This window comes from Sminthopsis crassicaudata, chromosome 1, assembly GCF_048593235.1.
Source record: "Sminthopsis crassicaudata isolate SCR6 chromosome 1, ASM4859323v1, whole genome shotgun sequence".
NCBI lineage: Eukaryota > Metazoa > Chordata > Mammalia > Dasyuromorphia > Dasyuridae > Sminthopsis > Sminthopsis crassicaudata.
In genome coordinates this window covers 101,845,920-101,963,726 of record NC_133617.1, presented here as the reverse complement: position 1 = coordinate 101,963,726, position 117,807 = coordinate 101,845,920, and the positions used below count along the sequence as shown (strand labels likewise).

The window sequence follows — 117,807 nt, the reverse complement described above, 5'->3', positions numbered from 1 at the left end:
AACTTCATCCCTGCCAAAAGCAGAGAAGCTAATAAATTTTTGGCTCTCTTTAATAATCATTTATCTCTTTAAAAAGTAAAGGAAGTAGTGAAAGGACACACTATCCTAGACCTCATTTTGAACATGAAAGAGGAACAGAATACAAAAGTAGAAATGGTGGGAACCATGAGAGGAAGTGCCTACTCCATAGTTGTTTTCATCATAAAGATGAAAATGCTAGACATGACCTTACAAACATCTCAAATTTCAGGTTAAAAGATTATAAATCTCCAAGAAAGTATAAGTAAGATCCCATAATTCTTCACAGATAGTTTGTCCAATAGGGATAAGAAACTGAAGAACAAATTCTTGAGAAAAAAAAAATAGAGGAACTATATCAAGGAATGAATTGGAACTGGCACCAAAGAATTGTCCACATTAATAAGCTCATCGACATACTGATAGAAAAGTATTTCAGTAAAAAGAAAAACATTCCGACTTTTAAGGAGAGCTCCCTTTATGTGGGTAATGAGTGTTAAATATGAAGATGACCAAGGGAATAGTAAATAGAATGACTAACTACACTTGTATATGAGTCATTGGGCCCAAACAAATAATATTCTAGAGCATTGAAAGAACTGGCAGATGTGATTAGTGAAATGCTATCAGTGATTTGGAAACATGATGGCACAGGATGAAAAAGAGAGAAATGGACTAGTTTTCCAAAAGGAAGAAAAAGCAGTTTGTTTCAACTCTAGATCAGTGGGGTTTTTATCCATTTAAATGCTGGTAAAATTCTGTGATATATGATTAGAGAAAGTTTGAGTTTTTAGAAAAGGATACATGGTGAAACAGAGAGCCAACACGGCTTCATGAAATACAGGTCATGCCAGATTAACTTCATTTCCTATACTAATCATTCTACTATTCCAGTAGATCAGATGAAAATTGTGAATCTAGTACACTTTGCTTTCCTCAAGGCATTTGACAAAGCTTCATACTATGCATCTAGTTAAGATGAACAGAGGTGGAGTAAAACAGTGGTATCAAATTCAAATAGAAATAGATTCTTTTTTAAAAAATAAATTATTGAAGGCTATATTGACTTAGAAAGCCACATGTTAACATTGTTTATGTTACTTTGTATTTTTATTCATTTTTACAAACATTTTTAACTACCTTTTAAGATGGTTTCCATGCTTTGGAGTTTTTTTGGAGCTACCACCTGCTTGCAGACCTTAGACAAGTTTTGACACTTTTGGATTAAACATAGAATCTGTTGGATTCAAAACTTCACAGAATGACCAGACCCAAAGAGAAAGCATGTGTTGATTTCAATCTAGGTAGAGATTTTTAGTGACATGCCACACAAATCTGTCCATCAGCTTGTGCTGTCCAGCATCTTTTTTCAATAACTTAGATAAGTATCAATCATATGATCAATCAATTTCTATGTGACATAAAAGAAAAAGATAGTTAATAAGTTGGATAATAGAATCTAAATTCAAACCAGGCTAGAATAATGCTCTCAGTGTAATGAGATACAGTGCAACAGGGATAAATGCAAAGTCCTGTGCATAGATTCAAAAAATCAACTTCACAAATAAGAGATAATGTGATTATGCAAAAGTCATGTGGGAAAAATGGATTTAGTGGATTGTAACTCAATATGAATCAAAAATGTGATATGAAACCCAAAAAGTTAATGCTAATATAGGCCATGTCATTGGTTACATAGTGTCTGGATGTATAGACCTGATAGTCCCTCTGTACTCTGTCCTGATTAGATCACATATGTACTGTTGCATTCAGTTCTGAGTGCCACAGGACATCAACAAACTCAAAAGCTGTTAGTATGATGAAAAGATTGAAAACCAGGAAATACAAAAGAGCAATGACTCTACAAGCCACATAAATACAAGTATATTTACATGTGAAAGTATTTCATTTTATCCTCATAATGAGCCTTAGTGTTAGGAGTTACTAACACGTTGTGATTGAAATCAAATGGAAAAATGGGGTCTCTTATACTTACTAGCTGTAGGAACCCTTCACAAATCATTTAAGCAGTCAGAGTCCCAGGAAATTTCCTAAAACTTAATTACTAGTTCATAGCAAATTTGGGATCTATGTTAATAAAAGGAAATCCCTACAATGGAAATTCTCTACACTAACATAATCTTTTACTTGCATAAATATATATTGTACCCACACCTAAATATGTGCAGATTTATTTATGTAAAAGATGCCATGAACTATAACAGAAGAGAAATTATTAAGTAATATAAGTAGAGGTAATGGTAAGGGAGTGGAAATGCTGACCCATATTACTCTATACACACACACACACACACATGCACACATGCATGCACGCACACTTATAGCAAGGGAAAGAATCAGCCTTCACCAGTTATTGATAATTTATTATCTATTAAGAAAAATAATTGTTTTACAAAGCAATAAGATGAAATGAAATAATAGTTTGTTCTGTTACTTTTAGACCAGTAACTTTACTTCTCTGGGGTCAAAGTTTGTTTTTAATTATAAAATCAGCAAGGCTGGATCAAGTTAACAAGTATTAATTTCCTGCTGTATGGCAGGTATTGAATTAAAGCACTGGGAAATGCAAAGAAAGGAAAAGGAAACAGGTCTTTATCCTCAGAGAGCTTACAACCTAAGAGGGGAGATAATGTGAAAAAACTAGGTATCAGCAAGACATATGCAAAATGTATGTTAGTGTGTGTTATATATAATATAGTATATATAGTAGTCTATATAGTATATATATATATATATATGCATATATATATATACACATATATATAGTAAAATTACTATTATATTATATGAAAATATATATATAATATAAAGTAAAAATTACTATATTATAATATATAGAAATGTATAATATATAAAGTCAAAATTACTATATATATATCATACACTTACATTTTGCAGTATATATATATATATATATATATTATATATATGTCTGTATATACTACAAAAATGTCTAGATGCATGTACTATAATATCTATATATGTGTACATGTTTTCATATACATATGTGTATCATAACTAGATAGATAGATAGAAGGTAGATAGATAGATTGACTAAATACATAAAATTAGAGACAATCAACCAAGATTAAAGTACTAACTTTAAGGGGCATTGGGAAAGACATCTTATAGAGTTGGGATTTTAATTCAGATTTGAAGAAAGCCAGGGAAGCCAGGAGGCAAAGATAAGGAAGGTGAATGTTTCCTGTCATGGAAGACAACCAGAGCATCTTATAGGAAGATCAGCAAGGAGGCCAAAGGTTCTGGATAGCAGATTCCATAGAGAGAAATAAGATATAAGAAGACTGGAAAGCAAGAGGGAGCCAGATTCCAAAAGGCTTTGAATGCCAAAGAAAGAATTTTCTATTTGATCCTTGAGATTATAGGATGAGGTGGTAAATATTTGACAGTATGGTCTCTAAGACCCCTTCCTGTTCTAACATTTTATGTTCTAAAGTCCCTTTCATGTTAACATTCTATGTTCTAATAGTCTATATTTTAGAGCCTCTTCTAGCTTTAAAAAATTCTTTACTTAACACTCTTTATCGTAAGGTCCCTTCCAACTTTAACTTCCCATGATTCTACCAATAGACTAGTAATATAGTGAGGAGGGGTTTTTTTTCCATAAATTAATCTTTAAATCAATAGAAGACAGGATTTTTCTCATTAATTTTACTTATTTCTCCTTCAGAAGAAGAAAGTGGATAGACTGAGGACTGACTAGTCAGAGAAGTAAATTCTCAATAACTCATACTATAGAGATCACTATTCACCAACTCTCCCCACTGTTAATCCCTTTTTAGGTATTTTACTCTGTTGCTAATTCTGAGAAAGTAAACCCTAACCCTACAGGGACCATCTAGTTTGTCGCCTGGGACATGGTGGACATAAAACTGCCTTTAGAGTACAGAAACCCAGAATTAAAACCCTGACTTCGAGGCTTGCTGCTTTGTGATCCTGGAAAATGAATTAACCTCTGAGTTCCACATTTGTAAAACAAAAAAATTGGATTAGAATAGCCTCAACTATTTAGAAGACTAGATAATATCTTCCATTGTCAGCGGGTAGAACAGTGGAGAAAATACTGATCCAGAGTCAGGAAGAGGAGATCAAATTTGGCCTGAGACACTTCCTAGCTATGTGACCTCAAGCAAGTCATTTAATTCGTCTGCCTCAGATTCTTTACCTGTACAATGGGGATCATAACAGCAAGTCTCTAAAGGTTGTGATGAGGCTCAAATGAGATAATATTTGTAAATAACTTTACAAAACCATAAAACTGCTTTATCAGTACAAAATTATTATTCCACCTCTAAATTTATAACCCTCTAATTAGGGCATAATTGATGCCTAATTCATAGTTCTTGAATAAGTTTGTTAGTATGAAGTAAGTAACACAATGAGGCATCCTGTGGATAATAAGGGGCAGATGATCTATATAGATAATTAATGTTCTAAGCCTTAGTTCCTTAAAGCCTTATCTCTCCCAACTTTTTGCATAAGTAGTTCAATTCAGGTCATTCTACTACTTGGCCTGGATACAGATTTACCATATTACTATTTATTTTGACTTTGGGGTTTCCAACATGAACACTGAATTTGTGGAAACTATCCCCCTGAAGCTGTTTTCATTCATGTCACCAGGGCCACCAACTGTGAGGAAACAGTTATACAGAGCTGATCCCAGCTGGGGTTGATTTTGACCTAGTGACACATATCCACGCTTGCAAGTCTCTGGACCTCATTCCCTTCATCCTGAGCCAATAAACCCTGGCACTTGTTTTTAAAGGAGCAAAGAGCCAGCAGCTCTGGATAAAAGTAGGGAGGAATTTGGGAGGGATAAGTGGGAGAGGAGAAGGAAAGGACCATACTAGATTTCCAGAGCAGTAAAGAGACACCAAAGGAGAGAAGCTGGGGTTAGCTGAGGAAATTCACTTTTCTAACGGTTAAATGTCATATCCATTCTTCAGCAAGAGTCTTGGGGTGCCAGTCAGAGGGAGAGAGAGCACTACTCCTTGTTCCTCTGATTATCAGAAGTGCTGTCAGTCTCATAGTGAGTTATGTAATAGGAAGCAATATTCTTCCGGCAATTTCTACATCAGCATGTTATATAATGAACAGGTTGAGCTGGAACTGGCCAACGACTAACCCACAGAGGAGATGAAATCCTGCCAACTAGATTTATTGCCTGCCTGTTCTTTAAAAAAAATTCCCCTCCCTCTAGGTTCCAAAGCTGACATCCTCATCTGTTGTTGCTACTCTTGCAAGAACTCCTTTGTATCAGTTTTGTATATATGCTATACTTAAATGTATACATGTTGTGTTACTTATTAGAATGTAAGCTCTTTGAGGTCAAGGAATGATTTACTTTTATTTTTGTATCTACCAGGATAAATATAGTGCTTGGCACTTAATAGGTCCTCAAGTGCTAATTAATTCAGAAAGTCAATAAATATTTATTTAGCACACACTACGTGCCCAGTGCACTGTTAAGCCTGGGAATAGAAAAAAACTTCTAATAGTTTAATAACAACAGCTCTCATTTCTGTTGCACTTTGTATTCTATAAAATCGTTTCCTCATAAAAATTCTATGAAGTAAATAGTGCAATTATTATTATCCCACTTTTACAAATCGGGAAAAATGAGAAACAGTGAAATGGAATGAATTGGTCATGATCATGATCACACTGGCTAGTCAGTCTGAGAAATGAGATTCAAACTCTTCTGGCTTCATGTCTAGTGCTATTTTCCCAGTACTCAAAAGCCCTTGCTAAGGACAGAAGATGGCTTTTAGTTTGGCCAGCCTAAAGAAGAGGCAGTAGAGAAAGATTACAAAACACTCCACCTTTCAGTCTTTCAAAGCATTCAAAATCCTTAAGTTTATCTCACTTTTCTCCACCCCCCTAAGACTATAATACATAATAATGGGGTTTAAGGGATGAGTTTTCCTACTGTCACTGTGAAAACATAGGGTTCAGAGTTTGTTTTACCCAGAAAACTTTGTTCCATGAATGACTTTAATGCTTCAAAGATCCATGATGTCACTGATATGAACACTTCTTCCACTGAGATATCAATTCCCCGTCCTGAATGTATGGTCTTTGAAAATAGTTGAAACATCAACAGTCATCACTTTTTGGCCAGCTTGTTGTTAGAACCTTTCTACAAACAAACTGATTTTCAGCTGTCTGTAACACATAGTTCAACCAAAAGCTAAGTCTATGGGCAAAGTTTTTCTAGCATGGTTACATAAAATAAGATGACAATTAGAGAGGAAGGTCAGTGTCTATTTATGGAAATAGAATCTTCCTGGTGATGAGTTATGAATTTCACAGAACTTTTCTTTAATATTTATAATATAAAATCATGAAGCCAAGAGGCAGTGTTAATAGTGGATATTAAGACACCAATTTATTTATTAAGGCACCAATTATATGCCAGCTGCTGTACTAAATGTTGGAATACAAAAAGAATCAAAACTTAGTCCCTTTCCTCAAGGAGTTTACAATCTAATGGATTCAATCACATCCCCAGTGAAAGAATTTTTTTAATAACCTTTCCATAAATTAATCATTAGCTTCTCTTTAAACACTTTGAATTATAGGGAGCTTACTTTCAAAAATGAAGCAATCATTTCCGTGGTTATATAGATCTTGATTCACTTGTGAATTCAACATAAACTTATTAAGTGTCTGCTATGTGCCAATTCATATGCTAGGCATAAGGGCTAAAAACAAAAACAAAACAAAACAAAAATTCCACACACAACCAATCCTTTTCTCAAAAAATACATAATCTATGAAGTTAGCAACATGTGTGAGATTTCAGTTTTATTAAATGACATAATCGGATTTAACCAATATTATTAACTTGATTTTTACCATTAAAAAGAGCTAATTAAATCTATATTTGTATATTTAGCAACACTAATCGGTGATTAACATCTCAGTTGAATATCCAATTTTTTTGCCTCCACAAAAAGAGCTGCTTAAAAAAAAATTGTATTATAGATACTGTCCATTTTTATTTTATGTTTTTCATATACACACCTAGCAAGGGTATTGCTGGATAGAAGGAAAGGTTATACAGTTTTATAACCCTTTGGGTATAATTCCAAATTGTTCTCCAGAATCCTTGAACCAGTTCACAACTCCACCAAAAGCATTTAGTGTCCCTATGTGTCTACATTTCCTTCAACATTATCATTTTCCTTTTCTGTCACATAGCTAACTTGATAGATTGAGGTGGCATCTCAGACTTCTTTAATTTTTATTTCTCTATCATGATTTAGAGCAATTTTTCATATGACTACAGTTTTGAATTCTTCTTAAAATTGTCTGATAATATCCTTTAACCATTTGGGGAATGTGTCTTATTTTTATAACTTTAGTTCAATTCCCTATATATTTGAGAACTTTTAAACTTTCTAATATTTTCTAATAATTTTTGTTGGTGAAAAAGAACTTTTTAATTTCATGTAATCAAAATCATTCATTTTACCTTCTGTGATCTTCTCTATTTCTTATTTGACCATAATTGTTTCCCTTATCCATAGATCTGACAGGTCTTAATTTAGTTATATTCCTTATAATTATATCACCCTTTTACGTCTAAATTATTTATCCATTTTCACCTTATTCTGTTATACAATGTGAGATGTAGAATTTTGCCAAACCGTTTTCCAGTTTTCCTAGCAACTTTTGCCAAATGGTGAATTCTTGACTCCAAAATACTAGTTTTCTACAGCCATTTACTATTGTGCATTGTGTATCTAATTCACACATCATTAATCCCTGTCTCATAAAGTTTATATTCTGCAAGAAAAGAAATATGTGCATTTATGTAACTTTTTGTTTCTGCTTCTCTAGATATAGGGGACAAGAATGATGCTATGTCATGTGACCTAAACAAAATGTTTGTGTAATTCTACTGTTATCATAAGAGAGTGGCATTTGGAAAGAAAATAATTTTGCTTTCCAACGAGAAAGGCAATAACCCCAAGACACTCAAAATCTTTGGAAGAAAAGGGATTAATTGTTGTTGGCTGCTCTCCAGGGACTAACCTATGAGGCTTCGAACATTGGCTTCTTCTGTCCCATGCCTAGAAGGACATGAAGAAAAGATTCATAAAGAATGGCACTTATTACAAGGGCAACAAACCAGAAAACAAGTAGCAAAAGGGATAGTACTGATCGACCACTCTAATTCTTTGTTAGTATCACCTTTTTCTTATCTATCACTAAATTGTTTTAATGACTACTACTTTGCAACAGCTTGAAATCCAGTGCTACTAGGCCTTCACATTTGTTCTTTTTTTTTTTTTTTTTTTTGGGGGGGGGGAGTGGAATTCCCATTGATTCCCTTGATATTCTTCACCTTTTGTTTTTCCAGGTGAACTTTGTTATTTTTTTTCTAAGTCCATAAAATGATTCTTTGATAGTTGGATTGGTATGGCACTGAATATGTAAACTAATTTTGGTAGAATTGTCATTTGCATTATATTGACTTGGCGCTAGGAGCTAATAATTTTCCAAGTTTTTAAATCTTTCTTTTTCTGTATAAAAAGTGTTTCAAAAATATGTTCATATAGTCCCTGGGTTTGTCTTGATAGGTAGACTTCCAAGTATTTTATATTGTCTGAGGTTATTTTAAATAGAATTTTTAAAAAATCTCTTCCAGCTGGATTTGTTGGTAGTATATGAAATGCTAATCATTTATGTAGGTTTATTTTATATCTTGCAATTTTGCTGAAGTTTTTAATTGTTTGAAGTAGTTTTTTCATATGGTTCTCTGTATTTTGTCTACAAAGAATAATATTTTTGATTCCTTGTTGCCTATTTTTGTAACATCAATTTCATTTTTCCTTTCTTATTGCTATGGCTTGCTTTTCTAATACAATATGTAATAATAGTGTTGATAATAGATATCATTCCTTCACCCCTGCTCATATTAGGAAGGCTTCAAGTTTATCCCTGTTATAAATAATTCTATTTTAGATAAGTGCTATTCATCATTTTAGCAAAGGTTCCATTGATTCTTATGCTTTCTAATGTTTTCAATAGGAGGATATTATATTTTGTCAAAAGGATTTTTTAAATCTATTGAGATAATTACCTGATTTGGGGGATTTTGCTATTAATGAAATCAATTATGCTCATAGTTTTCCTAGTATTGATTCAACTCTGCATTCATCATATAAATCCTAACTATTCATATTATAGTATCTTTGTGATGTATTGCTGTAATTTTCTTGTTAGTATTTTATTTAAAAATTTTGCATTGATATTCATGGTTTGTAGTTTTTATTCTCTGTTTTTGCTTTTCTTAGTTTGGTTTATTATATTAACACTTAATAAGAACCTAACAGGTTTAGTTATTGAAACCATATTTTTATCATAGAAGGAATTTGGTGGAAGCCCTTTACATGTTTTTCAAACAAATTAAGCAGTATTGGAATTAACTGTTCCTTAAATATCTGGTTAGATTCATTGCTAAATCCATTTGGCCTTGGGAATTTTTGTTTAAAGAGAGCTCATTTCTTACTTGTTCAATTTATTTTTTCTAAGATTGAGTTACTTATGTATTTTATTTTCTCTTCTGTTACACTAGAAAAATTATATTTTTGTAAATATTCATCTATTTCTCTTAGATTGTCAGTTTTATAATCATACAATTAGATGAAATAACTCCTAATCTTTGCTTTAGTTTGCTCTTCAATGTTGATATATTTACCTTTTTCATTTTTTATACTGGTAATTTGGTTTTCTTCTTTTTTTTTTTAATCAAAATAACCAATGGTTTAGCTATTTTGGTAGGGATTTTTTTTTCAAAATTTCTTGTTTTCTTGTAAGTTTAATGTTTTTAAAGCTTTCAATTTTATTAATCTTCTCTTTGATTTTCAGAATTTTCATTTTAGTGTTTAATTGGATGGGTTAATTTTTTCTTTTTCTAATTTTTTTAGTTATATGCTCAACTCATTGATCTGCTCTTTATCTCTTTTATTAATGTATGCATTTAGCGATATAAATTTTCTCTTATGTATTGCTTTTGCTGCATCCCACAAATTTTAATATATTGTCATATTGCTGTCATTCTATTTAATGAAATTATTGATTGTTCTATGATTTGTTCTTTGACCTACTCATACTTTAAAATTAAATTATCTAGTTTTCAATTAGTTTTTAATCTTTGCTTCTACATATCTTTATTAAATATAATTTTTATTGCATTACAACTTACAAAGGGTGAATTTTTATATGCTAATACAAGGTCAATTTTTACAAGGTGCTATATACAACTGAGAAAAAGGTATGCTACTTTCTATTCCCATTTAATTTTCTCTAGAAGGCTATGATACCAAACTTTCATTTGACTCATCTTCTTGACTTCTTTATTATTTATTTTGTTTTAGACCTTTCTATTATTTTGTTTAGACCTATCTAGCTTGAGAGGGGAAAGTTGAGATCTCCCATTAATATAGTGTTACAGTCTATTTCCTTCTGCAATTCATTTAACTTTTCCTTTTAGTATTGAATGCTATGTCATTTGGTGTTTTGTTCACAATGTTTATATTATATGCTTAATATTGGATATATTTATGTATTGATATTACTTATTAATAATTATTTATTTAATATTAAAATTTTAATAAGATATTGCTTCATTTTCTAAGTCATATTTTTGCTAGATATAGTCATCTTGCTAATCTTTTTAAATTAGGTTGAATTTGTTTTTTGCTTTGACTGAGACCATGACAACTACTCTTGTCTTTTTAACACACACACAGACATGCACACAAAACACACATGTGTGTATGTATGTATGTATATACCTGGAGCAAATTAAATAAGCAAGATATAAAAGCCATCAACCATTGCAACCCAATATTCAATAATGCAGGAATACAAATCATTGTCAGAAGAGTGCCTTATTTAATAATAACACCTGGAAAACAAGAGAACAGTTTGACAGAAATAAGGCTTAGATGAATATCTTACACTGGTCTCATTTCTCTTATCTTACTGTACTAACTCATTTGGTGATTATATCAGATCCCATGGGTTCTATTATCATCTATGCAGATGCTTTCCAATGCTTCTAGAACCAAGTTTGATCTCCCAAGTTCTGGACTATATCACTAACTGCCTATTAGAAATTTCAATATGATATGATATGATAGTCAATAAATATTTATTAGGACCTTACTATGTACCAGGAACTATGCTAAACACAGCAGATACAGATACAAAAAAATAAATAAATAAATAAAAAGACAGAAGCTTCTAATATAATGGAGGAAGATGGCACACAAAAGAAATCTGAAAAAAAAGTTGGAAGAGGGGGGGAAAGGTACCCAACATGGCATGATGAAGAAGTAAGAGAAGCCCCAGTGTTATGTATCCAGGTGAGAAATGAGGTCATGGCTTCATCCTCTGGTCAAGTCAGGGGACTGATGAGATGGAATAATAAGGCTGATGGGCTTGCAAAATGTTGAGTTTTTCCCAATAATGAGCTTCCCGGGGCATGGTGGGAGAAATAAGAAAGTTCTAGAGTGGTGCAGCCAACTGAAACAAAAATAATAGCCTATAGGCATCTCAAATTTAATATGTCCAGAACAAGAATCATTATCTCCCTTCTGCCTCTAGTCTGCCTCTAGTCTTAAATATTCCCCTCTTCCAAACTTCCCTATTAGTATCTTGTGCATTTTCCCAAGCAAGCAGAAAAACAACCTCAATGTCATCCCCAACTCTTTATTCTCACTTCCCTTTATATCCAGTTTGTAGCAAAATATTTATGTTTTTATGTTCAAATTATCTTTTTTACATTTTTCTTACATAGTCTTATCCTACTTACTATCCTAATACAGGTCTTCATCATCATTCACCTGTACTATTGCAACAATCTTCTAATTGATATCTCTGCCCCAAGTCTCTCCCCACTTCAGATGCCAAGAAAATTTTCCTAAACTATAAATCTGATCCATCCCCATTCAATCAATTCCATTAGAATCCTATAATCTTTCATATCAAATGGAAAGCCATCTGTTTTGGTATCCATAACCCATTCTGAAACCTTTCCATTCTCCTTATAATTTACTCTTTACTATATACTCTACAAGCCAGACATATTGACTTACTAGCTGTACCTCAAACAAAGTACTCTACATCTCCATGCCTTGTAAAACAAGAAAACATCATCTACAGGAAATATTTTTCTGCCTCAATTAGTAATGACTACTCCTCTAAGAGGGAAGAAAATATACATAAGTTATTTGGTGGAGATAGTTTATCAACAAATTAATTGAGAAATATTTATTAAGCATTTACTATGTGCTAGGCCCTGTCCTAGGTGCTGGGGTTACAGGAAAAAAAAAAAAAAAAAGAAAAAAAAAAGCAGTAACAGTGCCTATCTTACCCTCCAAGAGTGCACATTCTGATGGAGAATACATATAAATAAATAGGCACAGACAAGATATAAAGGGGTCATCACCTTAAAGAGGAAGGCTTTTGTACCTGACAGGGAAAGGAACAGGAAATTTGAAAAAGAATGGATGTAGAAACTGAAGGGAAAAACCATCCCGGATGACTACAAATTTGAGAAGCTAAGTGATTTTAAAAGCATAGTTTGCCTGACAGCAGTGAGGAAGTTAGGAAGAAGGTTGGGTTGAAAAGGAAAGATGAAAAATTAATTTTTTAGAAATGTTGTTTGAGATGCCAGTGAATCACCCAAGTAGCACAGATAATTTGTAATATGAAAGAAAGTGAAAATCTCAATTGTTGGGAAAACCTACTTTATTATGTTAAGATAGAATTTAAATCATTATCTCTTCCACCCATTGATCCAAATTCTGTTCTAAAAAGCAACTGATATATTGTGCTCATCACCAATATCACATTAAAACCCTCTATTAACACTAATTTGTCTGAATCCCACAGCATATTCTTCTCTCCCCAATTCAATCTCTATTATATTTAGTTTCCAAAGTGATTTTTATAAATCCCACACCAGATCATGTCATTATCTTCAGTCACTGGTTTCCTGTTACCTCCAAGTTCAACTATAAAATTCTGTTTTTGATATTTGAAGCTTTTTACAATAAGGCCCCATCTTAAATTTTCAGTGTTCTTATTCTTTACTCAACACCTCCATGTATTCTATAATTCAAAAGTACTGGACTTCTATCCTCAGACATCTTTTATTTTCATCTCCATGACTTGTCTCCTTGCCCTCCTCACTGCCACTTCCTTTTTGGCTTCTACTGCTTCCCTGAAATCCCATACTCAAAATGAGATTTTTCTTCCTTTCCTAGTCTCTTTTACCTGGAATTACTTTCCATTTATTCTGTGTATATCTATTATGAATAATTGTTTGCATGTTGTATCTCCCATTAGAATATCACTTTTGAGGTTAGAGTTCATGTTTTTAGCTTTCTCTTTATCTCCAATACTTATTCAACTACTGGCATATAGCAAGTGTTTATTAAATGTTTTGTTTATTTATGATATATCCCACAGTAGAGTCTAAATTCTTTGAGAGCAAGGATTTTTTATGAGTTGTTCTTTGTTTCTTTCCAGATAATAGGCACTTAATAAATGCCTTATACGTAATAGGTAAATAATATTTTTATTGAATTGAATCAGAATGAAATGATCATATTTTGAAAATGAAGAGTCCTTAACAAGTGTTTTATTATTTTTATGCTACTACAACCTGTATGATTACCCAATTTCAGTTCCCCATATAGCAATTGCTTCAGAATACAGCTGCCATAATGTACCCCCATCAGCAAACTGTGCTGTCCTAAGTCTTCCTTTTGTCTTGAGGAGAAATCTAGGAGGAAGGGAGTGAACTTCCAAGAGGAAAATATTTCTATGGCATATACAGAAAGTCTGGAGAGATAGTTTAAGACAAATCAATGGGGTTTGTCTGAAGAAAGAGTCGAGCCTGAGTTCTACTATTCCAATGTTGATACGCTTTCCATTATAACACATGTTGAAGTTTGAGATGTCTACAAGGTCAGTCAGACACAGCTCAAGAGACTGTTCCTCCATCCTCTGAAATAAGACAAGAAAGGTCCTGGAAGAAAAAAAAAAAAAAAAAAAATATATATATATATATATATATATATATATATATATATATATATATATAGGTCAACACAGTTAATATGAAGTATGCTGCTGCAAACATTCTAGACTATGGCACACTCCTAAGTGCTACATCACATTTTCTGGTTCTATTTCTGATTTCCTTTCCTACAGTTGAATCATGAGAAATATCCTGCCCAGGCTGTGAAATTCAGGCATAGATTTGAATTCAATTCAATTGAATAATCATCTTTTGAGTGCCTACTATGTGCCAAGCATTATACAATGAACTGATGATATAAATAGCAAAAAAAAAAAAAAAAAGCTTCTCCCCTAAAGGATGATAATAGGCTTATTATTTACACTGGAAAAGAAAATAAGATAGACAGATAGACACATATATTAACATATAAACAAGATAGATATAGATATATATATATATAAAGTATACCAAATGAGAGTAATGATGAATAGTAGCAGTTGTTGGCCAGGACTGCATTGAGTCTGGTATCAATAGGGTAAGCTTCTGGTAGCTGGGGGCCACCAGACTACTGAAGAGGGTAAAATCTGTTTACAGAAACAAAATCAGTCAAAGTTTTGGGAAAATTAGCAATGAAAGCTGGTCCAAGAATGGCTACACTTTTAGTCTTTAGAGGTAGAAGAGGAGAAAGAGAAAGAACAGGAAAAGGAGAAGGAAGAGTAAGAGGAGGAAGAGAAAAAAGCAGGAGGAAAAGAAGAAGAAGAAGAAGAAGAAGAAGAAGAAGAAGAAGAAGAAGAAGAAGAAGAAGAAGAAGAAGAAGAAGAAGAAGAAGAAGAAGAAGAAGAAGAAGAAGAAGAAGAAGAAAAAGAAAAAGAAGAAGAAGAAGAAGAAGAAGAAAAAGAAGAAGAAGAAGAAGAAGAAGAAGAAGAAGAAGAAGAAGAAGAAGAAGAAGAAGAAGAAGAAGAAGAAGAAGAAGAAAGAAGAAGGAAGAAGAAGGAGGAGGAGGAGGAAGAAGAAGGAGGAGGAAGAGGAGGAGGAGGAGGAGGAGGAGGAGGAGGAGGAGGAGGAGGAGGAGGAGGGAATGGATTTGGTCATCTTAGAGCACAAAACAAAGAGGAAAAGATGAAAGTTACTAAGAAGCTGGTTCCAACTAAATAGAAAGAAAAGATTCCTAACACTTAGACCTGACTGAAGGTGAAATGAGTAACATTGCATGTAGTGAGTTTGCCATTACTGGAAGTCTTCAAGCAAAGGTTGGATGACACCTGGTAAATCACTTCTAAAGTGTTTCCAAATCCTCAGGATCAGGATTCCATGGTTCTTATGTCTCTTTTAATTAGACCAGTTTTTAAATTTCAACCATTTTGGAGGTTAGAGAAAATCCCAGCTGATTCTCCAAATTTGTCACAAAAAAAAAAAAAAAAAAAAAAAAAAAACTCTTGCTTTTATTATGTATTATCTTATGTAGTTACTCGCAGAAGACAGTAATCAGCACACACTGAAACCCTTGCATGACTATCTCTAGGATTTCTAAGGATGCTTCTAACTCTACATTTGGAATAATAACAAGAAAATTCAAAGGATATTCTGGCATCTGTTTGAGGCTAATAGTAGATAACATTTATATTGTGCTTCATAATATACAGTATTTCCATTGATAATCATAGTCTTGTGATCTAGGTAATATAAGTATTAGTACCATTTTATTGATGAGAAAACTGAATTCTAACCTGTTGGAATACACGAGAGAGCTGTTGAAATACATAGAAGCCACCTGATAGTGGCTGCTGGAGATCCAACTCAGACCTACAAAATGGATCTCCTCTTGTGAGATAATAATACAAGGAGACTGAGAGGCAGTTGCTGTTCTCTGATCTCTCTGACTGAGAGGCCGTTGCATTGTCTGATCTCTCTCCTCTTCCCACTGCCTTCAATTTATTTCACTCCACAACATCTGTGTCAGCATAGGCTGCTTTGCAATTCCTTCAGATGTCATGATCCACAGCTATGGAGGCTCTTAGAGAATTGACCTGTCCCTTTACACTAACCTAGATCTCCTTACTTCATTATATCTCTCTTCATTTCTCCTTCAGTCATGCATTCATTAATTTCATGAACTGAAAGAATTGATCAGGTACCATTTCCCAGCAGCAAAAAGGAACCCAAGAGTATGAGGACACTATGTACCCTCAAGGAAGCTTTCAGGGAGAGTTCTCCAGAGACAGTACACCAAAGTAAAAAACTTCACAGTGTACCTAAAGGTTCATTACTGCAAGTCCTTGAATTCATTACTACTAGTAATATGATGTCAGTTTATGACTAAATTAGGAATACAATATTGGCAGACACAAAGAATCTGTTACAACATAAGAATGTTTGAAAAAGGGCTAGATTTTAAAGCAAAGAATAAATATCATAGGAGAGAAAGAAATTTCATTGTAGTTATAAAACATTCAGGGGCAACTAGGCAGTGGTGGTTAGAGCACTGGGCCTGAATCAGGAAGACTTATCTTTCCAAGTTCAAAGCTGGTCTAAGACATTTACTAGCTGTGTGACTCTAGACAAATCATTTCACTGTTTGCCTCAGTTTCCTCATCTGTAAAATGAACTGGAGAAGGAAATGGCAAATCACTCCAGAATTTTTTCTTGGCAAAGAAAACCCCAAATGGGGTCATAAAGAGGTAGACATGGCTGAAACAAATGAACAACAATATTATATAGTCAATTCTGCCACAAAGTTTGTTTTAAAAATGAGAATTTGTTCCAATACTATTGATTTATTAGGGAACAATTTGAGCATAACTTTAATTTTATGTTTGTTTAGGCATAATTTGTTCCTTAAGAAACAGTAAGAAGACACAGAAAATTGCACTCATAAGTTGCAATCCCTCCAACATGTCCACAGGTCATCTTCAGGTCTTTTTTAAGGTAAAGTACCATATTTATTGTATATATTCTGTTATAGTAGGAACCATGGGCTAGGGAGGGCTGATCAGCTCCTATTTTTTCCTTCACCTTCTATCATGGTCAAGCCCCTGCCTTTCTATTACTTGATTATGTCAGTCTGGAACCTGTGGAAACCAGGATACAAGCTGAGCAGCAATCCAAGAATATAACACTTCGACTACTTATTATAGTACATATGCATTTCTTAAGCATTTGACGTGTCTAAAACTGTGCTACTATTTCATTAGATTCCTATCCTTTTTTGTGTGTTTTGCAGATGAAGTTTTTGACTGATATGCTCCTAAGTCAATTTTTGCCATAGACCCTGTGGATTTTATTGCAAGATTTCATATAACACAGTGATTTTTAGGAACACATATGTTTTTTATAATAGATTCAATCGGACACAATTAATTCATGAAACCACTTCAGGATCTATTTGAACTTCTCTACACCTGTTTGACTGCATCCTATTGAAAATATTGCAACTGTGATTTGAGTTCATCCCCTTTTACTCCCATATTGCAACATTATGTTGGGGTTGAAATACTTACAGCATGCTTCGGTAGTAATTGTTTCACAAAATGCTAGCAACCTGCTCCATAATGATCAATAAAGAAGAGATCAGATCCAAGAAAGGGATTTATTCTTTGCCTCTGTGATAGTAAGAATATCTAAGAAGCTAATGTCTCTCCTCAGAAACACCTCATTTATCTTGAATTGCTGACAATTCATTCTGCATGGATTTTCCAGATAACTGAAGCTTATCCTTTTAAACTTAAAAAAAATGAAACATTTCAGATGGAATTTTTTCCATAATTCTTTGACTTCTTAAACTAAGAATTCTGAATGTGAGTAAATTGTTTTCCTAATGACCCAGCATTGACATGGTATAAATCAGAGATTCTTAACCATGGGTGATAACTATATTTCAATATAATTGGTTTCTTTTGTAATCTTTTGCATTTTGTTTCATGCATTTAAAAAGCTATTCTGAGAAGAGCTCCATTGGTTTCATCAGACTACCAAAGAGATCCATTAAACAAAAAAGGGGTAAGAATTATTGAGATTAAAAATAAAAAATGGAATTTGGAGTTGAGACCCTGGGTTCAAACTACTACTTTGATACTATCTGTACAACCCTGGGCAAACCATCTCAGCACCCTGGACTTTAATTGTCTCATTAGTAAAATAAGACATTAGGTGAGATGATACATAAAGTCTTTTCTAGTACTGTAATCTTAGAATCATTATAAATACCAAATACTGTTACATCCTCAAGAATTTTAAAATACGTAAGTAAGCTTTATTAAACATTAAATGACCCAATGCTGCTAGGCTTCTCGGGTTCTTAGATATATGTTTATAGCTCCCCAACCCCCACCATGTTGTTACTATCTGTTACTAAAAAAAAAAAAAAAAAAAAAAAAAAAAAAAAAAAATATATATATATATATATATATATATATATATATACACACACACACACTATAAAAATATAAACTATATATTTGTATGTATATATGTTTATAAGGTATATATGTATATAATATATATATACAATACCACACTATATTTGTATGTATGTATGTGTGTGTGTGAGTGTATACACATGAGAAAGAGAGCCAATGAGCTAGTGGTCTGGTAAATAATATATGCATATATGCATAAATACATATGTATGTGTGTGTGCACCCTGTTTAGCAGGCCACAAGCTCACTGTCTCTTCAAATTTTCTGCTTTTATTCAGTAGTAGATTAAAAAAAATCATAGTTAATAGGAAAGAGCTCTCCTCCAATTATACATATATTAGTGCATGAGATTTGAGGAAAAAAGTGACCTTTCCAAGACTTCAAGGGCTGGGGGGGGGGGTTCACTTTATGAATCTCAGCTGTGTTTTAGAGAGATGATTTATATTCAATAAACACATTATTCACCTACTATGAGCAGATCATGCCAGAATTATGACTCACATAAGGAAAAAAAATTTCTGTTATAAATGGATATTAATTCTAATGGCTCTAAAAAAATTAGATTTGATTCTTGATTCTAGAAACTTCTTAGATAAGCATTCCCATGGTTTCACACACCTCTGAAATGTAACCCCATTTCAGCCTCATTAGCCACACCAAATTACTCCAGCACATGGGCAGACCTTGGTAAAAAAGAGCTCCTTGTCATGGTTTGGGGTGGAAGGCCATTCTTAATTAGTGCCAAAAGGCACCTCTGAGAATGACCTTGGGGTCATCCTTCCTGACTCCCTAAACAAAGGCATCAATCCATGTTTCCCCATGGGGCTCAATGAGGATATGTTGAGGAACAATAAATTCCCCTGCTGAGAACACAATGATAGTCAGACCCTCTTTGACAAAGATATAAGGGGAGAGTCTGTTTGCCACAAGGGCAGGACACCTCACTAGTTGAATTATTTAAGCAGAAAAATAACATCCAGTTCTTCAGTGTTTTGTAGACTTTCTCATCAACAAATATGGATTGTAGGTAGTTTAAGTTTTATTGCTCCCATTTTACAGATTGAAGAATTGAGACTCAGTGATGTAAATTCACTTACCCATGGTCACATAGCTAAGAAGTGTCAGAGCTGAAAATGGAACTGAGGTCTCCTGACTCATTTCCATTGATCTTTTCATTCTATCACAATTGCCTATAGGAAACAGCCTGATTAATCTATTGAAAAGAGGGGGAAAACCTGGACTCCAGCTTCTCCTATTGAATAATTTTAGCCTTCTTGAAGTAAAATATGGATGAATTTAGAACAATACAATTTCCACGTTCTCTTCCGACACTTTGCCACATGATGTGATTTTGGGGGCTGCCTATGGAGAGAATTAAATTCATAAGAAATAGGTCTTTGTTCCAGCCTAGCAATTAGCAGCATGATTGTGGGCAAGTCATTTGGTCTTCCATTTTCTTACTTGTAAAACAAAGATAATATATTTGCATTACCTACATTGCAAAAGTTGTTTTAAGGAAAGTTCTTGGTAAGCCAAATAGTCATATTCATATTTAACATGTATTGGTCAACCTGTCATCTGGAGGGAGGGGGTAGAAGGAGGGGGAAAATTAGAACAAAAGGTTTGGCAATTGTCAATGTTGTAAAATTGCCCATGCATATATCTGGTAAATAAAAAGTATTATTAAAAATAAATAAATAAATAAGAGTTATTCTTACATATATAATTCGACATAAATGGTTTCATACATTTCATTTAGGCAGGTATTCATCTTCCATGTAGATCTCAATACATTTCTGCCCTTTAATTCATGCAATTCTTATCCATATCTCTATAATTCTTCTATAGGTGACCTAGTGAATACATGAAAAGCATTTCTATGGGTTCTTCTGATAGTAATAGTAATAATTATTACTACATAAAATATACTCTTTTATTTCAATACTTCATCAGAGCCACTGACCAATACAAATCTCAGTTTCTCCCTAATTTAGAAGGTGGTCTTTGAGATTTTCCTGTTATCCCCAAAATTCTTCCACTTAGAGTCAATCTAGTAAGTTCTTCAAACTTAACTAGACTGGTCCTCAGAAAACAGACAAACAATCCATCATCAGGCCTGTATTTGGAATAATAAAAAGAGATATGGACAAGAAGTTAAGAAAAAATCTGGGTTTGAATTCTATCTAAAAACTTGCAAGGTGTGTGGTCATTTACCTTTTTTTATCCTGTTTCGTCATCTGCAAAGTCAGAACAACAACTGTCCTGGGCTCAGGAATAATGTGATAATCACATGATATAATATATGCCAAAAAAAACCACTTTGTAACCTTAAAGTACTATACAGTACTATACTATGCTAAGTGTTAGTATTATTTATTATCATAATCTTTTTTTTTAAGCAAACTCAGGATTTCAATGGAATAAATAGCTTCCAGAAAACCCTCTACCAATGAAGATCAGTACCTGCTCTTCAAATTAGGATCTCTGAGAGTTGTCTCTAGGTCTAAGCTCTATTATTATGCTTTCATTATTTGTAATGGTATCTGTGCATGCTACTTCTCAGAGTTGCTGTAAAGACTAAATGAGTTGCTTAGAAGCTCTGTGTAAAGCTGATCTGTAAACTAGAAAATACTCCACAAATGTAAGAGAATATTTTGGGGTCAAATATATGGAAATGGAACTTGACTGTTAGGTCCATTTCTTTGGAATATATAAATATGAGAATACTGCAGATATAGCCTTTACAGGGTTAGCCTGAAGCAAAATTGTCAAGTAGCTTAAATTATCTTCAGTGGTATCACCCCTTGTCTTGTTCATTCTTCCCCTTTTATTGACAACTCTTCCCTCTCCCTCTCACCAATCTTATGCTATCACTTGGCTGCCCAGAAAATTAGGAGGTGATGTCCTCCAAATAGCATCCAGTACACTGGACCCATTATTTTCCTAAACCTCTATCAAAATTTATTTGTCTCAAGCCCCATTCTATCACACCATTATTCTCTATAAAAATAAATGAGATGTATTGAATGTTCTGGGTTGGATGTTTGCCTTCTAACATATCAACCAATTGACAAACATTAAGACCTACTATGTACCAAACATTAATTACAGGGAATACAAGACAAGGATGAAATAATCCATGACCACAAGTAATTAATATTTCACTGGGGAATACAACATGTGTACAAAAAAGTTTACATAAAAACGTAATATAAAGAAATTGGAGGAGAGGTATTAGTAGACGGGAAGATTCAATAAAATGCCCATGTAAGGGGTGGCATTTGACTTGAGATTTAAAAGAAACTAGAAATTCTCAGGGGAGAATGAAAAGTCATAGAACAAGGAGAGGCAATATCAAGTGTGAAAAACATGGACCATAGGGTAATGAAGGGAAGAAATGGTTAACACACTAAAAAAAAAAATAAAAAAAAGGTGTAAAGGATTTTATTTTTTCAAATTTTATTCTCTTTCCTTCCCATTAGATTCACCATGAATAATTTTTAAAATAATAAAAATCTTATAACAAATATCCACAGCTTGACAAAACAAATTGATGTAGAGGGTTTTAAATGCCAAAGGAAAAAGCTTGTATTTAATCCTAGGGGTAAATATAGTTTATTGAAGAGTGAAACTTGCATGGTTAGTCCTGAGCTTTAGGAATATCATTTGGGCCAGATGTAATGGCACATATTTGTAATCCTAACTATTGGGGAAGCTGAGTCTGGCAGAGCCCTTAAACTGAAAAGTTCTGAGTTGCAGCTGGCTTAGTTTTAAAGGTACTGGGTTATCTAATCTTTCTTCAGTCCACCAGACATCAGAGAGATCTCACAAGTGTTCTGAATAGGACCTCCCATAGCTCAGAATGGATGGAAGACTTGGCTAAGAAAGAATGTGGCTCTGACTTTAGTTTTTGTTTTTAATGACATAATGGTATTTTCCCATTCTCCTTAGACAAAGCACTACCTGAAACAAGTTCTTTGCCTTCCTCAAATACTCTCACCTCAACAACTCCCATAATTGCCACACCAAAGCAGAATGATTTAAGTACCTATCATTCTGGTGAGAAAGTCTGAATGGAAGATACTTAATAGTACCTTCTTCATGCTAGTCAAATTAAAAACTTATCTGTGATATATTTTAATACCAATATTTCAGTATATTTTTCACTTGTTATTTAATGTGTTTTGCTTTATGTATTACAAATATTACTTTAAGAAGAAATCTATAGGCTTCACCAAATTGTCAAGTGTATCCATAACACAAAAAAAAAATGGTTTAGAACTCCTGTTTTAAGACCAACCTTCTACCAGTTATATCCCAATATTTCTCCTTACTAATTGTCATTAATTATTAATATCATTTTAGGAGCAGGATTCATGGTCTACAAAATGTAGCCCTTAGTTTTTTTCTAATAAAACACAGTATTTTAACTTCTTAGAAAAAATGGACACTCTGAGGGAGAAGAAATATTGAGAGAAAGTGTGAGGTTCAGAGAAGAAATGCAAAGGGAGGAAGCAGCAAAGACAGATTTTCCAATTTCATAACTGTGTTCTCGGAATCCTCAATAGCAACACCCAAATTGGCAACTGGACTGCCATAAAAGTAGCCAATACTTTAAAAAAAAAAAAAACCTGAATATTTTAACCATTATATACTGGTGGGGGTTTGGAGGTGGGGGGAAAGGGATAGGCTCCTCCCTGTAACTTGGGGAAGGACTGGAAACTACTGCTTGCATAACCCTATGCACCGACTCTTCATCATGATTAACTCTTCCATCTCAGCCTAGGACACAGGCATTCATCTCTTCAGGATCATCTACAACCAGAATCCAGACCTCCCCAGGCCATATATCATGGCACCTTGGACTGAAGGGCCAGACACAAGTTGTCACTTGTGTTGATGGTGTGTGAAGGAGATGATTAATTAAAGTCACACATGGCGACCCTACTCCTCACCTCAGTTCATAGAAGAAGCCAGCTTGTTTATTTTTAATGACTGAACTATCTTCCCTGCCCCCTTCCTTCCCTACCATACGCCACTCTCTCTTTTCATAGCATGAGGTTGAGAAGGGGGAGGAGGGAACAGGTTTTGTTTGGAAAGGAAGAGGCCGTTTGTGGTACTTGCCGAAATAGCCCCGTGCCCTTTGACATTTTTTTCCCCTGAAGTAACCCACTTAAAGGGAGGTATTCAAATCCAGAGGCAGATTCAGCTGAGCTTGAGAAGTTTCCCCATTCTTTGTAATCTCACTATGGCCATAGGGAGGGTGGAGGGAGAGGGTGGGAAGTTTGGGGGCTAAGGCTCGGAAAAGATAACATGGAACAAAGCCCAACTGGAAAATAAAAGAAACTATCTAGGGGAGAGGAGCAGAATATCAGGAAACAGCTGTGAAGAGACAAAGCATTGAGAGTGGTGAGGGAATGGGGCTTGGAGGAAAAGATAGGAGGGGCGTAGCCCAGATGGTCCCCAAGGAAGACCTGAAATGAAGTTTAAAGCACAGGGTGTTGCCAAGACAGACAGCTCTAACAATTCACTAGAGCCAAAGAGTGGCTTAAACTTGGGCATGAATTGCCTACTGAAAGCTGTTCCAAAAATGGGATGTTTTTTGTATGGATGACAAAAAGTTGTGAAAAGCCTGTTTTGAGAGCTCAGGGAGCCCTCCTCTCATGGCTGAAAAATGAACTTCAATTCCAATCCACTTATCATTGGCCTCTGAGCAGTATTTGGATTTGGCTGATGGTCTTAATCATATGAAATTTAGGGGCAGCAAAGGATCCAAGTCCAAGAATACTAGCCAAGATAATCCCCATTTATCCACCTCCATTAAAGGTTTATGGAATGCCTTTCCTCATCCCCAGGAAATATATGGGTCTGGAGCTCAAAAGGAGCTTAGATCATCAAGTCCAATCTCTTCATTTTACAAATGAAGAAACTGAGGCTCAAAGAGGTTATTGCTTGCTCAAAATCATGCAGGTAGTTGGGCTTGGAAACCTGGTCCTCTGGCTTCAAATTGAATTTTCTTTCAATTATACCATGCTCTCTTATTCTTCTACTTTATAAATTAGAAAACTTCAGGGAATTTCAATGATTTGTCCATAGTCACTCAGCTTTATAGTTATCAAAGTACTTTTGTTACTACACTCTAGGAAGTAGAAAATAACACATATCATTATCCCCATTTTCCAGATGAAGACCATGAAGCTCAGAATGGTTGTGGCTTTCCCAAAGTCAGTGGCAGAGATGGGGACTCAGACTTATTATTCAGAGATCCTGGTCCTCCTTCTGCATTTATGTGATACAAAGATATGTGACCACAGGCTCTTTGGTCCCACTGAGAAAATTATTTCTTGGATGCTTCCTGGAATCCTTCATGCCTCACTGAGTTAGGGTTATTTCTATTTTAGTAATCAATAAGATTTGCTGTGACTTGAGAAAGTTCAAATTTACTGTGTCTATGTGAACCTCAAACAGACCCAACCCTTGGCAAAATTCTGTCAGGAAAATTTGTCTTTTGGAAGCCTTCTATCTCCCTTCAATGACCCCCTTCTCCCTTTGGGCATCCTTTCATTAGGAACCAAGTACTCTCAGGCTAGACCCATTTGGATCTATCTTCCTGAAATACACTCTTAATCTTTCCCTCCCTTCTCCTTTGATTTTTCCTTCTCCATCTTCTCCTCTCTTTTTCTTGTTCCTCTGTAGCACATTCCCTCAGGAGTATAGGAAGTATATATACTGAGTATAAAAAGTCTTCTCTAATAAACAAATTTACAATGAAACATTAATGCTACATAATGAATCAATGCCTTTTTTCTTCCCCCAGAAACATAACAAAAAGACTTCAATGTCTTAATTCAATGAATAACTTTTTAGGCACTGTGGCAAATCAGTATGGAAGGTAATTTTTAGTGGAGATGGGGAATGGAAACCTCTTTGGGATTCCTTCAAATCATATTATATAAGCAAAAACTTATAAGTATTAGATACAATATCAATAAAGCAATCAATCAAATAAGCATTAAGTAAGTTATATACAAGATAAATAGAAAACAACAAAGGGAAGACACTAGAATTAAGAGAGGTTGAAGAAGGTTTACAATAAACAGTATGATTTTGGAATCCAGGGAGGTCAGTAGACAGAGTGGAGGAGGAAGAGAATTTCAGGTACAGTGGTGTGGGGAGCAGTCAGAGAGAATTCCTGGAATTGAGAGATTGAAAAATCTTGTTCATGTGACAGCCAGGAGGCCAGAGTCACTGTATCAAAAAACATATGACTTAGAGTAAAATATAAGAATACTAGAAAGTAAAACAGGACTAGGTTATGAAGGGCTTTGAATACCAAACAGCATTTTGTATTTGAGCCATTAAGACATTAAGAAGTCACTGAAGTTTATTGAAGAGGAGAGTAACATATTGGACTTGAGTTTTAGGAAAACCAAATTTATATTGCATGTCAGGCCTCATAAAGTAATTTATATGTATTATCTCTCCACTGAGAGACTGACTCAGTCCTTGAGTATACAGAATAACAGTTATTACTCTTATTAGTCACCCATTTCTGATAACTAGATTTGCTATTGACTATTGTTACTGGCACATCCTCAAAGCAGGGGAATGTCTCTATATGTTCACACTGAAAACAGTACAACATGCAGCATTATTGGTCTACCTTGTCATGAACCCTACCCTACCATGAACATGAATTGGTTCTCAAGGCATGGGCATCTTGGTCTAAAGATTAGCACAGCAACTCAAAGAGGCTTCTTGCCATTGATGTCATCTTCAAAGAAAATTATGTAGAAAATGTAAATACTATACAAAGATGTGCCCAGCAATTCTAACTATTGGAATTATGCTGGTGTGTCATACTCACACACTTTCCTAGCTCTAGTCTCACTATCAAACTTTATAACACCTGAAATCACAACTGTTCTTTCAAGAATACACCAGTTCTATTCCCATTACTTCCTTCTGTCTTCTTTGTCCTGGCCACAACAACTCTAGGTAGAAATGCATAGGCAATATTAGCCAACTTTACAGTAATTTAGCTTAGCAGCAAGAGCAAAGTAGAAGCTTCTTCGGGAAACTTCCCTTGGACAACTCACATACCACTTAGGTTCCTTTCTACAATGTTTCTTTCTCTCCCCCATTATCCTGACTACAGGTCCAACAAACATTAGACTGGCAACCAGGAGACCTGGGTTCTATTCATAAATATGCCATTTCCTTATATATGTGAATCTCAGAAAGCAATTTTAGTTCTTTCTGTCTTAATCTGTAAACTGGTAACAATACTTTGGTTGTATGGATGAGTCAAGAGTAAGCAGGACTCATTCAGGACCAGGACAGTATATTAGCACAGGACAAATACGGAAATAAATGCTTCATAGGAAAGACTGGAGGGAGAGTTCCAATCCTAGAGGAAAATCAATGAAAATGTCCAGGTGGCAGAGAGAGAAAATCATATGTGAGAAAAAGCAAGTAAGCTTGGTGTCATTGGATTCTGGAGTACTAATAGGGAATGAGAGATAAAAAAGATCAGAAATATAGGAAGGGGCCAGGTTATGAGGTTAAAAGTTAAAAGCCAAACAGAGAATTTTGTTTTTGCTTCTAGAAGCAATATGGATTCACTAGAAGCACAGAGATTGAAAATAGAAAGTCAACAGTCAGTCAACATGCATTTATTAAGTACCTCACTGTACTAAGCAATAAGGATTCCAAGAAAGGTAAAAAGACAGTTCATTCTCAAGGAACTCATAGTCTAATTAGATCCTTTAAATGAAATAGCAAGTAGACCTTGGTTTTAAAATAAGACTTAACTTGTAGAAACATTTGAGATTCCATCTAAGAGGGGAATTCTACCCAACCCAGCTCTACTGATTCCCCTAATAAGAGGGGCTGGACCTTGTAGGCATTAATAAGTGTACTACCAACCTTTCAGGGTTGGTGTGAAAGAAAAATAAGATAAGGTAAATGTGACGTTCATTTATATCGACAGAAATGTAAATATTTCTTCTAAATCTCATTAAAATTGGCTACTCGGGATCTAATCAATCTCTATCCAAATAATTATTATATTGTTCCTAGCATAAATCATCCCCTCCTCCCAACAATTCATTCTGGATATATTATTGTATTAGTGGCCAACCCCCCAAAGGGAAGATTTCTTCCTATTTTTTGGAAGGTTTCTTCTAGCTCTTTGGCTCTCTGGCCCCATTACCAACCTGGCAACGGAGTGCTACTGTTAAAATTCATGTCTTCCCCTTTCATTACTAGTGAAACAGTTTTCTAGTGAAAAGCTACAAAACAGACTGAAGGATCTCTAGATCCTTAGAGGTCGTCTAACTCATTTTACAAGTAAGGATACTGAGGTTTGATGAATTTCGATGATTTGCTAAAGGCAGTGACAGAAGCAAGATATGACACCAATGTTTTTTGGGTTTTGTTTTGTTTTTTTTTCCTACTCCACCATATTCTTCTCCTAAATTTTCTAATAAAGTCAACATTCTTTCCAGCAAACCTCTCTCAGCTTGAATTTCTCTCAGCTTGAGACTGGCAGTCCTGTTGCCATTTCTGTCTAATGTTCTAAGGCCATTCCAATCTCTAGAAAAACTTGTGGCTCCTTTAAAAACTGCCCATGTCTACCTCATGCCAATGAATTAATTCAAGCAGCAGCTGCAGAGTTGAACCACCAGGGTAGACTTCTGGGATCTAGTCATGGGACAATGATGACATTGGCATTTGAGGTTAAGATTCAAAAGCTTTTGCTGCCACCCTGTGGTCTATGAGAGCCCAACTGGATGAAAGCCAAGGAGAAAAGAGAATTCTACTTGCAAACTTTATAAGCTTTTCCAGACCAGTCTTAGCAAAGCAAGGAATTATAAAATTGCTGTTTACAGTTGAAATATTGCTTTTACTCACTCCATCATTTTACTGAGTAGGAAACCGATGATCAGGGAGATGCTAGAGACCTTTCTTGATCTCCCCAGCTTCTAGTGCCTTTGCCTTCCAGGTTACCTTTTATCTGCTGTGTGTATGTCTTCTACATAGTTATCTATCTAATAGCCAGTATTGTCTCCAGTCCCCTTCAGAGTGTAAGCTCCTTTAGTACAGGGATATTTTGCTAGTATTTATCTTTGTATCCTAGAGCTTAACTCAATGCTTGACTCATAATAGGTGCTAAATAAATGCATTTAAAGCCAAGTCATTTTCAATAGATCCAACAGTCTTTACTTGATATCTATTGAGATTCCAAATTTAGCATTCTTTCCATTCAATCATGGTGCTACCTAAGGAACCCATCCAGGATCACTCATATTGATACAGAATAAATAGATTTAAAGAGTTTAAAATTCCAGTTTGACATGAGAAGGAATTTTTTACAGGTTTCCAAGAGAGAATGATCAATGGGAACCTTCAAGAAAACACAAGATGAAGGTTCTTAAACTTTTTGTGTCATAACCCTCCTTGGCAGCCTGGTAAAAACCTATTGACTCTAAAATAGTGGGAGGTTGATTCCTGATTGAAAGAAACACTAAAATTTCAGTTAGAGGTTAGTGAAAATAAAGATGACATTTTGTCTTAAGTTTACAAGCTCCAGAATTCCTTCAAAATTTATTCATGGTCCATGGATCCAAGTTAAGCTATTCTTCCAGATTAGTTAGCTACTTATGTTATTAAATCATAAAATATTCAAACTAAAAGAGACTTTAAAAGTCATTTCGTCCAATGTTTTCATTTTACAGAGAAACAAACGCAGGGTCAGGAAAATGAGACTTAACAGCATGATATAGTGGAAAGAGAAATTCCAATTCTGACATTTAACCAACTGAATTATTTTAAAAAGAAGTCTTTTGCCCCCTTTAGCTTATTTTCATTTTCTATAAAAATGGTTACCCTATTATTATCAGGAATTGAAGAATTTTTGTAAGAATAGCATGAGATAATGTATATATAATGCATTTTATAATAATAACTTGTATTTACATAGTGCCTGAAAGTTGACAAATGATTCTGCATTTGCACTTTATAAACCATAAAGTATAATATAAATGTGAATAATTATGCTGGTTAGTGACCAAGCTGGAACTATTAATGAATAGATAGATAAACAAATGAACGAATGAATGAATGAATGCACACATATATGCATGAAAATTTGTTGAACTCCCACCATATGCCAGACACTGTACTAAACCACAGGGGTACAGAGGAAGAAAAAAGTTGAGCCCTTGCTTTCAAGGAGCTAACAATCTAATGGAGGGGACAACATGCAAACATTTTAAAAATGCAGACGTTCTGATTTGTAGCCCTATGCTTTTATTATCTGGGTCAGGATATCTGATTAGATGTTCTCTAACATCTCTTCTAGCTTTCATCTATGCTCAGCGATATTGTAGTGACCTTATAGATTTATTTTGGCACTATTTATCTATTTTCTTTAGCACTTCTTTGTTATACTATTCTTCCTACTTAAAGGGTCCTAGGACTACTGATGGGATCACCTCCTTTCTAACTGTATTCAAACCAAACTGTAAGATCTGGGTATAACTGGAAAGGGTGTTGGAATCAGATTATCCCAGCTCATTCATTTACTACCTTCATAGTTTTGACAATTCATTTAATTTATCTGGGCCTCATTTTCTCACATGGATATTGTAGTGGCTAGGGTCAATTATCTCTAAGGTCCCTTACAACTTCTATAATCTGTGACTTAAGATGTGTTTAAGTCTACCATTAGATTAGAAGAATATAGCTGTTACTTGACAGATGCAGAATTGGGATCTCAACTGTCTGACAGTGTACTCCTGACCCCTGCTGGCCTATAATTAAGCTCTATATTGGTTTTTTTGTTTGTTTGTTTGTTTGTTTGTTTTTTTATTATTAAACAATGAAAACCTATCATTCAGAAATTCTTCTCATTTTGTTTTTTTAGGGAAATACAACCAGATGAGTTGCCTTATTGTTTTTCTACCAAATAGTAGTATTGTATATTTCCAAAGAAAAAAATAGAGCTACTACTCTTGTTTGCTTGTTTGTTTTTTGTTTTTAATTGTAGCCTGGCTCAGGCACATCTGAAATTCTTTTGTCTAAATTTCTCAATCTGATCTTTAAGACTTTTCAAAATCTGGCCCTTTCTATCCCACTAAGTCTTGCTCTATATCTAAAACTTCCCCTATGTCATGCTAGTATTTTCCCCATCTCCTCAGCATACCTGTTTTAATATCCAAGGATATATTGATTGTTTTATTTTTATTTTTATTTTATTTATTTTCAGTGTGAGTATTTACATCTGGAAAAATGGCAATTGCTACAAATCGATTTTATTTGTCATTTTGTTGATTGTCAGATTAAACTTAAAAGTGTATTGTGAATATACTTCTTTCCCCAAATAGCTGGTTATCAAGGATTTATCAGCACACCTCTGGTTCAATCCCAATTATCACTTTTTGTTCATACCATTTTTCTTGTATAGAATGTCTTCACCATCTTATCTTTTCTACTTCTCCACTCTTACCCTTCTTTCAAAATTTAAGGCATGTTCTTACCAACTATAAAACAGGGGAAATAATAACTACTAATCCTACTTCACAGGGCTATTGTGAGGCTTTGAAAACTGTGGAGTACTATATAAAGATAGGTGACTAATGTTAATATTCTCAATCCAAATCATTCAGCAAATGACTTATCATTTTTTAAATGTAAGTTACAGAATTTTAAAGAAACTTATAATATAGAATACCAGAGCTGAAAGGGACCTTAAAATGCTCAATAAAAAGACTAGGTGATACTTTAGAACATAGAATTATTAAAACTGGAAGGAACCTTGGAATATAAGAAACTAATACAAAAAATGATATAACTAAAACATCAGAGTGTGCAAGTTTGAAAGAAATTTATAAGAAAGAATGTTAAGAACATGAAAAAGAATGATTGTTAAACATGGAAAGAAATATAGAACCCATGTAGTTGAATTTTCTCATTTGAGAGATGAGGAAAGTGAAGTCCATAGAGCAAATCATTGATCCACTACATAAGGCTATGTCCAATCCTTGAGTTTGATTGCTGTCTTTCATTCTCAAAGAAGACCAAATTATATCACTATATTGGAGTCAAGGTATACTGTGTCCAACTGTACCTGATCAGACTAATAGGAGCTCAGAAGGCTCTACCACACTTGGATTACAGATAGTGCATATGAACATTTGAAGTAGAGATGTCTAAATTTGTACATCTCACATTGCTTTTGAACTACCACAATTCTGCTTTTATCATGGAATACAGCACCTTCTTTTATGTGGACATGCAGTTCCGGATGGCTCTGTGCTATGTCCAATGCCTCACAATCAATTCCAGAATTCTTCAGAGAGAAAAAATCGTCAAGCTCAAAGTTTATCATAAACCATATTTGTGTTTACTTTTAGTCTAAAGCCTCTTTCTTATTTATAAGGTTTTTGCCTTCCTCCATTCTACCCCCATGGTCTCATTGTGACATGAAAGATCCTGAAGGTTGTGTCAGTGGAGGTCAAATTTCTATCAAGGAGACAAAAATGTCAGCATTTACTGCTTACATTTGCAAAATGAGGGCAAATTGAAAACTAATATTTGTGAACAAAAAGGAAAGCCAAGAAAACTCTAGTCTAGCATCCAAAGCCCTCATTTTTGTAAGCTCATAGATGCTTACAAGTCAATTGATTAATTAATGACAATCATGATTTACATCATTGGAGGGAATATCCATACTGATACCAACATGGATTATTGTATTATTGAAATAATCCATTCCATTCAACTAAATAATTCAAGAAACATTTATTTATTATCTCCTTGTGAAAGATATTTTACTAGGTGCTTGAGGGCATAAAGACAATAATGAAATAGTTCAATGCGTTCCAGGAATTTATATGGGGGGGTGACAGGGTGGGATGATGCTCACTAATATACACAGGTTAAAACAAAATCTCTATAAAAAGACAAAGTAATTTTAAGAAGAAAGGAAGAGACCATAATGAACTCAGGAAATCTTTAAAGCATCATACAGGAAATGTCACTTGAGCTGTGTCTTCAAGGAAGTAAGGTACTCCAAGGGGTGAAGATAGAGGAGTTTATTCCAGACATGAGAGAAATAAAATGGTTATTGTGTCCAGGGAAGAGCTAGCAGGCTGATCTGAGTGGAACAGAGGGTGCCTGATAAGTTGAGCCTCTAATGAGGTCAGTTAAATAAATAGGTCATTGGGTTAAGAACAAGGAGTATCAATCTAGACATAGTTTACTAATTTACAGAACTTTGATGAGTCCTAGCTGACTGGTGGATTTTAGCTGTGACTTAGACTATGTAACATGGGTTTAGGCAACGCAAGCACTTTGGAAAACATCCAGATGGAGGGTGATGGGAGAGCCCTTATGCTTGTTAAATCACAATGTGTCCACTGTTGTGAAATGAGGGCAAATTGAAAACTGATATTTGTGAACGAAAAAGAAAGCCAAGAAAACTCTGGTCTAGCATCCGAGGCCCTCGTTTCTGTAATTGTGGGTCTTGGGGTAGGGCTGATGGAATGCACTTGGCCCCCTGACTTCCTTTCTCTGCTCTGCTGACTGCCCACAGACAGACCAGCTCCGAGTCATCTGAAACACCACTCAGGAGACAGGAATGCACAACCCTTTCCAAGCTGGAAGTGACTTTCACGTGACTGGGCCACAGGGCTCTGTGACTCTGTAACTAATTCTTTAGACCCTGGCACCTCTCCAAATTCCTAGGATGTGATCAATCGGCCAAACCACTTCAGTTTGGACTTGGGGGTAAATTATATCTGAGATCTTGTTTTAAAGTTCCCATGATAGAATAACTAATAAACCCTTGGTGTCCAAATGCTCTTACTAACTATCCTTGATATGTAACTCTCCTGTTCTATGTTTAGTATATGTAAAGTTTCCCCTAGCCCTTGGAAGATATTAGCTGTAAGTCAAAAAACTGCACATTAAGTAGTAAACCAATGGAAATTATTATCCTCAGTCTTGGCACAATCTAAAAATAATCAACTTATTTCAAGCCAGTGAGTACTCATTAAATGCCAACATTCTAAAAGGACACAGTATAATGTCATTGAAGAGAACTGGATTGGAAGTCAAGACATTCAGGTTTGAGTCCTGTCTCTGTGATTAGATTGTATTACTCCAAGACTGTCTTTAGTTTTTGAACAAAAGGAAGATTCTATTTTTAAGGTAGGTGAGGCAGTGTGAAAGGTTTGAGTGCCAGAGTTGGGGTAAGGAAGATCTGAGTTCAAATTTGGGCTCAAATACTTAACATCTGTGTGATTCATGGCAAGTCACTCAACTCTGTTTCCCTCAGTTTCCTCATCTATAAAATGATTTGGAGAAGGAAATGGTAAACCAGTCCAGTATCTTTGCCAAGAAACCCCAAATGGGATCATGGAGAGTCAGATGTGCTGGGAAAATAACTAACAAGAACAGAAGAACCATAGTCAAATTTATAGAATTTTGAATTTGGAGTCAGAAAAGCAGAAGTTTATATCCTGCCACTTATTGAGTGTGACCATGTGGAAAATCACTTTACCCCTTGGAGTATCAACTTCCTCATCTATAAAGTGGGTGCTACCTGTATTAACTATCTTCCATGGTGGTGCCAAAGCTAAAAATATAAACACTTTATAAGAGTTAAAGATCTAAATAAATTCATCTCTTAATTAATGGATGTTAATTGAATTGAACATTAACTTTTTTCTCAAATGACAAAAATATTAAAAGAAATGTAAGGATTAAAGAAATAAATAAATGTTACAATTTAGCTACAGTTCAGAATATTTTCATATTGTTTTTCATTTCTAATTTTTTAATTCCAGTTTTTGCTGCTCCCACTCCTCTATCTCCACCTCTTTGAATACATTACTTCCTTGAAGACACAGTTCAAGTAACATTTTTTATATGATGCTTTTCAGATTCCCTGAATTCATTGTGGTCTCTTCCTTTATTCTTAAAATTACTTTATAAGACCCCATTTCTAAAATATATAGAGAATTGACTCAAATTTGTAAGAATTCAAGCCATTCTCCAATTGATAAATGGTCAAAGGATATGAACAGACAATTTTCAGATGAAGAAATTAAAACTATTTCTAGTCATATGAAAAGGCCAAATTAAGACAACTCTGAGGTACCACTGAACACCTCTCAGATTATCTAAGATGACAGGAAAAAATAATGACTAATGTTGGAGGGGATGTGGGAAAACTAGGACACTGATACATTGTTGGTGAAGCTGAGAAAGAATCCAACCACTCTGGAGAGCAGTTTGGAACTATGTCCAAAGAGTTATCAAACTGTGCATACCCTTTGATCCAGCAGTGTTACTACTGGGCTTATATCCCAAAGAGATCTTAAAGGAGGGAAAGGGACCTGTATGTGCAAGAATGTTTGTGACAGCCCTCTTTGTAGTGGCCAGAAACTGGAAACTGAGTGGATGCCCATCAGTTGGAGAATGGCTAAATAAGTTATGACATATGAATTTTATGGAATATTGCTCTATAAGAAATGACCAGCAGCATGATTTCAGAGAGACTTGGGGAGACTTAACATGAACTGATGCTAAGTGAAATGAGCAGAACCAGGAGATCATTGTACATGGCAACAAGAAGATTATATGATGATCAATTCTAATTGAAATGGCTCTTTCCAACAGTGAGATGATTCAGATCAGTTCCAATAATGTTGTAATGAAGAAAGCCATCTACACCCAGAGAGAGGACTACAAAGTATGGACCATAACATAGCAGTTTCACTCTTTCTGCTGTTTGCTTGCATTTGTTTTCTTTTTGTTTTTTTTTTCCTTCATGATCCAATTGTTCTTGTGCAGCAAGATAACTACATAAATATGTATACATATATTGGATTTAATATATATTTTAACATATTTAACATATATGTGATTGTCATCTAGAGGAGGGGTTGGGGAGAAGGAGGAGAACATTTGGAACACAAGATTTTGCAAGGGTTGATGCTGAAAAATTACCTATGCACATGTTTTATAAATAAAAAGCCTTAATAAAAATTTAAATTACTTTATATCATTTTACAGAGAAAATCTATATATATTCTGTGAGCATCACCCCACTCTACCATCCCCAGTGTAAATTCCTGGAAGGAAGCAAAGTTTTTCATCATTATCTTTGTGCTCTCCATGCCAAACAAAATGTCTTTCACAAAGGAGATAACAAATAAATGTTTGTTGAATTATTTAGTTGAATTGAATGGATTCATGGAGCTAAAAATGTTTATTTCAATAATACAATAATCCATGTTGGTAACAATATGGATACTTCCTCCAATGATATAAATCATGATTGTCATTAATCAATCAGTAAGTATCTATTAATTTTTGTTAATTTTGTTAATCTTTGATAGGACCTTGACTTCCACTGGCACAACCTTCAGAATCTTTTATGTCACAGTGAGACCACAGTGAGGAGGGCAAAACCATATAAATAAGAACTTAGCTTTAGACCAAGAGTAAACACAAATATGGTTTATGATCAACTTTGAGCTTGACGATTTTTTCTCTCTGAAGAATTCTGGAATTGATTGTGAGGCATAAGAGATTCTAGCACAAAGCCATCCAAAATGACATGTCGACATAAAAGAAGATGCTGTGTTCAATGATAAAAGCAGAAATTTGAGATGTATAAATTTAAATATCTCTACTCCAAATGTTCATATGCATTATTTGTGGCCAACCTGTGGTAGAGCCTTCTGAGCTCCTACTATTCTGATCAGTTACAGTTGGACACACTATACCTTGACCCCAACATAGTGATGCAATTTGGTCTTCTTTGAGGATGAAAGACAGCAATCAAATGCAAATACAATTTATCACATCACTAAATCTCATTGTGGGGGGCTAATTGTCCATGATGAAACAATAATTCTTAAAGTCATAGTTTGGGAGCTTGAAGGGAGTTCAATCCTTTCTCATTATGGATATGGAAATTTCAAAGAAGGTGATTTGATTTGCCCAGAATCACACAGCATCAGAGATAAGATTCAGTACCAAGTCATCCTGATATCACTATCTAATCCACTATGCTACCTCACTGGGGAAAGAAAGACAGAAATAATTTTAATTAGAGAAATCATACTCTCTACCTGATCTACCTACCCTGAATCTGTTGTAAGAATAAAATAGGAAGATGTATGTGAAAACATGTTGTAAAGTTAAAATCCTTCTATAAAAGTGAGTGGTCTTGTTCAGAATAGGAAAGGAAAGAAACAAGTACTTTGTAAGCACCTAGTTTGTGCCAGGTAGGCAAGTAGGTGGTACATGAAATAGAGTGCAAGGCCTGGAGTCAAGAAGACCTTATCTTCCTGAGTCCAAATCTGACGTCAGACCTTTACTCATGTGTGATTCTAGGCAAGTCATTTAACCCTCTCTGCCTTAGTTTCCCCACATGTCAAATGAGCCAGAGAAGACAATATCCTTCTGGATACTGGACAATATCCAGTATCCTTGCCAAGAAAACTCAAATGGAGACACAAAGAATTAGACACAACCACACAACAATATAAATCACAAAAAAAAGTCCTAGGGCAAGAAGGGATCTTGGATTAAGTGTGCCTAAAGATTTCACTGCTTGGGCAAGTTCAGCAAGTTCATCTTTCAGAGAAATAATACAAGACTGGGTCTAATTTTCCAGTTTTCCCATTGCTTCCTTTCCTGGAATGTGTCATTTTAGGCTTAGTAGTAATACCCAATATGGCCCAGAGAAACTAAAAGCAGTGAGCATGGAGCAGAAGGTTGTGGAGATGGGAGTGGGATTGAGGCTGAAGTTGAGGGAGGAATAAGGTGGTGATCTAAGACTACATAATGGATGCCACTACCACTCATGTTTCCCCTGCACATATTCGAATTCTTTTCAACAAATACCTTCCATACCAAATTATATTCTTTATACTTTGCTCCATGACACTTTCAAATAATGTCCAGTCTTTGCATCTACTGGACTCTCAATATACTTATTGCCTTCTATTTAATAACGTCCAGAAAAGATTACTCAGTCTTATCTAATTTTTCATTCCTCTTTCACATGATGCATTGAAAAGAAAGATGACTGGAGTTTAATGGCCTCAATTCAAATCCAGAATCTGCTGCTTCCCATGTGAGTGTAAGTAACTCATCCAAATTCACTGGGCTCCAGTTTCCTCATCTGAGGGGTTTCAAAGAAATGGCCTCTTAATTTCTTTCCAGCTCTATGATATTTCACACACTCAAAGTATGAAAAATATCTGTCTTCCAAATACTCTCTCATCTTTTTTCCTAGCTTTCCCTGCCATCTCCCAATTCCTCACCATTTGTACATGTCTCCATTTGGAGTCTAGGAGTTACCACAGCCACTTATTTCTATGATTTGCATTTTTTACTCTCACAAAGGCCTTTTTGTCTAATTTACATTTTTCTTTTGCTACAATTTTAGGCTTACTTCCTCCTGCTCTTGTCTCAGTAATAGAGAATGATTGTTTATTTTCTTTCACATAAAATATTTTATATATTTTAAATGTCTTAAACAAATCATGATTATTTTCAAGATACATAAAGTTTACTTTTAAAAAAAAAAGTAGGAATAGCCATGATGGAGACAATACTTTGATCCAAAAGATTTCATCATCAGCGTTCCTTCCAGCAATACAGAACTTTACCCCTTCCCATTTTAGGAATTGCTATGATCCCCAATTTTATGGATGAATCATTCTGAACTCAACTGGGCTAGTTCTCAAAGAAGAAGCACACAATCTGTTCCCAATCCTGTACTTTAAAATAATAATAATTGATATTTTTGGAACAAGTTGAGGTTTACAAAACTTTTTTTTTCTTACAACAATTTTACATACTAGCTTATATGAATATGAATATGACCATTTTACAAAGTTCTGAGAGGTAATTTGCCAATGTTCACACAAGTACCAGGTCCATAATTTGAATTCAGGTACATTGACCCCAAGTCAGAAGAAGCATTTGAAATATAGTATACTCCTTGGATTCCTAAAGACTATTTTACGATGTTGCTTTCTATTTTTTATTCGTTTGTTTTTCATTGTATCCTCAACTCATAGCACATTGCCAGTGCTTAATAAATGTTTTCTGTCTTAACTTGTTTTGCTAACAACCTCCATTCTTCAATGTGACATCACCCTAGGACTTTCCTTAATAATAATAATAATTTAAATGTATATATATATATATATGTACATATATATATTATATTAATATAGTATATATCTATATTATAATATATTATAAATAACATATATAATTAATTTATTATAATAATGGGAACAATAATAATTGGCACTCAAATTCATATAACTAAGTATCACAAAAGGGGAAGAGCATCAGATCTGAAGTCAAGAAGGCCTGATCTTCCTGAGTCCAGATCTGGCCTCAGACCCTTATTAGCTGGCTCTAGGTCAGTCACTTAACCCTCTCTGCCTTAGTTTCCTACCTAACAAACGAGCTAGAGAAGGCAATGGCAAACCACTCCAATATCTTTGCCAAACTCCAAATGGAAACATAAAGAATTAGACACAACTGAACAACAACAAAAATCACAAAAAAGAAGTCCTAGAGCAGGAAGGATATTGAATCAAATATGTCCAAAGACTCCAAATTATACTTTATGTATAAAATAATATATAATAGTTGATATTTCTATATTTCTTTATACTAAGCACTGTACAGATATTATATCCATTTTATAGATAAGGAAATATAGACTTGGTGACTGATGCAAGACAATATAGCTATTAGATATCAAAACCAACAATGAAACTTGTCTTCAGACCCAAAATCCAGTCTTCCACTCCCCACACTACTTCATATCTACTGCATGATTCAGTTGATAAGTTCAAGAGAGATATTATAAACACAAGGTAACAATTATAGTACAAAGAACTATATAAAGTTAACTATTATTATAAGTTTTATAATCTCAAGGATGTAGCAATAGAAAAAATCTTAGATGTCATCTAGTTCAACTCTCTCACTTTACATTTTAGGAGACTGAGGCCCAAATAACTGCTTTTTAACTGATTTTAACTGAGTTAACTGATTTTTTCCCCAGATTAGGAAATGAAAAACCTACTATTTAAATGCAAGTCTTTTGACTCCAAATTCAAGACTCTTAACATTGCATTCATTGTCAATATACTTAAAGTTTAGAACTAAATGCTCCCCTAGAGATTGCACCATCTAAGCCACTCAGTTTAGCTGAGACCCCGAAAAGGAAAATTAGAGAATCATAGAAGTAGATGATCTCAGAATCTTGGATATCCTTTAATCCTGTCACTATCTGAACAGGAATTTTTCTCCACAACACCTTTAACAGTTATCTAGCTTTTTCTCAAAGCTTTTCAGTAACAAGGAAGGGATGCTTTTTAAAGGGCAGCCTATTCCCATTCCAGGTAGCTGTAATTGTTAGAAATTTCTCTCCCCTCCAATATAAGTCCCTTCCATTTATTGCCCCTAGTTCTCCTCTCTGGATCAAAGGAGAATAAATTAAATTTTATTATGTAAAAGCCCTTTCAACTTTTTAAAGATACCTATCATGATTCTCCCATTCCACCCCCCAAATATGTTTAGGCTTATATTTTTAATTCCACAAATAATCTCATTGTAATACAAGTTTAAGTGCCCTCGTAGATGTTGTTTCCTTACTAAGGATATATTTTGCCTTTAAAATCCCCATTTTACAGGTAACAACACTGAGACTCAAAAAGGGAAAGTGACATTCAAATAATTGGGACTCAGAAATAGGACTGGAATTCAGGTCTCCTTACCTTCATCAAGAATGCTTTTTTCCCAAAAGTTTAGTTAGAATAAAATACAAGAATGTTTTTTCTCCTAAAAATTTACTTAGAATAAAGTATTAAAGGATGAATTTGCTAGCATTTGGGGGCTCCAAGAAGAGGAGAGAAAGCAGCGCATTGAGATATGAGAGTTAATATTATTACTCCCTTGCTCCAAACCCTTCAGTAGTTCTTTATTACCTGCTGAGCAAACAAGTATTTAAAATCCTTCCCATTTCAGCCCCAACTTAGCCAAGAATTTCATAGTTCTCAGAAGTAGTATCCATCATCATTCAAGTGTGGCATCAGAGAATCTGAATCCAAGTCTCTAAATTTACTAGCTATGTGAGATGAACAAGTCAGATCACTTTTAGCAGTTTTAGTTTCCACATCTCTAAAATAGGGCTAATAACAGATGCATAACAGGTCTGATCACTGGCAATCATCTTGCAAACTACAAAATATTGTAAAAAAAAAAAAAAAAACTAAGTAATCAAGAAAGTGCTTGATTACATTGTAAGTTCCTTGAGGACATGGGATATATTATTTTTACTTTTTGAGGCTTTTTTCCAGTTAGTAGTTTTATTGAACTTTAATACTAAATTTAATTAAATTTTGTTACTTTTAATCTTATAATTTTTCAAATTTTCAAAGTGTGCTAACTCATTTTGTAACCTTGAGCAAGTTGTGCCCTATTCTGGAGCTTAAACTCCTTCTCCAACCCTATTAAATGAGAGGGTTGAACTAAATGAAAAGGCTTAAGTTCTCTTCCATTGCTAAAATTCTATGTTCAAAGATTCCTTCAAGTTCTCACATTCTATGTTCTAACATTCTTTGTTCCTAAGGTCTCTTCATTGTATGATTCTATGATCTTTAAAGAAAGGAATTGGGAGACCAATCTTACTCCAGCAGATTTTCCTTGTATCTCTACATGAATGGCCTAATGGATCTTTGTAGGATACTGACCTCAGACCCCTTTGTTGTGGGTTTTTTATCCCACTACTGTAAGGCAGTGAATTTTCTGTTCTTTCCTGCCAGATGTTGTCACAATTGTCTTTGGAAGCTTTTCTTTTATCATAAAATTATAATCTAAAATGGATCCTGGGAACACTCAGCTCTCTCCTCCAAATCCCATTTTAAAGATGAGGGAAATGAGACCCAATATCTTGAATGCAAATGTCTTTTAGTAGCTTCAAAACTAAGATGTATAATGTCAAGTCCAAGGCTCTTTTCACTATAATGCCCTGAATGATGCCCTACTTTTCCATTGTGATCCTTCCCTTACTTCAAAGTTGACATAGAGACTCTTATCTCAAAAACAGCAAGGAGTTTACTGTTTGTGGTAGACAGCAGCTTTGCTAGGAATACAATTACAGGATATGCCTTTCCAAGACCTTCTGTGGTCTAACACTATTCTACCTTTCTCATCTTATCTCATGTCACACATACCCCCAGTCATCTTGGAGTCTACCATTCCCTAAGCTGCTCTGAACTTTCTTCCCCCCACTCTTTTATTCCCCATGTCTGAAATTATCTCTTAATCTTTCTTCATCTTATGGCTTCTCACCCATCCTGTTAAATTCAACTCAGGTTCATTATTCCTCCAGAAAACCTTTTCTGATATTCCTTTTTATGCCCAAAAAAAGTATAATGGCCATCCCTACCTCAGTAACATATACTTGATTTGTATCTACCTGATATATTTTTCAAGAAATATTGTTGTTTTATAACATATTTGTTTATTAGACTTTAAGCTCTTTGGAAATATATTGCCTAACATTCTGATTTTTTCTAATGTGCATCATTGTGCTCTCTACACCATTATTTAATAAATATTTGCTGAATTGAACCAGATGTAATGGAATTGAACTGATCATATGGTTTTAAACTTAAAGCCAGAAATACTGAAGGAAAATAGGTTGCTCAGTGTCACACTAACAGTAAATAGCTGAGCTATAGATTTAATTCCAAATCATCCTCACTCTAAATTCAACATTCTTACCAGTATAAAAAAATAAAGTAAAAAAGAAAAGGAGAGGGTATGAAACAAAGGCACTGAAAAGTTTCGCTCTCTTTTATGAAGCTAGATAGGAGAAATCTTTGTTACTGAAATATCTACACACAGGATTTGGCCAGGCTTTCTATTTGCATCTGCCACCTTAAAGAATATGACCAAACTCCTTCTACCAGTATTCCTCATTATAATACTTGTTTCACTTTAAAACACTTCCAGAACATAGTTTCTTAATCTGAGTCCTAGGACCTTTTGGGTCTCACACACACACACACACACACACACACACACACACACACACACACACCACATTCTTATATGTTACAAGGTTCAAAATGTGCCATTCTCAAAATGTGTGTGTTATGATATCAAGCGTTTAAATACACCTTTTGTGTGCCATGTTGTCCTGATTTTCTTTTTCTTTTGGATACCTTTCAAAAAGGAACTACAAGTCATACAAATAATATCTTCTGGCCTGGGACAAAATTTGTAACTGGTCTGTTCCTTTTAATTGACTACCACATCTCTATCCCTCTAGATGGAACTTTGTCTTCCCCTACTCTTGAATATCTGGTCAATAAAAATTTACTCTCAAAACATGAATACTAGAGTATAAATTATTGGTAATTATTTTTAAGTTATTACCTTTGCTATATTTGACTTGAAACAGAAATCCAAGCCTTCAATTAAGGACATGATTCTCTGGAAATACTATTTCAGGTATAATAACAAGCAAGAGAAATACCTAAAGGGGCAAGTAGATTTCTTACTCCCTTAAAGGCATACTTTGTAGGAAGTCATCTACTCTTCCTATGGAAAGCAATCATAGTGATGAAAGGGAGAAGAATGACCAGAAGATGGCCAGGTAGTTAAAAGAGTTTGGGACAATCAATAAGCACTATAAATAAGAACAGATTAAATCATAGAATCTCAGAGCTAGAACCTTCCCCAGAGGTCACCCAATCCAAACTGGTAACAAAATTATGACTTTCCTCTGCGGTTATTTCCCAACAAGTGAGCTATAAAATGAGGAGAATGAACCACGTGCTCTTTAAGGTCCTTTCTAGCTCTGTGACCCTAGAATTATAAACCCAAATAAATGTCCAACCTCTGCCCCAGGCAAAAGCTCAAAAGGGCATAGGGATTTGTACAAACAAACAAACAAACAAACAAATAAATAAATAAATAAATAAATGGATGGATGAATGAATGAATAAATAAATAAATAAATAATGGTAAATGGTACTGTAATCACAAGTATCTTCTTTCTCCTTTCCTATTCATTTGCTACTAATGGCTCCTAGAGAAAGTCTCACAGACTGGGTTCACTCCAGATTTATGGTATCTATTCTGATCTGAATCTCCACTGCTATATAATGATCTTTTTAGTCTTTAATAGATCCCTATTGCCTCTAGGATAAAATACAAACTATTCAATGACGTCTTAAATGTTATTGATATTCTTTCTTTTCAAATCAACTACATTTCTTTCTGTATCCCTCCTCTCTTCTTCTTTCAGAAAAGTACTCTTGATAATAAAGAATTAAAAGTGGAAAGAGGAATCAGCAAAGGTAATGTATTTTTTTAAGTGTGATTTTATGTTCAGTGCTTCACACTCACCTTTGCAAAGAATCAGGGGAAGTATCCCATATTTTTTACTATGAAGCCTACCTTGATTATAATTTCATAGTGCTCACTTTTGATATAAGAAGATGTAAAAGTTACAAAGCACTTTACACACATTATATTGTGTCTTCCTCATAACTAACCACCTTCTAAGGAAGGTTCTATAATATAATAACACCTTAATTTAGGATTTCAGTAGTTTCTTCTAGTGATTTAAGTTGTATCTCTCATTTGTTTATAAGGTGGTAAGAGGTAGCTAGCTGGAAATGAGCAGTGAACAACTCTTTGTTTCCCCTCAAAGGAGAATAGACTGCTCTGAGTATGAAGAACAGAAAGTACAAAGCCAGGAACTAGGACTCCAGAAGAAAAAGCATAGTTTTTCAAGTGAGAGTTTTGTTTAAAAAAAAAAAAAAAAAAAAGATTGGAACTAGATAGGAAGAGATATGTCACAAAGTCCTACAAAAAGAACAATATAGATTTCTATGGGAGTGACTAAAAATTAAGAAAGAACATTAACCCTTTTGAAGTTTAAGGGGGAAAAATGCCCAAATAAAAAGAAAACAATAATAATTATAAGTATTATCTTCCCTAACTGAACTGTGCTTTCATAAAGTACATAAAAGAGTTCAGGAAAGCATTTTCTAGATGTAAGAATTAAGCCAATAAATATTTCTTGAATACTTACAATAAATAAAAACCTGTGAGGCAGATGGTAGTTTAGTTAAAACACTGAGCCTAAAGTCAGAAGGACCAGACTTCTATACAGCCTTAGACAACTTGTTAGCTGTGTGATCCTGGGCATTTAATCTCCGTACGTCTCAATTTCCCCAACTGTTAAAATGGGGATCATAAGAGCACTTATCTCATAGGAGTGTTGCACAGAGAAAAAGTGATAGCATTTGTAAAGCATATTTAGCTATCCTGAAAATACTCATACTCTCTGCAGTCCCTCCCACAGCAGCAAACTTTCTCTCCCCTCTGCTCTGAAAGAGAAGTATGTATATAGGGTAGTTTTATATATATGTGTGTATCTAATGGTAGCCATCCTTATGACAGGGATAGAGGGAGGAAGGAAAAATTATATAATAACTTCATTATATATTGAAAAGGAAAAGCAAATTGTACATAATAGAACTGTATTTTCATTGTGATCCTCTTTTGTTCATTATGAAAATGCTTATTTTATTTAAGTTCAGTTTTAAAGAACTTAGCACAGTGTCTGGCACATAATAAACATTCTATAAATGTTTAATTCCCTAATGGGCACATAATGAATGTACCAAAATATGAGACATTACCTCTCCCAAGGAGATTATCATCCATCTAAATTTGTTGGGTGTTGTTTTATTTGGAGAATGGGAAGAGATAGAAGAAGGGGAACCAAACCTATAATTTTTCATCAGTCAAAAAAACCCACATTAAAGAAGAAGCACCTTCTACCAATGCAGATTGACAAGCCATATATCATTTGTAGTCTTAGCATAGAATGTTCAGAGGTTAGAGTACATATGCATGTATGTCAACAGTTGAATCTAGGTCTGCTGACTCTAAAACTGAGCCTCTATCAGCTAAACCAAGTTGATTCCATAATTATCTAGTAGCAAAAAGAAAACAGTATTGGTAACAATTTAAAGATTAGTCATTGCTTGCATTCTATTGACGCAGCTTATAGTCAATCAACCAACAACGATTTGTTAAGAATTTACTTTTACTGAACACTGGTTAAATGTTGAGATAGAGACAAAAGAAAAACAGTTCCTGCTTCTAAAGAGTTTACAATCTAACAAGAAAATATTATGTACATATCTAGATATAAACTAGATACATACGGAGCAGAAACAAGGTAACCTTAGATGAGAAGATACTTCTTTCAGAATAATTCTAATAGGTAGAGAAGAGGAGAAAGCAGAGTACAGGCATAGGGTAAAACTACTGAAAAGATATCAAGGAGATGGAATATTGTATGTGGGGAATAGAAAGTAGGCTGGTATAACTGGAATAAGCCAGATTGTATTAACAACAATTATTGTCAACAACAACAATCCTCCTTCTCTTCCTTTTTTTTCTCTCCTCCTCCCCTTCCTTCTACTCCTCTTCTTCATCATCATCGTCACCACAGCTTTTATATAGCACTTTCAGGAGAAAAGAGTAATAACTTCTCCCAAAGCTTTCCTTTATAAGGACTCAGAAGTTTCCCGGTAACTCACCATTTTATATCTGCTTGATTTAGACTCCCTACCTCCCCCAGGATCACCAGAAATTTCATTATCATGAAAATTGACTCAATTTTTGACACTCCACATCTTTTTAAGTCCCCCAGATTTGCCTCTCCTATATTATTGGAGACATAAAAGGCAGAACAGTAACTTTCTCCAAAGCTTTCCTTTATAGACGGCCTAGGACTTTCCAATAACTCTTCATTTTCCATCACACTCTTTGTTTTCAGCTCCACAACTATCAGGTCCTCTGGATTGGGTACTTCCTTGTGGTTCTTTTCCCACTTTTCATCTTTCGTTTGTATACTGTCTTCCCCTATTAAACTGTTAGCTCTTGGAGGACTGAGACTATCCATTTTTTTTTCTTATTTGTATCCACCAGTATTTAGCATAGTGTTTGACATATAACACTTAGCAAATGTTTATTGCGTTGAATTAAATTGACAAGGTTTACAAAGTATTTTTCAAATATTACCTTATTTGAACATTATAACCTTGGTAATTATGTGTTATTATTGTGTCCATTTTATAGCTGAGGAAACTGAGATAGATAAAGGTTAAGTGATTTGCATAGAATCAATCTGATAAACATTTATTAAGCAATTACTATGTATTAGGCACTGTGCTAACTAGAGATACAAATATAAAGAAAAACAAACTCAATCCTTCCCTCAAGAAGCTTGCAATCTAATGGAGGAAGAGAGTGATCAAAAGTGAAGCTGAAAGAAGACAAGAGGAATAAGGCATGATGGAGAGAAAATTCCAAAGAAATGCTAGTGCATCCCCTAACTGAAACCAGTATTACTTCCACAGCATAACAAGGAAAGAAAAAAATTCAACTATGGAATGGACAGTGGACTGTGTTTTAACCAAGATTAACTTGTTAAGTTAAATGATGGTTAATAGAATTGTGGCTACTAGTTAACAAATATTAGATGATAGGAAAATGGAGACAGACCATATTGATAAAATCACACCTGAAAATTTTAAGGTGTTTTTTTTAAGCATTGAAGAATAGTTCAAGACTTTAGAATTGTTTGGAACTACAGAGGTTTCAAAAGACAAATTAATAGAGCAGTTGCACACTTAAAACTAAAGGAGTACATGATTTCATGGGAGTATTTAAGAATACTGGGGGAGGTAGGTGATACAGTGGGGTATAGTGTATCTAGTGCCAAGAAGATTCATCTTCCTGAATTCAAATCTGGCCTCAGTCTTTTATTAGCAGTATAAATCTAGGCAAGTCAATTAACCCTCAGATTTCTCATCTATAAAATGAGCTGGAGAAGAAAATGGCAAACTATTCTAATAACTTTATCAAGAAAACCCCAAATGGAGTCATGAAGGATGAGACACAACTCAGTCTAGTCTTTGGTTACCATAATTAACTGTAATGAAAAGAGGAGTATATGTGGAGAGCTGGCGTTCTATTTGATTAAGGGAGTTTGGAAAGGGTGAAAGCATATTTGGAAAATGTTTGGTAGGTTTGGAGTTCCCCCACTAAGTCAAAGTCTGGATAATTCTTCTTGAGTAATATTGTAAAGGATTTTTATTCGTGTGTGTGTGTGTGTGTGTGTGTGTGCGCGTGTCTGTGTGTGTGTGTGTAGACAGACTAATCAGAAGATGGTGTCTCTTCCTACTCTAAGATTCTGTGATTCTGAGTCTCAAAGAAATAGAGATGTGGAAATCATAGTAGTTAATAGAAAATAACATACTGCTGGAGGATTCATTTGATGATTATAAGGGAAAGAGTGAGAGAAAAAAATAAGACTGAGACTACTTGGTAGAATGAAAGAATGTCTGAGTTGGTGTGTTCCAGGCAAGTGTGGAACTAGAAAATCCAAGCTGTACATTGAGCCTTGATCTGTGGGGAAAAAAAAGATGTCCAGAAGTAAAGCAGGAGCCTGAGTTCTGGTTTCTCTGATTCATATATGCTGTCTGTATCAGCAAGGAGAGATAGTGGTGATGGCATTGCAAAATCAGATTTTGTTTCAAAGAGCATATATAAATCTGAATCCCTTCTCACTGTTTCAAAAGAGAAAAAAAAAAAAAAAAAAAAAAAAAGACTCCCCAGGAAAATGAGAGATGAATAACTTATGGCAAAGGTCTGTGCCTTGAGCCACAAGAGCATAACATTTGTATAGCACTTTAGTCTGCAAATCACTTGCCTTACATTATTTCATTTGACCAACAACACTGTAAAATAGTGTAAGCATAATTATTCCCATTTCACAAATGAGCAAACTGAAACACAACTACTGAACTAAAAAACGGAAACATGACTACTGGAAATCACATTGCTACAAAGTAGAACAACATGGTCTCAGACTCAGCTTTTTTAATTTTAAATTCCGTGGTCTGATAGATTAATAGAAATATTCTATGTTCCAGGAAAAGGAAAGTGATATTCTCTCATTTCCCTGTTCTGCAATTTTCAGTAAGACAGCCATACTTAAGATACTTCAACAAATGTCCTACTTATATAGACCAAACTGTTCCATGCATTGTCATTTGTTGCAAGTCTTGTCCATGTCTTCCCATATATCCTCCAAAAGTAGTTACCAAAATACCTGGAGCTTTTTTCTTAGTCTCTTGATATCAACAGATATGAAGCTCAAGATGTTCTTAAATGATTCTTTGCTCTTATACTTACAAAGATAAAGTGGGAGCAGGCAGAAAGCTCCCAGGGCTAGATAGTTTTAGACCTAGTTCAGCTTCAGATTAAGTTGGGAAAGAGGAATCTAGAAACTTAAGAGTGCAAAATATACAATGGATTATCATAAGAAGGCATCATATATTGGCACATATTGTAAGAAGGCAAACACTGCTGTTTCTAACACCTTTGCACAGTGAGGGATATTTGCAATGGGTCTTCATATTAGCTTCAAGGAAAGAAAATTATCTGCCTAATAAGACTTTTGTGAGGAAAGCATTTTTACATCTTACAATGTTATTTTAAGTTGCTATGATAGCATTATTCTGAGACTAAGTATGGTACACAGGCTAGAAAAGAACTTTTTATGAAATGGCTTCAAATACCAGGGAGAATCCTACAGGCCTCTGCCACATATCCTCAAAGAATCCCATGCCATGGATTATTAAATCTAGAGTTAGAATTCAATTCAATACAATAAACATTTTTTAGACACCTGCCATATGAAAAGGCACTCTGAGAGATCAGTAACTGAACCCCCCTTTACAACATACTAAACAAATGACCTTCTACCCTTTAGCCAAAAAATTCCAATAATGAAAAATTCCCAACACTTGAAGTAGTTCTGGTTGTTAGTGAATCCTTTTCCACTTCACCTACTCTGTCTCCCATGGGGATCTTAGTACAGAGCATCTTTCTACTAGATATGGAAGTTCTAAGCAGGCAATCCTTTCTGCAAGGATGATAAATGACAGTGCAATTGAGGGGGTCAGAGAAAGAGAACATGTGGAGCCAGCTGAAACAACATTACAAAATAATAATATCCATATAGTGTAAGTCATAAAATCATTCCATTGTTTCCTCTAAAATTATTCAATTCCATTTAATCCTTTTCAGTAATGTTTTGTTATTTATTTATTCATTGTATAAATACTTACTAAGTTAAAAAGGATTGTATTAGGTACCTAGAATATAAAGAATTTAATTAAATTTTTTACCCTCAATGAGCATACCATTCACTACAGGAGACCTAGACATGTGGAAGTAGTAGAGTAGAAGGAGAGTTAGAAGATCTAAGTTCAAATATTGTCTTTGGTGTTTACTATCTATATGACTTTGAACAAGACATTTAACCTCATTGGGTCTGTTTCCTGATTTATAAAATTATTTGGGAGGATCAGATGGTCTCTGACATCCATTCCACCTTTAAATCTAAGGTCCTATAGTCCTAAGTATAATCATACTTAATCAACTAGTCTAAGTATTCTAGAAAAATATTAATAATAAGAGACCAGCTACCAGGATCAGAGCAGACTTCTTAGAGAAGCTTTTACCTGTCTCAAGCCCAGAAGGAAAATAAGCACTCTAAAAGATGGAAATGGCATGAGTTTGTATAGTAGATATGGGGGCAGCTTGCACAAATTCATAGAGGAAAACAAGCACAGAACAGGAAGACACAACAATCAGCAATCCTGCCTGATGAGAAGGCTGAGTGCATTTCGTTGTTCAGAAGTATCTGACTTTTTGTGACCCCATGTGGGGTTTTCTTGGCAAAGATACTAGAGTAGTTTGCCATTTTCTTCTCCAATAGATTAAGGTAAACAAAGTTTAAATAACTTGTCCAAGATCATACAGCTAGTAAAAGTCTGAGGCCATTTAGAATTCAGAATTCCTGACTCCACCTACTTCCTTCATTCTTTCTTATATGCTACTAATGGCTCTGAGAAAAAGTAACATAACTTTATGGACTGGGTTTACTACAAATTATATCTATTCTGACCTGAATCCTCACTGATATATAATGAACTTTTTTGTCTATCCCCTGTGTCACTTAGCTACTCTAGAGTGTGTGCAAGGTAGTAAATGTAAAGTCAAAAAGGTTGGTTGAAATAATGGGAGACCATATACACTAGTTAAATGCTAGTATAAAAAGTTTGTGATGACATATAATAAGTGAAGGTTTAAAAAAAAAAAAATATGTGATCAGTGAGGTTTATTTAAAAAAAAAAAGATTAATTTGGTAAATTTCAAAGATTGTATGTTTTTAATGAGAGGTGATATTTCCATAATGGAAGTATTCTTCCACATTAAATTCATCATTCTAAAACATAAATAAATAGGATTGTACATATGTATGTATGCATGCATAGGTATATAGATATATGTAAATGATATTTTTAAAAGGAATACAGAAGAAAACAGGATGCTTTTTAATTATTTCATTTAAATTGTTCAACATTTTTATAAATCAAATTACAAAGAAATGTATACTTTGGAATATTGTCAAATTTATGAACAATTCCTCCAAAAATAATTGAATACCATTAACAACCATATGAAAGGATATTCCAACCCTCCAATAACATTTCAAAATGCATACATAAGCAAGCCTAAGGTTATTCCTCACACCCAGCAAAAAATGAGTAAAGAGGGGAATAGTTAATGTTGGAATGACTTCAAGGGGTCTATAAAACTCCCAAGTGAGGCCTGACCTAGATTAAAATATAATTGGGATTATATTTGACAAAATAAATGGAAATACAACATAGATAATGTTAATTTGTGGTTTTCCAAGTCAATATAGTGCCTGCAGAAATCCATTTTATTTGAGTTTGCTACCACTGGTGTAAAGTAACTAAAATATCTCTACTCTTTGAACCACAGATCCTTCTGTAAGGCACATACATACCCCAAGGGGATAAAGAGCAAAAAGAAAGGCTTCATTTGTACCAAATATAGCAGTCCTTCTTTGTGGAAGCAAAGAACTAGAAACAAAATAGATGACTATCAATTGGGAGATGTCTAAATAAATTGTATTATGTAAATGCAATTAAGTATCTGTCAGTGCTATAAGAAATGATGAATATGATCACTACAGAAAAGCCTAAGGACTCTTATATGAACTGCTGCAAAATAAAGTAAACAAAACCAAGAAAACAATATATACTATGAGTATAACACTATAAATGGAAAGAACGTCAACAATATAATAGTTAAAATGAATGCTGCAAAACTATGGTAACCTTGATTGACACCAAAGAGATAGAAAAAAATAATCTCCTTCTGCTTTGATGTAAAGGAAGAAAACTATGGGTATTTAAACTTTATAGTACAGAACATGAAACTTTTTTCAATTTGTTGCTTACTTTTACTGATTTTTCCTTCTCTTCTATTCTTTATTACAAGGGATACTTTTTTGAAGAAAAAAAGGAGAAAAAATACATTAGCAAATGTAAAAACATGTATTTTAAAATATTTTCCAATTATTTGCTCAAGAATTATTTCTAGTTCAGTTTCTGAAATTGCTTTTCTTTCTATACTTGCTGTAAGTCTTTGAAGTTTGGGATTTCTTCATTCTTTCACTTTGCCATCTTCATTCCAATCTGGTTTCTGTACCTGTGTCTCCAATGATATACATAATAAATATGTATATATGATGAGGGGAGCTCCAAAACTCTTTCTCTTTCTCTCTCTCTGACTTTGGAAATGAGCCATGAGGTAAAGCACTTGAGAAACTCCTTGAAGGAGAGATTCTCCTTGAACTCTGCCTCTGTGAGAGACCCGCCCCAGGGAATCAAGATAAAAGTGGTTTATCTTGAAGGGACCAGTTGACGTAATCTCATTTAGCTGGAAATCTAGATTTCTATTGCCCCCTATTATTGGCTCAAAACCACTCCCAATAAGTAGTCTCATTTAGGCCTAGGGACAGTGATAACATTGAGGGAATCTCATTTTGTTGAAACTTCTGTCTTCATATTTCCTCATAAAAATGGCAATTTTAAATTCAGTCCTTGCAGAGGATCTAACATACCATGCCATGCATAGCAGCAACCCTCTGTCTGCTGAAATGACATTCTCTTTCAGCATTACCTTCTTTTATCTTTCTTACCTATTTCCTTAACAAAACTTTATACCTCTATGTTGGGATTTCTCTGCTAGAAATTCTCTATCTCTCTGCCAGGACTCCTCCACTAGAAACTTTACCTTGCCACCAAGGAATTCAGTCTTTCTATTCATGCATAGCAAAGGCTGACTTCCCAATGCCAATAGTAAACTTCTTTTTAACCAGGCTAGCTTTTTGGGGTTCATAATTTCCTTTACGAAGGACTTCTGTGCCACCAGAAGGGGGTTCCCACAACTCCCTACCCTGTGCCAAATCCTAGGGAGATTTAAGGGAGCAAAACCATTTGGTTGCCTGAACCCAGAACCTTCCACTAACCTCATCATTTAACTCCCAGACCACCAAGAACTCTAATCTCATTATATATACATAGTAATCACTTAATAAATAGATTTGTGTTCATTCATTCATTCCACTTAAAACTATTCTTCCTTTTTATTATAATCTCAGTCAATCATCCCTTTTCTCCTTTCACTTAACCCCATAGATGTCTAATTCAACCATACATTGAATCTCATATATCCTTTGCCTCTTACTATTATTCATGCCTGGACAAAACCTAGCTTTAAGTAAACACGCCACTTACTTCCTTCATTCTTTCTTATATGCTACTAATGATTCTGAGAAAAAATAACATAACTTTATGGACTGTATTTACTACAAATTACATCTACTCTGACCTGAATCCCCACTGATATATATAGTGAACTTTTTTGACTTCAACAGCTCCCTATTAATAACCTTTATGATAAAAATCAAATTCAGCCTGACATATAAAGCTCTCCACAATATGAGAGCCACCTACCTATCTGGTATTACTTAAAGTATTCCCCATCATTCCTCAAAGTTTTACACTGTCTTTTCAGTCAAACTGGCTTGTTAACTGTTCCTTAGACATTGTATGTCCTACCCTCATGCTTTTGCATAAATGAATCCTTGTACTTATCCTGATGCTTTTGCAAAATTGGATCCTTGTATCTGTCAGAGAAGCATACCTTTCCAATCTCTTTCTCTTGGAGTCTCTAGATTTTTTCAAAGTATAACTCATATGCCATGTTTTATGTGAAACCTTCCTACTCCTGCCTACCCACCCCCCAATTATCAGAATTTTTAACATCTCAAAATTATTGTTCTATACACCTTATATACATCATGTAGCTCCAGTAAAATGAATACAACTTGAAGTTAGAGACTTTTTCAAATTTGTTTTTGTGCCTCTACATTTTTGCACATAGTAAAAATTTAATAAACATTTGTTGAATAGATTAAATATACCTGAAATGAACTGGATCACAAAATGTTAGCACTAAAATGGATTTTACAGAACATCTAGTCCAAGGTTTTTCATTTTATTAATGAGGGGGAAAAAATAAAGGTCTGGTCATGTCCTGAAACACATTGCCTTTTGGCTGAACTGAATCAAAGAAATCCTAGATTCTTGGTGAACTCTAAAGGATAGAGTATTCCACAGCTATCCAAACTAATTTTACAACTAGTTGTAAAATTAACTAGTTCTTACCTTGATTTTTTTTTCTTTTTCTTTTTTCTTCCTTTTACCCTAAATTTTCTAAGTCCATTTATTTTGTCAGGCCCCTACTCTCTCTGTCCTTTGTGGCTTTACCAAGAATTATTCTGAATAGGATCCAATGTTTCTTGTTTAGTCATTTTTCAGTCATATCCAACTCTTTGTGACCCTATTTGGAGTTTTCTTGGCAAAGACACAGAAAGGGGGACTTGCCAGTAATGAGGGGGATAGCTTGTCATTATTCTCAAAAATACTCTTTCTTTATTTGACAACTAATCAATTTCCCTGGCAGCTTAGACTGACAAAAGATTTCTCTTAAACTAAGTGAGCTCTTCCATTGAATTGGTCTAACCTACCAATAGCATTTAAGATCCTCAGGTGAGAGAAATGTTTGAATTTTTGTTTTCCTATACCTAGTAACTAGCATTATGCCATACAGATAGTAGAGTTCAATAAGTGCTTATTAGAGTAGCTTGCATTAAAAATGTTATCACTTAAAGTTTTATTTAAATGCCAACTCATTCGTAAAGCTTTCATCGATCCCTATAGTCAGAGGTTACCCCCTGAAGTTTACCTTCATGTAGCATTTGCTTTTTGTACCTTTCTAAAGTTCTTATCATGCACTGTAACTCCAATGAGAGCAGGGGCCATGTCTAAACTTTCTAATACTATGAATAAATGAAGGTAATAGAAGTCTGATTAACCACATCAAAGAAGAGAAATCAATGGTGAAGATAACTAAAGATCATCTATATCATGAAGAGGCAAAGAATGGTAGAGTTGGGAAAGACTTCGGGGATCATCTAATCCAACCTCTCTTTTTAAAGACAAAGATATGAAAGTTTTAAGAGAGTGTGAATTATCTGGTTACAGATGATTTAATTAGTAGTTAAGTTAATGGATGGAGCACTGGATCTAGGATCAGAAAGACCTGTTCAAATGTCACCTAACACAGTAGCTGTATGTCCTTGGGCAAGAAGACATAAGAAATTTTAGGGGAGAAAGAACATTGAATTATGTTGTGTGTCTCAAGTTTGTCATACTGCTCAGGACACATTGCACTCTTTTATCCTCACAGAAATGTCAGCCTGGGAATCGCGGCCAAGCACCTGCTCAAAATCTGCCTCTGAAACCCTGTCTTCTCTGTTTCTCTGTTTGCTTTGAATGCCCTCCCAAAAGGGGATAATTAAGTGTTCTGGTTTGCAAGTCTTCCCGTTGTGCCAGGTTTCCGGAAAAAGTATGGTCTGACATGTGGTAATGAATAATCAACAAAGGGGTTTTTTTTAAGTGACTTAATTGTGCCAGTAGAACAACCTCTTAGAAGTAAAATTTGCTCTGATAAGTGACTTCATCCTTAGAGGACAGCCTGAGTTCAGAAATGTTTCCCACTCTTACCTGACTGATCTCCATTGTTAGTATCCCCTTCCACTTGCATTACTTTTTATAACTTGCATATGCTTTGTATTTAGTTCTTTATACACAGGTTCTGGGGAAGCTAGGTGCTACAGTGAATAGAGGACTGGTCTGGGGATCAGAAAGACTCATCTTCAGGAGTTCAAATGCAGCCTCAGACACTTACTAAATGTATGATCTTGGGCAAGTCCCTTAATCCTGTTTGCTTCAATATCCTCATCTATAAAATGAGCTGTGAAAAGTAAATGGAAAACCATTCTAGTATCTTTGTCAAGAAAACTCATACAAGTCACAGAAAATTGAACATAACTGAAAGGACTGAATGAGAACACATATTCTATTTTTCCCAGGTTTGTCTACAATCAAATATAAACTCCTTAAGAGTTAGGGCTATTTCACATTTCCTTTGTATTACCAACCCCTGGCACAGTGATATTAATAACCAGTGCCTGGTACATAGTAGGCACTTCATGAATGCTTATAGAATAGATTTTGATTGAATTCATGTTATCCAGAATGTAGGCCTGCCCTTGTACTTGTCCTGTTTGCATTTCATCTGTTTATTTCTAACTATTTGTCAGTCAATAAATATTTATCAAGTATCTATTATGTAACAGGCACTGATTATGTCTTTTTCAAGGTCTGTTGAGTTCTGACTAGGGCATCAATCCTTCTAACCTCATGTCCCTGAATTATATAAAACATTATTTCTAATGCCTTCAACAGAATGTGACACTAGGTATTAATATGTTGACAGATGGATAGTCTAATCAAGAAGTCAAAAATAACATACCTACAAATTGAAAGATTGATAATGTTCTTTTCTTATGTGAACACTGACTTGGTGGGAGGTCACAGTCACCCTTGCCTAACTTCTTTTAATATGATCTCATCCTCTATGAATTGAGTGGGATGGCTTTAGATCAACAGCTATTTCCCATGTCTGAAGTGCCCTCCCTTTTTCTCTCTTTCTTGTTTGCCTGATGAATTTGTAGCCCATCCTTTAAATCTGAATCTGATCTTGTTCCCAAATGCAAAAGGCCCTTCACTCTCAAGCCTCTTGATATGGAACTCTCTAGTATATTACTCATATAATTTTGTGTCTTCAAGATATGAGGTATTGTCCCTTTAAGTTACTACCTTTCCATATGGAGAAATTTAGTGCTAAAAGGAGCAGAAAGCATATTTTTTGAGTAAAGGAAAAAAAAAAATAAATCAACTGGTAAATGATATAAAATATTCCTTCTTAATGGATAAACAGTCTGGTTCATATATGAAAAGAACAGTTTAATTTTTATATGGTTTTAAATGGTTATATAAGTAAATATAGTTATCAGTTGGAATTTGAGTAATTTAGGAGAAAGTGAACTATGGCATGAATATAAAAGTTTAAGTTGCCTCATAAATGATGTAGGATGATGTCTTATTGGTACATAAACATTTTAAAGGTTTAAAGGGCAAAAAGACTTTATTTATTAAAACTGACATTTAAAGAAATTCAAAAAACTCAAACAAAAAAATGAAAAATCATATAACTACCTGGAGAGGGACAAATGAATAATTAAGAACTACAAGTTTCATACAGAATGTCAGTGATTTGTTGCCTGACAAGTGAAAGGTAAGTGAAGGTATGACTAATTTAAGCCACTGAAATAGACTAGAAAATTGAAAAGAACAAAACTAAGACTAGATTGGTCAAGAACAGGCAGTATAGAAAGGGACAGCATGGGGTAAAAAAATAAACTTAGCAGGCAGCTAAGTGGTGCAGTGAATAGAGCACCAGCCCTGAAGTCAGAAGGAACTGAGTTCAAATTAGTCCTCAGACATTTTTGGCCTTAATATTTTCTAGCTGTGTGACCCTGGGCAAGTCACTTAACCCCAATTACCTCAGCAAAAAAATAAAAAATAAATAAACTTAGCCTGAGATTTTTGAAGAAATTCTTTGTTAAAGCTTTTAAGCTAACAGAAGACCATTGCTGATTCCAGAGTTAACTAAATACCGGAGTTGCAGTACTGCTCTTTACTCCCCTCTAAAGTTTATGATAGATGAGGCTTCTTCCAAGATCCTGCTATTCTTTTAAGTTTCTTTCTGGTTCTAATAGGAAAAGCAAAAAGGGAAAAGTAATTTTGCAAATGCTTTGGTGTATAACAGATCCTGAGATTTTAACTAATGAATATGCAATTCTGATGAGTAAAAGTGTTTGTTGGTAGATGATACTATTTATTAGTTGTTGTTCAGTTATTTCCATTGTGTTTGAATCTTTTTGACTCCATTTGGAGTTTTCTTCAAAAAAGATACTGGAGTGGGTTATCCTTTCCTTCTCCAGATCATTTTACAGATGAGAAAACTAAGGGAAACATTCTTCAGCTAGTGTCTGAGATCATTTTGAACTTTGGTCTTTCTGACTCCAGGCCAAGTATTCTATTCATTGAACTACCTATCTGTTATAGCCTCTTCTCTAAGAACATCAGTCCAAAGAAATTTGCCTAACAATCCATCTAGGAAAATCAAGTGAATGAAGAATAAATGCTGTGAAGAAAAAGAAATGCAGCCTGATGGCCAGCCCTTAGAATTAATTTTAGAATTAACTATTTTGCACCAATATTAGAAAGGAACAATGAAATGGGCACAGAGTTGAGTAAGAGAAAGAGAATACACTTGGTTTGATTTGATAATTTTCATGTTCCTTTCAATGGTCCCGAGTTGATCCCTCACTCCAAAACTCATTTTAACATCAATATAATCTCAATAAAGTCATATAATCATGACACACCACAATTTTTTCTTTTTTAAATCAAATATCTTTTATTAGATAATAAACAGTAAATAAGTATAATTGGTTTTCTCCACATCTTTCAATCAATTTTCTGATGATAAAGACATTTTTACCATATTATGTACTATGCCTTCAGGACACCACAATTTTCAAAGATCCTAAAATTGCAGAGCAACAAAGATGAACTGTGGGTTGTTTATAGGAGTAGTAGAAAAGATATCCAGAAGATGTATGACTGGAAAATGGTATTGGGTTAGATGCATTAAGGCAAGAGATAACAAATGGATTTCACTAGTGTATATGGCAATCACAAAATATTTAAAAATGCAAAGGAATACCTACCTTCAGTGAAATTGGCAAATGCTCTTTGGATTTGCACAAGTGCACAAAAAAATCACATAGGATAAGATGACAAAAGTGTAGTTTTACCCAAATCAGGGAAAAAGGCAAACCAACCATTATATAAAAATCATCTACAGAGTTGCTTCAAAATTGGTCAATGCTCATAGATAATTCTGAAGTATGTACATGAGAAAAAACAGGGGACCATTTCTCTTATATTAAAAACTCATTAGTTAAATCTGATACTTAAGTATTCATACTTGTAATTAAGCTATAATACTTGTGCGCCAAATCCCTATGAGGCAAAGGTTTGTTATTTATTTTAGTTGGATCAATAATTTAATTGGTATAAAGAACTTAAAATAAGTCAAAACTCTCACTTGTTTTGCAACTTGTCATTTCAGAAAACCACTGGGGACACTGAGTAGATAAGTAACTTTCCAAACATCATGTGGGATTGCAAAATTATGACTCATTATCTGCAAATGTTTGATTTGTATATCTCTTTTGTATTCCTATATACCTGGGATCACTTAAAAATTTCTCAGGTGAAAAGGAGTCACAAGTAGAAAAATTTAACAAACCCTGACCTAATATATAGAAAACTGGCCTCAAATATAAGAATAGCTGGACTCAAATTCTGTTTCAACTAGGTGTGCTGGGTGTATGATCCTGCACAAGTCACTTTACTTCTTAGCTGTCAGTATAGGCAACTCTCTGAGACTATAAGTAATAAAAAAAAAAAAAAAAAAAAAAGTACAAAACTGTATTGGGAGAAGGATTTTCTCAGCCAGAAATTCCTTATACTAATGAAAACACAAGTCCAAGGCTAATTAGCATCATCATCACTATTAGCATCATCAGTATTATCTTCATCATCATTTTCATTGTCATTATGATCCTTATTGTTCATTTATTTCAGTTAGATTCAAACCTTTCTGACCCCATTTGGTATTTTCTTGGCAAAGACACTGGAATGGTTTGTCATTTCCTTCTCTAATGGATCCATTTTGTGAGTCAATCATAGATTAAGTGATTTTCCCAGAATTACATAGCTAGGAAGCATCTGAGGCTGAATTTGAGTTCAGGTCAGGAAGACCTGATCCAGTGCTATAATCACTGAGCTATCACCTGCCTCTAGTTATCCTTCAAGAATCCATTATTACTTTAATTCATATGGTCCAATGTATATCTCAACCCCTCTGTTCCTTAGAAGATAATATTCCAGAACCTCTTTGACAAAAAGCCCTATAGCTAACCTGGTATTGAGCCTCTCCCTGCTTAGTTAGGTGAGTCCTCGGACAACAGACAAATATTTTGTTGCCAGCCTTTTCCTCTAAGCCTATGCAGCTTGCTATGACATGCCAAAGCTTGTGACCTGTTGGCATTACCTTCAAGAATCCCGGGTCATCTCTGTGCCATGATGAAGCACTGGACATTAGTGAAGGATGATTACCATGGCTGCCACTACTACTAATTGTGTAAACAGAATAATATGACCCCTCTGAAAACAGTCAACCATATCGATGAAAAACAATGGGAATTATTATAGGAATGTTTTGCAGTGCTGCATTTCATACCTAAAGTACAGCAGGTTTGAGGAAAGAGATGTGATGTTTTCACAGCATTTTTTTTAAACATGCTCCTTGCCCTGGAAAATGTTGCATGTGATAACATCTCCATCTACTGGAACTCTGTGATATTGCTCCTAGGTTGCTTTTTGTTTTGTTTTGTTTTGGGGGGGGGTTGTTTGTTTGTTTGTTTTAACAATTTACTTAACTACTTTTAGCTACTTGCTATTGTGAGCCCATAATAAACATTTATTAAACTCCTACCATGTGCCAGGCACAGTGTTAAGCACTGAGAATGCAAAGAGAGGTAAAAGATAATGTATAATACACAATTTCCATATCTGAACTTCCTCCCACATCCTAGAGACTTTTAACTCATTCATACCCAAGCAACCCAAAAGACCATTGTTATCCATCTAGCACATAGTAGGTATTTTGATAAATGCTAGTTGACTGACCGCTATCTTAATGATGTCATTGAGGAATTACTAAGAAATTGACTTAAATCCTGGGTAGAATGAGATCTAGAGAGTTCATACAGATGAAATGTACCTGGAGAGGTCTATTCCCTAGCTTTGAAAGCAAGGTTACATTCAAATCAGAGCAGGAAAATAATCAGCCTCATCTTTTTTCTAGTTCACTAGAAATGGAGATTCCACAAAAACTCTTAGTAAAACTCAGGCTAGCATCTCACAGTGATGCTAGTAGATCACAGTGATATAGTAGAAAGAGTCCCAAACCAGAAGTCACATGGCCTGGGTCCCCAGTCTTGTCTATGTTACTCAATGTCTGTATGACTTTTGAAAGATCCTTTCTCAAGGTCCCAGTTGCTTTTGTAACTGCAAAGGGATGGGGAGGAAGAGCAGGGAAATGGGGGAGAAGAGGGGAGGACTGTTTGAGGATTATTTTGAAGGTCCCTTCTGGTGCTAACATTCTGTGTTCTAAGGCCCTTTCCAACTCTGCTATTCCATACTCCAAAGTTCTATTAGGTGTTAAGTCTCTTATCCAGTGCTGGCAGTCTGTGTTCTAAAGTTCCTTTTAGCTGGCATATTTCATGATTCTAAGCTTTACAACATGGATGATATATGAAATTTTACTTGGTCAAGGAAAAGATTCTTTTATTACAACTTTTAGACACCTATTTTTGGATCTTTCGTGCATTTCTAGCCTTCCTTATTCTTTACCACTATCAAAAAGTCCTAACAGAGCTCTCTTGACCCTGTGCTAAATGTGGCATAAAGCAAAGAAAATGAATGTGGCTTTTGCCCTCTAACATACAATACTATCATCATACAATAATTTGTTTGCTTTGTTTTTATGTTTTGTCACTCCTCTACTCAAGACCAGTAAATGATTTTCCATTGATTAAAACAAAGTTCCCAAAACAAATTATCTTAGCACTCAAGGCTTACCACAATTTGACTCCAATATGCCTTTCCAGACTTCTCACTTTGTGCACTTGTTTCTTTCTCTTTCTTTTCTTTTTTATCTTTTTCTCTTCCTTGCTTTCTTCCTTTCTTTCTTATTTCTCCCCTTATTTCTTCCATTCCTCCTTTTCTTTCTTTTATCCTTTTCTTCATTTGTTTGAACATTAGCTTGTTTTATTCCTTTTTTGCTTTCATTCTTTTTTATTTCTTGTTTGTTTCTTCCTTTTCCCCTTTTTTCTTTTCTTTTTTCTTTTCTTAGTTCTTTCTTCCTTTCTTTCTTGCTTGTTTGCTTATTTTGCTTTTTTCTTTCTTTGCTGACAAAATAGAAGCTCTTGCCATACTCTCAAGACATCTTCTACATCTGGAATGCAACTTTTCAACCTCACTCCTCATCACTCTATGTCAAAATATTATCTCCTCTATAAAAAACCTCTACCTATTGCACCCCCCCCAAAATTGGAAGTGATCTTTCATCCCAACATCTCACAGCATTTTGCTTACACCTCTCCTATGCATGTCAAGTTAATATGTTATATGTCAATTTTATACATAATGTCTAATAAATAGTTATGGTCTAAATAAATGTCTAAATCATTAAATTTAAGAAAAAAAAACAAAAACAAAAACCAATAAAGTTGTTGCTACCAAATCCCCAAAGCTATTCCTGGCTTCCTTACCACCCCTGGGCCTAGTCTGAGACAAAACTAGGAAAAAGGTCAATTCTTTCAGTTCTCTCCCTGACTCCTCTTTCTCTCACAGCTCAATTCTCATCTTTCAGTCAACATTTGTCAAGTACCTACTGTGTGACAGATATTGTGTTACCATTACATCCAAGAATCCTCAGGTTTCCATGATCCTCTTTTTCTCTCTGATAAACTCACTTATATTGTGGCATATAGGATTGAATGTGATATGCTTCTCAGAGGAATATTTCTATTTCAAGAAAGTATATAGAAAGAAAATATTTAGCAACAAAGACTGAAAATCTTTCTCATTAATTTCCATTATAGCATTCCTGTGAGACAGAAAGAATAAAAGTATTAATATCACCATTTTACAAATGAGGAAACCAAGACTCGGGGACATAAAATGACTTTTTTCAGTAAAACATAGTTTATATCAGAGAAACTATCCAGAATCAAGTGTTACAACATTCAGACTAGTTAAATCTTTAAATAACTTCATTCTCCACCTACATACATTAGACCTGCCCCACATAAAAAAACAATATTTTGACATTTAGACTTTGGTCCTAAAAGACACAAATAGGCCAAATTCTTCCCTTCTGAACATTAATAACCTTAGAAAGTTCAGTGAGATGACCAGGATATCCTGAAGTAGAATCTGAGTTCCTGAACAGGAGCCCTGGGTTCTGAATCCCCATGGTTGGTATGCTCTGAGCACTGAGACATCCCAGTGGCTCATGATACCATACCGTAGCCAAATTGATATGAACACAACAGCTGTCTGCTATTAAGAGAAGAGACCACACAGCCAAGTAAGCAGCTGGACAAAGGAGAGAATAAGGAAGAGAGAAACATACAAGTTTCCCTCAATTCAATTCAAACTTCATTTCTTAAACATGAACTGTGTGCCAGGTATTGTGTATTAGAGGCTAGGAATCCAAAGACATATATGAAACAGCACCTCTCCTGGGGGAACTCACATTCTCCTTGGGAGCAATCACCAAATCTATATTACAGCTACATGGATCTTGAAGTAGGTATCTATTAAATGGGAATCCATCCAATCCTGTACAATAAACTCCATATTAACCAGATTGCACGGAGGATGGTGGTTTCTAGTTAACTGAAGATCAAAAGAAATTCTCATTCATTCAATAAACATTTACTGGTGATATTTTGCAAATGTCACCAGTTAGCATTTATCTAACACTCTACTGATTATAAAGCGCTTTCCTTACAATAAACTTGTTTTGCCTTTAGTTATAAGACTAAACCTGATTTTATTTAAACCTCATGGAAGCCCTGCCAGTTAGATACCATGGGATCTCCCAAAAATCCTACTGCAGGTACCTATTATTAAAAATTTAAAATTGTGCAAAGACTTTAGGGACACTCAAAAGATTTAAGTGGAAAAAAGAAACTGACAATCAGAGTTCAGTGATCTAAAAAACAAAATCACCAGATAATTAGTGGCAGGATGTGACTGACACTTAGGCTTTCTAATTCCAGGATGAGGGCTCAGCAGCTACAGAGAAACCCTAGTCTAGGTGCTTTGGATTTGATTAGTGGTGATACACATATTCATAAAGTCTTTGAGACAAAAATAGGCCTAACAAAAAAGCAAAATGGAATAGGGCCCAAAAGAAGCACTAGAAAAAAGTCTACTGGGATTTTAGAGGAGATAGAATCAACACGGACTGGGAAAATAATATTAGGCTTCAAGGAAAAGGTTACTTACATACGTTGGGCCTTCAGATTCAAAAGAATTAAACATAGGTAAAGGGAATTTCAGAGCTAGGAAATATTGGCTAAATATTGCAAAGCAGAAAAATAAAATAAATAAGAATGGTAATTTTTTTGATGAAGAGAGTGTTTTGAAAGGTATTTTTAATAAAGAAAAAATAGAAATAATAAAGCAAAGTCAGAGAACAAAAGTTAACAGAACACTGAAATCTTTTTCCTTTATAGCTTTAATGTGCCTGGAAAGGCAGAATCCAACCTCTAAGGACTATCAATGGTCTCAATGGTCTCATCCTTAGATGAACCCAGGCTCACTTTGCCTCAATTTTATCATTAGCTTGTTATTAAGAGGGGTCTTAAGGTTAAGGGAAGCACCACCTTTTAACATTACAAAGTATAACATGATATAGAAAGGTACACTTATGAGAACGACCCCACTAAGCTCCACTTTGATGTCTCCTTGTGGCATGGAGATGATCCTGGGCTTTGTGAAGCTATGCCAGCAAAAACCAATCTTTGGCAGATCCAACCAAGCTGGAAAGACTTCAGGTATGGGACTGGTGACAGACAGTGGGCCTGTTGTCTGCAGACTGGCCTTGTTAAGTTCACAGAGATTCATCATCAAAGGACTGGTCACTAAGTAATTAATGCTTTTGGCTACAGTAATTAATTCCCAAAGACTACCATCTAAGTTAACAGCATGGATTTTTTGAGATACTGAAATATGATTAGTATTAATTGTGTCTTGTTATAATTCAATGGCTGTTAATCTTTTGTTTGTGGATCCCTTTGGCAATCCGTAGAAACCTATGTATTCTTTATCAGAACAAAATCTTTAATGAAAAGAAATGCTAATTTGGAACTATGCTCAGAATGTTATCAAACTGTGCATACTCTTTGATTCTATTGGTCTTATATCCCAAAGAGATCTTAAAGTAAAGAAAACAAAAATGTTTGTGGCAGCCCTTTTTGTAGTGGCAAGAAACTGAAAACTGAGTGGATGCCCATAAGTTGGAGAATGGCTGAATAAATTATAATATATTAATATTATGGAATATTATTGTTCTATAAGAAATGATCAGCAGGATGAATACACAGAGGCCTGGAGAGACTTACATGAACTGATGCTGACTGAAATGAGCAGAACCAGAAGATCATTGTAATGGAAACCTCAATATTACAGGACAATCAATTCTGGTGAACGTGATTCTTTCCAACAATGAGATGATTGATGGCAGTTCCAATGATCTTGTGATGAAGAGAACCATCTACAGCCAGAGAGAGGACTGTGGGAAATGAGTATGGATCATAATATAACATTCTCATTCTTTTTGTTGTTGTTAGCTTGCATTTTGTTTTCTTACTCATATTCTTTCCTTTTTGGTCTGATTTTTTTTGTGTAGCAAGATAATTGTATATGTTTACATATACTGGATTTAACATAAATTTTAACAAGTATAGCATATATTGCTTGCCATCTAGGTGAGGGGGTGGGGGAAATGAGGAGAAAATCAGAAACACAAACTATGCAAGGGTCAATGTTGAAAAATTATCCATGCATATGTTTTGAAAATTAAAAACTTTAAAAATAAAAAGTAATTTTAAAAGTAAACTAAAATTTAAAAAAAAAAGAAATGCTAAATTTCAATCAGAGGCTAGTGAAACTAGAGATATATATTTTTTTTTAGTTTAGAAGACCCTGTCGTAATATATCTATCTGTGTTTGGGCTATAGGACCAGATTTCATGCTTTCTGGGGGCACTCTTGGATTAGACAATCTATGACTATAATTTAAAACAACACTATGATGAAAATTTTACAAGTATTATTCTCTTTTGTTTTAAAGAAGAGGAAAGAAATTGAGGCTCAGAAATGGAAGGCAGATAACTTTTCCAAGAATATTCAAGTACTTGTTAATCAATTTCTAAAGAGAAGACTCAAACCCAAGTCTTCTACTGCCTGGTCCAGTTATTCTTTTCAGTCAGTCAGTCAGTCAATCAACAAGCATTTATCAAGTTTCTGCTATGGGCCAAGATGGTGGTCACTTGTTGCTATGGAAACCCCCATCAATACCTTACTTTGCATTTTTTCTAGTATCACAAATATTTTAATCATATAATAATAATAAAATACTTTCTATAAGTCATATCACTCCACTCATGGGAGTCAAGCTCCCTCCAAGATGAATCAGCCCGCTGGCTCCCAAAGCACAAGTCAGTACATAGTCCCCAGGGTACCACCCCCCCTTCTTCCAAACCCACCCAATACACCAAAGGAGGAGAGTTAAAAGTTTGATGTACCACTGCTGAATTTTTTCAATTCAGAACCCTGATTATTGTCATTTTCTCTTCCTAGTCTGGCTTTTCCAAGTTATAAAAATCTAGTGATTAGAATTCTGGACTTGGACTCAGGAAGACATGGATTTGAATCCTACTTGTGAGACTTAGTAACCATGTTACCATGGACAAGTCAGTTACTTCCCATAGTTATCTATAAAATGGAAAAAGAATATCTGTAGTAGTTACCACATCAAATTTTTATGAGGTTCTAATGAGATAATGTGTGTTAAAGTATGTTTTAAACTATAACTTTGTATAAATATCAGCTATGAATGTTACTAAGATGAACCCAGGAAACAGGATAACTTTGAGCCACGTTATGTGATGAATAGGGAGCTATATAGGTAGAGGATCTTTCAAAACTGAGAAGCAGCTGGTCCAGCTTAGAAATAGGATAAATAACCCTGGGTAAGATGTTCCTCTGGGAGCTTTTATCACGAGGCCCTGGAACCCAGCCAATCAGTCAGGGATATTGTGACAACCAATTCTGCCGGCCTAGACATGTGTGGAGAATGGATGACAGCAGGATCCTGAATGAACAGCTGCTTGAGGAGAACCATCCCAAGTTTTCAGAACACCCAGGCACATCATTTTCAATACTGATGCCTTGCTTTTAGACAGCTGGTAACTAGACCAATATGGCCTGTAGCCAAGGCTTAGTCCTGCCTGTGCCCAAAGAAGGCTGCCACTGTGAAGGAAAGGAATTAAAGAGATGTCAAAAAAAAAAAAAAAACTCACAGAACCTAATATACCTTCTGCAGTACCATGTCCTATAATACCTGAATTCCATAGCATTAAGTCTACTGATGAGTATTGGACACCCAGAAGATCTGAATTGAAATATAATATGGAAGGGGAAGAGTGGGGCACATGTTTAGGCAGTAGTATTCATTAACCATAAAGTGAAAAATATGTATCAAATTAGCTAAAAAGTCCTTCAGGAAATCTATGGTAGGGAGAAGGATGGGGAAGGGAAGCAACCTAGAACAGGCAAGTTCTAATGGAAAAAGAAGAGCAGATTTTAATTCAAGTTTAAGATAAATTTGAAATTGGTTGATTCTCTGTCATTTAAAATCTTCAAACAAAGACCAAATGATAATTTAAAAAGAATGTTTTAGAGGGGATTCCTATTCAGGTTATATCAGCAGTGTTCAAATGTATTTGGCTCAGGCAGGCTACCAATTTCCCCATACCTGAAACATGCACATTCCCCAGTCCCAGCCTTCATTTGTAGTTTGATACCTATTCTCCTTGGCAGAGCAATGTGAAAGGGTCATGGTAGCAACTCTTTGTAGAGTGATAAAAAGTCTGTTCCTCCTAATAAAGAAATAAGAAGGGAAAAAGAAGAAGACAGGGAGAAATCTCAAGACCTGGATAATGAGTCTGAAAGCCAAACTGCCAAGAAATACTTTTATGATGACAACTTAAACATTTAGTATATTGTGATTACTTGTGGCAAAGAATACTACGCCATGAGTAAAATAAAAAATATAAGCTTCAGAACCACTGGATTATTTGTGAAGTTTTTTCCAACTTGGAAGTGCTATGGGATGTAAAGTCATAAATGGTAGGGAGAGGATTCAAACCTTGATTTTTAAATCCAGTGCTCAAATACTGATGTTTTGACTTCAAGACAACTGCTTTTATCATTATCTCATGCTTTCTTTCATAAAATCAGAAGGCTGAATGAGATAATCTCTAAAATCCCTTCTAGCATCAAAAGTAGATTATTTTATGACTATAATATTCAGTGGAATGCAGATAGATGTTTTACAATTAGCTCCCTTATGGGGAGGAAAAAAAACTGAAGAAACAATAGACTTTAAGTTTAATTTGTGCTGTTAGCATTTTCCTCATCACTTTCTTAAGTCTAGAGTCAAAGCAATAAATCAAGCCCTGATTCATAACATTTGCCAATTTCTAAGGTATAAATGCTCACACTGAAAATTTAACAATCAGCTTCACAAGCTAGTATGAGCTAGTTCTAGCATGCCCTTTATAACACCCCAACTTTCTAGGAATTTAAAGGCAGAAGCAAGCACCACTTATGGAATTCACCCTTTGGGAATTTGCCAGAGTGTTAGATTTGAAGTTAAAGGAGTTGGGTTCATATACTGGCTCTACTACTTACATATAATCTTAATCATCATTTAACCTTGTTTTCTTCAACTGTAAAGAAACAAGATCGTATTAAATGACCTTTAAGTTCTCTTTCAACTCTTAGTTCTATGAGATATTATGACCTACTCTGAACTCTCTAAGTTGTTCTCATGACTTTGGAAAATAATGAAATACAGAAGATAATGCTGCTCAAATGTTTCAAGGACCGCTCTGTAGCAGAGGACATCTGTTTGGCCCCAAAGGGCAGAACCAGGAGGTCTTTCCTCATACAGAGGAGGTATTTAGTACTTAGAGAATTGAGCTGAAAAAAAAGTGAGTGGAAATTTTAAAGTGTCAAATTCAGGCAAGATGTAAAGAAAAACTTCCTAACAGTTGGAGTTATCCCAAATGGAAATGCATTCCTTGGTATGAAATCTTCCTCGAGTTCTCAAACAGTACTTTATCTATCTTGTCTCAGAGTATACAAATTTATGTCCTGGTCTGGCAGACTATGCACATGTTTTTATTCATCAAGAGACCCATGCCTCAGTTTCCCCACTTTAAATTTTTTTTTTTTTAATTCTTGTTGGGAATACACAAGACATTAATTAGCTAATGAGTTCAAGAGACTCTGAGTTCATAGGGAAATACATTATATAAATACAAAGTCAGATTAATTGACCCTAACAGGAATTAAAAGATCTAAGTATTATTTAATATGTTCTAAAACAGGTGATATTTCATTATCAGGAATAGAACATACAATGTCACCAAGTAGATAACATATTAAAAACAAATTTCCTCAGGAATATAATGATATCACAAGTCCCATAGCCCCCTGCTCCTTTCTTTTCTATAAGATGTCCTTTTCTCTCTATCTATCAAAAATTAATCATTGAAATTTGGCTTGAAAGCACATTCTAATAGCTTTTTGGTACTATTGACTCTCCTTTGTACTGGATTCCTGCTTCTACAACCTAAGATAAAGACTTTTTCCTTTCCCCTCCCCCATCTCGTTTCCTGAAAAGAGCACTACTTTCAGATGATATTTTTTTACTTTTTGGATCAGATCTGTAACTTCATTGGCTAAAGGAAATTTCTTCTATCAATGCAAGTCAGCACCTGCTCTAAAACTTATAGTTTTTGGGAGGTGCTAGGGAAGGCCTACTGTGTGCCAGACACTTGTGCTATGCTCCGAGCAAACAAAATAATGAAATATTCTCTGTTCTAAGAGAGTTTACATTCAGTTGGAGAAATAACAAATACACATGTAAGTATTGTTAGGAATAAAGATGAGAGAAGAGAAAGGGAGGGAAAAATTATTTATTAAATACCTACTATGTGTCAGAAACTATACCAAATGTTTACACATATTATTTCTTTAATTGAAATTGAAATTAAATACTTACACAAAGGCACACAGTTTATATATGTCAGAGGCTATACTTGAATCCAGGTCTCCTTGACTTTAAAGACAGTCTATCTACTATATCATGTTATGACACAAGATGAATACTGAGCTTCTATTCCATTTTTGACTTGCATTCCCTGTTATTCCACCCTGACTTACAGTTCTGTGGCAGATCAGAGATAATTGACATGTATGAGGATCACTCACCACCATTTTTAGCTAGTTTGATATATGCTATAATCATCTTCCTGAACTCAGAATGATATTCCTGATTTATTATTCTCAAGATTACTAGGATCAAAGCTCATAATGAAAAAAATCCCTTAAAAAAGACATTTACCTTAGTAGGACCTTCCTCTAATTCATAAGAGTCAGAATGGTACGGCAAAGAGCAACAGTTTACAGATAATTACCCTGGATAGACACTTATCATGCTATACAATAAATTGAGATTACAGAATTTAGGTCTTTAATGGATCACTTAGTCCACTGCCTTTGTGTGGAGAGGAGGATGTGGAAATTGAAGTTTAGAATTAATTTATCCAAGCTCACTTAGCTAGTTAATGGCAGAGCCAGGATTTGAACCCACTCTTAAGTATTCTTTGTATTAGACCACCAGGTATATAGACTTCCTGAGACTCGTATAGGTAAGAAGAAGAAAAGCTAGCACTTGATCCCATATCTCTAACTACAAATCCATTGCCCTTTCCATGAAAGCAATCTGTCAGTGAGGATCTTCACAGGTCTTGGCAGAGACCAGATAGTGGCTGGACTAGGTGGGAGATGATACATTCAGGATCACTATCTTGCCATCCATGGAGGGAAACTCAGTGGCATAAGGGCTGTCATACTGGACCTGTAGTTAGGAAAATCTGAATGTGAATGCAGTCTCAGAAACTAGTTGGGTGATCCTAGTCAATCATTTTATCCCTGTCTTCCACAGTATGTTCAAATGTGAAATGGGAATAACTAATTTCCAGGGTTGTTAGGATCAAATGAAGAATTTGTAAAGCACATAGCACAGTGCTTGGTACGTGGCTGGCACTACTAAATGTTTACTTGGTTCTCTTCCTTCCCTTTCCTTTTCTTGGCTTTCCCTTCCCACCCTTTATCTTTCTCCTCCCTCCCCTACCATTACCCTTCCCTCTCTTTCCATTCCACTTTCCTTCTTTACTCTCCACTTTTCTTCCTTCCGCTCCACTCCACTCCCTTTCCTTTCCCTTCCCTTCCCTTCCCATCCCTACTGGAACTACATTCCTGATTGGAAAGATTTCCCATAATTATTCTAATCCTTTACTGCAATCTGATCATCTTCTTTCTATATCAACTATGCTTATCTGTTTCCACTTTTAAATATGGGTCAAACCAAGCTACCATTGTTGGAAAGCACACCTGAATCATTTGCGAGATGGTTCCACTTATCATCTCTGTGACTTTGCAGTCCAAAATATCCTTTATTGGATTCTACTCTCTTGTTTGTGTTGTATTCCCTTATTAGGATGTGAGATTCTTGACAATTAGAATGTAAGATCCTACTTCTCACATTGGAAATGTGTTCTAACCCTATAGCCTCAGGCCCCCAAACCTCTTTTCAACTCCCCTTTATGTGTTGATGTATGAGAATGTTAACTCCTTGAAGACAGGAGTTGTCAGTTGGCTTATATTCATATTCCAAGTTTAGCACAAAGCCTGGAAGTGCTTAATAAATGCTTATTAGCTTAACCTCTTAGTAATAGAATCTCTTATTGGGCAGGGACTGAAGTGCTACTTAACTTCCTACAAAAGGTAAGTAGTTCAACAGATAAAACACTGAATATGTAGTTAGGAAGACAGCTCCAAACTTGCCTCAAACACTAGCTGTGTGAGACCCTATGCAGCTCAAACTAAATCCTTCATTTGTTAAGTGGATATGATTTTACCATCTGCCCCACAGGGTTGTTATTAGATAATTATAGTAGGCATAAAAGCAAGTATTGATACAAGACCTTAAGGTTTGCAAGATGCTTTTTTAAAAATTAAAGTCTTTACATGTAATTGGATAAAAATAAAATATTTTAAATTATTATCTCATTTTAGCTATACAACAACCCTTAGAGGTAGATATTATTATTGTTGTTTTATCTTTATTTAAAACACAAGAAAACTGAAGCAAAGTTTTTTTTAATTAATTTTATAATTATAACTTTTTTTGACAGTACATATGCATAGGTAATTTTTTTTCTTTCATAACATTATTCCTTGTATTCCCTTCTATTCTGAATTTTTCCCCTCCTTCCCTCCATCCCCTCCCCTAGAAGGCAGGCATTCCTATACATATTAAATATCCTATAGTATATCTAGGTACAATATATATGTGAAGAACCGAGTTTTGTTGTTGTTGTTGCAAAGGAAGGATTGTATTCGGAAGGTAAAAAATAATCTGGGAAGAAAAACAAACAAACAAACAAAATGCTCACAGTTTATGAGCAAAGTTAAAAGACTTGCCAAGGGTCATACAGCAAATGTCTGAAACTAGAAATGACTAACAACTTGAGGGGTCAATGATGTTTCATCAAAGCATAAGATGGCACCTGAATGAAGCTTTGGGGAAAAACAGGACTTCTACAAGATCAGGCAGGAAGGAATCACTTTTACAAAGGCAAAAAATATAGAAAATAGGATGCTGTATATGAGAGAAAGCTATCAAGCATCATTGTACCATAGATTACAAGAACTCACCATTACACAACTCATATTTGAGTCAGGACTTGAATCTACATCTTTTTTCCTGAATGTGAATCCAATATCCTGTCTACAATGCCATGATGTTGACAATTTAACTGGAACAGAATCCATAAGGAAGTAGTATGAAAAAGATTAAATAAATTGGTAAAAGCCAATGTACAAAGGATCATACTGAAGTTTGGCTTAGTTTGTTGTTGTTGCTGCCTTAAATTATGTTGTTTTATTTTCACTACTTTGTGGGAGTGGGGATTGCAAATCATTTAAAATTCAAAAAAAAAAAAAGGCTTTAAAATTGACTTAGAGGTCCAAATGTGATAAAATTTGTATGTCCCTTGAACTAGCTAACATGTGTTCTGCATTTGTCATTGTTTCTGTCTAACCCATGCGCCCTCCACAAAGACATCCCTCAGCTGTCTACTAATAGGGTCATAAAGGAAAGGGAACTGGGCACCTGGGCTTTCTCAGAGCCTACAGTTCAGAGACTTTTTAAATGTATGTTTCAGACTAGATTAGGTGTGGAGAGGAAGAACAACCTAATGAACAGCAATCCTATTGAGTCTGAAATCCCTTACTTTGTTCTTATCTGGGGAAGAATGATATGAGCTGGAAGGGACTGACAGCCAGTGCATTGAGTCATGATGAACTCAGAAACTCAAGAATGTCTCTGTTGCTTATTACCTTTTCATTGAATGAGGTCAGGGGTTAGTGTTTACCCAAAGTTGGCAGGTTGAGATACTTTATTATACTGCAACAGTCATTACTGACCCTGGTATGGGCTTGTGAATTCTCAGTTACTAAAGTCAAAGTTGGTCACATATCAGATTCCCCATATACTTCACAAACTCTGTGAGGTGGAAAGGACCACTTTAGCCAACTAATCCAAGTCAAAAATGAAAAGATTCTCCATTACAACACAGTCAGCAAGTGAACCAGTTTCACAAAGAAAGAAACTATTCTAGTTACCTTCATGGACATAAAATAAATAAAGAGGAAAAGGCACATACAAGCAAGGAACAGATACCTTAGCCAAGTACCCCATGAACAAAGAGGAAAATACAAAAGCAGAGTGAGATACTGCCTTCCAAGAGCTTCCATTCTAATGGGGAGAAACATCCACAGAAGAGTGGAGACACTTTGCAATGGGAAGTTATAGAATTTTATGAGTGGAGCATAACTACAGTGGCTTTTGCTTCATTCCCCCTAAATGAGGAGGAAAAACAGGTTTATACCTGTGTGTGAGTTACTTGAAATTCATTCTCCTTATCTGATATTTTCTAATAAAAAAATTATTCAAAAGAATAGAATGATTTCTATGTATACTATGCAATGATATGATCATTAAAGAATCTTACTTCAAATGATTAAGTATAATTCAATTCCAGTGAAAGGAATAAATATGATTCATATATTTGTTGTTGTTCAGTCATGTCGAACTCTTTGTGACCCCATTTGGCATTTTCTTGGCAAAGATACTAAAGTGGTTTGCCATTTCCTTCTCCAGCTCATTTTTACAGATGAGGAACTGAGGCAAACAGAGTTAAATAATTTATCAAGAGTCACGCAACTGGTAAATTTCTTTTTTTGTGTTTTTTGTTTGTATGTTTTTGGGTTTTTTGCTGAGGCAATTGGGGTTAAGTGACTTGCTCAGAGTCACACAGCCAGGAAGTATTACGTGTGAGATCAGATTTGAACTCAGGTCCTCCTGACTTCAGGGATGGTGCTTTATCCACTGCACCACCTAGTTGCCCCAGCTGGAAAATTTCTAAGGCCAGATTTGAACTCAAGAATATGAATCTTCCTTACTACAAACCTGACATTAAATCCACTGTAACATCTGATTTTCCCTAGTGCACACACACACACACACAGTGTATTAGTGTGTGTATATTAAAACAACCAAAGAAATAATTTTACTCTTATATAAATGTGTGCTTATTTAAGTGTTATTAACAGTGACACATCTTATTCTTGATAAGTAAATGATCCATCCAGTCACAAATGTTAGTTTTACTTCAAGCATCCTTATTCTCTTTGGAGTATATTATAGATTTAATTCTTAATATGGCCAGTGAGTTGATAAACTCCACACTCATTCCTAGCTAGCCATCTGGCCCTTTCTTTCCAAAGAATAGGACAAAAGAACAGCGATGGCTCCAAAGAAATCCACCACCAAAACTGAAAGAAACACCCAAAGCCCCTTTCCTTTTAATTGTAGGTCAGTAGTTTTGTTATGGTATGCAAATAGGTAGAATTTTGGTTTACATATAGTCTATGAAGAAAATTTGCAGTATTAAAGTTATTAAATAATTATTATAATATATATGTAAGTAGCTAAGAGATGAATGGAGCTGATGTCCAAGATGAAAGAAGTGGAAAAAAACAGAACAGAACATCACGGAACATCCAGGGAAAAGCCTTAGACATGAAGCTAAGATGTCTGGCTTCAAAATCTGATTTCAATACCAGTATAGTGTCCTCGGACTATTCAGTTTATTTCTCTTGGTCACAGCTTCTTCATGCTTAATATAGGAATAAAAACTCATGCTAGCTACCTCACAAATGTGTTAAGAAGAAGGAATTAACATAGAACCATAGTCCCCCAAAAGGGACCTAGAAGCCTCTTTAATCCAGTTCCTTTCCTTTTACGAATAAGGAGAACTAAGGCCCAGGGAGACGAACTTGCCCAATGTCACACACAGATCATGTCAGCAGTGAGATATGAATTGAATCCTCCAATTCTGAAATTGATACTCATTCAACCAGATCCCGCATCTCTTTCCCAAGAAAATTCATCATCAATCTCCTATCCAAATGTTAACCAAGACTCTTGTGAGATGTACATATTTAGATTTGTCTGTCTCCCAAATGGTCATATGGACTATTTGTGCCCAATCTATGATGCAGCCTTCAGAGCATTATGATCAGACATAGTCAGACTCTAAGTACATTGACCCTGATATAGGGATGTCATTTTGATCCTCTCTGAGAACAAAAGGACAAATAATCAGACCTACCTGACAACTTTCAAAATAAGATAAAATTCAGGGCAATTAGGGTGGAACAAAAGTAGACCGACCATAGGACATAGGGTCAACTGAGATATTCTTAATTCAGTCATTGCTCTAATCCACCCTACCTATTTCTCAGCACAACACCTATGATAGGTACTTTAAAATGCTTGTTAAATATATGAATAAAAGAATGGATGAATAGCATTTAACAAATTCATAACTTGGGATTCTTTCTGGCTTTGTTCAATAAATAAACTTACAAATGTTTATTAAGGATTAACTATGAACCAAGCACTCTGCTAAACACAGAGTACAAAGAAAGATTAAAACATAGTACATGTTCACAAGGAATTATAGTAGGGGAAGCAAGTTGTAAATAAATAGCCATATAAAAGACAAATATAGAATAGATGGAAGATAACCTTAAAGAAACACACTACTCATCTATGCAAGACTTGCTACCTTGATCAAGAATGGGAACATAGGAAAGTTTTATTGTCCAACTCATAGACATTAACAAGTATTTGTCTTATACACAGACATATGAATGGACATGTCAGGGAAGCTAAATTCAGTATCAACCTGGACCACCCTAGGCTAGTTATGGGCCAGACTATGATATTTGAGCACTTTAAATAAATGCTAATTTTGCAGTCCCAAAGGTGGAGACTGAAATTATAAGGAATCCAGATCTGTCTCTGTTGCCCAATAGAAAACTCTTTCTTCATAATAAAAACTGATTTTAATCCTGAAGTCCAGCATTCCAACAGTTGCCTGTCTGTTTTCATAGGTGACAAGATGGGGTGGTGAGAGCAGAACTCCAGGAATAGGGGCTGAATCCTGGAGGAGCAGGGATGTGATGCTTCCAACCATCAATGCTGCTTTGTGGCCACAGTGGAAAGAGAGAAACACCCTGTCTCAGCCAGGAAGCTCTCCTGACTGCCGAGGGCAGCCGCTCCTTGCTTTTGGGAAACCCTAAATGCTTTAGGACTGGGTTGTTGCTTTTTTTTTCTTTTTTCTTTTTTTTTTTTTTTTCTCTTCCAAGGTCTGTTACCTACAAGAAGCCTTGGAAACAAAGAGGGAGGAGCCTCACAGGCCTTTAAACCCCCAGACAGCCAAGGTAGGTCAGCAGCAGAGACAGGAATCAGGAGCAAATGAACTCTGGGCAGAGTGTCTCGAAGAAATAAACATGTGGTGAAAACATTTCCATATCCTGTAAATACCGTCTTTCAGGGGCTTTGGAGAGACCGACTCAGACCCCCCAACAAATGAGAGAGCTACTGTGTACCTAAGTGGGCAGGGCAGGCAGCACACAAGCCAAATTTCCTAGTAAACCCTTAATTTATTGGTAGTAAATGATTAAGTCCATGATCTATTGCCCCTAACTCTAAAGGGAATTGTTATGTCTAATATCATGGACATGGAACACTGATATAATTAATGGGCTTTGAATGGAAAATGTCCAAGCTCTTACTAAATGTTAAGTAATGATAATTAGGGGAAAGTAGTTACTATGCTGAAAAAATGGTCCAAAGTACATCATAGCAGAGAATACAACTCACTTCTTAACTGAGTCCAAAATGGGAATAATAAGTGAATATGCTCAGCTAAGGCAAAAATTTCAGAAAGCAAATGATTTGGTATTATATAAATATATGGAAAAAGCACTGACTTTGGAGCTAGAAGAATCAGGTTCAAACCCTGCCTCTGACACTTACTATCTGTGTGAATTTGAACAATCCATTCGCTTCACTTTGAACCTCAGTTTTCTCCATTAAAGTAAGGAGGTTGAATCAGAAAACCTCTGAGGTTCCATTCAACTCTAAAGTTCTGAGTCTAGGAGTACATATAAATGTGTATATACATATATTATACACACACAAATGTGCCTAAACACATAGGTACACTTTAGTACTACATATGTATATATCTATATCTATATCTATATATATATATACATGTATATATATATATATATATATATATACATGTATATATATATATGTATATAAAAAATTTTAGTACAGGAAAGACTTGATGGGGAAACCTCCTCCAAGAGGCAGAGCAGCCCTAATAAAATTAAGAGTAATGATAATACTAATAAATATTTCAATTGCACCTCAAGGTATAAAAATTACTTTATGTTTATAATCTAATTTGACATCACAAAAACTCCATGAGATGGGTACCATTATTGTACCCATTTTACAGATAAGAAAATAAACTGGCAGAGATTGTCATTTGTATAAGATCACATAGCTAATTAATATTTGAGGCAGGATTGAAACTCAGGTTTTCCTAAATTCAAGCACAATACTTCATTCATGGTGCCACTAAAAAATGTTTCACTTAAGCTTAGAGATGTATGCATATGCAAAATTGGGATAATGATTATAAAACTTTATCAAGTTGTTGTGAGGAAAGGATTTAGTCAATTTTAGGATCAAAAAGTAGATTAAAAGGTAGAAAGACAAAAACATATAGAAAGATAAAGAGACAGGGACGAAAATCTGAGAAGAGAGCATAGCATTTTGTAAATTTTGGGGTATTTATATAAACCTTAATATATTTCTATACTTAAATATTTTATATTTACATTGAATTATATTGTTTGTATTAAGGTATATAAAGAGTCATGCTATCTCTCACATGATAAATAAAAAGATGGGCAAGCAAATAAATACATGACACAGAAACTGTGAGAGGGACATAGAGACACACAGGGAAATAGAGACAGAAAGTCAGAGAGAGACACAAAAAGAGACACACACAGAGAGAGAGAGAGAGAGAGAGAGAGAGAGAGAGAGAGAGAGAGAGAGAGAGAGAGAGAGAGAGAGAGAGAGCTATTAAGGTATATCAAATACTTTCCTTGCAATAACCTTATTAGGCATATGATACAGGACATCATTATCTTTATTCTGTAGAAGAGGAAATTGAGTGCTAAAGAGATTAAATGAATTGCCCAAAGTTATATCTGGGAAAAAAAAAAAAAAAGAAATCAGTCTAGTCTAGAACCCAAACTAGACCTGTCTTCAATTATTTTTCTAAAATTACCCCCCAAAAAATCCTGTAAATGAAATTATACCATATAAATAGCCACTCATCCTGATAGAGGATGACAACAGACTGGGGATGAGCAAATCCAGGGCATGGGTAAATACCAGTCATACCAGGGATCCAAAAGCATATGAAACAGATTGTTCATTCAAAAGCCACCCACCTAGAAGCAAAGTTCATTTGGACACTAAATGCATATAATTCTGTGTATTTTAACCAAACTTAGTTCAATGCATTAATGAACCAATGTAAAAGCAAATTTCAAAAATAAAATTCCTTTTAAAGCAATTCTCTGCTCTACAGTTAAACTGTGATGAACCAAAATGCTGAGAAATAAAATGAAAAAGATGAAAGGGGAATGGGGAAGGACGTTTGTAAATTGAATTTTCATTTTCAAGATTGGTTCCCTAATTTGTTACTCTTCCCTTGGACAGTAGATTGGCAATCAGAACATTTGAGTTCAATCCCAAATCTACTAGACAGAATCTACTTACTAGACAGAATATCTAGGATAGCTGATCAACAAGGCAAAGTGGGCAAGTCACTTAACATCTATAAATCTCAGTTTTCTTCTATAAAAATTATTATTACTATTATTATTTTATTAATTATTTTACAAGATTATTATGAAGAAAGTGACTTGTAAGCATAAAGTATCATGCAAGAGCAGCATGAAATCAGAGATGAAAAGAGAGCCAGACCTGCATCAGGATGACAGGAGTACTGACTGTGTGACTCTGGGCAAATAAACTCCAAGTTCAGAATAATTTTCTAAGATTGTATGCAAGTTATGAAAAAAGATCTGACATGCATTGGTAAAGGAATTTTCCTCATTCAGTAGATTCTATGCACCAATGAAATCACAGGTTCAGTCCATCTCCAAAAGCATAATATAAATAATATATAATGATAACAATTAAATCAGGTTATTATCATTATTACTATTATTGACATTATTCTAGAATACTATATCCTCAGAAAAATATCGGACATTTACTCCTACTAAGCTATAGATTTATAATAAAACATATTGTTTGACTTCTTCTTGGATTGTAACAGGAGGGGAACATTGTAACAGGAGGGGGAAAAACCAGAAGCTAAAGGAATAAATTGCTAATTTATATTTATTTAGTATAAAGAGCCACATGAGACAAAGTGTGTGTATGTGAGAGAGAGGAAGAGGGGGGGAGAGGGGGGAAGAGAGAGGGAGAGAGAGAGAGAGAGAGAGAGAGAGAGAGAGAGAGAGAGAGAGAGAGAGAGAGAGAGAGAAAGAGACTTATAAAGGTTTTTTCTTTTTTTTTTTCTTTTTTTTTTTTGCAACAACCCTATTAGACAAATGTTACAAATAATCAATATCTTTTATTTTATTTATATGTATCCTTAATGGTGTAATTTCAGGTATCAAAATCAATCAGAGAGATATGTGCAGCCTAGAACCATTAGTGACACTCCTTACATTATTTAACAGTCTAGTTCAAGTTAGTCTCCCCATGAAAACTCTATCTGCCTTAAGTGAAGAAAAAGAATCATAAAATATAAGATGGGAAGAAACTTAGAGATCATCTAGTCTCACCTCTTCTATTTAAAGATGAAAAAACTAAGGACCAATTAGAAAGATAACTTGACATGAAAAATTATTGAAAGAGTTAAAACTAAAATTCTAGTCTTCCACTCCTAAAACAGTGCTCTTTTGCCTCTCAAATGGAATTTCTTTGATTCATGGCTCTATTGACTGTTTGCTATCCTTCCTAAATTAATCTAACCAGGAAATCTGATTATCATGCCAAACAATGCCCTTATTTAAACCATCTATGATAATGATAAGTAGATAGCTAAAATTAAGTACCTATCACTGGAGCATTCCCGTGGAGACTGCTTTTCATGGCAAAATAAAAACATTAATGCCTCCTTTTAGGGATCTGGTCATTCGCCCAAGTCCAGATCTATATAATTTTGGTCTCATTTCATTTACATCTCTTCACCTTACCATTATATATGTTATTTCCACCTTAGGAGAAAGAAATTTCCTTGAATTCAGAGACTTATTTCCTTCAGATTTCAGACTCCCAATTTCTAGCACAATGTCTGGCACATATATGGCATTTAATAAGTGAAATTAAATCATTTATCAAAGAAACTTTCCATCTGACTAGAAAGTGGCAAGATAAGGTATTACCAGATTTGTAGAACCTTTAATGCCAGGTAAAGGAATTTGACTATGTGAAGTCACTGAAGGTTTTTGATCAGAATAACAATCTGATCAAACCCTTACCATAATTATATTAGTGATAGGAGCAATGAATTATATTGGGAAGAAAATGGAGATGGGAAAATATGTGAGGATGATATTGCAACAAGTTAGGCATGTGGCATTTGAGCACCAAGGTGGCACAGTGAGTAATATGATGGAATCAAGAAGACCTGAGTTCAAATCAAATCTCACATACTTGCTAGCTATGTAACTCTAAGTCTCTTATTTCCTCATCTGTAAAACTGAGATAATAACAGCACATATCTATTAGGGCTATTGTGAGAATTAAATGAGATAATAATTGTAAAGTGCTCAGCACAGTGTCTGGTATATAATAAGCATTATATAATGTTAGATAGCAGTAGTTGTCATTTTAGTGGTAGCAATGAGGTCCTGGACCAAGATGGTGCCATAGAATAGGAAGATAGACCAAATAACTCAAGAATTACAATATAAGAATTTGAGGGTAGCACTGCAAATAATTATCCAAACTAAACATATTGTGTTTAAGTTGACAGTGGTAGATGTATATGTGCTTCAGTTGAAAGCTTTGAGCATGGTAGAACCAGTGCTACTTATGGAATAAGAAAATCTGAGATCAAATGCCACTCCAATTCTTATCATCTGTGTGCTCTTGGACAAGTCACTTAACATCTCTTGTCCTCAGTTTCCTCCTCTTTAAATCAAGAGGTTTAGATTAGACAGCCTCTGAGGTCCCTGTCATCTCCATAAGCTTAAGAACATGTGAAACTGGAACTTGGAAGAAACGTTAGGATTGGTAACATAAATTTGGTAGAAGTCATCTGTGTAAAAGTAGTATTTGGAGCTGTAGAGAGAGAAAGAGAAAAGAGACAGAGATTGGGGTAGAGGAGGAGGAGGAGGAGGAAGAGGAGGAAGAGGAGGAGAAGGAAACAAAGATGGTGTTGTTAGAGAGGTAGAAAAAGACTCTGTAAGGCATGGTATCCCTTAACATAAAAAATGAGAGCTTATCCAGTAAGAACAGGTACTTAATGTGTGAAAAACTTCAAAGAAGTTGAAAAAATGAGGGACAAGAAAAATACATTGAGATAATTGGTGACTTTGAGAAAAACAGCTTCCATAGTAAGGGTAGTTTGAGGAGAATGAAGCTAGAAAGGAAGCTAAAATATTTAGTATACATATTTCCCCCCCCCCCCCCCAGGGGTCACACAGCTAGGAAGTGTTAAATGTCTAAGACCAGATTTGAACTCTGGTCCTCCTGAATTCAAGGCTGGTGCTCTATCCACTGCACCACCTAGCTGCCCCTATATACATATTTTTATTAAAGAAATTTAATAGTGATGGGAAGAGGAAAGACAGTGGAATAGGAATAGGAAGTATCGGGGGACTTTATTTCAGAATCTGAAAATCTGCATATGTGACCCAAGTCCCAAAATCCATTGGCATGGGACTTTCTACTCACTAATGAAGATCAATATGGAATTGATGAGCAGAAGAGAGCTCCTCTCCCTTCAGTTCCTTGACTTTGAGTCTTTTTTTCTTGTTCTTAAATCTCTTTTAAGTTTTGGATACTTCTAGCTTCCAGCTTCAAAGGAGATGAATAATGCCAACTCCAGGTCAAGTTGCTGAAGAGTAAATGAGACGCTGGCAAGAAGTAACCCTGAGCAGAGATGGCAATCTCAATAATGTCATTATCCTCACCTTGATACAGTGGAGACTTCAGGGAATTTCCTCTTGGATGAGACCTGGTACTCTCTTGGTTGAGCTGAGCTATTTTTTCCAGAAAAAGCTCCTTTATTCTGTATTGTTTGGTATATATATTCTTCTTTGTATACATTTTCTGATTTCTGTTTTATTATCAATTTGAATAGCTAATTGCCAAATGTATTCATTGGGGAACTGGTATTCTGTGGGAAGGAAGCCAAGGGTTGACTATAAAACTTGAGGTCCTGCTTCCCTAATTAAGAAACAACCATCAGAAGGTTACCTTGAACCTTAAAACCACATTCCAGAAAACAGATTGATGTACTCCCCTCTCTCTGCATAAAGCAGAAAGGTCAAGCTTCTGATGCATTTCTTGCTTTGCCCCTGGCAGGAGTTGAAGTTTCCCCTTGGAGAATGGGGGTGGGGGAGGAGAGTGGTCGGAGGAGAGGCTAGAGAGATCTATTTTACCTCCCTTTAAGCCAAGGCATCCCCATGCTATATATAGGAGGTAATCTTTGCTACATGCATTTTCATAGATAAATAAAAATAAACTATAAGACAGTAATTTTCTGAAGGAAGTAGGAAGGAATAGGATCAGAGGTGCAAATAGAGGGATGACTTTTAGTGAATAATAGAGACATCTCTGCTCCTACGCTATGCCTAGAGGAAAAGAGAAGAGAAATGATATAAAGAAGTTTTGCTGAATGGAGGAAAGACCGGAGCAATTTCATTTAAAATGTTCTCAGTCTCAAGAAGTAAAAAGCTAAATCACCTGCGGTAAGATATAGTTTAGAGAGGTAGATGTATGTATGTGACATTGTTTTCAATAGTCATTTCCCAAGTATGAATAGGTTTTTACAAATTCTATATTACTATAGATAACCTCTGTGGGAGAGATTGTTGAACTCTTTTCCATAGGGTTGGTTAACAAGAAGAGAAAAGAAAAGGTTTAAAACAGTGGGATATGCGATAAGGCAGAGATAGAGTAGAACTATTAAACAATAGCAAGGGCTTGGTTGAAATCATGTAGTAGTGACTTTTAATTAAAGTGCAGGAGTCTTAGAGAAGGAATGGAAAAAACAGGCTGGTGGGAGCCGTCTGGGGATAAGATGAGAACAACTAAAGTCAGAGGGCAGAAGATATTCTAGTGTAGCAGACTGGGGAAATAGGAAAGCAGTAATGAAGGCTCAAACTAGGGAAGATGATTTAGGGCATCGGGGGTTAAGGGCAAGGAAAGCCAAAGCTTAGTCTGAGTGTGAATGAATCAGAAAGTGAATAAATGAGTGCAAAATATAGATGGATAAAAGGATGTGGGCAAAAATGAATTTTTTTAATTCTATATTTTAAAGTTAGTGGAATTCCAAGAAATGATTAGTCTCAGGGTATATAATAATATCAATATATTGTTGAAATGATTGGAAAAGAAAACTACTGGACTTTAAAAGGCTGAAGATTTAAGAAATGAGGTTATTAGAAAGAAATACCAGCTAACACAAAACTCGAGTCACTACATGGCATAGTAGATACATCCCCAGCTTTGGCATCAATAGAACTCAATTCAAATTTAACCACAAACACTTACAGTCTAATGTGAACCTGGGCAAGTCACTGTTTGCCTCAAGTTTCCTCATCTGTAAAAGGAGCTAGAGAAGGAAATGTCAAACTATTCCAGTGTCTTTGCCAAAAAAACTCCCAATGAGGTCATGGAGAATTGGACATGACTGAAATGACTCAATAACAAAACTTAAAACTACAAAAAGAGAAAGATAACTCCAGCAACAGAGAGGAGGTGATAGTCTCCACTGCATTCTGCCCTCATCTGTCTTCACATATATTTAGTTAGTTCATCATCATCATAGCATTTATATGGTACTCTACTTGCCCAGCACATTACTTATAATTTGTCATATGATCCTCAGAGATAGGTGATAGTATTATCCTCATTTTACAGATGAGAAAACTGAGGCAAGGAGTGGTTATCTCGCATGTAGCTTTTTCATGTTATGTGGTCATATAGCTTTCAGTTATCTGACAGAAGATTTGAGTTCAGGTATTTCTCAGAAAGTCCTTGACTCTGAAATGTGTCTTAAAAATATAAGATTAGACTACAATAGAATAAAGGAAACAAGTATTGTGGAAGTGCTTTATAAATATTTTTCTCATTTAATACTCAAAACAATCCTGGGAGAGGTCTTATAATTAGCTCCTTTTTACAGAAGAAAAACCTGAGGACAACAGAAGTTAAGTACCTTATCTTCTTCACACAGATTAGAATAAAACAAAAAAGAATTCCTCCTTCTCTCATCTACCTTCTTAAAAGGATTAAAGAATCACTTTAGATAAAGCATTAAGTTTAGCCCAGTCCACACTTTAGCAAGAATTTCATCTATTTATATAGAAAACCATCATACTGCTTTCTTTTCTGGAGATATATAGGTACAAGCAAGATCTCTAGTGATTTAGGGGCCCAGAAGAAGGACGGAGGATTAGATAGTCTCATCTAATCCAGGTTTTTCTTGTTCCCTGATTCATGAACCCAAACATTAGAAGATCACGTATCTAGATTCTTTTTTCTATGTCATCAACTCCAAAGAAACACACACAGATATACTCACATACACATACACATACATGAACTTGCACACACACATCTTTCATGTGTTAAGCATACCTGATTCAGAAGTCACAAGAGTGAATATATAAGAACTTGAGTCCAAAGAAATCTAAGAACCTAAAAATATGTGCTACATCCCCCAATGGCCCAGCATGGCTCATTTAACATGTGCACAAATCTTAGCAAACCTTTCTGTTCCCTTCTGCAAAGCTAATTGCCTTATGCCAACTCACCTGTCACAGATATCCTATTACTGGAAAAAAAAAAAAAAAAAACACACATTTGTATTGTTCAGTCGTGTCTGATTCTTCACAACCCCATTTGGGATTTTCTTGGCAAAGATACTGGAGTGGTTTGCCATTTCCTTCTCCAGCTCATTTTACAAAGGAGGAACTAGGGCAAACAGGGTCAAGTGACTTGCTCAGTGTCACACAGCTGGTAAGTGTCTAAGGTCATATCTGAACTCAGGTCTACCTGACTCAAGGTCCAACACCCTTATCTTACTGCCCTGTAACATTAGAGCTTCCCTAAAGTAGAATGAGTTGTTAGAGAGCACAGTCAGTTCCCCATCATCTGAAGTCCTCAAAGGGAGACTGAGCCGTCACTTTTCAGAAATATAGTAAGCATACATCCTGTGACTTGGAGACCACTGAAAGATCCTGCTGGCTTAATACTTGTCCCCCATTTGCTTGCAACAGAATTTGTAATTTACACCATTATTTACTCCTTTGTGCTAAGCCATTGATAATTTTCTATTAAAAGAAAAAAAAATGCAGTAGAGAACACATGGAATCATTACTTGATCATTAATGTCTTAGCTAGAACTAGATGTTTAACTACAGCATTTGACACTCATCCAGCGTACTCTCTACTCCCTGGGTTTTCATTATACTGTTCTCTTACTCCATTTTCCTCCTACTTATCTGACCAAATCTTCTGTTTCCTTTGCTGGATCTTTACTTGTATAACAGCCATTAATTATAGCTTTCCCCCAAAGCTTTATCCAGATCTTCTCTTCTTTTTCTCTTTAGGTTCTCCCACTTGCTATTCACCTCCAGTGGGCTTAATTATTATTTATATGCAGATGATTTCTGGATCTTTATTTCCAGTCCTAATTTCTCTCCTGAGTTTCTGTAACATGTATGCAAATATTGATTAGGTATTTCAAACAAGTCACGCTATATTCATCTCAGACTCATACATCCAAAACAAGGTCATTTTCTCTTAATCCAGAGAGATCTCTCTTATGAATTCCACACTGTTAACAACCATTTCAATCTACTTGTTCCTCAAACACAGTACTCCATCTCCCATATCTATTTCTTTTTATTGGTAGTCCCCTGGAATGATAGCACATCTAGTACTGGTAGTACATCTGGATGTCCTAGGATCCTGAGACAGCTGACTTCACAGGACCATGTTGCTAGTAATTATCAGAATCAGAATTCAAATTCAGTTCTCTTCTGACCCCAAGATCAATGCTCTTTCCACCCATAAGTCATAGCCTCTGCCATCTAATAGTTTACAATCTAATCTTTATACTTCATTTTGCTTGATTGTAATATAAGGTCTTAAAATTTTGCTCTGAGTAGTAATTTAAAGTTTCTCATGTAATTTTAGATAGTAGCATAAATGTTACAAATAAAAGAATTAGGGAGAAAAAAAATCAATTAGTCTAACTTAATGCTTGAAAGAGAATGAAGACCAGAAAAAAACAAAACTTTGAAAGCAGACCTTATGAAAGATTACATAACTACATGAATAATTTAACATCTTGCCATTATTTTCACCTTCCATATCAGATCTTCCATACCATATCTCATAGAATACTACTCTCATGTCTCATCCTGACATGAGATCAATAAATAAGTAATTACTGAACATCTACTCGGTGTCAATGAAGCACAAACTGGAGAGGAATCTAATAAAAAGCTGGAAGGACTCAACTAAGCACCTGACAATAGACTTGGTCACTGTCATCCATGGATAAGCTTAGCTAGATTCAAATAGGTACCTTACCAAGAGCTCAGATTCTTGAGAGTGGTCATTTTGAAATTCATGAAGACCATCTATTAAGACATGAAGAATCTAGATCTTTGTTGCTATAGGAAAGACTCATAAAGGTATAACAACCTTTTGAAGTACTGAATAAAAGTCCCCTCTTCTTAGATTTGCAGATATTTCAAAAGAATCTCAGAGCAACTTGATCTGGTCCATTTCTTACAATGTACTTCTATTTATGAATAACAAACAGCCAATGTGTCCATAGAGCTGTTAAAGTTTACAACCTCCCAACAATCCTGTTAGGTATATAATGTTAGTCCTTTTATTCCCCTTTTATAGATGAGAACACAGAGATATAGGGAGAATATGGATGAAAGTATAAACCTAAAATTCAACTATTGTCCTTCTGACTCCAAGATCAGTTCCTTTTTACTTGCACCATGACTACTTAATAAAATTCTGATAATTCTAAAATTATAGAATTTTAGAGTTGGAAAGGACATTGAAGTATATTTAGTCTAATTCCTGTGATGCATTATTTTACATAAATGGTATAATAGAAAGCTGGCCTCTAAACCAGGAAGACTAGGGTTAATGCCCTGCCTTTCATACATAGTGCCTTGGTGCTTTAGGTCATTGGTATCAAACTCAAATATAAAAGGAAGTTACTAAAAACCACATAAAGACCCCTGCTGGAGCATATTGACTTAGAAACTCACAATCTAATATGATGTATGTTCTACTGTATTTTTTTTGTTAACTATTTACTGATTGTACTTTAATCTAGTTCAGGTTGGTTTTGACACTTCTTCTCTAGGCAATCAATTTCTAAGAATATAAAATACAGAGATAGTAGTGCTCTGCTCTAGAAAAGAAAGTTCCCACACAGAAAGTTCCCTATATCAATGTAATCACAGAGTCTGTCCCTATCCCATTATTGATAGCATATGTTTATAGTAAAGTTGCATTTAGTATAGATGTTCCTCTTTATATAGTAGAGAAAAACCATAGAATAGGAGAGCTTAAAAGGTTGCTCAGAGGTCAGCTAAATCTTCCCTTCATTTTATAGACTGGAAAATTCAAGATCTCTTCAAGAATAAGAAAGACAGAATGGGGCAGTTTACCAAACATTACACAACAAAAGAGTACAGAGATACAGGTTCAAGACTGGGCTCTAGACTGAACTCTGCCAGTAACCAGGTATATGTCCCTAAACAGATAAGTTTGGTCCCACATACATAAATTGGACACTGGAGACAGAGAAAACAAAAGTCTTCTGCAAACTAAGGAAATCAGGCTGGGTGATCTCCAAGGACCTTCTCAGATCTGATATTCTATTGATTCAGCCAATATTTAAAAGTATTGCACAGCTCCTATTATTCGATAGGCATTGAATTAAGGCTGTAGTTACAAAAACTAAAACAAAGCAGCCTTTACCTAGAGTTTCACCCTACTTGTAAGGTTCTGTATTCTTTTTTACCTCCAGCATTCTGTTGTAGCTTCTTTTCTGGCTCCACCATTTTGTTCTAGGTTTCTTTTTCTAACTCCAGCATTCTATTCTGTTTCAGACTTCTAGGTACTCAAGTTTCTTGAGCTTCAATATTTTATGATCTAAGGTCCCTCCCACATAACATTGTGTGTTCTATTTCATAGCATTTTACGTTCTCTGTTTTTACACTCCAGATTCTAAGATCCCTTTCATTCTGTTCATTCATTCAACCTTCAATAAGCATTTATTATGGTCCCATTATGTTTAAGATTGGAGAATGAAATAGCCAACCACTCCAGAATCTTTGCCAAGAAAGTCCCATGTATAAGTCCATGGAAGTCACAAAGAGTTGGACAGGACTGAATGATTACCCTCCAATAAATATCTTGGACATTGTGCTAGATAATACAAGAGAGAGAGCACTGGACTTGGAGTCAGGAAAACCTGAGTTTGAATTTTGCCTCCTATACCTAGTAAGCATAGGGTCTGTAGGATTCTCCACAAGTTGCTTAAACACTGCCTGCCCCAGTTTCTTTATCTGTAAAATGGGGATAATAACTGCATCTATTTCCTGAGTTGTGAGGGTGAAATAAAATAATATATGCAAAATGCTTTGCAAATCATTAAATCCTGTATAAATATTGGCCATTATTATTAGCTAGATATAAGAAAGACAGAGAAAAAAATGAAACAGCTCCTGCCTTCCAGGAGCTTACGTTCTATTGTATTACTTTGTATTCTAAGAGTCTTCTAGCTCTAATTTTCTGAGGTTCTATGATTCTGCAGGGAAGGGAAATAAGGGAGACTCCTATTCAGAATTCTGCACTAGGGAAAAATCTGTAAATGCCAGCTTGTCCAGTAGAGACAGTGATAAACAGAGAAGTCAAGTATGAGGTAAAGAGACTTGAGCAGGCTTCTTTATTGTCCTGTGAATCAGCTGTTCTAAGATCTAGCTGCTCAGTTCTTAGGGGATCCCTTTTCGAAATTCCACAGACCCCTTTACAGGGATAATCAGAACCCTAAGAAAGTTTAATGAAGGTCAGCTGTTGAAGTTCTCATTCTGAGTCATGACAGCTTTTATTTGGGGAGGGAGGGAGTGTCAGAAATGACAGAATGTTTTAAGCCATCCTGTAATACACTTGTAGATATTTTAAAAGAACTGCCAACACTTCTGCAGCATTGAGGAAATTTTCCTTACAAGCTACTATTTGATGAAAACTTCCTTTTCTCAAATATCTTAATATCTTTAAAGCACCTCCCTTCCCACTTCAGGAGATTGATGATTTAATTGCTACCCCCATTCCATGATGAAGGAATCTGAAGCTCTGAGACATGAAATATTTTGCTTGTGGTTTTATTTTGGAGGGGTGTTGTTCAATCGTATTTAATGTGACCTCATTAGGGGTTTTCTTGGCAAAGATAATAGTTTGCCATTTTACAGATGAGGAAACTGAGGCAAACAGGGGTAAGTGACTTGTCCAGCGTCTGAGGGGAGATTTGAAATCATGAACATCAGTCTTCCTGACTTCACAGTAGTGTCAAAGGTGGGATTTGAACTCAAGTCCTCTGACCCTTTCTATCTTACACCACAGTGCCTCTAAGATGTAGACTGACTGGCCCCTCGTGCTCCTATTGAGTGGTCTCTGAGGTTGCTACTTTTGGGGGTCGTCCCACCTCACAAGCTTTCCAGGACAAGCCAGCCAGCCCCAATGTCTGGCAGCTTCCCTACCTCTCAGGAAATGCAATGAATTCCATGCCTGTTATGTAACATTTCCCAACCCCTCCTGGTACGAGCTGAGCTGAGCTGAGCTCTGAGTCACTAGGCAACCACGGAGAAAGTAAAAACATTGCCAGAATGAAAAGGATCCCCAAATGCTCCCATCTAAAGAGGCATTGTAATGTCCCCCACCCCCACTCCCTCAGCCCCTTAAATTGCTCTGTTCCCTCAATGTATTTGGGCAAGTTTAACACATGCACACACACACACACACACACACACACACACACACACACACACACACTCACACTCACATATGCACAGACACACACATATAACTTCCCAAAATCCTCTACACTCTCACATCACCTTTCCTTTTCTTAAACTAAGGATTCCTGACTTGGAGAACGTGGACTTCTCAAGATTTATGGGGTTTATAAACTTGTATGAGAAAAAAATATATATTTTGGTAATTGCATGTAAAATATTATTCTGAGAAGAGGTTCATATGCTTTATCAGGCTGCTAATTGGGTCTATGACAAAAAGATTAAAAAATACTTGCTCTTTGCAAGTACACACAGATGCATTATTTCCCCCTTCCCCATTTTACTATGCCTTTATAATAAACATATACATGTGTATACACACCTACATATACTCACCTGTTCTTGTAACAAACATATATTTCTAAATGTCTGCTGTGTGCAGAGCACTGAGATCAAAGCTAGGACAGGTACACCATTCCTGCACGCAATGAACTTACAAATACATTCATATCATCACCATCCTATTTTCCTTATCCCTCTACATTCATGCATGTATATATGCATATATACATAATGATAAACACAGAAAAGGGAATAGCCACACACTTACAAACACACACACATGTACACACATACACAGACACAAATACAAGTTGAAAAGTTATTCCTTTATTGTGGAATTGCTGAAGAAGAAACTGATCCATATAGTCAGGAAGATACTGAACTAGATTTATATCCTGGAGACATCCTTATACAAAGATATGCAAAAGATTCAGCTTGCAAGTGGTTTTAGTTTCACAATATCTTCAGAAATGCTGGGAGGAGGTCTTTCAGCAGCCTCCACAAGGCTGAGAACTGTATGTATACTACTTATGTGCAGAGTGAGAACAAATAAAACTGAGAATTTAAAAAAAAAAACATATTGCAAACTTATGCATGCAAACAAGGGTAGTCTTCTTCAAAGTAGACACTGGGAAGGTTATTCACTTATTCCAGTGATGCTACTGTTGCGCAGAATATCCCAGAAACTCCTCTGACCACTCAAACCTGTGACACATTATTGTGAATATTCTCATTGAAACATAACTCACATTTTGGTGTATTTAATGTTAACAGAATACTTTCCTCAGCACAACCCTACAATGTAGGTAGTTTAAACATTGTTACTTACATTTTACAAGATGAGGGAGTTAAGATTTATAAAAGGGAAGTAACTAGACTGGTGTTGCATGGCTGGTAGACAAGGCACTTAATACACTTCTGACTTTAAATCTAGTGATATTTTCCCAACAACACACTGTTTTTCTGATGATAAATCCTTATAGGAAAAAAAGCCTTTTTTTTTCTTTTTACAGAGTAAAACCCAGGAAGTAGCCTGGGTTTTTCCCAACCCTTCCTTCAGAAAATCCTGAGTTTTTCCCAACCCCTTTAGAAAATTCACTATATTTAGAGGGAAAAAAAGCTTATTTTAATTCCTGCCTTAAACAATTATCAGATGTAGAATTATGTACAACCTGTTCTAAAATCTCTAAAAGGCTTTTCATCTCAAGCCCAGTTTCTTCATATGTAAAATGGGTTGATAATACCTTTAAAATAATTGAATAACCTCCTCAGTGTCTACTTTGAAGTAGACTACTCTCATCTATATGAATGTTTCTAATATATATTTTAAATGCGTTTCATTTTTTTTATTTTCACCCCTTGCACATAGGCAGTGTATGTACAGTCCTCAGTCTTGAATAAAGATATGATTCCATATTTGCTACTATCATATTTATTTTCATACTTACATATTCCATATTTTCATGCTTATTTCTTATTCAGATTTCATATTTGTTTACTCCAGTACTACTACAGTATTAGATATTTCTATCCAAAGAAGTAGATGACAAACCATTCTCACCTATCCTATGGTCTTTGTCCTTACACAAGTTCAAAGGAAGACAACCCTACAATATATTCTTTTTGCATTCTCACTTAAAGGTACTAGTGGTATACTCAGATCATCCCATCGGTATTTTTCATTTTCATTTAATAATCCTTTTATTAAAATGGATTAGTGTTTACTTAATATGATAAAAATTAACAGAGGATCAACATTATATATATATATATACATGTATGTATGTATATATATATATATATATATATATACACACACATATATATATAAATATATATATAAAGTTTATAAAGCATTTTACACAGAGAGAATGTGTGTGTTGTTGTTGTTGTGTGTGTGTGTGTAAAATACTTTATAAACGTTAAAGACTATATAAAACAAAGCTATTGTTCTGACCCAAGACTAGAAATAAACTGAGCAATAACATGGTTTGGAGTTTCGTCAGGAAGGTATTAAGAAGGGGAGGGCAAAAAGCAAATTACAGTGTGGAATACTATCATGATGAAGAAGGCAATCATTTGACCAGAGTTCACATTTTTATGTCATACACAATCTTTCATATGCTTCAGAATTTCCACATAAAAAGTCTGATGGACTATTTTATCTTGTAGGTGGAAATCCTGCATGAACAATGCCACTGATGTATTTTTTAAAAAACTCAAAAATCTGCCCCACCTCACTTTGTAATACTGGATTGGGACTTCATTATATCTAAGGAATGTGGGACTTTTTTAATTTGAACTCAGACAAGGTTTCCAGGTCATATATATATTTTATTCCATCATCAGATACCAATATTCTCCTCCCAAAAAAGTGCTATTTAACATCCTTGTTTATCATTCAAAATGTGTGACCCAATGTCACTGAAATTTCCTTTTTATTTTTTCTTTTCAAATGAGTCAGGGCTTTTATCTAGAATTTACCTCTTCAGCTCTCATCCTCACAATTAATCATCTCCCAAACAACAAAATCTGTCTGATCTTTTCAAGATGTTTATCAGCCCAAGGATGAGCCATTTTATGCATTATAATAAACATTCCTTTTTCTCACCTTTCTGAGCTAAAAAAAAGGGTCTTGCCTTTTATATTTTTATTTCTAAAAGTTTTTTAATATATCAAGTGTCTCATTTGCAGGTTTATTCCAATACTCCAATATCCAAATGGATCTATGATCTCACCAATTTGGGTATTTCTACCAAAGAAGCGGGTCACAACCATCCATGCCTATCCATCCTTTAACCTCTCCTATGTCCTTACACAAGATAACCAAAAGATAATCCTCTAATAGGCTATAAACATTCCTCACTTTCTCTTATTATCATAAAGATACCAATGGAGCACTCAGACCATCTAATAGGTATCTATCACTCTCGATAAGTCATTGCATCTTTTTTTTTAAATCATACAAAACTTTAAAATTCACTCTGATTTTCCTTAGTAATTTCTTTTCTGTAATATATTAATACTAATCCCCATTATGGGCTTCTTTATTGCCTTCTGAGTACTATTCATTTTTAATTTTTCAAAGCCTATGGTGCTCCATGGCTTACACTCATACAATAGCACCATTGAACAGGGAAATTTAAAAGATAGACCTTTGTTCCAGGGAGAAAACTTAAAGAATCTTGCAATTTTTCAAGGGCAATATGACCTTCTTTCCTTCTATTTAATGGCCTAACTCATTATTCAATTTCAGTGTCTATTCAAGATATATATACTAATGGATAATCACTCAAAGTCCATCTACTGCATATCATTGTCTACTTAAAGTGGGGGACAAACAAGTCCAAGAACCACACAGATAGGCAACACACATTCCTGTCTACAGAGTAATTAATGATACAAAATCTTCTTCAGAGATCCCTCTGCTGTGAGATGATATTTTCTAGAGAGATGATTCTCATTTCTTCTGGTCTCTCTGGCACAAAGATTGTTTTTGATCTTCAGCTGTGTAATCTCTTCAAGATCTCTACTTTTTTCTAGTAACACTACTGGAGTAAAGTCTTTAGTCAGCCTATCCCTTTAAAGAGGGATCAGTTCTTTACTGAATTTTTTTCTTGGAGAATCAGTTTCTGATTCTAGTATTCTATCAGAAATTAGAAAATTCCTTTCACTCTATAATACTCTGGTCTTTATCTTATATCATTACAAAAACATCTCAGAGCCTTCACTTAGGAAAATCACAAAGAAATTCTGTAGAACTGGAATAACTAGGTTCTGTTCTACCCCAAGAATGCCAACAAAAATTAACTTGGAGCAAAAGAGAAAGTACCATTTGGAGCTATGTCTTCAATTGTTTGTTTAATTTCCCTACACAAACACTGCCATTTTGTGCCAAAATATGTGAAAAGATGTTCTTTCTATATGATCTCTCTCTCTTCTGTTTCCCCTAACAAGACCTAGAAATCATTCTTGCTACTTGGCATTTTTAAACAATACTTCTGCATTTGCAAAGATCTATAATTTTATCAGTATAGGTGTTCTTTTCTGCAATACAGATTGCAGCTGCTCCATTGTTGAAGAGATGAATTCATGAGTTTCTGTAGCTAAAAAGATAAAAAAAATTTAAAGTCATAGCCTGATAACTAGTTTTCTGATGATGAATCCAAATTAATTTAGCTAAACTGGTACTTCAATGACAGATATACAATCTACTGCTGGCCCTGTAGTCTGAGACTTTATAGAGTACTAGGACTTTCCAGGATTAATACCCATCTAGGAAAGTTTTACAGAACAAAGACCATCCTCATGCCACGATGGAGCAGTGGTGTAGTAATCTGATGACTCACAACTAAGCAAGGTATAAGAATGTTGGATTTGGAATCAAAAGTGTCAGACTCTGTTCTGCCATTTTCTGACCAGGAAGAAGTAACTTCCTATATCAAATTTTCAGGTTCCTCAATTGTAAAATGGGAATGTGGGACTCCTGAACCTCTAAGAGTTCTTCTAGTTTTAAGTCTATGATCTTATGAATACTATACAAAGGCTTCAGTTTATTGATCCATCAATTAATGAACATATTATTTAATCCTAAGAAAAATGAAAAACAAATTCTCCTATCAAAGAAAATCAATAATTTTGGAGCTGAAGAATTGAGTGCTAAAATCTGCTACCTTACTGTGTGTCCCTTAATAACTCACTTTTTCTGTCTGAAAAAGTTATATTATGTGTCTCTGAGATGGTAAAAAATAATTGCACTTCCTATTTCAAACTGTTGTTGCAAGGGATGTACTTTTTAAATAACCTTAAAGCCTACAAAAACGTGAGGTTCTTTCCTGTATTCTTTTCTCTCCTGTCCTTATGCTATCTGGTGATTAAAGCAATAATTCAAACACCATTTCCAGGCAGATGAATCCCAGGACTATCCAACCCTTGCCTCTGAGGCAAATGTTAAGAACAGTTCTAAAAAGAACTATAGTGATATTTTTTCATTTGTTTTTCTCTATTCCAATCATTCTAATAAATATTTAGTAAGTACCTATTATGTGCCAAGCATTGTGCTAATCATTGGAAATATAATTAATAAAAATAAAGGCCATCTCTGATCTCAAGGAACTTACAATCCAATGAGGGAGACAGCAAACAAAGAAGAATGGAAAAGAGGGGCACCAAGGGGTCTCTGGGAGCTGAAACCCAGCAGATAATCAGATGCAAAGTGAAGTGAACTGAGACAATTTCTACTCTATAAAGGAAGTTATTGGAAGTAGTTTGGTTCTCCAACCTCCAGTCATCCAAAGAGAATGGAGAAGAAACTGAAAAAGGTAGTATCAATGAAGACCTGAGATTAGCAGCATGATGGTGACTTTAGAAATGATGGGCTTATCCTGATAGAGGAAACCAGGAAGAGCAGCATCTTCCCAATCTTTCTAGGAATGAGTGTCTGTATTTATAATCCTCTTCAGTGACAGAATTAAAAACTTATGGACTAGTTATGTGTGAGGGTGGTTCCTCTCTGAGGCTGACTTTTTTTATTTGTAAATTTGGTATAACCACGCTTCTATATTCTACAAAGGAAAAGGAGAGGGATAGACAAGTATTTATTAAGCATCTGCCAGGCAAAAAGCAAAGCACTTTACAAATATTACCTGGTTTGAGGTTAAAAAAAAAAAAAAACTTTGGGAAATAGATGCTATTATCTCCATATTAAAACTGAGGAAACTGTGGAAGAGAGAGATCAAGAGATTTGCTCAAATTCACAGAAGTGGTATCTGCCCGAGGACAGATTTAAAATGAAGTTTCCTGGAATAGTGGACTATTCACTCAACTACTAAGCTACCTCTAAAAACACCAAATCAGTAAAGATCAGTGAGTAGTTATAGGACCCCTAATAGTTATAGGGGTCAGCAAACTCCCATCATGGGCCTGCCACCCATTTTTGTACAGCCTGCTAGCTCAGAATGATTTTTATATGTTTAAATAAAGCGTTTTTGGAACACAGCCACATTAATTTATCTATGTATTGTCTGGCTGCTTTTGTGCTACAACAGCAGATTGGTGTAGTTGCAACAAAACCCATATGTGATATTCTTGTCACTTGGCAAAGATGCTCTAATCATAGATATAGAGTTATAACTCAACAGAATTTAGGTGTCACCTATATCCCCATAATATAACATTTTATTTATTTTTTATTAATACCAGTGCAAATCTACTGGGTCAGAATGAGATGATTTTTTTGAGCGCAGGGCCAAATTTGACATTTTTCTAAGTGAAAAGAATAACCATTTACCACTATCATGACTTTGTAAATTAGTCTTTTCTGTAAAATTAATAGTGTTTTTAAATGAATTCAATATAAATTCACAAGGCAAAATGGTATTTGTGAAATATGTTGCATTAAAGTCAAGTTGTATAAAACTTCTCTATGCAGTTTCCATGCTGTAAAAAAATTAAATCAAGAAATCAGATCTTCTTCATTTCCATATAAGTTTTCAGTGAATATATTTTCTGAGCTCAAACTACAGTTCCAGCAGCATTTTTTGAACTTCAGTAGAAATTCAAGGGAAATTTCTATATTTCAAGATTCATCTTGCCATCCAATTGAGGTGTTTCTATCTAAATTTTAATTGAAAATGATTAATCTATAATACAATGACATGCTAAAAGTGTAGCGAGCTGTCGTCAACAATTGGCGTCCACACGTGGGGCAAGGACTTTTGCTTATCCTGACAAGAGGAGCTAGACCAGACCATAGCATAAAAGGAAAATATCAAAAGGAGAAATGAATAGAATTCTATAAATACCTTCCATGCAATGAATGTGACAGCTAGGTTATATAATGGGTAGAGCACTAAACTTGGAATCAGGAAAACTCAAATCTGGCCTCAAACCCTTAAAATCTGTATGACCCTGAGCAAGTCATTTATCTCTATTTACCTCAGTTCTTCAAATGAGGTAGAAAAGAAAATAGCAAACCATTCTAGTATCTTTGCTAAGAAAATCCCAAATGGGGTCATGAAGGATCAGACACAATTGAAATGCCTGAATAGCAACAAAGAAATTAATATTATAAATTAAAATCATATGCTCAGACTAATATCAGGGCAGTATCTGTGTGAAAAATATTTTTGAAGATTAGATGCATCTTATGTCAGATCAGTATTAGCATATGAATATTTGCAATTAATTTTAATAAGCAATGTTTGCTTTGAACCCCAATTAAACAAAATGTTATCCTCCCCTAAAAAAAATCAATTTTTTTCATTGTCGTCATAGTTGTTCAATCATTTCATTTTTGTGTGACTCTTCATGAGCCAATTTGAGATTTTCTTGGCAGATATACTGGAGCAGTTTGCCATTTCCTTCTCCAAATCATTTTGTTGATGAGGAAACTGAGGTAAGCAAAGTTAAATAACATGCCAAGAATCACACAGCTAATAAGTGTCTGAGGTCAGATTTGAACTCAGAAAAAAATCAGTCTTCCTGATCTAGGCCAAGCATTCAATCCACTGAGCCACATAATATACATCTTATTAGTTAATCTACATCATACTTAATCATTATGCCTATTATCAGTTGGATTTTGTTGACAAAAACAAAATTTCCAGATTTTTTATTTCTCCCTTGCTATGTAATATCTTTGGGCTTTTTTTTAACTTTTTGATCCCGTGGGTCTAAGTCTACATTCTGGACCTTTAAGGAAAAAATCATGCTGACATTTGCCCTGAGGAAGGAGTCTTTATATTCAACCATCCAGCCTTTTTTAATAGACATCTGTCTATTAAACCTCAGAACCTTAGACAAAGCCTTAAAAATGGTGGTAGGAGAGTGGAATGGCCTTCCTCAGATAAAAAAATGGGTTAGGACATAGACACACTGGAGATGACAAAATTTGAATCAAGAGCCAGAGTTCTGTGACTTTTTGAAAGAGGTCCTTCTATCAGCATCCTAGTGGGAAAACTTGAGGAGCTGGGTTCCTTCTTTCCTTTCAAGGTCTTTTACTGCCATCTTCTGGATGGGCCAGATTTATTTTTGAGCTTGAGGAAGAATTGTATTTGCAGTCCTTTATGCCTTTCCATCTTTTTTACCCAAGAAACTGAGTCTGCTAAACAAGGGAGCCTGTCATATAGTGAGAAAGGCTCTGAATTTGAAGTGAAAAATCCTGGAATCAAGTTTCAGCTTGCATCTTACTAGCTTTGTACATTTGGATACGTCCTTTAATCTTTCCAAAAAACTGATAAATTGGAAATATTTTTAAATGTCTCCTATCCTTGGGGTGTGATATTTAGAATCTATATGAATAACATTAAACCATGGTTAAAGCCTAATCATAACCTCACCTTGTTCTCCCATATTTATCCATAATGGCCACCCCCTCTACCTAGCAGTGCATTATGGCAGTCACTTGGTTAAAAGTGAGGCAGGGGAAATATGAAATCAGGCTCAAGCAACTAAGAAAAAGAAATCTGTTAACCCTCCTGGGTCATCAGGCAGTTTATAGAAGTGTTTTAAAATGCCTCAGACATATATGTTCCAAACTTTCAGCCCAGACCCCCAAGGAAAGGATCATTACCTAACACTAAAGTGTTAGTCCAACTCAAAACAGGGAGATCCTGAGTAAAGATTTTACATGTCACAAATTATTTCACCTTATAGACATCTTAGTTACCATCCCTCCCTCTCGGCTTCCTCAGACCCCTACACATACACATACTCATCCTCACAGCTGGTTCCAGCTGGTTCTGACCTTTTCCTGCTACAGATATATTGAATGGTCATTCTTAATGACTAACACATCCTCCCTATTTAATGTGCAACTACTAAAATATTGAGATTCTGAAGAATGATTCAAACCCCTAATTTGGAAGAATGGGAGCTAAAGGAGAGGAAGAGGCAGAATTCAGTCATGGTGATACTCTAGACTCTTTATTGACCCAAAGAGTTTTTACTAAATGCTACTATATTCCCAATACTCTAATAGGCATAGGAAGGGATATGAAATTTAGATAAGACCTGGACCCTGTCTTCAAGGGTGGGAGAAGTATAACTACATTTCATAGATAAGTAAATATAAAGTACTTTGAGAATTGATATGGAAGGATCTTGAAAGGCTGCTTTGGGAGAGGGCACTTGAGCTAAGCCTTGAAAAAGTTAAGCATTCTGAGAGGTAGTGGTCATAAGGCAATACTGACCAGACATAAGAGATTGTATGTGCAAAAGCAAAGATATGAGATATCAGATGCTGAATTCAAGAAGCAAGCAGTAGATTTTTGTTTGATGCAGGAGGAAAGAAAATATGCAATAGCTGGAGAGATAGGTGGGGTCAGACTATTATAGTATAGTTAGGCTGTGACATTTGTATTTTAGTCTTAGAGAACCAATAAAGATTTTTGAAAAAGAGAATATAATAGTTGTAGAGTTAGAAAGCACTCCATTTGAATCCTGACTCTACCTTTAGCTACCAGTGTGTTCTTAGCAAAGTAGTCATTTAAATTCACTGGGTCTCACTTTCCCCATTATGAGATGGGGAGACAAGATGGTCTCTAAGGTACCTTCTGGCTCTGAGTCTGCAGTCTTATAGTTCTATGGTCAGAATTGCATCTTAGGAAGATTATTTTGGCAGTTGTGTAGAAGATGATTTGGTAGGGGGGAAGAATAAAAGTGGGGAAACCAATTAGATAGGTATTGAAACTTATTAGACAGGGAAAAAAGCAAAAGATGACACTGAAGTTATAAACCTAGCTAAATGCAAAGGTCGGTAATACCTCCAACAGAAATAGGAAAGCTTATAGGAGGTTGGGAATAGGGGAGAGATAGGGGGATAATCATTTCATCTTGGACTTGTAGAGTTTGAGACACTGATGGGAAATCAAATAGAGATGATCAGTAGGCATCTAAAAACAAAGGACTGGAATTTAGGAGGAAATAAGGATTTTATATATAAGTTAGGGAGTTGTCTAAGTAAAGATGATAATTGAATCCACAGAATTAGATAAGATCATTAAAAGGGAGATTGTAGAAAATGGAGTGAAGGTAGCCTAGAAGAGAGTCATGGCAGACATTCAAGACACAATGGATAGAGCACAAGCCATAGAAGACAACCTGAGTTCAAAACCAACCATAGACACTTACTATGTAACCCAAGGTAAATCACTTAATCCTAATTGCTTCCCTGCTCCTCCATCCAAAAAAATTTAGTTTGAGCATAAAAGAGAGGACAGATATAGAAAAACAATTTAAGAGTATGTTAGGGCCAAGTGAAAAGGTTTAAATGCTTATTTGATTGTTTTTTTAAAAGAACAAGAAAGGAAACCTAAGTTTCTTTGTTAGTTGAGAAGTGCCAATAAATAAGAAAAAAATTAATGATCCCAGATGAGTCTAGTGGAGATGTGATCAAGGGAATAAGTAGAGGGATCAGTCAGCCTTGAAGAGGAGAAAGGTCTTTAGTTTCCTAAGAAATTAGAGCAGATAAAGAGAGTGGGAGATTTTATAAAGTGCTCAGCAGTTGAATTAGTGGTGATGAGGGAGCTCACAGAAAATGATTTCAATTTCTTCCAGAAGCAAGATACTTTGCTAAGATATGGCCAGAGTCAACATAAAGATCTAAAGAAAATGAGAAATTTGAAAAGTTGTTGTAGGAAATTTAAAGACATCATTCAAGGAAGGACAGAATGATTTGCTTGCAATAGGGAGGGCTCAGTTGAGATTAAAAAAACAAATTTGAATGAGACTTAGCGTGAAGATTTCCTCTAGTATTATTCAGAAGTATATGAGTAGAGATTAATGCAAATGATGACCAGAAAAAAGATGGAAGTTATAACCCAAGATTGTGGTTTATCAAGATATGAGTAGTGAAAGGATGAAGGGACAAGGAATTCCATAATAAAGAATAATGACATGGTGAATCTGTCCAACTACAGAGTTAAGACTGTGAGACCAGAGAATGAATAACTGACAGGGAAAACAGGGAGGTTGAAGAGCCTAGAGATCATTGTGAGAACAAAGAATAGGCTTCAAAGGAGTGAAGGAAATAGAGAAGGGAAAATATAAAAGATCATAATCAAAGAGAGGAGTTTCAAAGGTCAAGGTCAGAGAGCTAGCAATAATAAATGATGAAGAAATCAAAGTTATGACTTTCCAAGTAGATGGACATAGTGGAGTGAAGTTACAATTTGTGGACCTTGAAAAGCTAATCAACTAGGAAATTAAAAGGATTTCAGTGTGTGTATGGAAGTCCCAAGTATAAGGGCAAGGATTGGGATACAGAGAAAAATTCTAAGGCAGATCTTGATTTCTTAAAAAAAAAAAAAAAAAAAAAAAAAAAAAAAAAAAAACAGGAGAGAGATAGATCTAGAAATGAATAGGTATCTACTGTATGGAATAACTGAAATGGTTGGAATAACCCTCCAAGGAGGAGATATTGTTGGAGTGATGGCAGCAAAGAGGAAGGAAGATAAAACATGGTTATAGAATAAAAGCTGTTGTTGTTTAATCATGTCTGACTTCACAAGCCCATATGAGATTATTTTAGCACAGAAACTTAAGTGATTTACCATTTCCTCCTCCATTTCATTTTATATTTGAGGGAATTTGAGGCAAAAAGGCTTAAATAACTTGCCCAGAGTCATATAGCTAATAGCTATCTGTGGCCAGATTTGAACACATGAAGATGTGACTCCAAGCCCAGTATTATCACTGTGCTACCTAACTGTCTTAGAAAATCAAAGGACCTGGGAGATATTATTTTAATATAGAATTATGGAGGAGGGGCTTTTATAATAATAGTTTTTTTTCAAAATACATACAAATTTAATTTTTAACATTCATGCTTGCAAATCCTTGTGGTCCAAATTTTTCTCCCTCCATCCCCACTTTCCTCCTCCCCTGGACAACAAGTAATCCCATATAGGTTAAACATGTGTAATTCTTCCAAATATATTTCCACCTTTATAGCACTACACAGGAAAATTCAGATCAAAGGGGGGGAAATGAGAAAGAAAAAAAAAAACAAGCAAAAAAACCCATAACATCAACAAGGGTGAAAATAAGATGTTCTGATACCCATTCAGTCCCTCATTCTCTCTGGATGCAGATGACTCTCTTCATTACAGAATTGTCCTGAATCAACTCATTATTGAAAAGAGCCACATCCATCACCATTGATCATCACATAATCTTGCTGTTACTGTGTATAATGCTCTCTTAGTTCTATTCACTTCACTTAGCATCAGTTCATGAATCCTTCCAGGATTTTATGAAATCAGCCTGTTCCTCATTTTTATAGGTAAATAATAATCCACTACTTTCATATACCATAACTTATACAAACATTCACCAGTTGATGGACAGTTTCCAGTTTCTTGTCACTACAAAAGGGGCTACTACAAATATTTTTTGTACATATGGGTCCTTTTTCCTCTTTTATGACCTTTTTGCTGGATCAAAGAGTATGCACAGTTTGAGAGCTCTTTAGGGATGGTTCCAAATTGTTCTCCAGAATGGTTGGATCAGTTCACAACTCTGCCAACAATATATTAATGTCCCAGTTTACCCACATCCCCTCCAACATTTATTATTATATTTTTCTGTCATCTTAAACAATCTAAGAGGTATAAAGTGGTAGCTCAAAATTGTCTTAATTTGCATTTTTCTAATCAATAGTGTTTTAGAACATTTTTCATAAGATTAGAAATGGCTTCAATTTCTTCATCTGAAAATTGTTCATATTCTTTGACCATTTATCAATTATGAATATAGACTTATTAAAAGAATTGAATTTAAATAAGGTCTCTCATGTCTACTATCTCTGCAACCTTAAGTCATTTAAACTTTATGGCCCTCAGTTATATGACTTGTAAAATGAAGGGTATTGGATTGTGAGCTCCATTCTGGTTCTTCATCTCTGATTCTATAATTGATTCTCCATGATCATATCCCAAAGTAACAGTAGGAAATAAGGACAAAGATTTGCTGGGATTCAAGCTATAGGAGAGCATCTTGAATGTCAAACAAAGGAATTTGTAGTTAACCTAGAATGCAATTTGAAGTCACAAAAGATAAGAAGAAAACACATAGAGTTGGATGACCTTGGCTCAAGTTCACAGTTTTCCTGTTTACTACCTGTGTGATCTAAAGCAAATTACTTAACCTCTCTGGGCCTCAATTTCCTAATCTGTAAAATGAAGTTGAAATCTATGACCCCTAGAATCCTTTCTAGTTTCAAATCATGATTCTATTGTCCTGTTATCTTGGTAGAAAAAATATTAGTTTGGCAACATTATGTGTCAAAAGATCTTTGAAAAGTAGTGCCTCCAAGACAAAGGAATTCTGGTAAATGTTTAACAGTCAGCTCTCTGAAAATGCATGACACTTTTAAGTTTTATCTGCATTATTGACATTTTCTTCACTTCTTAAGTCTAGACAATTAGCAAAACAATAAATCAAGCTATGATTTAAAACATTTGCCAATTTCTGAGGTGTAAATGTTCTTATTGAGACATTTCAGTCATGTCCAACTTTTCATGACCCCATTTGGGGTTTTCTTGGCAAGGATACTGAAGTGTTTTGCCAAGTCTTTTCCCAGAACATTTTACAGATGAGGAACCAAAGCAAACAGGGTGAAGTGACCTTGCCACACAGCTAATAAGTGTCTGAGACCACATTTGAACTCAGAAGAGAAGTCTTCCTGATCTTGAGTCCAGTACTCTATACACTGTACCACTTAATTGCTCCAAAGTATATAATGCTCATACTGAAAATTTAACAATCAGCCAGGCCAATACAGCTGGCTCTAGCACACTCTTGTCCTCAGACCTCTGGTCCTGCTTCTGTAGCCCAGTTTCTCAAAAGCCACCAGCCAGAAGAACACTACCTGGGGAGATAATAATACTCCAGCTTCTTTAGTGGCCATATTTACTGAAAACCCAGAAAATAAAGTTCTTGATCACATCAGATGGCTCAACATATGGTTTTATCAGTGGAAATGGAACCAAATAAGATGTTTTAACATCTGATTTGCCATTGCACCCTAAGAACACAAGATCTTTTCATCTTACTTGTATTTTGTTTCCCCTTATCAGTGGCAACTCCTGGAGCCAAGGAATTGTTTTGCCTTTGCTTTTTATTTTGTATCCCCAGACCTTAGAGCAATGGTTTTTGTTCTTTAATATAGTAAGTAATGGCTTAATGAAGTTATTTTTTTTAATTCATTCATTAAAGGGAAGAGAGAATAGAGGCAATGGCACTTTAAACCACAAAGGTCTTAAGCATATCCCAGATCATAATAGAATATTAGCTGGGAAAGGGTCTCTGGAGCTGTACTACTTGAGAATGGAGTCAGATCTCTTGAAACCATTTCACAGAGAAGCTAGAAAAAATGGACTGGATTCAGGGCAAATCCTTGGCATACATCACCTACCCTCTAAGGGCCTCATTTTCTTCAACAGGACTATAAGTGGGTTTAAGCATTTCTTAATCAATCAGTCAACCAACCAATAAATATTTATTAAGCACCTACTAAGTGCCAGGCACAATTCTAAGCCCTGGGAATACAAACAAGTACAAAATAATGATATAACCCCCTATTCCCTAGATGCTTAAATTTCAGCAGAAGAGATAGTCATATATAAACATACAGCATAAAAATAAAACCTCTTATCCTTGAATTCTATAAAATCATTTGAAAAATCTACGAAATAGGCTTTTTCAGGGACTGAACAAAAAGGTTTTGGCTCCTAAGTAAAACAAGCCATAATCGTAGGATTTCTGTGGCTTGCTTTTGCTGCCACCTAGTGTTAAATAGGAAATTATAAGAAGAAATATTCAAACCTAGTTTCACATACCTGTGGACACCAAAAAAATTCATCCACATATTTCAGTATTGACAGCCACTGTTTTTAAAAATAATGTAAAATACATTATTCAGGGGATCCAAATACCCAGGCACACATTTTGGAGGCTTGTTTTCATTGTGATTTCAATACGATTATAACCATTTTACCTCAAATCTTTGACAGACCCACACTCATTTGGGGTCCACCATATATGGAACACATTACAAAGTCATCCAGTGACTGGTGTTTGCATGGAGTTTAAATTGGGGTTTTTTCTCCAAATTTTCTTCTTCTCCAGACAATTCTTCAAACAGATGCCAAAATGACTTTCCTAAAGCACAGGTCTTATTATGTCTGTCTCTCTCTCTCTCTCTCTCTCTCTCTCTCTCTCTCTCTCTCTCTCTCTCTCTCTCTCTCTCTCTCTCTCACACACACACACACACACACACACACACACACACACACACACACATACAAACACACACAGAGTCATATACTTAGAATTAACAAAACTTAATTAATTCCAATGATACACAAGGATCAAATATAGACTGCTCTGTTTTTCCTTTAAAGTTCTTTACAACCTGAGCCCTTCCAATCTTTCTAGCCTTCTTGCACATTACTTTTCCTTCATATATTCTGCAAGACAGCCAAACCCTCCATCTTTCTTTCCTTCACACATGGCATTCCATCTCATTCTCTCTCTCTCTCTCTCTCTCTCTCTCTCTCTCTCTCTCTCTCTCTCTCTCTGTCTGTCTGCCCCTGCTTCTATCTCTCTCTATCTCTCTGTCTCTCTGGGTGTGTCTCTCTTTGTCTCTTCTCTGTCTCTTCCTGCTCCTTTCTCTTCCTCTTTCATCTCTTGTAATCCCTAATTTCCTTCATAATTCAGATAAAATACCAATTTCTGCATGAAATCTTTCCCCTTCTCAAAGCTGCCAGTGATTTCTCCATCAAGATTCTCTTACATGTATTTTGTATGCATTTATACATTTTCAGGTTGTATTCTTTAGGGACTACTTGGCTTTTGTCATTATATGCCCATCCCCAAGCATGAAGCCTAGGACCACTGGCTTAATAAATGTTTTTGAGAACTTTATTGATCTTCTAAGACAATGGTCTTTTAGAAACAGGGACTACTAATCTGTTCATCAGGATCCCTAATCAAAAACTGACTATTTTAAAATACAATACTGGCTATATTTTATCATATTTTTTATGTATTTTGTTAAGTATTTTCCAATTGCATTTTAATCTGGTTAAGAACATTCAGGAATAATGTGGCAGGGTTCTCTGCTAGAGCCCTGCTACATTTGCATAGGCTATGGCAATCTCTCCCATACTGGAAAGATGTTATTAGCTAAATGGTATAGCTATGAATGGAGAACCTTTATCTCCAGAAGGCTAGCCACCTGATGATAAATTCATGAGAGAAAAAAGAAAAACACAAATGGTCTTTTGAGGGGTTCTGCAAAGGGCTTTCTTTGTTGGGGCAATTTACATTGGTTAAACTTCTAAATGAAATTATTAGTCTTATTTATTGACTATTACTCATTTTTAATTGTGTATTACTTCTTTAAATAATAATCTAAGCTACCCTTTCTATTTTATATATGTCAATGCTATAATAGATGTAGGTAGATATAGATATGTATATACATATATATATATATATATATATATATATATATATATATATATATATATATATACATATATATATACACAGGTATGTATCATTATTCTTTCTTATTTTTAATTGTTTTTCACCTTAGCTCTGATGAAATGATGGTCTGGATATACTTAGACAACTAACTACAAAATATGTCCCACATAAATAAAAAGTCTTTTCGCATCTATTAAAAATCTCTTTGATTCTTTATGATATTACTTGTTACTATGTCCAGAATTTATCAATCTCTTTTTCAAGGAAAATGTTTGTGATACAGCCATGATGCTTCTATATAATCTCTAAGTCTTTGACCTCTCTCATTCCTTCCTGAACTCTAATTTCCTATATATTTCTCCCATTCTTGCCTTGAAGTCACCAAGTATCAGAGTATATGTTGATTTGATGTGGACTATTTCATCAAATTAGATGTAGAATTTCTCTACCATTTTATCCTCAGTCACTGATTTTGGTACATAAAGCTGAGATTTTTTTCATGGTGGTCTTTTACATGTGTTTATTATTAGTATTGCATTTTGTAATAACTAATATTCAATGAAATAATCTTTCTTTTTGCATATGATGGCATATGATGACAACCACTTTACCAATTTCTTTCTTTATGTCTCCAGGAAGTACCTGTGACCATCCTTCCATTTAGCTTCATCTTCCTTCTTTCTTTTTGTTTCATTTACATTAAGAATGTCAACATTGATGTGATTCAGCTTCTTCAGCAATAGGTCCAATATTTAGCCACTGTATGAGGATCTCACATTAAAAAAAAAAAAACATAGCAAAACTGAGGCTTATTGCTAGTCTAAAATCTGCACAATTCTTAGAACCTTCTGTTCCCTTTCTGACCACTCTGCTGCTATCAGTGCAGAATCGTAAAGGGGCTGTCCACATCAGAAAGCCATTGTTTCATAGGTTATCACAATAGAAACAAAATTCATCACTATGTCAACAACTTGTAGTATACATATCTCTGTGATTGGAGAGGTTAATCCTTGGAAAACACAGTTGGTCTAGTACTCACTAAGTCTATTACCCACTTAAAGTTGGCTTTTTCAAAAGCCCAGAAGCAAAAAAAAAATTATGGGATATTTGGTCATACTTAAAACTTTTCCAACATGGCAGAACCTGCCAGAGCTTGAGTTTTACTGTCATAGTCTCCACATCACAATGAGGCATCAGAGGAAGACCCTAAGGAGACACTGAAGTAACATCTTTATCTGAGGAATGTTCAGATTATATATCCTTCTACAGAGGAAAGAGCAGGAGACAAAGGTTTTGTCTCAGCTCTGTTACTAATTCACTGTGGAAATTTGACAAATTTGACAATCATTTTTCTCTATTTCAATATAAAAAATCTGGACTAACATTATCTTTAAGGTGTCTAAAAGTTCTGACATGCTTTGGTTCTGACATGCTTCATATTTATCAGAAATACTTTACGGGAGATATGATGTTAAATCTCTTCTAGATGCACAGATTTGTCCTTAAACCTGCATATCATCTATGTTATTTGGTTTATATCTGTGTCTAATCATTAGTCACAGGTAACTCGCTGCATGCATGTATTTAAGCATGTCTTATTGAAGAATATAAAATTCCTAGAAATTTTGAATCATGAGATAGTGAATAAGAAATATTTTTCCCATATTTAAAAACAAATTAGAATCTTTTTTTGATGATGAGAAAAGCATGATAGGAATTTTAAGATATATATTCATTCATAACAAATATCAATTTGGCACTTACTATGTTAACAGGAAATTGATATTACTCTGAATCTGGAAGGGACCGTAGAGATAAGTTAGTACAATGGGAAGAACTCTGGCTGTGGAATCTAAAGATACAAAAAGTGTCCAAATCTCTGGTGTACTTGTGTAACCATAAGCAGGTCTCTTGACCTCTCCAACGTTGACTTTTTTCCATCTGTAAAATAAAGAATTTTGTAGAGAAATCTCTAAAGTTCTTTTAAGCTTTAAATCTATCATAGTATGATCTAGTACCAATGGGTCATATTTACCTTTTGTTGATGTCCTTTGTAGTTCTCATATTATTTAATTAGTCCATATGGTATGTGAGTTCAATTGTTTGTGAAATTATCCTACTTAAAATTCAAGTGAAAATGTGATGTATTAGTTACAAATTTTATATTTGAATTTATTTTTAAAGTTTGAAAGGTATTTTTGCTACAATCTGAATTAGAGCCAGGCATATAAATACATTCAACTAATTTCTGTTACCAGGAAAGCCAAGGTTGGGGGATATCTTGAGCTCCAGTTCTTAATTACAGTGGACTAAGCCAACTGGATTCCATATTAAGTACAGCATCAACATGGCAAAACTCCAAGAACAGGAGGCTAACAGGTTCATTCATTCAAGAAGCCTTTATTAAGTATTTTCTATGTTCCCAGGCACTGCATTAAATGCTGAAGATACAAAGAAAAGGGGAGGGAGAGGAAACAGTCCCTATTCTCAAGGAGTTCACAATCTAGTGTACTTAAAGCCAAGGTAAACTAACCCACATTAGTAAGGGAGGACAAAGCTCCCGTGCCTAGTTGGAGTGAAATCAAATATATAAGTAATCTCTCTCTCTCTCTCTCTCTCTCTCTCTCTCTCTCTCTCTCTCTCTCTCTCTCTCTCTCTCTCTCTCTCTCTCTCTGTTTCTGTCACTCTCCCCCCCTCTCTGTTCTCTGTTTCTGTCACTCTCTCCCTCTCTTTCTCTGTCTTTCTGTCTACACACACACACACACACACACACACACACACACACACATACAGAATTATAGATGCCATGACATTTGAAGACACATTTGACCTTTTTCAATTGAGCACAGGTAAAAAGGAGACTTTTGTTCCCTGATTTCAGATTTAGTCTAGCTGTTCAAGGAAGTTGGAGACCAGGTATAAGACACATACAAAAACTTAGTATATAATTTGAGTGGAGCCATGTGGAGATTTTCCTCTAATTCATTTTCTAAGAGTCTCCAGACCCTTGAATTGAATGAAACATTTAACTTCAGTTTTGGCCACACACACACACACACACACACACACACACACACACACATACTTCCACTTAAGGACAGGACCTTGATGGAATATTTCCTTTCCATGACAGCCCCTCCCAAAGGTGTCTAAAGATTCAGTCAATTAGTCAGTTATCACATGCATTTATTAAGCACTTGCTATGTGCCAGATACTATTCTGAGTTTTAGAAATGAAAAAAAAAAGGTAAAAAGAATTACTGCCTTTAAGAATCATTCATTCTGTGTGAAGCACTACACAACATTTCCAATTCCCCCGTTTTTGTCTGCTTGCATTTTTTATTTCTTTCTCAGGTTAATTTTACTTTATTTCAAAGTCCGATTCTTCTTGTGCAGCAAAATAACTGTATGGATATGTATACATATATTGTATTTAACATATACTATAACATATTTAATATGTATTGGTCTACCTGCTACCTACCTACCTACCTACCTGAGGGAGGGCATGGGGGGAAGGAGGGGAAAAGTTGGGACAGAAGGTTTTACAAGGGTGAATGATGAAAAATTACCCATGCATATATCTTGTAAATAAAAAGTTATAATAAAAAAGAAGCACTCATTCTAATGCAGGAGACAACATGTAGGAAAAAAAAAAACATATTACTATATAAGATATATACAATGAAAATGGAAAGTTATTTCACAGGAAAGATACTGAGGAAGAAAGTGTCAGAAAATTATTTCTATCAAAGGTAGCTCTTGAGCTGGGTCTTGATGGAAGCCTAGACTCTAAGAGGATGGATGTTAGGAGGGAAGGCAAAGATTCTTTAGTATGAGGAAAGATAGGAGATGGGGCCTCATGTACAAGAAGCAGCAAACAAGCAAAAGTGATTAGATTACAGAGTGTGAAGAGGGAAATAAAATATAAGAAAAGATTAAAAAAGAGAGGGGAACCAAATTATGAAAGATTTTCAATGTCAACTAAAGGATTTATATTTGATCTTAGAAGTAACTTGGAGTTTATTAAATAAGAGAATAAAAGGGTCAGACAGGTGCTTTAGGAAAATCACTTGGCCAACTCATTGGAGGACAGACTGGAATGCAGACAGACATATCAGGGAGATCAATCAAAATGATATTGTTATAACCTAAGGGTGAGGTGTTAAGCATCTTTATTAGGGTGGTAGCTATATAAATGTAGAGAAGAGGACATACGTGAAATCTATTATAAAAGTTAGATTTGATAAAGAATGAGATATGTGAGGTGAGAATAATGAATTGAGAATTATATCGAGAGGGTGACTTGAAAGTTAAAGGAATCCTTCATAGCAATAAGGAAATTGGAGGTTTCTTTTTGGTGAGTTGAATTTGAGTGCCTATTGAACAGCAAATTCAAGATATATCTGAGAGTTGTTGATCATTGAACCTAACGATGGTGATAGAATCAACAAGAGAGCCAGTAAAAATGGAAAAAAAAAAAGAGGACCCAGGATAGGAGCTTGGGAGACACCCATAGCTTACTTGCAAGAAGGTTCAGTAAAGAAGATTACAGAGTCATCAAACAGGTAGGTGGACAACTAGAAGACAACAGAATCATGAAAGAAAACCCAGAGAGGAGAAAATATCCCAAAGCAGATAATCAATGTCAAAGGCTCCAGAGAGATCAGGGAGAATAAATATTGAGAAAAAGCCACTCAATTTGGCAATTAAGAAATCATGGGTAGCTTTAATGAAAGCAGTTTTTCTGAATGATGAGGTCAGCAATCAGGGATGTGTCCTAGATGGATGGAAAAAATTCACAATGATAAAGAGGAAAGCAGATAGTCCTAAAAAGCACAATGCAGCAACAAGTACAATTTCTATAGAATTTTATAAACACTTTCCCCACAATAAATAATCCCATAAGATAATACATTGTGCAAATATTGTCATTCCTGATCTACAGATGAAAACTGAGTAATTTGTCCCTGGTCGACATCACTTAAATTCAAATCCTAAAGCCTTTCCACTTTGCCACTCTGGGAAAGGCTATTCTGGAATAGCTCAAAGAATCACAAAATTCAAATTTCACACCCATCCTCAAGACTTTGAGCCTCTTGAACCCCTTTGAACTCCCAAACAATCTCTCCCTTTTTTGAAACAAGCTCCTCCTCTTTGGTCATTCAAGAGAGACTCTTCCTCAATTAGGAGTTCCCTTCCCATGTTCTTCAGATCTGGGAGATCAAGACATCTCCATCAGATTCTCTTTTTGGAAGCCCTTCAATACTGAAGGTCATTTTTTCCCCTGTCCTTAAATTTTTTAAAACATTCTTTCTAAGGCACAGTTTTTTTGGTTTTGTTTGTCTTTTTACATTAACAATCTCATTAACAATATGTCCTGCCTAGTACTACCCTTACCCCATTTGCAAATAAGGAAACTGAAGTTTAGAGAAGTTAAGTTATTTGCAGGATCCAGTGACACAAAATAAAATGACAAAAGTTAAATAGACAAATTAAAGGGAAATGAATGCAAAAAGAATTTTTTAAAAGTCCTCTGATCTTACTTGTACATATTGAAGCTCCTGGCCTCCTTATTCTCCTGGATAATGGCAGCTTTGAAGCTTTGTCCTTCTGACCTAGGGAAAGCTTGACCAAGGAAATCACCAAGGGAAAGTGTAGCTCCTTGTATGTGAAGGAAGAGGCAGAGATAGGCAGGCCTGAAGCCCTAGTCAACTAATAGCTGCCCCTAAGAGCATCATCAAACCTTTTGCAATGCATTGAATTCCTGTAGTCTACCATTTCCTTTTTTTTAAGCTTTTTATTTTTCAAAACATATGTGTGGACAATTCTTCAACATTAGCCCTTGCAAAACCCTGTGTTCCATTTAACCCCCTTTTCCCATACCCTCCCCTAGATGACAAGTAGTCCAATATATGTTAAACATAGTAGAAATATATGTTAAATCCAATATATGCATGCATATTTATACAATTATCATTTCTCACAACAGAAAAAGTGAAGCGAAATAAAATGCAAGCAAACAACAGCAAAAAGAATGAAAATGCTATGTTGTGAACCACACTCAGTTCCCACAGTCCTCTCTCTGGGTGTAAATGGCTCTCTTCATCACTGAACAAGTAGAACTGCTTTGAATCATCTCAATGTTGAAGAGAGCCACATCCGTCAGAATTGATCATTGGATAGTCTTGTTGTTGCCGGGTATAATGATCTACTGGTTCTGCTCATTTCACTTAGCATCAGTTCATGTAAGTCTCTCCAGGTCTCTCCAAAATCATCCTGCTGGTCATTTCTTACAGAAAATATATAAAGCTTCCTGATTTCTCCTTCTGGATGAGAAAGTTAGCAGAGAATGAAACTTCATCACATGGGTGACAAAGCCATAGATTGGTAGTTGTTTTGCCTCTGGGGCTCTCTTGCTAATCTTAAAGCATTTTGGTTTTGAATATAACATGACATCTTAATAGTATGTTTGCAAGCTCTAAACAGAAAAGCTGTTTAGTGGCAGAGTACCCATAGGAACAGAGAGAATGATGAGAACCCAGGGAGTAACAAGAAAATAATTCTTTTGGAAGAGACTAAAGAGCATTTTTGTTTGAAAGTAATCACAAATAAGAAGACTAGATAATTAGGCCAACCTTAAATAGAATTTTCTCATTGTTTTAGCTGCTCACATTTTCACTGGGGTATTGAGATCTTGCTGTTTGTTTTTTTTGTTTGTTTTTTTTTTTGGGGGGGTGTTTTGGTTTTTTTTTAGAATGATACAGAACTGACCCTTCAGTCTTATACCCACCCTCTAGTCCTCTTGAGCCTCTTTGTCTTTTTCTCCCACCCAAATCTTTGTTGAAACAGATGTTTACTCCCTAGTATTCAAGAGATATTTCCTCACTTAATAGTTCCTTCCCACATTCTTCACTTCAAGATCAAGATATTTCCATCAGATCCTCTCTCTGAAGCCTAATCCTTCTTCTTGGAATCTTCCTTTTTTTCTATTTTTAAGAAAAAAAATTATTAATGTCTTCTTTCTCAGAAAATGGTATTTCCCCCCACATAATGGGTAGTTCTAATACAAGCCCTTCATCACCTCATGCCTAAATCATTACAATAGCCTTCGGGTATTCAAATTCAGCTCCAATCTATCCTTCACTCAGTCACTAAAGTGATTTTCCTAAATACACAAGTCTAATCATGTCACCCTACCATTCAATAAATTCCAATGGCTTCATCCTGACTCTAGGACCAAATATAAAATGTGTCTTGTCATTCAAAGCCTTTATAAACTTGCTCACTCTTATCTTTCAGGTTTTCTTACTCATTACTCCCAGACAGGAACTCTTCAATTCAGTGACTGTTCACCAATGGATGTTCCACTTTTAAGGTCAACTCGTGACTCCAAGCATTTTACCAAACTGTCCCTCATATCCAGAAAGTTCTCCCTCCTCTGCTGAGACTAGTTTCTCTAGCTTTCTCTCAATACCAATTATAACCCCATTTTCTACAGGAAGTCTTCCCCAACCCTTCTAAATTCTAGTACCTTCCTTCTGTTATTTATTTCCTACTTATGCTATATCCAACCTAATTGTATATATTAATTTACAAGTTATCTTTCCCTATTGTCTTTTGTCTTTAGCACAGTTACTGACACAGAGTAGGTGCTTAATATATGCATATTGATCAATTGTACCCAATGAATCTGTGATGAAAAAAAAGAGAAAATTAACTTACTAGTTACTTTTGTGACTCAACAATTCTGCATAGGCAAAAACAACAGTTCTTCTTGTTATACTCCCTTTCAAATATTTTATCTATCAATCTATACATTGAATTCTCAGGAAAAAGGGACAGAAAGTTTGAAAAAATCAAACAAGAAACACTATGAGTGTTGGAATCCCAAACGAAATGGGAATCAGTGAGTAAGCCAATGAGTAAAGTATTGGTTGGGCTTGTTAGAGTAGGAAAAAACACTCTAACTCTCACTGATTGGCCAATAGAAGGTACAAGTCCACATTTCAATTGGTCATTACTTGGGTTTTGATGACTCAAAGTGAGTGTAGATAGAAAGCAATCATTATTGTTCTGGCCGGAAACCCTGAGGTCTCCCTCTCTCAGTATGATTTTTTTTAAAGTAGGCAAACTAGGTCATTTTCTTGCCTCACTTCTTGCCTAGCCTTGAATGACTGAATAGATTTTGCTTCAAACTTAGACCTGGGAAGAATTTTAGCTTAAAAAAGTTCAAGGTCTCCTCCTGCATTTGGGACATCTCCAGTCATCCTGTGTTCTGTTTTACCACTGGACTCAGCTGATTCTGGAGTAGAGAGGGAGACCAAAGATTTTACATACCTCTGCCTCACAAACACAATTTACTTGCAAATCAAGACATCACCTTTCTGATGTCTTTGGAATTCTTTCAAGGAAGACAAGGTGCAATTAAAAAAAAAAAAAAGGACTTCACATCAATCAATAAGCATTTACTAGGTATCTATTATGCACTGGGTATTAAGCTAGAAAAGGAGGATACAAAGACAAAGAAAGCTTCCTCATTGATTGGCAAGCCATTCAGCACATTCAATAAATAATATCAGAAACTGAGTCCAAGGTCCAATAAAAATTAAAAAGTAAAACAAATTCAGTTTCATCCAAGTTCTCCAGCAGACTGCAAAATCTTTTTGCAGCTGAACTCCCAGAGCTGGTAGAATAAATACCTAATTCATCTAACATTCAGATAAGCTACCACCTTGCTAGGGAGAGAGTTGGAGAGGAAAAGATAGAAAGTCAATAGTAATAAAAGATATCATGGCATTGAGGTAATGTTGTATGGTGGAAAAAACACCAAACTTAGAGTCCAGAACCTGAGTTCATTCAGATCCTGACTCTCCGTCACTTTAGATTCTGTTTCCTAATGAGTAGAATGAAAGAGTTGATCTCTAAGCAGATGACCTCTTAAAAGTTTCACAGGTCTAAATATCATGATGTTCCCTGATAAAAGAACAAAATGGAGGTTCTGGAATCTGGATGGTAGGGTTCTGTCAAGGAAGAAAGAAAGAAGTATCCCTTATGTGAAGATTTTAATTAGTGTAGGCACTTTTATTTTGGTCTTTATATAGTTCATTTGTATCTATCTTGTCTATCTTAAGTCCGGAATATACTAAGCACTTAATGAATGCTTGTTGACCATCCTTTTAAGTAATCTTTCATCTACTCTGCATTTATCTCTTATGTTCTGATTTCTGTATGTGTTGTCTTCCCCCAACAGAATGTAAATTCCTTGAGCATGTGGACTATATCTATATATTTCTCTGTCTCTCCAGTGCTTAGCATGATGCTTGATAATATAATTAGAGTTTAATAATTGCTTGTTGATTGATTGAATGATTTCCTCTCTTCCCCAATAACCAGTTACTTTGAAAAGCCAGTCATTTTCTGAGAGCTCCCACTATCTTCCTGACATTCAAATTACACAGGGAGGAAATAGAGCAACCACTTCCCATCTCCCCAGTGTTTCCTCACGATTTCTGTGCTTCTCTCTCAGCTGACTACTTCTCCCTGGTCTTCAGCCCCTTCCTCTTCCCATCCATCCCTGATCTCCTTTTCTCCTAGGGAGAGGCAAAGGGGCAGACTATGAAGGGGACCAATCATGTGGTAAGGAAACAACACATACAATTTATTCTAATTCTCTCTTTCCTCCTTTTTCCCTTTTTATCTGCCCCAGTTCCACAATCTTATTTCAGGATGCTTCATGTTCTTTGGAGCTTTAGAGCCGATCCTGTCACTGCTATTGATTCTACTGACCACCAGATGGCGAACAATTCCACTCCCCCACCTCCCCAGCCAGATTAAAGCAGGGAAAAAGAAAGCCCTTTTCATCTCAATGTTGCTGAGATTAGACTGGAATTTATCAAAGAACACTTTCACTAGAAAGTTCAGAAAAACAAATGCAGAAACTAACCAATTTACAAAGTGCTCATAAATGGTTCTAGTTTCTAGCCAAAAACCAATTTTGCTAACACAGTTGGAGTCAGGGTAAAAGGGAAATTCCCTTATCCCCTA

At 35.1% G+C, this 117,807-nt stretch overlaps 1 long non-coding RNA gene across 1 annotated transcript; it reads right to left on the bottom strand.

Annotated features, from left to right (window-relative positions):
- Positions 1-13,710: 13,710 nt before the first annotated feature.
- LOC141552717 (uncharacterized) lies at positions 13,711-85,621 on the bottom strand. The gene is made up of 2 exons (XR_012485239.1): positions 85,506-85,621; positions 13,711-14,116 (listed from the first exon to the last, which is right to left on the bottom strand). It is a non-coding gene; the product is annotated as an uncharacterized LOC141552717 (long non-coding RNA).
- Positions 85,622-117,807: the final 32,186 nt, after the last annotated feature.